General features: G+C 42.1%; 7 protein-coding genes and 1 long non-coding RNA gene across 15 annotated transcripts; 3 read left to right on the top strand and 5 right to left on the bottom strand.

The window, feature by feature from the left end:
- Nucleotides 1-7,144: 7,144 nt before the first annotated feature.
- Nucleotides 7,145-21,549, bottom strand: REXO5 (RNA exonuclease 5). Its single transcript, XM_064726176.1, has 19 exons — nucleotides 21,378-21,549; nucleotides 19,627-19,748; nucleotides 18,636-18,762; nucleotides 17,702-17,786; nucleotides 17,121-17,270; nucleotides 16,892-16,980; nucleotides 15,965-16,080; nucleotides 15,069-15,207; nucleotides 14,398-14,492; nucleotides 13,047-13,149; nucleotides 12,460-12,596; nucleotides 12,063-12,171; nucleotides 11,637-11,747; nucleotides 11,375-11,512; nucleotides 10,804-10,896; nucleotides 10,108-10,327; nucleotides 9,398-9,591; nucleotides 8,773-8,882; nucleotides 7,145-7,362 (listed from the first exon to the last, which is right to left on the bottom strand). Exons 1-19 carry the CDS (start codon nucleotides 21,483-21,485, stop codon nucleotides 7,296-7,298), a joined length of 2,313 nt encoding a protein of 770 aa, XP_064582246.1. The 5' UTR covers nucleotides 21,486-21,549; the 3' UTR covers nucleotides 7,145-7,295.
- Nucleotides 21,550-21,669: 120 nt separating this feature from the next.
- ERI2 (ERI1 exoribonuclease family member 2) lies at nucleotides 21,670-27,220 on the top strand. Its single transcript, XM_064725996.1, has 8 exons — nucleotides 21,670-21,699; nucleotides 21,788-21,927; nucleotides 22,667-22,794; nucleotides 22,935-23,091; nucleotides 23,636-23,736; nucleotides 24,604-24,685; nucleotides 25,184-25,272; nucleotides 25,483-27,220. Exons 1-8 carry the CDS (start codon nucleotides 21,677-21,679, stop codon nucleotides 26,815-26,817), a joined length of 2,055 nt encoding a protein of 684 aa, XP_064582066.1. The 5' UTR covers nucleotides 21,670-21,676; the 3' UTR covers nucleotides 26,818-27,220.
- Nucleotides 27,221-28,275: 1,055 nt separating this feature from the next.
- THUMPD1 (THUMP domain containing 1) lies at nucleotides 28,276-31,787 on the top strand. The gene is made up of 4 exons (XM_064725818.1): nucleotides 28,276-28,499; nucleotides 28,757-28,937; nucleotides 29,266-29,514; nucleotides 30,080-31,787. The coding sequence occupies exons 1-4, from the start codon at nucleotides 28,284-28,286 to the stop codon at nucleotides 30,406-30,408; spliced, it is 975 nt and encodes a 324-aa protein (XP_064581888.1). The 5' UTR covers nucleotides 28,276-28,283; the 3' UTR covers nucleotides 30,409-31,787.
- A 4,350-nt stretch (nucleotides 31,788-36,137) lies between these two features.
- LOC135454079 (acyl-coenzyme A synthetase ACSM4, mitochondrial-like) lies at nucleotides 36,138-44,105 on the bottom strand. Its single transcript, XM_064725822.1, has 14 exons — nucleotides 44,030-44,105; nucleotides 43,236-43,493; nucleotides 42,568-42,778; nucleotides 42,005-42,212; nucleotides 41,746-41,889; nucleotides 41,344-41,500; nucleotides 40,981-41,060; nucleotides 40,112-40,235; nucleotides 39,521-39,601; nucleotides 39,308-39,409; nucleotides 38,826-38,953; nucleotides 38,047-38,146; nucleotides 37,119-37,238; nucleotides 36,138-36,306 (listed from the first exon to the last, which is right to left on the bottom strand). Exons 2-14 carry the CDS (start codon nucleotides 43,434-43,436, stop codon nucleotides 36,220-36,222), a joined length of 1,743 nt encoding a protein of 580 aa, XP_064581892.1. The 5' UTR covers nucleotides 43,437-43,493; nucleotides 44,030-44,105; the 3' UTR covers nucleotides 36,138-36,219.
- A 366-nt stretch (nucleotides 44,106-44,471) lies between these two features.
- On the bottom strand, nucleotides 44,472-56,754 carry LOC135454024 (acyl-coenzyme A synthetase ACSM4, mitochondrial-like). 3 transcript variants are annotated; one of them, XM_064725707.1, is made up of 14 exons: nucleotides 56,697-56,754; nucleotides 52,174-52,439; nucleotides 51,182-51,392; nucleotides 50,537-50,744; nucleotides 49,991-50,134; nucleotides 49,422-49,578; nucleotides 48,888-48,967; nucleotides 48,125-48,248; nucleotides 47,332-47,412; nucleotides 47,105-47,206; nucleotides 46,072-46,199; nucleotides 45,874-45,973; nucleotides 45,162-45,281; nucleotides 44,472-44,764 (listed from the first exon to the last, which is right to left on the bottom strand). In XM_064725707.1, exons 2-14 carry the CDS (start codon nucleotides 52,372-52,374, stop codon nucleotides 44,678-44,680), a joined length of 1,743 nt encoding a protein of 580 aa, XP_064581777.1. In that variant the 5' UTR covers nucleotides 52,375-52,439; nucleotides 56,697-56,754; the 3' UTR covers nucleotides 44,472-44,677. The 3 variants fall into 3 exon arrangements, with proteins under 3 accessions (XP_064581777.1, XP_064581778.1, XP_064581776.1); XM_064725708.1 differs by having other exon boundaries at nucleotides 44,476-44,764; nucleotides 56,631-56,753; XM_064725706.1 differs by lacking the exon at nucleotides 56,697-56,754 and adding an exon at nucleotides 54,191-54,274 and having other exon boundaries at nucleotides 44,476-44,764.
- Nucleotides 56,755-57,121: 367 nt separating this feature from the next.
- On the bottom strand, nucleotides 57,122-103,814 carry LOC135454023 (acyl-coenzyme A synthetase ACSM4, mitochondrial-like). Of its 6 annotated transcripts, none has more exons than XM_064725701.1 (15): nucleotides 103,710-103,814; nucleotides 68,056-68,135; nucleotides 65,559-65,824; nucleotides 64,582-64,792; nucleotides 63,936-64,143; nucleotides 62,981-63,124; nucleotides 62,275-62,431; nucleotides 61,641-61,720; nucleotides 60,557-60,680; nucleotides 60,177-60,257; nucleotides 59,959-60,060; nucleotides 59,160-59,287; nucleotides 58,962-59,061; nucleotides 58,224-58,343; nucleotides 57,122-57,578 (listed from the first exon to the last, which is right to left on the bottom strand). In XM_064725701.1, exons 3-15 carry the CDS (start codon nucleotides 65,757-65,759, stop codon nucleotides 57,492-57,494), a joined length of 1,743 nt encoding a protein of 580 aa, XP_064581771.1. In that variant the 5' UTR covers nucleotides 65,760-65,824; nucleotides 68,056-68,135; nucleotides 103,710-103,814; the 3' UTR covers nucleotides 57,122-57,491. The 6 variants fall into 6 exon arrangements, with proteins under 6 accessions (XP_064581771.1, XP_064581770.1, XP_064581773.1 ...); XM_064725700.1 differs by lacking the exon at nucleotides 103,710-103,814 and adding an exon at nucleotides 72,282-72,366; XM_064725703.1 differs by lacking the exon at nucleotides 68,056-68,135 and having other exon boundaries at nucleotides 103,710-103,790.
- Nucleotides 67,223-93,026, top strand: PDILT (protein disulfide isomerase like, testis expressed). The gene is made up of 11 exons (XM_064726315.1): nucleotides 67,223-67,232; nucleotides 69,114-69,266; nucleotides 77,258-77,464; nucleotides 80,356-80,489; nucleotides 82,238-82,375; nucleotides 84,017-84,175; nucleotides 85,133-85,330; nucleotides 86,590-86,710; nucleotides 88,060-88,241; nucleotides 90,996-91,085; nucleotides 92,831-93,026. Exons 1-11 carry the CDS (start codon nucleotides 67,223-67,225, stop codon nucleotides 92,897-92,899), a joined length of 1,461 nt encoding a protein of 486 aa, XP_064582385.1. The 3' UTR covers nucleotides 92,900-93,026.
- An 8,808-nt stretch (nucleotides 103,815-112,622) lies between the features above and the next one.
- Nucleotides 112,623-114,368, bottom strand: LOC135454388 (uncharacterized). Its single transcript, XR_010442100.1, has 3 exons — nucleotides 114,258-114,368; nucleotides 113,846-114,041; nucleotides 112,623-113,324 (listed from the first exon to the last, which is right to left on the bottom strand). It is a non-coding gene; the product is annotated as an uncharacterized LOC135454388 (long non-coding RNA).
- Nucleotides 114,369-123,028: the final 8,660 nt, after the last annotated feature.

The raw sequence follows: 123,028 nt of genomic DNA, 5'->3' as shown, positions 1-123,028 counted from the left end.
AACAGGTTTTAAGTGGTGAGCTTGTCACAGGTCCAGGGTGTCGTGCTTTGCACATCTGTTGTGCCCCACAGGGGTTAGCAGAGAGAGGAGCAGGATCTACCCAAATTCTGGGTCTGGCTGTGCTGGTGTGCAGCCCTGCAGTGGCTTGGCTTGGAGGTCATAAATCACTAACAAAATGTGGGTAATGCAGACTGTTTAAAAACAAACCCACAAGCCACAGATAGCATCTCTTTCATCTAATAAAAGGAGAGTTTGGTCCATGCTGCTCTTGCTGGGAGACGAGCTGTGGAAAACAAATGTGGCTGTTTTAGATGCAACTGAATCTGTCCCTTTGCAGGAGAGCCCTGAAGTTGCTGTTTTATGGGTAAATACACCCAGAGCTTTGTCCTTGCTTCTCTAACTTTCTGTGGCACAAAAGTGTTTGGCAGCAAAACCTTATTCTGATTTGGTGAGCAAAGCAGCCAAAGCACTCCTGCTGGAATAGTTGAATTTATGGTGAGACTTTTGCTGGTGCTGTTATTTTTAAAAGACTAAAATAAATTCCCCAACAGAGGCTGCTTTGTTAGGAAAAGTTCCAAATGGAGACTGATTTGATAGTAAATGAGGACTGTATTTGTAAGTTTGAGGCTCTTCATTCATTCAGCTATTAAATGCTTTGTTCGTCACTTAATTTTTTTTTTCCCCCTAAAGGAAATTTAAAATGTCCAGAGTGTGAAGAGTAACTGTTCAAATGGGTAGCTCACCAGATGGCAGCTTCAGATTTACACCCCAGCATGCAGCAGCCCCAGAGGATGAGGCTCTTTAAGGAAGGTGTTTATCTTGTGGTTGGAATGTGGACAGCAGTGAGGAAATCAATCTGTAGCACATCAGGCTCAGCCATTTTAAGGTATCCGAGGTAACACAGCTGCTTTTTAAAGGCAGAGGTGAACACACAGGAAGGGAAAATCTGGTTTCCTGTTGGGGAAAGGACATACCATTGCCCATGAGTTCAGTGTGGGGGACAGCCCTGCTCCTGTTCTGCTGCTTCCAGCCAGGCAGGAGCAGCCCCACCCACTGGGCAGGGAACTTGTAAAAATAGCCAAATGATCTATCTGGGGAAGTATCACTTATCTTTAGCCTAATTTTAGTCCTTTAATTACCATTTACAGAATGCAAACCAGACCTGTGTCAGTTTAAACTCCTGAAGCAGGAGCTGGAGGTGCAGCTCTTGGGCAGTGCTGGCAGAGTGGGGCTGCCAGACCTTCTCTAGGATTGCCTGGTGATTCTGTGATCCCAGACGAGACTGCTGCACTCTGTAATGCTGGGCTGAGGGAATGGGGTTTGTGTGTGTCTCTGAGAAGTCTTTAATAATATTGGAGCCTCTGAAAATATGCTTGTTTAATGGTTAAACTGTGAATATCTGTGGAACAGGCCAAATACATTCATTCTTCATTTTTATATAATTTAATTCTTCATTGTGTAGGGCACAGGACTGTAAGTGAGCAGTGATGCTGATGAAATCCTTGAAACCATTGCAACTGTTTAGTTTTCTTTAAAAAATAGATTATGCATTAGGAAACTTTATGCATGTAGTGAATCTGCTGCAACTTGGGATAAATAACTATAGATAACTATATAGATAGTTGGAGTAATATACTGGAAAACTGGTCTGGTATCCACAATCTGTGGCATTTTACTGCCTTCTCTTATATGCAAAGAAATACAACTCCTGTAAACTTTAGCCCCTAGTAATAAAACACTGACCACCTACACCACATTAGAGCTTGCAACACCTGTAACATTTGGCTTCCAGATCAACTGGAGGCTTAATTGTGCTAATTTTCACTTGTGTGGGTGCATTTCTGAGGTTAAAGACTATCTATTGATTCAAGTAAGGGTTTGAAAGATCCTGGCCATAAAACATGAGTGAGGCAATGACTTGGAATTGAACACCAAATTGTGAGTTTATTTGCTGCTGGTGCTATTCTACATGGAGAATTACAGCTTTTTAGCACTGTGCAATCCTGGTGAAAGGAGCACAGGTGTGGCAGGTGGCACAGACACAGCTGGGGCTGGGAGCTGCTCCCCAGGCTGGCCCAGCAGGATCAGCTCTGAGCCAGGACAGGTCTCAGGCAGGCACAGAGCATGGAACGAGCTCAGGCTGCTCTGCTGGGGCTGAGGGGCTCAGGCTGGTGCAGAGGGTGCAGCCCTGCTCCTGTGGGCAGTGCTGGGGCAGCAGCAGCTCTGCTGGCTGACTTGATTTCATTATTTCAGTCTGTGTGTCCATCAGAGCCTGGAGAAGCCGTGGATCCAGGACTAGCCTGTCACCCGTGCTTCCCAGGCCTGTGCACTGAGCAGTGACCTTAGACTTTGTGTGACACTGTCAGCATGAGCCTTGTTTCCAAAAAAAGCCCAACAAAGTTAAAGAAACACCATGTAGTTAATAGGCACCTCAGTTGTGGTACAGTTTGTTGGCTGGGGTTACATCATTCCCATTCTTTGGTAAATAATAGTCATTGTGAGTTTCTGGCTCTTGCAGCCTTGCATTCTGCAGTGTGATGCTTTTCTAGAAGGTCCTCAGTAAATTGGGCACCCAGTTCTTCCCTTGAGCCCACTCTGCTCAAAGTATGTGCATGTGAATTTAGCCTTTCATATTAAAAAGGAAGATGCTTAACCTGAAACTCAAAATTCTTCAGGGCAGTGCTTCAATATGGAGAAAAACATATTTTTTCAAATAAGTATTAAAGCAAAGTGTCTGCTTAAATTTTGTTGTGTGCAAACAAACCCACCAGTGTTAACATTTTCTCTCTGGTCTATTGAAGATTGAACCTTTGGTTTTATAGTGTGAACTGAAGTGAAATCCATGAGATTGTAAGACAGAAAGAAGGCTGTAACTCCTTCACCATGAAGTACGTAGGTATCTCTACCTCTTGTTCTTAGACTTGAATAGTTTAAGGCTACCATCCTTTCGTCCCGGGATTTTATGCCTGGATGAGTAATCTATTTTTTTTAATTGACCCAAGTTAAGTATTATCTCTTTGCCATAGTTTTTGGTGTCCTGTGTTTAACCTGTATGCAAAGGACCCTTTGGAAGGGGGCCGGGTCAAGCTGCAAACCAGAGTTGGTCCTCCCGGGTGCTACTTTTGGAGTGCAATAGAGCAGCTGAGCAGAGCTCCGTGCCTGTGGCTCAGGGCTTCTGTCACCACACGTCCTCTTCCCTGGTCAGGCTGCCTGCACTGACAGTGAATTGAAGATGGAGCAGCTGCTCCCCAAGAGGGAGCCATCAGCCTTTTCATTTGCCCTTGAAAAGCTTTAGGAACCCACCTGATGCAGTGCCATGAGTGTATTTTTCTTTTAATCAAAAATACTGTGTTTTGTTCCATGTTGGACTGGACTTGTAACCACCCAGCAAAGATGGGAGCTGCAAAAGTGCAAAGGCCACACGCATCCTTTTTGTCCCTGAGGTCAGAATCCTGCTCAGGATGAAACCCTTGTGCTTGAGTGAAGCTGGAGTGTTCTCAAGAGAACTGGAGATGCCAGAGTGGCTTTGGTGCTCAGCTGTGTTCATTGATGCATTGGGGGTGTTCTTCTGCATGCAACACATCTGTGCCCTTCCTGTCCTCCCCCAGAGCAAACTGCAGCACAGGTCCTGCCACAGCAAATCCCACATCCTGCAATGCTGGGGCAGCTGCTGCTGCAGGATCCCTCCAGTGCTGCTTTGGGGTGTGACCTCTTGCACTATCAGGAGGGGAATCTGTTTCAAGAGAACAGGGGCACATGTGAGACAGCAGGTAAAAAGAGCATGTGTGTTCTTGTCCTAACAGCTTGCCTTAAATCACTGACATTGCAGCAGTTCCTTGCTACTATTGCAATCCTCAGTCTCTGAAAATCCAACAGGTTCTCTAGGTAATACTGTTTTTTGTTTGATTTTTAATAAGTTTCTATCTTTGCATAATTGCACTCTTCAGATAAGCCCTTTTTGGATAATGTGTCATTTCACACACAGGAAAAAAGTCCATCTCCAGTGTTTGTGCTGTAAAGTGTTTCTTTTTATGCCCTGTAAATTATATCTGGACTAAAGGTTGCCTACTGTTGAAGCAGTGTGTTTACTTGAATGTTGCCATTTGATGCAGTTACAGCTGCTGACTCTTGCTCTTCTCTGGGCCTGTGAGAGTGGAGATTGTGTGACCAGAGCTGGCAAACCTGCACAGAGGATCAGTGGAGCTGCAGGCTGGCTGCTGCTCCCAAGAGTGTTACAGTTAAAGGACTTCACAGATCAGTGCTCCCTATTTGGAAGTTGTGACTTCTTTAGTCATGCTAAACAAAGCTATTTGAAAATACACTTGTGTAAGTTTGAAATAGTCTTTTAAAAGGAGATGGGCTGGCAGGAGGGTTGGAGGGCCTCGTGCTGTAAGTTGTTGAGTAACTCAAGTTCCAGGAGCCATGGATGGCACTGGCAGGGCTCTGTCCTGAGCCAGCACTGCTGGGGTTTGCACTGCCTGGTCTTGAGGGCATGAAGCAACCACAAGGCCTTGACGGGCTCTGTGGAGAAGGGTCAGCCTGGGAGCACTGCTTGGTGCAGCCTTGTTCTTTCTTGTGCATCTTGAGGCCCCAGTTGAGCCTCAAGTCCCTCTCTGTGGAAGGAATGTGTGTTGGTAGTGTTTGCTCCCAGCGAGGTAACTCCGTGTGACTGGGGAAGTACCAGGGGCTTTGTGTGCTGTGTGAGCACAGCTCCTGCTGGGCCTCTGGGCTGCTCAGCAATCCAGCCAGGGTGGGCAGGGTCACATCTGCTGCTCTTTGTGCCCGGGGGAGTTTTGCCTTTTCAGACTTAGCCACGAGATCACCCTGTACGAGCCAGTTTTCTCTCTCTGGGAAATGATGAATGTGTTGCATGTCACAGCAGCCCCGTGGTTCCTCTTTGGGACAGCAGTATCAGAAGTGCTGTGTAAATGTAATGCTTGAAAACAGCTGGAGTAAATTCTGTTTCATGTAGGATCTTTATTTCAAGGGGATGCAGCCAAATTTGAAACCTGATCTAGAGGAAAATTGGGAGAATTCCAGGGCAATGCATCTGCTGAATCCCAGTGTACTGAATTGGTTTGTAGTTTTACAGTTACCTTTCTTACATCAAATTTTCTCACCGTCGGTGTCTGGAACAGAATGGAAACAGCATCTTATGGAATGTGCAATCTAAGGCACAATGCAAATAGGGTGTGATAAGAAGGTTGTCTTTACTTGATAGCAATCCTGAGTGCAATGTTTTTGTTGTGTCCCTTTTGGAAGAGCATTAAGTACAGTCTGAGGTTTTTCTTTTCTTACAAGCAAAGCATTGGTTTGTCCATTACTGACTTCTTGTGAAATTTGTGCCAGATGTATATTAAATATTTTGGTGCTTTTTCTAATCCAAGCTGCCATTCATTTACCTGTGAGATTATTGTACTTCTGTATATTTAAATGACCAACCCCTTAAAGAAAAAAAAAGAACAAAAAAAATCCTTTAGTCACAATGTATCCTGACTACTGTAGCCTGTAAATGTTCCAAAGCTTCTGGGTTTCCTGTATTCCAGAAAGGTCAGAGGGGAGGGGAACAGCTACAGAAATCTCACCCACCGGGAGGGAACTCGCACGCTGTTCTGTGCGTTACTGAACAAACCAGTAACATTTGTGGTGTTTACATAAAGACACATTGGTGTTCACTTTTTTGTGCTCAAGCTTTGTACAAAATGTCTTATTTAAAGCTGAAGTCCTTTTTACATTTTTCAATTAAAAAGGGACAAATTACTTATTTTTTCATGCCTGTGAGTAGGACTCTTGCTGGTTTTATTTGTCATGTCCGTTTCTCCAGCAGGATCCTGGATGCTCATAAGTCCTGGCAGAGAGGTGACCACAAAATTTTTAAGTGTGTGGAAGGAAAACTGGCTGGTTTTTATTCAACTTTGCAGTGCAAGTGTCTGCAGCAAGGAGGTGCTGGATGTGAACAGCTTGAACAGGAGTGAATCCATAGAGGGATGAGTGCTGGGGTCAGTTTGCCTGAGCTGCCCCCCTGCCCAGTCTCTGCTGGCACTGGCTCCCCTTCACACTCTGTAGCAGCACTGATGTTATTGTTTATGCCAGCTTGCAATAGCTGCAGCCAAAGGAATGCCAGGCTCACCTGAAGTGGCCAAAGTACCTTGGTGTGAGAAAAAATTGGCTGCATTCATTGTGCTGAATAATAGATATAATTTTCAGGTGGGTTTAAATTTAGTTATTAATGACACTGACATGAGCATCTCCTGCCTGCTCACTGCTGCTCCTGGGCTTTCTCCTGCTTTCCTGTATTTGTGCCTCCTCCTCCATTCAGCAACTCCCAACTTCCAAATCCCAAGATAAGAAGAGAGCCCAGCCCAGCCTAGTGAATTTGGGGTTGGGAACTAGGAGGGTGTAAATATTCCATCAGCTTATTTGATAATTTCTGGAATGGTAACTATTTCAGCTTTATCTTGGCCTATTCCAATTCACATGAAAAAATCCCTCATCTCATGGTGAAACCTTTTAACAAACATTTCCTTTTAATTTTTCAGGGTTTGTTTCCCTGAGTGCCTAAAACTCTCCTACGCATCTTTGTGCTTGGAAATTCTGTATGTTAACAAGAGATGCTCAAGCAGCCTCTATTTCAAGTGGCAGTGGCTGCATAGGAGAGGCTGCAAATCCCCTCATCCTGCTTCCAGCTCCCTGTGGAGAGCAATGCTGTGCAAAGTGCACACAGCCATGTGCTTTCCTTAAACACCCCTTGCCCCTCCCACAGCCACAAGGAAATTCTTGTGAGGGTGGGGGTGGTCAGGGCGGGAGGAGAAAGTGGAGACTGTCCAGGAAGGATGAATCACTGGTTCCTCCTCTCCATGGACTGAGTACAGCACTTTCCCAGAAAGGAGGCAGCGACTCCAGGAGCTGGCACTGCACAGTTCCAGCAATGCAGGCAGCTCCTGGGCTGGCTGTTAACTGCTGAGCAGCAGCTGCAGCCTCTGCCCTGCCCTGCCTGCTCACGGCCTGGATGCTCCAGGGGAGATCCCCAGCTGGCACCTTGGCAGCAGCAGGGAGTGACACCCACAGGCCAGTCCTGCCCAGCACCTGCCTGGCCCGACCTTCCCACAGCAGGAAGGGTTAATGGAAAAGGGTTTGTGCTTTAAGACTCTTTGAATGGCTTTTATTTTTAGACATTTTAGAAGATACAGAGTGAAAGCCTATTGTTCTTATGGTAAGAGATCTTTACAAAGACATCAATATTTAAAGTAATTAAAAATATCTTAACAAAAGACTTTGCTTAAAAACTTGGCAGTTTAACAAGCACTCCTCCCTTCATCTTTTATTCCCATCAGACCAAGGCCGGGTTGTGATCCCTGTGTGCTGCAACACAAACAAGAGCTGTGTTAGTTCTGCTCAGTGCAGCCTTCATGCACACAGCTCTGCTGGGCTGGCAGTGAGGGCTGCAACCCCCCAGGTCAGCGCATTGAAAAATTAATTCTTTTTCCACCCCACAATCATTTGTCATCCTTTTTAATCAAGCCTCCTCTGAACTGTTGGTCCTCAGGGAAACAGTAATATAGGAACCTCACACTTGGCAAGAAATCTCTTCCCAGCCTGAGCTGGAGCTCCCATCCAACCCACTCAGCAGCCTGAGAGTGAGAGCCAAGCCCTGTGGGCTCCCACAGCCTCCCTGTGCAGGCAGATTCCTGAATCCACCTGTTCTGCTGGTGGGATTCCTACCCCTTGGTGATGGAAGATTGTGCTAAGCAAGAATAGTTGGAAATGGCCCTTGAAAAGTAAATTGGACGTGCTGAGCCCAGTGACTCTGCAAAGGACACCTGGTGTGAACTGAACTCGCAGCCATCCCTGCCTCAAACCTTCCTGTGGGGTGACAGGTGAGTGTGCAGGGTACCTGAGGTGATACAGGGTTGTAGAGAGGCAAATGATTGCTCAGAAATGCACAACCAGATGCAGTTTTAGCCCAAAGAAGGCAGCAGAAAGGTAATGTGACCTTTATTAGGCTGACCAGTGACAGTGAGAGCACAGAAGGCTGCTGAAGTGAGCATGTCCTCAGCAACCAGGGCTTTGCTTAGGAAAGATTGAACCTTTCTGGTTGATAATTAAACAGTGAGACACTGGCAGCTCAGGCCCAGGGGCTGAAATGCAGGAAGCCCACTCCAGGGAAGGATCCCTGATACCTGCAGTGCTGCAGCCCAACTCAAATTCACAACTTGCTCCTTCCTACAAAAGCTGAAGGACTCTGAACAAATTTGGGTTTTCTCATTTTTGTCCATCACATGAGGACAAGGGCATGAAGCACCTCTTTGATCAGCTGTGGCTGCAGCACAGTGTGGGGAACCACAACACAACAACTGGCAGGTGAGGCCTTGGCTGCAGTAATTTGGTGGTTTTAGAAACCAAACACCCCAAAAACTCCTGTCTGCTGTGGAAACTCTGCTTGATTCTCTCATGGCCACACAGAACTTATCTCACTGTCAATGGGGAGGAACCATCCTCTGGGGGAGGTGGGGGAGCTGATAAGATCTGTACAATTAATCAGCTCTGGACCCTCAGATCCATCAACTGTGACTCAGGCCTGCTTTGTGGGCAGAACTTAGGGCTGAGGTTTTATTGGCCAAACATGAAAGTCAGATTAAGCACAACAGCTTCTTCAGCCTTTCTCTTGGGCTTTCTCTTCCTTGTGCAGGGCTTTAATTTTTAATAGATTAAGATAAAAATATTCAGCTCTGTATTTTCCTTGTTTTTTTTGCAAAATAGGTAGCAAATTACCTGTTCACTCCAGGAAAGAGAACAACACACAGGCTGTTATTCTGCAGGCTCCTATAAAGCTTTTTGATATTCTGGTCTAACTTCTTCACCTTTTTCCTTAGATTCTGCTCCTGCATAAGCAAACAGAAGCATTGAAGTCCCCCATTCATCAGCAGTTTTCCTTCAGAGTGTGTGGGGCTGGCACAGGGGAGGGCAGCAGTGATGCTGCTCCTGCCTGGCACTTGGCAGTGCAGCTGCAGGAGAAGCACAGGCCCTGCTCAAATGGGAGCTGCCCCTCCAGAGCTCTCAGCCAGAGCTCTGGTTTCCTGTGCAGCCCACAGGCACCCACCCCTCCCTGTGCCCTGTGAGCTCTCCAGTGCCAGGTTTCAGTTCCTGGGCAGCAGCACCCCCTGCCCTGTGCAGCTAGGCTGGTTTCACTGTTATGCAGTGCCCTGCCAACATCACGTTATCTCTCTCAAGCTGCTCTGTGGGAACTGATCCTTGGCAGCTCCTTTGCTCCAGCACAAGGACACCCTTCTGTCATGAGGAGCTCTGCACCTCAGTCAGCTCAAAGTTACCTCTGCAGGTTCCCAGGGCAGTCCCTCCTCACTAACTGCAACAAACACCAGCAGAGCCTCACACTCACAGAGTCAGACAGCTGCTCCATTTGCTCATAGAAGATGTGTTTTCCTTGCTTCTCATTGCTGTGATTCATTTGCCAAATCCATTTCCAGAGGTGACCTGGAGCAAGGGCTTTCCTACTTCTTAACTCACTACCCTTCATGGTCCATCCATTTATGGCTTCAAGGGCACTCAGAGCACTCTGGGTTTTCTGGAATTCTGAAATGCAAAGAGAAGGGAACATGCTTTGGTTGCTGCCCTCGTTGGCAGCTGCAAGGCAGGGCTAAAGGTGTGGAGCACGAGGGAGATGAGAAACAAATCACTGCAGCAGGCAGATCCTCATCTTGCTACAGATACACATCAGACTAGAAATGCCAGCTGGCTGCAGCAGCACCCACTGAGCTGTTCTCACCTTGCAGAGGAGATTCCTGGGCTGTGTGAAGCTGCACAGCAGCCACCCCTCACATGGGAGTACTGGAGCCCCATTAGTTACCCTGGAATTTTCTAAGTAAATGTTTGGGGTTTTTTTAAACAGGTGGTTTTTCCTCTTAAATATTTAGCTGTAAAGTGCTCCTCCAAACAATATGTGCTTCCACTGGAGCATTTTAAATATTTTAAATACCATCCCTTGAGCCTAGCTGGGTTTCAGTAGCTCTTGCTGTGTCTGTGCAAAGTCCCAAGGGCTGCTGAATATTATTTGAAGGAAATATGCAGGCTGTGTGTGAAGCTACTTACTGAGAAAGCAGCAGCTCCTGTGCTTTCCACTCTGAAGATCCTTTGGCAGGAACAATGCTTCCAGGTGCTTCAACTGGCTGAATTCTTCTTGCAACTCTGTCTCTGTTAGTGACTTCTTTAGACCAGCCACATAAATCACACCTTGATTTTCTACATCCAGTTCTAATTCCTTAATCAGAACATTGCAGTCCAGCATTGCTGCAGTGACTGGTCTCTGGACCTGGGGTGGATGCAGCAGGAATAAAAAGCATGTCAGCCCACACTGCTCTGTGTTCTGAGCTTCTATTTTGAAGTATTTTTCTCCCATTGCCAAAAGCAGACAGGTTCTTTTTCATCACTTGAAATAAATATGACTAATGAAGGCCAACTTAATTAGTCATGATAAAGGGAGATCCTATTTGTAATGCAGAAAAACTATAAAAGTAAAATGCCATGCTCTGTTATAGCCCTGTTACTTGGATCTGCCTTTTCAAGCTGCAGCTGGAGGTCAGAACTCTTTCTCACTCCCTTCTGCTGACAGGCAGAAAGGAAAAACAAGAGGGATCCAGGCACTTCCTTTCTGCCAGGGGCCCTGAATTGAGCAGGGACAGGGGGACTGTAACAGCACAAGCACTTGCCCAGACACACTGCTGTGATGTTTCAGATGCACTGGAGGCTGTGCCTGGGCTGAGCACAACTTTTGCTGTTTGCCTTTACCTTAATGAAGGATCCTGCTACCTCAGCTCCATTCAGGCACTCCACAGCAAGCTGGGCAGCTTCCAGCACTTCATATTGGATACAGACATAGGGCTGGAAATAGCAGAGTAAGATAATTCAGGTTTAGCAGTGAGCCACATTAGCCCTCCCTTTTAAAAAGTCAGGTCTCAATAAACTAGAATGATATAAAAAAGTTTGAGGGTAAAATATGTAACACTCCACATACTCTAGCTGTTTAGAACCCCTTTCAGTTAACTCTTCAATTAATACCACTCTTTTTTTCTCTCCTTTGGCTCTTAAAGGCCTTAACATATCAGTTCTCTTTATATGGACAAAAATCACCTCAGCTTCCCCAGCACTGCAAGTCCTCTGAGCAGCACATGAGGTGCACTGCTCTTGTCATTGTGTGGTGCAGCTTTTTAGCTGCCCTGAATGTTTGTAGTTGATGACTAAACTACCACAAAATACCCTCCACACAGAACAACTGGTATTTCTCTGGTTCTAATCTGTATCTTTCCAAGAGTTTACTCAGACCTTCCAGGCCTGTCTGCAGCCTTTGAGTGCTCCTCACCTGGAATGTTTCAGTTACCACTGTAAGGGACTGGATTGGTCCACACCTCCCAAATTCTTTCTTCACAGACTTGATGCAGAAGTTTTCTTCAAAAGGACCTGCGTAAATTGTCAGCATGTCAGTCAGCTTGCTGCTCACCTGTTGGAACACAGATTAGAGAAGGCACTCACAAAGCAAAGGAACTAACTACTCAGTGCCTCCTGATAAATCACATCTCTCTACAAGCTCAGCACAAAGACTATTCTCAAACAAAAAATAATACCTTTTCATGAAGTCCAGCGTGAAGGTGAGATGCAAGGTACCCTGGACCCAAAGTGAACTGAATGATACTGAATTTGGACAGGGGAACATCTTCCAAGGCTTTCTGAAGGATCTGGAGGGACAAGAGCAAACAAGGCTCAAAGAGGATCAAAACCAAGGCTATTGAATTTAACTCCCAACTTTAATTTTCATTATTGTCTAAGAAAGTCCTCAGGCAGAAATTCTTCCTTGGTGAGTCATGAGAGGATGCAGAGGATCAAAGCTCATTTCCGAACTGCTCAAATGGATTTAGCTAACCTGGAATTAACACTATTGCTACCAGCACTGCCAGTCAGCTTTTAAAATAGGACTCATCTGCCCACTCCCAGAACAAGAACAACTTTGAACTATTTTGATGCTTAGACCAACCCACTCTAAGTCCATTCACCTGTTTGTTTGAAGTGCTCAGGTTACTCTGACACAGGCCAGAAGAGTCTGATCCCTGTCTGCCCAAAAGGAGGGGTGTTTGGCCAGTCACCTGCAGGCAATCTAAAAAACTAGCAGAGAGAAGTACACTGTGAATCACAATACTTTCCAATATTTGGAATAAAAACTTTCAAGAAATGCTTGTCAGAGAATTACAATGCAGTTAAAGAAATCTGAAAGAATATAGAAAATATTCTGTGAAATTTGAGATGAAACTGCCAAAAGTTTTTCAGCACTGTGCTGCAATTATTTGTGTCTGTCTGAAGATCCTGATTGCTTCTGAAAAATGCTAGGCACTTGTTTGATTTTACTGAGGATTCAACTGAAGGAAAAGGATACATATTTGAGAATCTGATTACCATGGTTTGGATAATGGTGGAGGCTCATTCAGCTGTTCCTGGAGCCCACATCCCTGTGGCTGCTGCACAGCTTTGTTCTTTGAGACCTCAGCCAGTTTTTCAGCTGTCAGAAGCATCTCCAAGTTTAGTTCTGCTACCTTGAGGAAGGAAGAAGATTATTAGCTGGCTTTCATCTCATCAGCTAATTGTAGCTGACAAAAAGCCTGTGCTTTCCCTGTGAGTCATGCAGGCACACTCCAGCAGTGAAGAAACATGGACATTAATTTCTTGCCTTATTATTTTCTGTTGTCATTTTGGAGCATGCAGCACTCACAGCATCAACAGTCATCTCCAGAAAAGTTCTCTCAGAAATCAACAGCACAAGGGACTCATAAAACCAGCTGAATCACTACCACAACACACAAGGTCTCTCTTCTTTGATCTAGAAAAATTACAGGCATTCCTGCAGCCTGGAAATGTCTCAGTCCTTCCATTTTCTCTTTTAAATCAACAGGAGGATGGGCAGGAGTGGAGGTTTTCTTTCTTCAAAAGCACAACAACATTATGTTCTGTAGTTTAGGACAGAAATCTTAATTAGATATAATTACCTTTGTTGGTCCTTGCTCAATGAAGAATTGAGCTAACTCCAATGCAGCTCTGGCATCTTCTGTAGGATCATGCCCAAGCTTCTGTTCACACTGAATCTCCTTCCTAGGGCATCAAAATTAGGTGTACAGGCAGGTTATCTGTTTTTCCACACTGACCAACATCCTGTCTTTTCTAAACTGGGTCCTTTTCAGGCAAAAGAGCTTTCCCCTCTCCAAAAAGGATTTCAGTTCTGTGCAGCAGCATTCTTGTGAAATATTCCCAAAAGTTACTGCAAGAAATGTTTTTGTAATGTTGAGCAAAATGGTTTATGGAATTTACAGAATCCCTAGGTTGGAAGAGATCTTCAAGATCAAGTCCAACCCAGCCCTAGCACCTCTACTAAACCACACATCCAACCTTTTTTTAAACACATCCAGAGATGGTGACTCCACCACCTCCCAGGCAGCCATTCCAGTACTTTTTCACTCTTTCTGTAAAAATTTTTCCTAATATCCAACCTGTATTTTCCTTGGCACAGCTTAAGACTTGTCGTGGTTCTGTCAGTGCTGCCTGGAGAAAGAGCCCAGCCCCAGCTGAGCACAGACACCTTTCAGGAGCTGTGCAGAGTGATAAGGTCACCCCTGAGTCTCCTTTTCTCCAGGCTGAGCACCCCCAGCCCCCTCAGTGGCTCCTCACAGGGTTTGTGTTCCCTGTCCCAATGTCCTTCCCAGCCTGAGGGCCCAGAGCTGGACACAGCACCCCAGGTGTGCCCTCACCAGTGCCAAGCACAGGGGAAATCTCACAGAAGCAGAGCTGATACTTGCTACTCTGATGCATGACTATTTTTAAATTTTACTTCTTTCTTGACCAATGGCCCAGGTCACAATTTGCACACAGAGAGGAAGGCAGCCTCCAGTTCAGTGAAGTTTGGCACTGCAGAGTTTTACCATTCACTGTGAGCATGGGAGAATTATCTCAATAAGACACTGTCCAGTGGTAGCTGATACACTGAGAAATATGACTGAAGTCAGTAAATCAGACTTTCATGTGTTAATATTTCTTTGTTGCCAACTGAAGCAGCTCTCATCTGCGTGAGCAGGAGTGCCTCTGCTGTTCTACAATTCAGTACAGCTCTCCAGCCCTGCAGGAAGGTGAGTTTTGCTGGGACTCAGATCTGGTTGGGTCACAGCATTCCTGCTTGCTCAAAGACAAGCCCATTTATTATGCTGCCAGTAAATTCCTTTTTACCATGTCTTACTGGCACAACCCGCTCCTTTCTTTTGAATCTTAGTAACAAAATAATAATTCTGATACTATTAGCAGCAAATCAAGACCCTATGACCCACCATGACAGGACAGTAATAATCTTACCCTAAAACAGCTTTGGCTAGAAATTTTAGCTTAAATCTTCGACCTTCACTTCTGGCAAAAAGCAGTGAAGTATCAATAACGCTGGGGTGGATCATCTGGAGGAGAAAAATCATCACCACTTTAGTTAAAGAACAGCACACATACAGAACAGGACAGTAACTCCACAATTTTCTGTGCCTCTGCCTTTTAATTTCAGTTGCCAGTTTCTCCCTGACAGATACCTCATTCACAAGAGAGCAAAAGGAATAATGAAACAAATCCAACTCTCCTTTCTACTTCCCACTCTAGTGAGAAGATCTAGATTGGGTTAGAAAGATTAACTATGATCCAAGCATTTTAGATTGGTTAAATCACCCACAGAAAGGACTTCAGTTCTCCCCATGACAGAGCTATCAGAAGCATTTGGCTGAAGCAGAGGGGTAAAGCTGCACTTGCAACAATATCTGGGTCTGGACAGACTTCTCTCTTTTGGGTTCTGAACAGCCCCTTGCAAATTTTATAGCTGTAAGGAGAGTTCTTGACTTTTAATACTTACAAACATAGGACTAGTCATAATAAAAAGCTATTCATAATTAACAAGTGTTCACTAATAAAAAGAGCAATTAGAAGAGTTTTCAGGTGTTAAATGAGTAACACAGGGTTAGGAAAAACAGTTTTAAAAACATACTCACTTCCAAAGCCTGAAGATCAGAATTTAAAGAATGGCCCACCAATACTGCATCATGGGGAAGCATTTTTTTTAGCCTGGTTTGGATGTCTGACAGTCTTGTCTTCACTGGAAGAAGCATTTTCCTTGTGATTCCTGAGAATCTTCAAAACAAAAGTTGGGTGAGTTAAAAGCAATACATTAGCAGCAGTGTATGCTGGAAAACATTACAAGCAGGTCCTGTGACATGAATATGAAATATGAACTCAATGTAGCTAATCACAGAATGCTATTTACTGTTTTCTGTTCCAACATCAGAGGATATTCTGCAACTAAACTGCTAAGAGTGCTACCAAATCTGTTTCAAAAGTTTATTTCTCCCAGGTATTCTTGAATAATGCAGTTGGCATCAGACACCACAGGTAAGGAAATATTGCAAGTCCATGGTGGAAGGAGATGATTCCAAGTAACCTGAGGGGACTGGGCCATCACCTCCTGGATAAAGCCAGGTGAAGTTTTGAAGAAGACAAGCCTTGAGTTTTGCCTGCTTTTGTTACAATCCTCAGCCCCACCCTAAAGGTGTGTACACGCTCTATGCATTTTTTACATGAGCAAATTTAGCTACGGACTCCATCTTATTTTATAACCATGAGTGAAGAGTAACTTGTACTGTGCATCATAAATTTGTAACAGAACTTTCCATGGACTCTGCAGAGTGGCAGTGGCTCTGCCTGGGAGCCCCACATTGTACACATCATGTTGGTCACTTTAGTCACACAGCAAGAACTGCATTCCTAACACTGAGGGAAATGCAGCAGGATCTGTGCAAACCCAGGGGTTCTGGAAGGCCCTGTGTACCAGCTGAATGTGAAGGGGCTGCAGCTCTGACAGACAGAGACAAGGGAGGTGTGTGGCAGTGACCTGGTGCGGTAGTTGAACACTCTGCTCTCAGGCTTGACCAGCTCGTTCAGGAGGCAGCGGCCCCGCGCATCCACCAGCGACACGCGCGTCACTTCGTTCCCCTTCTCAGTCAGGCACTGGCAGGAAGAAGCAGAGGCAGTTGTTGGATCAGCACCATGCTGCCACTCCAAAACCTTCACTCACATCTGCTTTGGCTGCAGCAGCATCACTGTGAAGGAGTTCCTTGACTTGGAGATCCGCCCCTCACAGCTGGTGGGTTTAAACTCTACTGTGCTTCATCCTAATTGTTAAATGTGCTCTGTAAGCACAGCAAACACACAGGCAAGCACAGCACAGAAAAACACTGCCAAAAAGTGCTGATTTCACAGAACCAGCCTGTGCTCTCTGCACTGCACAAATGCCACTGACAGCACCGGCCCCAGAGACACTGAACAGTTTAAAGGCAGAGCCCAGGTTGCATCAATAGTTACTCAATGCTGACGCCAAACAGGCATCTCTGCAAGGCTATAAAGGAGAACTCTTCACCAAGCAGCTGCCAGAGGAACTGTGATGCTAAAGGAAAGATGTGTGACAGGGAAGTATCTTTTCTTTCCCAAACCTCAGAGAGAGCTGAGGAGGAATTCCACAGCAGTCTCATGGGTTATTCCAGCATTGCCAACAGGCCTGGCAGATCCAGCTGCTGCTCTGGGAGCCAACAGAACTGAGCTCTCTGCTCAGGATATTATTTTTGTCTCACAGCCAGAACCACTGCTGGGGCCTCTCCATGGCTGCATCAGCACTGGTACCATCAAGGAAGGGACTGGCAGCAGATATTAAGATATCAGAAGTGGTTTAACAAATACACAGAGTGCTTGGCTTACTTGGGAAGAGCTGGTAAGAGCTGGGTGCCTGACACTGTTGTGTAAGGCCACACACACTGATTTTTACCATTTCACAATCCAGACCAAAGAGGGGGCTGCTGTCTGTCCTCTGCTGATCACACTCTGTGGAGATGTAGTCCTTGCATCCAGGGGAACCTGGAGGGAAAACACACTTGGGAATAAGAAGATGATCTTTCTTCTACAACTCATATGACAAAACATAGCACTAAACTGTCAAAACTAAAAACAACCCCCAACACAACAAAACAATAAACAGCCCTCACCCAAAAACTGACCTTCTATGGGATAGTCATTTTTTTTCTGCTCTTCTAAAGTCAGAGTATAGCTGGTAAGGCCTTGTTTTTTTTCTCCATATCTCTGAATGATGGGATCACATTGCAAGTCTGAGCTTTTAGTAGTGCACTCACTGCTGGTGGAAGTCAAGCCTGTAAAATACACAAGCATCTGTCAAGCTCAGTTTCTGTATCAGATCAACACTTAGAGGCTGCACCATTCCAGATCACTACCTGGAACAACAGACTGGAGAGAGAGGGTCAGAGAAAAAGACAGAGTCTTAGCTCAAACCTAATGTATATCTTTGATCAGATACATCTTGGAATGGGTAGTAAAGCAGCAGGGATTGGGATTAAATATGTTAAAAACTTTCTCATTTTGCATCCAATTTGACAATCAGCCCAGCATGAGTTACTGAACTAGACAGGGTAAGAAGTCTCATGGTTTAAGCCATTGTATGCCTTCCTTTCTAAACAAATTTACCATGGCAGCACACTGGGATTGCAGAGGATGCAAAGCCATAAATCTCTGTTCAAAGTGAGTCACTGTCTTGAAAGAGACAATGCAAACCCAAACAAAATACCTTGTGGAGTGTTTTGAGGTTTCAGGTTTGTTCCTTCTCCATACAGGCTGACCAGGAAGTTAGCAGAAGGTGCTAATGTGAATCTCTGAAAAAAGAAAATGTGAAAACGTGTTAGTGGCTTTGAAAGACAGGCAGAGATAAGAAGAAAATTAGGGGTTCATTGATCCCCAAGCCAGCCAAATTCAGAGGATGAAAAAAAAGAAACAGTGGAAATACATTTGGTGTTTTAGCAAGCAGACAAACCCAACACAAATCAAACCTGTTCCAATGAGGGAGGACCCAGGATTCTTTGTACTACAGGACAGATCTGCCTTGCCTGATATGATCACGAAGGCAAATCTCAAGACCTTCTTTGATAGAAGCTAAAGCTAGTTCCAGTCTTTCCAGTTAAGTTGTGATTTACATTTGCTGCAGTTCAGGAAGAACTCTCTAGAAGCTTAAATTCAAGTCCTTCTTTCTATCTTAGTTCAAAAATGTTGCTTGTAAGTCAGAAAATTAATTATTTTAATAATCTTTCTGGGAAATGGGAGAAACTTGACATAAAGTGCAAATAATAAAAGTGATATTTTTCAACCAGTGAGACTAGCATAATGCTATAGTCTCCTCACTCACAGTAAATTCCAAATTACTGAAATAATTCCAAGATATTTATCACAATTTATCATAATTGGCATCCTGTAGGTGCAGGATATGTAACAGTCAGAGGACTGAAACATCAATAAACATTTCATCTGGTAAAGCTTCAAAGATGTAAGTGTTGAAATCCTGTTCCTAATATCAAAGCCCTGTCCTCTGCTCTGAGCTGACAACTGCTGCAAACAGATCCTCTCCCTTGCTGCCAAGGATGGCCAGATCCTTGGAAAAGGCAGTAATTCCACTGCAGCCATTGTCCCTGGGATGTGCTTTCAGGACAAGGATGCAGTCTGGGACTTACATGGCGGAACACTTTCCTGAGGTGTTTGAACTGTAAATAGAATCTGTAGAAATGGAGTTGGCTCATTTCGTGCAGAACAACAACCACAACCCCAGCCAGGTGGCTTTGGTGATAAATACGGCACCAGCTGCAGTTAAAAAAGAGCAATAATTAAAAAAATATATATAAAAATCAAAGCAAAACAATTATCAAGCACTCTTAAAAAAAAAAAAGTTGGAACCAGCCCAGCTTTTAAGTCAGTAAATGGCAAAGTGCCAAATGACTTCAATAAGAAGAGGCTTTATAGCTTATCTCCAACAGCCACATATTCCTGGAAGCAACAGAGTACAGGAGACAGAGAAAGAAGAGTTATTGCAATTTCTGCTGCATTTCAACACATGTATACTTCATTCATATGCATCAGAATGTGACTATACCAGCAACTTCTACTGTAGTCATACAGTCTGATGAATTAATGAATCAAAATAAGTTTCACAAAATAATTCTCTATTTACTATTAAAATCTAAAGAGGAATATTTTCTGCTTTGAGTTTCATTTGATTTCATTTTTGCCATTCAAGGTTATAAGCCCTCCTCAGCCTTTCCCTTCCAGTCCTGAGAATTGGTCCAGAGAAAAGGAGAAGTGACTAAAATGTTTTGTGTTTTCTAAAATGCTCTAGAACACTCTGTTTCAATTATATCTAATGTGAAATGCATTAATATTTGTGTTAATATTTTAATAGAGTATTTTGCTTCTCAGTGTGTGGAGCTTCTTCAGTTCCACATCAGTCATTCAGTTTTTCAAAACTGCATGAAACAAAACTGTGGAATGGTAGGATTTCTGCCAGAAGAGGAATTCTGCTTCCTGGCCAAGTCTAACAATTTTATCTGCACAATCCAGGCTGCCATTATGGCAACTCCACAGTTAGTGCTCCCAACCCAGCATGGCCAATATTCCTGCAGGAATGTTCTCACACCAGGGCAGAAGAGGAGAGCGGGCTGGCTGCAGTACCTGGGCTGTGCTGCGTTGTGGCATTTCCCCAGAGCTGCGTATTTCAGCAGCTCATACAGCTGCTCCTGGCTGATTTCTGAGTCCTCACCCAGCAGAGCTGCTGACAAATGACAGGACTTCACCTGTGGAAAGGGAAATGCTGGTAAGAGAGGTTTCAGGTAATCACACCAGTCCATGAAGGAAGAAAGAAGAAAAAAGAAACTACTTGGATACAACCAGTATCCTGGGCAACAGTTTCCTTTCAGATCCCACTTTAATATTACATTTACTCAACATTTTAGTAACCCAGGTACTCTAACTTCGAAGATTTATTTAACAAAGATTAACATAAGCAGATGTATGCAGTAAGGAGACAACTGATACTCAAACACAACATTCTGGTCTCTCAACCCTTTCCCCCACTTGCTGCTGCAGAGCTTTAAACATCTGTACAAGTGTTACATACAGGACTCGCTCTATGGGAGGCTTTCTCTGTCTACAGTGTGGGATCTGCTCTGCCACAAGGGTTTGCTGACCCCTGCAGGGAAAAATGCCTCAGTAAAATCCAAGGAATATGCAGAAAGAAAGCACTGAGCTGATGAGGTGGGGACTGTGTCACACATTCCTGCACAGCAGTTCTTTAAGCCTAAATACACAAATTCTTCTAAAGGCTGATTAGCAAGTAAATGTGGCATTTTGGTGACCTCCACCGACCAGATGGCCTCTTCCAAAAAACTCCTGTAAAAATTTTAAAGAAATTCTTATTATAGATGATGAAAAGACATCAAGGCATACAGGGGGAAAACCACACAACACTAGAGAATGTAAAACCTCACAAGCACGAACACCCACTGGAAGTTCTTTTCCCCCACACACTAACAAGCCATGTGCTCAGTAATTTGGGCAGAGCCTGCCCATATGGGACTGAGCTGGTGTGCTCTTCAGGACATTTGTCACTGGATAAGGAAGTTAAAGAGAGGTGACAACGTTCGTGGTTCCAGTGGTTAAGAATCATCTAGCAATAACAGCACACGCTGGTGTAATTGCTAGTGTCTCATCTCCCAAGCTGAGACAAGCAGTGACACCGTTGTTTTCAATACAGCCTAATTAAAGCTTTGCAAAAAACCCCACACAGAGAGCAGAGGTTTTGATTCACCAAGGAGAGGGTACTGCCAGCCACAGGAATTTGTCTCTAAGCGGGTACAAACAGGGCTGATCTCACGGGCTGGAGACGCCAGCTCCTGTCCCACGGGCAGTGACTCAGTGTGCCCTGGGTGAGGTGTCCCCGTGGGGCTGCTCTGCATCCTCCAGCAGTGCATGTGCCGAGCACGCACAATGCTCCTTTCGAGATCTGCTTTGTTTACGAGATTATATTGGAGTATGTATCTATTTTTTAAACAAAATTCCTTAAATGTAATGCTGAGCACTCCAAATGAGTTACTTCCCACATCTCTTGGAGCGGAATCCAAGCCATTACCAGGCTCCCCAGGGCAGCGGTCACGGCCCCAAACGTGCCCAGGTTCGAGAAGCGTTCGGACAATGCTCTGAGGCACGTGCTGGGATTGGACTGGCCACAGCTCCAGGGCCCGGAGCCGGACCCGATGAGCCCTGCGAACAACTCAGGGCATTCTGTGTTGTTATCAGCAGGCACTGGCTGTATACGACCCTCCCGGTACGCTGCCGCTGTACACGGCTTTGGGGACTCCCAGCGCCCCCGAGGAGCGGCCGTAAGGGACACAGGGCCCGCACAGCGCCGGGCGCTCGGCTCTCACCTCAGGGCCCCTGCCCGGGCCGCTGCCATCTGCCTTCCGCCTCTTCCGCGGCCCCTCCGCGCCTTCACTGAGCCGCTTGCGGCCGTTGAGGCACAGCCCCTTCGCCATGGCCCGCACGGGAGCGGCGGGAGCAGGCGGCCCCTCACGGCCGGATACGGCCACACGCTCCGGGGGGCTCTGGGATAGCGCTGGGCGGCGCCGGGGCCGCGGCCGGAGCAGCCGAGCGCCGAGAGCGCGATGGGGGCGGGCCCGCGGGAGCTTTGAAACGGCGGCAGCGCGCTGAGGCGGCGGAGCCCGCCATGGCCACCAAGCGCCTGGCCAGGTGCGGGGCTGGGGCGCGGTGGCGGTGTCCGGGCTCGGAGGGGCCGCGGCGGTGTCGGGCGGCCCCTGAGCTCGGTCGGTGTCCGCAGGCGGCTGGGGCTGGCGCGGAGCAGCGGGCGGACGCGGAGCGGGTCGCGGGCGGGCGCGGGGCAGCGCTTTGCCTTCCTGATCGTCCTGGACTTCGAGGCCACTTGCTGGGGAGACCGCGACCGGCGCGGGCCCGAGATCAGTGAGTGCGCCCAGCTGGCTCTGAACCTGCGGCGTCTTTATGTGTCCTCCTTGTATTGGGTTCTTCTTAACGCCTGGCGTTTCAGCCCCAGTGTAACGGGATAATAGATAGATATATTATATAAATAACAAATAACATAATAGATATATTATATAAATAATATAAATGTATATGTATTGTATATATACACAAATATATATATATATATATATATATATATATATATAAAAATCACTGAATATTCTGAACTGAAAGAGACCAACAGGGATTCTCAACTCCAGCTCTTAAGCGAGTGATCTATACAGGGATCAAACTCACAACCTTGGCTTTATCGGCATCATACATATATATATATATATATACACAAATATATATATTAAAATCTCTATAAATTTCATAATATAAAACTTTATATATAAAAATTCTCAATAATAAAATTTTAGATATATAAAAACTTTATATATGTGAAAATTTTTATATATAAACATTTTTATATATAAAATTATAGAATTTTTAAAAATTATATATATAAATTAATTAATATTTATATAACCTACTCCATTATATAATATATATATATACATGAATATGTGTAATGGAATAGCATCATGGAATATGTTGAATTTGCAGAGACCCATATGAAAATGATCTCATTCCTGTGAACAGCTTTAACCTGTCTGGCTTTGTGTTTTGGTTCTGTTTTGTTTGTTTTGTTTCTTCTTCTCCGTGTTTGTTGCAGTTGAATTTCCAGCAGTCCTGTTAAACACCTCAACAGGAGCCATTGAATCTGAATTCCACATGTATGTGCAGCCCCAGGAGCATCCTATTCTCTCTGAATTCTGTAAAGAACTAACTGGCATAACACAGGTATAATTATGACTTAACATTGTTTTATAATTGTATAATTGCTGTTTACTGTTTTATTTAAAGAGGCTATAAAGAAATAAACCTCAAATGAATTTCAGTGAGTTCTAACACATACATGCTTCTTGTTCTGTTCCTTGAAGAATCAAGTTGACCAAGGGGTGCCTCTCAACATTTGCTTATCACAGTTTATGAAATGGATTCAAAAGATACAAAAGGAGAAGAAAATTATGTTCAGTACAGATAGTCAGAGTAATTCTACTTCAGAAGCAAAAGCTTGTGCCTTTGTTACATGGACAGGTAAATAACATTTTCATTTGCTTTTTCTGCACAGTAGTAACATTAGGTGGCACTAGTGAGATTGTGTTTTCACTTGAACTCTATGTTGAACACTTCTATACAGCCAAAATCCTATTATTAGGTATTAAAAATATGGAATTTCGGGACAAGACTGAAAATATGAAATCCATTAAATCCTAACATGTTTGCTGCATCTTTGACTCCAGGGTCTGACACTGCTACATTTTTCTGCTTTAGTGAACTGTATGATAATTTTTAGTGTATCTAAATTAATTAGAGATCTTTAGATCTTTGAGATCTCTGTCTGAAGTTAATTACTAACAGGGGTTTGCTTCTTCTGGTGTCCCATTGCAGCAACCCCAGTGTCTCCCTTGGACAACCCTGTCACAGCCTGTGCCTCCAGCAGCACAGGGTGCTGACAGTGTGTTGGTGTTGTGTCCCTTTATGTAGGTTTTTAGGCCACCTAAAGGGACACACAGGCCACACTATGTGGGTTTTAGGCCAGTTCTGCAGTGGTGGGTTGACTGTGGTTCTCCCTGCACAGACTGGGACCTGGGTGTGTGTTTGCACTACGAGTGCAGGAGGAAGCAGCTGCGCAAACCCGACATTCTGAATTCCTGGATTGATCTCAAAGCGACCTACAGGGTGAGAGGATGGACAGACAAACACTTCTACCCACACTCACCTCAAAGGCTGACTGCACCTGGGCTTACAAGGCAATGCTCTGTGTCCCAGTGACCAGAGTAACCTGGTTTTATTTTGTGATGTTACTGCTCAATAACCAACTGCCCTAGAACTGTGTGAATTTGAATAGAAATCTTAATGCTAGGAAAAGATTGTTGTTTGATAAAAGAATGATAATTATGAGAATTTATGAGCTGCTCTTCCTTTCCTGACACGTTTTGCTGTCCTTGCTTCCTATCTTTTTTTGTTTTGTGTGCTCTCATTGCTGCCTTCTATTGCTGTGTAGGAAGTTGTCATTATAGTCTGTTTAGAGGTGCCTTACAGGTAGGCAGCAGAATTAGGTCTCTAAAGACAAATAGTGTGAATATTCCCCCTTTGCAGTGATCAAATCAGATACTCATATTAGGAGCAAGAAGTAATACTCACTTTTTTCACTTACAAAAAAATCCATACCTATGCCAAATATATTCATGCCCATGCCTTTGATTGCATCTTAAGGTATTATTTATACTTGTATTCTTCAATGCTGGTCTGTTAAGACTTTCATCAGTGTAAGTAAGCCATAGAGTGCAGACAAATGATTCCAGAACTCAGACAGAATGGATTTACTTAAGACTGAGAGAAGGGATTCATATTTCTTTCCATTCTGATTTCTAACAGGGTAAGTAACTTATGGTCTTATCCTCACTGTAAAATGCAGATACCCAACTTGCTTAATTTGCATTGTGAGATTTATTATTTGTAAGGGGATATTTCTGAAATGGCTTTGCTTCACTAGGGAAAGGTTTTTAAATGCTTTGTGTTAAGCACCTGCATTTCTCTCCTTAGGCCTTCTATAACAGAAAGCCTAAGGGGCTCAATGGAGCTTTGCAGGACTTGGGGATAGCGTTTGAAGGACGGGAACATTCTGGTAAGCGTAATGATCCTCATTTTAATATATATATAAATGTAGGTATCTTATAAAGCTAAATTGTACTATTTAGCTCTAGTTAACCTAAAGCAGCTAGTCATTACTCTGAGTAGTTACTACTGTTTCAGGTTATGCCATGTTCTGTCCAACAGACCATCAAAACAAGAAAGGCAAAGTGCTCTGAGATCAGTTTGTTATTTCTAACCTCATACTTCATTTCTGAAATCTCTTCTACTGTTATTGAATGTATGTTCACAAGATCAATTTATTAATTTAAAATTGTGAATAGATACTCAGCTCTATGGATAATCCTTCAGATGTTTCAGCACAGAGAATTATTTGGAATTTTCTACTTCCATTCCCTTTTTTGAACTAGATGACTAAGTGTCACAGTTCTGTAACTCCTGTAAGGCTTACCTAGATTACATTTTTCCAGTAATAAGAACTATTCCCAGTAGCAGTTAAACAGAAGCCATTAATGTAACCATACTTTTGAAGGGTTGGATGATTCCCGGAACACTGCTCGTCTTGCTTGGAGGCTGATTTGTGATGGATGTGTGCTGAAAGTTACTAAATCTTTGGATAAGGTTAGTCACTACTTTGTATCTTCCTGTCTACTTGCTTTGTAGCCTGGAATACAGATAAAAGGTGAGCTATTCAAATAATAAACCCAGCATCCTGACAGTGATTTGGAAAGAACATCCTTAGGCTGATATGCTTATTAATTTTGTGCATTTATTCCCAAAATGTCTGGGTATTCACTTTCCAAAATCTGCTTTTGTTTACGGACTCCCTAGGCACATCAGAAGAGTAATTTAATTTCCAGAATACTGACTGTAAATGTCACTGACAAGACTCCACTGGGAAGTAAGAGCAGACCTGAAACATCTAGAGATGGAACTTGTGAAACGAAACCTCTGGCTGAGAACAAACACAAGGGTATTGCTGGAAACAAGATAAATTCTAATCTGCAGGCTGGGGAGCAGCAGATCACTAGCACTGATCCCTCTGCAGATGTCTGTGTTGTACCCAGCAGCAGCTCAAGGACTGAATTCCACGCTCGATGCCAAAGCCCTTCAGCAGCATCTCCTGACAGGTTTCCTGTTCCCCTGGGTCAGGCACAGCCCTGTCCCAGCCCTGCACCAGCAGGCATCCAGCAGGGACTGAGCACTGGGCAGCCTCTGAGAGCAGCCAGGCCCAGCCTCCCAGCACAGGGGTCAGGGCTGGTGCTGGTCTCCACCACCATCCCCTCAGTCACTGTCCCCACTGGGGACATCAGCACCAGCTCTGAGTGCCTGGCTCTGCTGACAGACTGGGAAGATGTTGCTTTGATACCAGAATCTCAATATGAACAAAATTCAGACTCTGTTCAGCTCGAGGATGACTCGAGTACAGATAGTCTAACAGTGTCTGAAGAAGAAACTATTTCAAAACAACTGGCTGTGACAAGTTCAGATAATCAGAGTTTGGAGGAAAGTGTGGCACCCATGGAACCTCTGAGGTCTGTTGTTTACAAAAGTCCTGATACTACAATCTATAATATAGGGACAGTTCAAAGGCAGACTTCAAAATTTTCAGCTTTCAAGTTACCATCTGCAAAGGGAAATGCTGTTCCAGTACAATCAGCATTAACTGGAAATTACTCTACTCCTTTAGAGGCTCCTAAAAGAAAGCCAACTAGTCCAAAAACATGCCCACCAGCAAAAAAGCAGTCTTTTCATATATATCAAGAGAAAACTTCCTCTTTTGATCACTCCTTACCTTTGAGAAGTTCAAATTTGCCCAGAGTATTTCCTGCAGTGCTGAACTCCACAGTCAATCTGAATGAGCCTGTGAGAAATGGAAAATCAACTCCCCCTCTGTGTAACTGCGGCCGAAGAGCCAAAAAACTCTCTGTGTCAAATGCTGGCCCAAATCATGGCAGAGCATTTTATTGCTGTCCTGTTGGCAAGCAAGGAGGAAATAAGAAAAGTTGTGGATACTTCAAGTGGGAATGTGCGCTTCTGAAAGAGAAATCTAGTGGTCTCACCTTTAATGCAGATGCTTTGACCTCTCTTGGAACTGTTCCTAGTAATTCAGAGAATTCTTCCAACAAAAAATATTGGTGTCTTAGACCCTCTATGAGAACTTGAAAATGGATACAATTTTTTGTCTGAATCCTAAACTCTCTAAGTTTCATGCTTAATGGAATCAGGACAGTCAAGGGATGTCAGGTATACATTCTCAGAATGGGATGACAATTGGTTAACAGAGATAGAAAGGAAAGTTGCTCAAACACACAAAAATATCAGCAGATCATAAACTCCTTAATAAAGTGTGAAAGAACAGATAAAACTATAAGTGCTAAAATTAGATTATGAGCAGCTGTTGCTACAATTCTTGAATTTGTTTTATCATATATTTTAAATACTTTACTAGTCCAGTCCTTAAAGATTTCAATGACACAGATTTTATTTGCCCTTTTTCATTCTAAATATACTTGTAATGCCTACAACTTTTAAATTTTGAAACTTTTGAAAGATTTTAAAATCTCTTTACAAGATGTTGCACATCAAAAGTGATTCTTGAAACAATAGTATTCTTTTAAACTCTTACAGAGTTTTTTATCCTTTAAGTAATAATAAAGATAAGATACTGATATTTCATTAAATGCTTTATTTAACACATTACTGTTGAGCTCTTGCCTCTCTGGGTTTCCCATTTCATTTCTATCAGTGTCTGCTTTAGCTCATAGTGCAACCCCTGGGACAGACAAATTATGGGAATCAGGTAAGGATGTATTCAACGTATAAACTAAGAAGGATGTAGTGTAATGTCTCACTTTATTTTACTGTGTAAATCTGCAATGTCTTTTTTTTGTAAAAAATCCTGCAAAAAAATAGCAAGTACTTTAATTTTTTTCCCCACTTCTACCACAGTTTGCTTCCAATGGTGGTTTTCTTACATTGGATTTGGAGCAACTGCCTTGGTCAGTTTTTTCCACAGATCAGAACCTCTAACAATTCTTACCGCCTTAATTGTGCAAGAAGCTTGAAAGTTACAGCAGGGAGAAGCGGCTCTTACGGACAGGGATGCACACAGACACCTTCCTTTAGGAACTACGGGAGGGTCACAGCTGTTCGGTTAGCACATGTTCGCTATTTCTCCAAGCCTCCATTTACCTGTTCAAAGAGTCTGGTTTAGCTGGTCCCTCTGCGCTGTGACACCTTCGGGACTCGGACAGGGTGGAAGTGGCCGAAGCATCTCCGTGGAGCGCACGGAGGCGGCGTTACAGAGCTGGATCGAGGGCTGCTCCTCTCCTCTCAGCTCCGGAATTATTAACACAGGTTTTAACTCTGGAACCGGAGCTCGGGGGAAGCGAAGGCATCAAGGGCTACGAGCTTGGCCGCGGCTGAGCGCGCCAGCAGACTGCTCGCTACCCTGGGTCGGTGACCCGCGCTCCGGAGGCTCGCTCCCGGCGGTTCGGCTCCCGGCGGTTCGCTCCCGGGGTTGGCTGGGGCCCGGGGCCGCCGCTCCTGGCGCGGCGCTGTGCCGGGCGGGCGGGCGCGGGGCGGGCGCGGCGCTGACGCCATCGCGGCGGTGCCGGCGGAGCTGCCCGATGGCCGCGGCCGAGCCGGCGGCGCGGAAGCGGCGGCCCAAGGGGCACTTCGCGGCCGGGGCCGGCCGGGCCAAGCGGCCCCGCGGCGCCGGGCGGCAGCTGGAGGCCGGCATGCGCGGCATCCTCATCACCTGCAACATGAACGAGCGCAAGTGCGTGGGGGAGGCCTACAGCCTGCTGGGCGAGTACGGGGACCTGCTCTACGGGCCCGAGCAGGTGCGTGTGCTCGGGGCGGGCTGGCGGGACGGGCAGCGGCACCCCGAGGCCTCGGCTCCCGCCGCGTGTGTGGAAGGAGCCACGTGTGTGTGGAAGGAGCCATGTGTGTGCGCCATGCCCCCGAATGCCCCAGGTTCTGGGCGAGCCCCTCGCAGCCCCGCTGCCGGCCCGGGCCGTGCCTGTGTGGCGGGCCCATTGCGGGCTGTGAGCCGGGCATTGCTGCTCGGTGCTCACCAACAAACGGTGCCTGTGTGAAGTTTTCAGATCACGAGGAGAGGCTGTCTGGAAGCGACAGGGAGGAGGATGAGGATGATGTCGAGGCTGCTCTGAAGAAGGAGGTTGGCCAGATCCGTGCCTCGACGGAGCAGAAGCTGCGGCGGTTCCAGTCGGTGGAGAGCGGTGCCAACAACGTGGTCTTCATCAGAACCCAGGGCATAGGTGGGGCTTCTGCTGATGCTGAGTAATGCTCTCAAAGTGTTTGTAAAAGGCCACAGAGTGTGGCTTCCAAGTAACATGTGTATATCAAACAAATACCCTTCCCTTTGGCCATACCACTGAATTTTGTTGTTAGTGAAGAAGCTAAAGGTAGAGGAAACTGCTTTGACAAAACAATCTTTGATTTAGTTTTGGTATAGTAAAACAATTCTTATATAAAGGATTTGAGGCTGACAGCAGTGCAGCCAAGTTCCCATCTTATTGTTTAGAAGGGGAAGAGGAGGGATAATGCTTTTTATTTTTTGCTCATACCCAACTATTTTCCTTGTAGAACCTGAGAACCTGGTGCACCATATACTGAAGGATATGCACACCACTAAAAAGAAGAAAACAAGAGTCATTCTGCGCATGCTGCCCATTTCTGGGACTTGCAAAGCCTTTATGGAAGATATGAAAAAATACACAGAAACGTTTTTTGAGCCGTGGTTTAAAGCCCCTAACAAGGGTACTTTTCAGATTGTTTACAAAGCTCGTAATAACAGCCATATGAGTAGGGAAGAAGTAATTAAGGAACTGGCAGGTATGTATGGTTTTCACACAAAACAGAACAAGATTGCATGCACAACATGGGTCAGACTATTAAAAGAGGTCATATTGGACATGCACATTTTTTGTTGAATTCTAAAAGCTTCTCTAACACTTAAAAAAGCTTGACATGAGTATTCCTTGTTGGTGTTGGTAACTTAAGAGACTATAAGCAGAAGAGAGAACAATGTTAAATATAATTTGCAGTATCAGTTATATGTGCTTTGAAGTGACTGCTATTAGGCTTTCTCTCTAGATGCTTTATTAAAATAATAATGTTACAATTTCTGTTCAATATTTCACTCATATAAAAGCTGTACCTTACTCAAGCATTTTGTGAAATGGATAAAAATTAAGAGAGGAGGCAAGATCCTCCTCAGTTATAGCCAATTATTTTTGTAATTGCTTAAAATGGCTGAACAGAGCGGGACTCTCAGAAGTACCCCCAGTAGGACGGAAGTAGCTGAAAAATTCTCTCACTGCAATTTCTGAGAAACAAGACATGCTTATGCTCTTAAAGAGTTTTCCCAGCATCTTTTAAATTGCATCTTCTTTTACAGGAATTGTGGGCAGCCTCAATCCAGAAAACAAGGTTGATCTTAATAATCCACAATACACAATTGTGGTGGAAATCATAAAAACCGTCTGTTGCCTAAGTGTGGTGAGGGACTATGTTCTGTTCAGGAAATACAATCTGCAGGAGGTGGTGAAGAGCAACAAAGAAGATGCACAACAAAACCCTTCAAGTGTGACAGAAGAACAGAATTCAGAGGTAGCAAAAGCAGAAACTGAGGAGCAGGAGAAGAGCTCTAAAGAAGTAAAAGAAGAGAACAAGAATCAAAGTGAAATAGAATCTGAGCCCAAGGGGAACGATGCTCTGATAGTGTAGAAAATGTGATATAAGGGAAAGGAAAATGTAATCCAAACATATAAAAAAAGTTGCCCTGGAGTTCTGAAAGGGTGTTGCAATGAGGAGAGGGGTTTTGTTTTGAAGTCCTGGTTTTAAAATCCACAAGTGTAAGAATTTTAATGCTCGTTGCAGGTGGAACTGACATTTCAGCAGAGGTAAGGGTGCTCAAGAATGCTTCACCTTTCTGGTGAAGCTTGCTGTCCTCCTGCAGCTCTGTTCTACGTTCCCTGTACCTGGCACACAAAGCAGGGGTCTGTGCATGTAAATGTAGATGTGGCCACCCTGACATGTATGGACTCTCCTTTGTTACATCTGTGGGCTACAGAAGCCAAAAGGCAGCACAGAGGCAGCTCTGAGCAATTATTGTCACAGAGAGATCTGGAAAAGAGTTGGTTGCAGAGGATTTTGGGAAGGAAATGAGCTGACAGCTGCAGAACTTGGTAATATTTTTCTGTGTGAACAACAGAATGAGGTAAATCTGATAATTTGATGGGGGGATTTATACATATATTTATATATATACACAGATATGCTGTCTTGACTTGAATGGAAAGAACTGTTACATATATAAATACTTGAATATTATGAGATGATTTAGAGTAAAAGATGGGACTGTTTTAGAACAATAGTACAGTGCAGGCATTGCAGATGGTTTTATCAAAAACTACATGTGTGTTTACATTAGCTGTGTATGCAGCACTTACTGGTTTATAGTAAATGCTGTAATCACTGAATGGAATCCTTTTGAGTAATTTCCTGCAGATAGCCTTTTGCTGCTCTTTCCAAAGACTCAATCCTTGAGGGATTTTATAAAATGTTTCTTGTTTAAATTTTTTTTCTTAAGTCTCAAAGTTTGAATTTAAAAACTGATTGGAAGCTTCTTATGAAAGAAGCTCTCCATTATACCATACTAGATAAGGGGAATTAAATTTTAATTTTTGGTACAGTTTTAACTTTTTGGTATTAATTTTGTTTCAGATTGAAGGTAATGCTAGTGAGTCTTTCTGTTGTCCTATTGTTGCAGTGGACTGTCCCTGTGACCCCTTAAAACCCCCAAAACCAGTGCAGCTATAACTTGCTTTCCAACAGGGTTTTGAGTATGCCTCCTGTAGAACTTTCTAGCTTTAGTATTTCATTTCTAGCATAAAAGCCCGTGTGTTGCTAATGGGAAAAGACTTACCTTGAAGAACACAATTTATTACTTCTCTTGGTTTAATGAAAAGGACGTGTTCAAGTCTTTCATAATTTATATTTTCTTCTTCTGTCAAAATTGTTTCAGAAGTTGGAAAATGAAGAGGACTTTTATTTCCCTAATCCTGTCTCCATTGCAGCCCATTTATTAAAACTCTGCTTTCTTATCTCCTGTGGTGTTTGCTTTAAATTTTTGAAGATTTTTGTGTGTGGATTAAAACCATCAATGTCTGAGTCACACAAAGGAAAGAATCATCTGAGACCAGACACAAAGGCCAGCTGTGAGTGTTTATTGGTGGCTGATGTTGGTAATCATGACAGCCTATTTGACTTCTAAGGACAAAACTCAGGGTAATAACTGGGATTTTTAGTTTTCTTTCCTCCTCTCTCTCACTGACCTGTCTGCCTACAGGGCTTACAGTTTCCTTCTGAATTTTACAGTTTGCTCTTCTGAACGTTCATTGTCTAGACATTAATTCCCTGGCTTTTCTGCTGTGCCATCACTTTTGGGCTCAGTAGTTCCCCCCATGCTCAAATGGTGCTTCAGTGTTTGGAATTCAAACCTTCATGGACAAGCCATAAGACATTATTATGATCTCCCTAACATGAAAAGCCAAATAATTGCTGTCACTGCCAGTGCTGAGGAAAGATTACAGTACCCAACCATCAGCTGAAGAGGTGATACATTGATGGTGGAATGTGTGTACTTAATTTGTCCTGATGCTGACTTGAAACTCAAGGATGGTTTGAAACCCTGGCCCTGAGATTCACTCTTCCTCTTGTGCTAGATTAAAACCCAGATTGGCTTGAGAAACTTGAAGATAATTTAAGAACAAGCCAATCTCACAGCCTTGGTGTTTCCCAGTACTGACTTGCCTTTCTTGAGGGTCACAGCTGTGTAATTAAAAAATGAATTTACATGTAATTCAGTGCATTTATCATTTCAGTAGTGAAATACAGTAGGGGAGATCTTTAAGTAACACCAGTAACTCCCACTGATTGGAAGCAGCTGGTAATATCCTGTGCCCAAAAGAATCATGCTGCAAAATCCTTCCTGTATTATATTCCTATTCAAAGAGCAATCACCCTGTGGTTATGCCATCTTAAAACAGCTAATCCTGTAGAGGGTTTACAGCAGAACCAGGAAAATCTGAGATAAGTAACACTCTGCTGCTGCTTTTTTTTTTTTTCTTCTTTTTTTTCTTTTTTTTTCTGGTTCACAGGTGTTTTTATGCTCAATACAGCCTTTGCCATAGAGTTCAGCTGCTGCTTATATCTTCTGAATCAAGTGCTGTAGCAGCATGGTGTGAAGTGCAAGGGCTACAGAGAGGTAACAAGAAATGTGAGATGTGACCTAGCAGGGATGATCTAAACCTCTGCTGTTCCCATAACCTTGGAACAGCTTGACTGTTATGGAAATGTCTCACAGTCTGAACTGACACCTCAGCCCAGGAAATCCTTGATTATATTTAATCCTGAAACTCTATGCAACCCAGTACTAGCTAGTCTGATCACCAACAATATTAAAAAATTCTCACAAAATAACATTTGGCACAGAGTTACATATATTGCGGCTTTCAGTAAAAGCACTGCAGATACAAAAAATAAGGACTAGTCAATTTTTCCCTTTTCTATCACCATTTTCAAGTACCTTTTTTCCCATGTACATTTAAAGTTATAGAGAATATACTGCTTTAGAAATATTTCAAAGCAGCAGAACAGCAATGTGATCTTCCACCCTTATTCAGAAGGTTGTTCTCTTAAGACTGACAGGAATCAGGATGGAATACACAAAATGGAATACACAGAAGTCCACGATGAGCATGTTCTGGTGAGGAGCTCAGCAGCAAAGAGCACCACTCTGTGTTTCTCAGTTTCTTCCTCTGAATGTTCCCAGAGATCATCTTTGACAGTTATTGAACAAACCCCCACTTGTCTGGACAGAGAAAAACAACACAACTTTGCAGTTTCATTACAAACTGTTCTCCTTTTCTGTAGCAAGCCTGCACATTTAAGTTTCAGGCTCTTTTTAGGATTTAGCTGGCAGACAGCACATCACTCCCAGTGCCCAACAAAAAGAGTAAGTTCTGTTTTAGAGAAACAAGGAATATCAATTGGTTGACTCAGTAATTCCTCAAGGCAGTAGTGCAGGACAAACACACCCCCCTGAAAGTGAGCACAGCCTTGGAGCACTGAGGGGCTCTGTGTGTTTGCTTGAAACCCTGGGCAGTGTGACAGAGCAAAGGCTGCTGCCCACACTTCAAACAGAAATGCTTTGATTCACCAGTTTGTTTCTTCCTTTTTTTCTGGTCAGGTTCAGGTAATCATTGCAGAACTGCAAGAACACGTTGTGTAGTCTGTCTGACCCAATGTGCAGACTGAGCAGGCTGTGCTGCAGCAGAGAAACCTCCTGAACAAGCCCTTCCCTGCTGGAATGAACAATTTGTGCCACTACCAGGGCTCAGGGAAAAGTCTAGCCAGGTCTGTTTAAAGCCCAGCACAGACCAATACCAAAAACCTAGAAACATGTTGCAGGATTATACTTTTAAATTTACTCTACAATCAATTACTTTCAAAGTTCATAATTAGATTATATTTAAAAATGTATTACTTACATGGAATAAATGTATTACTTTAAAAATCTGATTACTTCACTTCAAAGTGGATTACTTTTCCAAAAAGTACTCACATTTGAAAACTGAATGCCCTTAAAAAGAATCAGATGCTGAAATTGTGAGCAGATCACATTTTTCAATGTTTTTTCGATTGCATTTAAAGATCTAATCTGATTTCTTGTTATTCTGTCCAAAAATGGATTACATTTAAAATACAACATTACATTTAAGATATCCAACATGTTTTCCTTCTGTTCTGACTGAATGAAGGAGAGAAAAATTATTCTCTCAGAACAAAGCTGTAATACAGGAAAAGGGAAGGGAAGTTTAAAACCCTGCTACGGCCAGGTTTGAGCACAAGCTTATTTTGTTCCCTTTTCTTCTGGTAGAATCACATTAAACAAACTACTTGCTCCCATGGGGGATTTAATTTTCTACACTCACTAGAAGCCTGTGAGATTGTGTTTGACGATAACTTTATTTTGGATTTTAAGGACTTTATTTGGATTGTAATTAACAAATTAGCAGCTGCTGAGCTCTGTTGCTCTGCCACAGCTGATGGAAGCTCAGACAGTGATGGTGAGTTCTGAATCTTAAATCTAACACTTGAGTGTGATGGCCAAACTTGGCAAATTACCCCTTCTATTACTGATCTTTTCAATAACAAACCCTTTTCAAACAGATAAGCTTATGTGCATTTCATTTATAAATTGTGTTCGTTTTTTATTCTTACAGGATGACTATTTAGACCTAGATCAAGTATTAGCAGAAAAGTTGGTTTTATAGCAACAATCTGAAATTCTTTTAAATAACTAAACCCAAACTTCTCTAAAGGCTGTTCTGTTTTTCATTAAAGCTTAATTCCAAGTTTTGGTATTGTGGGAAAGGAAGTGAAGTTGTAGATCACTTATAAAATGCTCCTGCTCAATGAACTGGCTAAAATAACTGAAGCAAAGTCACAAAAATCACAATCCAGAAAATCTGAAGGACCAAGTTCCAAACCCATTCTGGAAATGCATTAAGCATTTCAAGACATAAAACTAAATATTAACTTTCTTACTAATGCAAGCATAGCAGTTTTATGTGCCAAATGCATACAAACCCCATATATTTATATATACCATATGTAGGTATATGTGCAACATTAAGCACATACTGTGAATTTCTACAGCTAACTAATTTCTCATTATGCATAACAGCATCATCTATTATTTCTCATAACTAAACATAATCTCAATTCCAATTTCATTTACCTCAGAGGGGTTTTTAAAGCAAAAGATGGGATCTTATGTTCATATCCATTTCAGAATACTTCCAGCCTTGCATTGAGAATTCCACTCCTGACTAGTGCTTGGAAGAGACAAGACACTTTCAAAAGAAAATATGTTCTCATCCTACCACCAAAAATGTGGATTTTGAACCTATCCAATAAAGCTGCTAATCCCCCATCTGTAACAATGCATTTTTAGGACTTTTACTGCCACTATCCAGTGGCACCAGAAAAGATGTTCTTTTCCAACCTCTTCATAATGTTGCATTTTTTGAACCCATATAGTGACCATACCAGTCATCATGTCCTTTCCATAAGCTTTGGATGTCAGGATAAACTCTCAGGAAATAGTGAATCAAAATATATTTGATGTAAAATACCTTTTCAAATGTGGGCATTATATTTTTTATTGTCTCTCAAGAATAACATCAAATAGAAGCTGGGCTGCAAGAGGGATGGTGAGGAAGTCTCAAAGGGAAAGGCTATTGAAGTTGTCTATTGAAAATTTTATTTTTCACCCAGAATAATACAATTCAGTCAGGTACTGACATTGGAAACTCAGCAAGCAGGCACAAATATTACATCTTGATGTTACCTGTAGTTTTTTGATGCTCAGGCACTTAACAAAAAGAGATCAGAATGATGGCAGCTATAGTAGTGAAATGTTTATAGTGCTGATGGAATGGAAGAAGTTCTGTTAAATTCCAAACAATGCTATATCCGTCCCCACTCTTTGTCTCTTAACTCATTCCTCTTGATCTTCCCAGTGACTGTCTTTGGCAGCTCTTTGACAAATTCCACCTAGATAAAATAGGGAGAAGGCAATGCTGCATGTTCTGCAGAGCTGGTTTTCCAAAACTCTCCAAGCATATGTGGAAAACTGAGAGGGCTCCCATCAGTAAGAGCTGCCTGCCTCAAATCCAAGCCAAACCAAAGCGCACATTGTGCCACTTGTGAAACCATCTCTGGGGCTGCCTAGATGGCCAAACATCTGCACAGCTGCCTCTCAGCTGCCCAAACTGAGTACAGTAACTCAAAGCAGAAGGGCAAATGCCTGAATGGTATCAGAGGTCAGAGATGAATGACAAAAAGAAGAAAGAAAAGGATGTTACAGCCCCAAAGTCTTTAATGGTTCTTAGGTCTGTGAGTTCTGCTCAAGTTAGCTAAGGCATTGCAGTAGATCTTTTCCTGTGGTGCTGGGATTACCAAGAAACACCAAGTGTATCCTCTTGGCCTTGGGTCAGTTTATTACTTGTAATGATCAGTGGGTAAAAACTTTAGATTCAGTCATATGCTACCTTAAAGGCATAGGAAGTGCTTGTTTGAAGGTTAAACACAAAATGGAGAATTATGATTGTGAGTCTGACTTAGAACATGGAGATCTGCCTGGGATATACAAAACCTAGAAAATTCTGAGAAGTTTGAAAAAGTACTTTACACAAACTCATGAAAAACATTCTAAACTAAAGTTATTTAGGAAAGGTCTTCTGGAGCCAGTGAAATGAATCTCTACTGCTGTCTCTTTTAAATGAATCATGAAAATCTAAATGGTAATTCTCCTGAGATTTAGGGAAGGGTACCCTGTTTTAAAGTTTCTTCTCAGAAATATTTACCTTTCTAGGATATTTATATGGAGCAGTAGTTTTCTTAACATGGTCCTGCAAGTCACGAGTTAAGCTCTTCAGGTCAGTGGATGGAAAAGTTGGGGACAGAACCACAAATGCTTTCACAACCTGTAAGGTAAAATTAACAAAAGTGATCTGATATCACATTTATTTAAGGGCTGATGTGCAGTTACCAGAGAGCAGCACTGCTCAAAGCCACAACAGTCATGAGGAACAGAGAAACCAGCACAGGATAAGAAATTATTGTGCCAGCTTCTGCATGTATATGTGCAGAAGGGAAAGTCTAAAGGACAGTCTTATTACAAATAAGACCCCTTTTCCCTTCTCAGCAGCAGCCAAGAGGAAGGGGCAATAAAATGTGTCTGTGGAGTTCTCTCTGAAGCTAAGGGACATTTTGTTTCTCTCTGAAGTTCAAACTAAGGACAGTAAGCACTGTTATCCTGGCACAGGACTGTGCATTTACCACACCTGCAAGCCCATGTCTAATTCTCAGGCAAGTGCAGTAGAACTTTGGCTACACCAAGAGTCATAAATGACAATTTAATTGTATAGACACATGCTTAAGAACAAAGGCAAAGTAAACATCACAGTAGTGTTCTCCACAGAGAAGACCTTGGGATGAAAAGAAACTCAGAAGAACAAAGGCATGTAAATGGGAAGGGATTTTGCTTGTCAGCCCCACTGGGGTTATCCATGATGGAAGTAGGTGTGGTGCTCAGGGACATGGTGTATTTGTGGACCTGACAGTGCTGGGTTCATGGTTGGACTCAATGATCTCAGAGGTATTTTCCAACCTAACCAATTCCATGATTCTAAGATGACATTATTGCCTTAGAGCTTTAAGTTTTTCAATAAAGTAGAAATTCCTTGATATCATTACATATTTGGACAAATGCATAGCTTCCCCCCTCCTTACCTCTCCTCTGAGGGGGTCTGGGCTGCTGACAACAGCTGTTTCCACCACAGCTGGGTGCTCTATCAGGGCACTCTCTACTTCAAATGGCCCGATGCGATACCTAGGTCAGGAAAAAGAAAAATGAGGTTTGGCTCTTGCTTTTTGTCTGGAAAAAACAGTACCAAAAGTTTTTAAATTTTCATGTTGAGGAAAAAAAAGCAATGCCACAACAAATCAATAACCAGCTATACAAGTTTTAGGCAAAATAGGAGAGCTGGCTGGGTTGGAAGTAGGAGCATTTCATAGTGGTGTTTGTGGCTGAGATACTTCTCCATCTGTCCCCTCTCCTTGGGGCTCTTGGGCTGGAGCTCCACCCCACCCTGTGGCTGGGGTCTGCAGCAGCAGCCTGTGCCACGTTATGGGATCACATCATACAATATCAAGTTCTTTCCTTTCAACATGTTAAAAATAAATTGTTTCAAAAGCTCTTTGAATCCAATAGAAGTTGCTTCAATTTTAGTCAAAAAATAAACTATATAAACATTCCCCCTTTGCCAGCTGAAGTCTTCATTCTTTGTTGAAACACACGAGATGTTGCAGGGGAAATGGATACAGTGTCATCACAGAGATGATACTCCAGGTCTGTGAAAAGCTAATAATAACAGCAAGTATTCCAAAATCAAGAAGTCAATACATTCCTGTCACAGGATTATGATGCCAGAAGCTCACATGTAAGAATATACAACACAACATGTGAGGATATACAATGGCAGGTCTGGAATGGGTGTGTGCAGACTGACCCTGAAGAAATGATGATGTCATCGTCTCTGCCAATAAACTGGAAATATCCCTCTTCATCCATTGTCCCTCTGTCTCCAGTGACATAAAAATCCCCACGTTCACTTTCTGCAGTTTTCTTAGGGTTGTCCTTAAAGTGGTTTACAAGCAGTAGTTTAGATTTTGAGCATGCATTTGCTATACATTATGCTATAACACACATAACAAGTGCACTGCAACTTAATTTTTCAGGCAAGGATGTACTGATATTGCTATAAGATACAATAAAATAGGTTTAAAATAATTTCTATTCTTTAAGAAAAAAATTAACTTGATCCTAAATTATTTTCTTTCATTTTCTAACACCCACCAATTCAAATAAACAAATTACCCTGGTAATAAATAATAAAATGGTGAAAAATGTCCAGCCTTTAGGACCACTATGCAATTGGAGAGCCTTTGGGGAGATTGGTAGTGGTGGCAAGGAATAAAATAAAGTTCTTACTAAATATTCAGAGAAAAAACCAAGTGGCCTTATAGGTTTGCTTCTGATAGCAATTTCCCCCTGTTGTCCTGGAGGCAGGATATTGGCATTTTTGTCTACGATCTAGAATGAAAAACAGTTCTTATTTTAGTCCAATGGAAAAACAAACTCCAAACACAAATCCAACCAAATAAAAAATCCCCCACGACAGAATCTAAAGAGCAGTCAACAAACCTGAACATCATAAAGGGGAGCTGCTTTCCCCATTGATCCAGGTTTAATCTTCATTCCTTTAGAAATAGAGCAGATTACTCCCTGTAAAAAATCAAAATCAAACCAAAGCTTTTCAGAAGAAAATTGCTACATTCACACTTAATTCAATAAATGTAGTTTCCAGACTAATTCTAAAGTAAGGAATTAAGATTCATAGAATCAATATGTCAGTGCTGTATGGTACGGATAAGCAAAATCATAAAACTCCCTGAAATAATCCTGTTCCATTCTCTGTGAAAAATTCATGTCCTCTGCTAACCAGTCTTCTTCCCTTAGATTCAAACTCTGCCCTCTTGACTGACACTGTTACTTGGAATTAGCTTAAGGACATTTGTGGAAATATTACAGCACATTCCCTCCCAAACCCTCATGTTCCTGGCAGGTTCTGTGAGGAGAGCCTTGAGAGGGAGTTCTTTCAGGGGTTACCAGGGAAGGGAATTACTGAAACATTCACAGACATGTGAAGGAGGAAACAGAATGTGTTCTTACAGCAAACCTTACAGCAAAAAGAAATTCCAGAGATTTAATAGGCCATTGTCCCTACAGATGTACCATTTCAGTCTGGCCATACACTTCATGGATGTCCAGCCCAGTGTAGCTCTTCCACTGCTCCATGACTTCTGGGTTGAGTGGTTCCCCTCCACTTATGCAGTACTTCAGGCTCATGAATTTGTATCTTCACAGGGAGTTAAAAAGAAGAAAGGCAATACTTAAATCTAGAGGGGAGACCAGGAGCAGGCAAGGGTGAGCACCATGGGAGAGCTGTTTACTGGGAGAGTTAGTGCCACAACGTGGGGAAATCAGAGGGGCCCTGATCCTTCGGCTCTCAATACAACAGGGATATGGCTCTGTGCTCAACACTCTCCATAAGTAGCAGTCAGACTTAAACATGTGAAAAATAAAATTTTTGCTGAAGTCAGCTGGGATTATAAATAAGCCAATACTGATCTGCTGAGCCAGGGCCCTGATTGCTGACCCTCTGCAAGAGGCCAAGCAAGAAAGTTCAAAAGGAAAGGAAGGAACAATGACAGGCAGTGAGAACTGGAAGAGGGGGTGAGGTACAACTGCCACAACAAATAATTCCCTCACAGTTATGCTGACATGCATTTTCTAGGATGAAGTCCTTCCCAAAGTCTGGACAATTAATGTGGTAGACAAAAATTATGACAAAGTATTTAACAGACTCTGAGTTTCATACTCACAAGTACAGTAGCATAAGTCTCAAATTTCTGAGGGAAAACATCAAGTTTCTCTGATCAAAAACCTCAGCAAAACTCAAATTTTTCATGATGGTCAAGGATTTCTCATCAAGGATATTTTCAACTAAATTATTGCCCTAGTTTGGGTCAAGCAGTTAGATATAGGAGATGACTAATTTAGTTAGGGTAAATTAAACATTACTAAATAATTTTTTTACATACTTGGACAGATCATTTTGCACCAGCATGCGGAACAGTGTTGGAGCACCGACCAGGGCATCAATTGGGAATCTGCAGAGAGTCTAGAGGATTAAACAATAAGAAGGACATGTGAAGCACTAGAGTGAATGGCAGGCATTTAATGCTGTTTGGATGAGTTTTGTTCATGTGCTCACCAGCTATGAGCAAAATGTATGAATGGATTGCATGTTTGTTCCCTTCTGTATACAATAAAAAATGAAAGTAGGGCTTTATACAACAATACAATATCTCAAACACAACACAATGAAATCTGTGGATGCTCTCAAGAATTGTTTTTGGCAAGCCTTCTGCAGATGAATACATTTCCATGAGTTTTTCCCTTACATTTAGGATAACTTCTGAGTCAGTCTGTGGTAGGTTATGTATAAAGACACATGATCCAAAAACCCAAGGATCAAAAAAAGATGCTATTGAAGTTAGTATCCATCCTGTGTCTGCAGTGTTCCATATCATTTGAGAGGGAGTCAAATCCAACCAGTACCTGATAGAGAGGAAAAAAAAAAAAAGTAAAAATAAAACATACCCAGAAAGAGGGTAAGAGATATTAATTGGAAGATTGAGACACTGGGGTGATCCTAGTCCCTAGAAATTTGATGGAGTTTTTACTCTGATTTCAAAGGGAGAAAGGCTAGGGATGTACACTGGTATTTCTCAGTTCTTTTTTACAATAGCTCTACTATGCAGCTTCAATTATCTTATGTTCAACCAGGCTTAACTCTTTCATACCTTTCACTTAAAAGGGGTCTGAAACCAAGACTGCCCTGGGAATGTTGAGTCATTTTTGGAGAACCTGTAGTTCCACTGGTAAAGAAGATCATCATTGGGTCTTGAATCCTTGTTTTGATGCATGAATGGTCAGCAGATTGATTTCTGTAAAAAGGAGAATGTAATTATAACTTCAATGGTTGCAGCTGATGTAAATGAGTGCTTGTGGGAACAGGTCTGCTCTGTCCCCGTGACTGCAGTGGCGCTCAGTCACACTCACTGGTACAGCTCAGTGAAGTTCAGCCATCCCTCCCTGCTGCCTTTGGACACCATTAGCTTGGTTTTCAGGAGCTGGCACTGGGATGCCACTGAATCCACTGCAGGAGCCAGTTTGTCAGTGGTAACGATGCACGCGGCCTTGGATGCCTGGAGTCGGTACAGTATGTCCTTGGCTGATAACTGGGATGTTCCTGGGATTATGACAATTCCTGGAAGACAGATAAAGTTAGTGTTGGTGTTTTTCTATGTCTGATTCTTTTCTAAGAACCTAAGATATTAAATATTCCCAAACTGATCTCTGATACGGATTTGCCCTGGTGTTCCCCAGCCAAACACTTAGATTAGATTAATGCAGATATCTGTACTCTCCTGTCAGGAATGAAATGTGGACCTGCCTGGTGACTTCCATGGCTCTTCCCTGCCTTCTGGCATCTTCCTGCCCACTGCATGGTGAAAACCCTTCAGGACTGCCTGGCAGCCAGTCCACTCACTGGATTATTACACTATTTTTCCTTGATAAACCATATCCATTCTGATTTGCAATGACCATTTGACCTCACTGACCTGCTCTCATACAAGCCACCTTGACCAGCCACCATTCTGGAATTCGTGGTAGGATCAGGATAAGCCTGTCTCCCTTCTGCAGCCCACATTCTTTAGTCAGTACATTGGCCACTTTCCGAGACAGGAACCCCAGCTCCTCAAAGCTCCACTTCACTTCTTCTCCTTCGCCATTTACCCACCAGAAAGCAGGGTTTGGTGGTCTCTTTCCAGCCTATGAAACATAGGAATTTAAACATAAAAGATTTTCTTCTGAAAGACCATGAAATAATAATGCACAGACATCTGCAAATTACGGAAGATTTGAGTATTTGACATAGCTGGCATATTAGTTATTTTTTTTTCTTGTCCCTAAAGGATCAGGATTTGCTGTTTATCAAGCTCAGTTATTCCCAATAGATTCTTCTTTTCTGAACTTGAAATGTTTACCAGCCTAATTGTCTCCAGACCCAAGTCCTAGTCTGGATCCTATTTCAGTTTAAGCCTTTCACTGTGCATTAATGGGCCTACAAAATAACAATAAATAAAGCAAGAAACAATGAACTTTTGTATAATTTCCTAATGCAAATTTTACTTGGCAACTGATTGCTTTTATAAAGAAGAAATCCCAGCTTATTTCAAATGAAATTTAAAATTAAAGTATTTCATTGGCACAACAGAAGATCACCTACCTTTTCAATCTCAGACCATTTGTCCAGTACATCACTTGCAAAGTTAAAGTACTTCGGTATTTCCTGTTTGCCCTGTCTGATGGACTCATACTGGGAATATACATCAGAGGAAAGCAGCCTGGGATGTCCATGGAAAGTCCTGTTAGGAGGCTTCAGAGTCCACAAGAATTTTAGATTCTGTAACTTCAACAGCAGCTTCATGGCTGAAGACTATGTGTCTAGATGCTGTACACTATATAAGAATTGTTGCTATGAATCCTGCAACAACAAACAAACAAAAACCAAACCAGCAAAAAAAAAGAAAAATAATATTGAGATTATCCAAAGATAATCCAGTTATGAATTAATGAGTTCTTCATTAAAGTCACTTGGCTAGTCAGAGCCAGACTGATGATTTTAACATGCTAATTAAATGTAAAGTTCCCTGTCCTCCTTTCTCATATTTTTAATTTTTAAATTAATTGCCCACAACTCTCCATAGTAAAACACAACATCACATATTATTCTTTACATTAGAAGAATATTCCTGCTTCATACATGCAGTATCTGATTCTCAATTCCTTTTTCTTTTCTGCTTGTTTCCAAACTAATTGCATCAAGAATCTCACTGCTTTAGCCCCAGCAGTCGCTGACTGATCCATCCATTCACCACATCAATCCCAAGAGCCTTCACTTTATTCTGTGGCCCCTAAGTCTGAGATAGAGACTTTTCTACTCATTTTTCTGGCCTGTCTGCTGTGGTCAGGAGAGATCAGGAGCTGCAGGGGGAGATCCTCTTCATTCATTTCACTCACCTGTTAGGACATGTTTCCCATAAGAGGCACTGTAAGATCAGCTGTTCCCTGGAGATGTGAAACCTGGAAACTCCTTCATAAAGCTTTTGGAGTGAAACCCCTCTGACTTTATTGCTCACCTCTTCTGGAGTAATGAGAACAGAATGTGGCACAAAACAGACCAAGCAGCAGAATTCTTTCTGTGGAGTAACTTTTTTTCTTGTAATCATTTACACCATTGTTAATTGTGCGTCATTTGCACCTTAACCTAAAGCATTTTGGGTCTTCTTTTGCCTCAACTTTAACCATTTAAGTACATCACAAATTCATCATGATGAAGAGGAGAATTAAAAAGAAATTTTTTTTTATTCCCACTCTGAAAGAATTTGAGAATGGTGCAGTGGTAGTTATTGACAAGAATATATTAATGTGCTGCTGATAGCCACCACAGGACAAAGATTATTTTTATTAACTTCTCTTTTATTTTCATGTCTCTGAGAGTTGTAGTTACACTTTGTTTGAGTGTTGTCTACTTTTTCTTCCACAGTTTGTTTTTTGCCATGTTTCCACGTGTTCTAGGTCATAAACATGTGCCATGTTTGATGTCTTATGGTTGGTACAGGTAATAGAATATTTCTCTCCTTGTTTCCCACATCACTCTTGCTCTTTTTATGCTTTTCCCCACTCTTTGCTCCTTAGAACATTTCTCTGGATTTTCCCAGTGACTGTCTTTGGCAGCTCCTTAACAAACTCCACCTGAAAGGGAAAAATACATCAGTTTAAATTCCCAGCTGAAGGAAAGACACCTTTTCATTATGGTTGGGGATAGAAGGATGGGAAGCTGCAGAGCCAGCATGAAATGCTGACTGAATGCCTTGCCCATTTGAGCTGCTGTGAAAAGCCCAGTACTCCATGAATAAAAGACTGGGCATCATGAAGTAAAATTTCACCACCATTGCCTCCCTCTGGTTCCATTCTAGCACACACAGCCAACCCAAGGCTGCAGCTGCAGCAGACCCTGTCATCTACTTTCATTTTATCCAACTCTGGTTGGAGTGTTTGTCAGAAAGGTGTTGAAAAAGAGCTGAAGCAGGACAAAAAATGCACAACTTCAGGTACAATGAGAGAGCCTGTCTTTTTGGGCTGTACTTACCTTCCTTGGATACTTGTATGGTGCAGTCACCTTCTTGACATGTTGTTGAAGCTCCTCAGCTAATTTTTTTTGATCATGTGATTCATAGGCAGGAGCTAAAACAACAAAAGCTTTGACCACCTGTGCCACAAAAATGAAAGGGTTCCATTAACTTCCAGAGGTGGCAATAAGGGAATACATTTGTTTTGAAAAGTGAATGTCAAAATTCAGAATGCCAAAATTTGATCTTTTTCTTTGTTTTCCCTTTTCATTAGCTGTTTACTGGAGAATGCTGTGCTATGAAGGACCCATTCTGGAGCAGGGGATTTTTTTCTTATTTCCCTTTAAGTTATATCCTAATTAAGATGAAAATCTTGACTCTGTTGCTCAAAGAAATGTTGCAAAGTTGAAAATGTAAAGCAAAAATGAAACACTCTGGATGTCACTGCTACACTGCACTAAGTGACAAAACAAGAAATAATCAAAATTTCATTGCTTAGACAAAAATATGTCTTAATTAGTCTGAAAAGCTAAAATATTTTTCCACATAAAAACGGCAAACAAAGAAATAATTCTGATATTGAAAGTTTGATTAAGATATGGATTTAAAAAAAATTAGCCTATTTTTAAAATATTCAACAGATTGAATTCCAGGGAAGCCTAATACATATAAGGAAGTTGATACTTAGTAGAAAGGGTATTTCTTTTACATTAGTTTCCTATTTTGCTTTACCTCCCCTCGCACTGGGTCGGGACTGCTGACCACAGCCGCCTCCACCACTGCTGGGTGCTCTATCAATGCACTCTCCACCTCAAAGGGGCCAATGCGGTACCTGGGGAGCACAGAGACAGCTCAGCCCAGCAGCAGGGACCAGTCCTTGGCCTTGCCAGGCTGCATTTCACCAGGCAGATCTAACAGGAGATGCCTTACCCAGCAGAGTTAATGATATCATCAGCTCTTCCAACAAACCAGATATATCCCTCTTCATCCATAAAGCCTCTGTCTCCAGTGAGATAAAAATCTCCACACAGAGTGGCAGCAGTTTTCTCTGGATTATCCTGGCAACAATCAAATATTTCAGAAAAGGTACCTGATTATTACTGAAACATAATGCATTTCCTTAGCAGTGATGCAAAAAATGACAAAAATAATTTTTTCAGTTGTTCTCAAAATAAGTGTGTTCAGTACTGTTTCATGTTTTCAACTAAAAAGCCATGTTAATTAGCAGTTTGGTGCCTGAAGTGTGTGGCAGGTGGAAAAGAGCACTACACACTAAAGAATGTATGTAGAGATTTCTGTTCTAGAGAGAAAAGTTGTGCTCTATCAAAATGCCCATCCATCAAAGCAAATGTGTGACCCACAAAAATGTGTAACCCACTCTGTTCAGGGAGATGATTTATCATTGGAAGTGGTTGCCACAATAACCTCATGTCAAAATAAACTTTTTACCCTTAACTGACAGGATCAAAACTGAAATGAGGTCACCTGCAGGAAAACTTCATTGTTTGCATTGACCTATAGGACCTCTACATCCAGTGTAACCTCTTGGTCACACAGGAAAACACTTTGACAACAGAAGACAGAGTGAAAACCAGAAGCTATAGTATTGATCTTGTAGAAGTTTCTTATCCCTTAGTGAGCAATTACATTTTACAAGTTGCTGCTTGAGTATGCTACAAATATCCAAATATTATGAGGGTTCAGAAAAGGATTAAAAACATAGATAGCTTATTAATTATGATAGTTCAGTTGCAGGGGAGAATGTCTTTAAGTTTGCCTGGGTCAATGCTTTCTTAAGAATGTCCTGCCCCTCAGCATCACCACACACTGATCAGGCTCAAAGTCCTCACGTAACCCAGGGAGACTTTCTGAGAATTCTGCATGGAGTTGTGCTCCTGGCAGACCTTTGCCCTGGTGTCTCCTGGGTGCCTGAGCAGGCACAGGCACAGCAAGTCAGGCTCACCAAGTACTCGGAGAACAGACAGAAGGGACGCTTGGGCTTCACCCGGACAGCAATGGTGCCCTCTTCTCCTTGAGGCACCACAGCCCCTTGCTCATCTACGATCTGCAGAAAGGACACACACAGCAGGGCTGCTTTGATCAGCTCACAGGAACATCTGCTGCAGCTCAGTGCAGGCCACAGAAGGGACACAGCACTGCCTTATACTTCTACCCACAACTGCCACATACCTGCACATCATAAGGGGGAGCAGGTTTTCCCAAAGAGCCAGGTTTAATTTTCATTCCTATTAAATTGGCACAGATTGCCACCTGCAGAATAGATTTTTAAAATATTTTTTAAAATTGTTGCAATATCTTGTAAATTTTGTTATTGTTTGCATTAGGCATCTTTCCATGAGTTTGTGTGACAAGGGCTAAATGGGGACCAAAGCACTGTGGTTTTTTGAGAACACCAGAGGGGTTGAGAGGCATTTCAGGTCAGACCTGTGAGAGCTTTGTTTTGTTGAGTCTGAGCCAGTGGATTGTCCTGCAAACTCTTGACTTTTATTTTGCAGGACAGCAGATTATTATTACAGATCTTATACTGGGACAATTAATTTGGGACCATTTCAAGGGCAAAATGAGAGAAAGCCTGAGATCTAGCTCTTAATAGTTTTGTTAATGTTCACTTACAGAGAAGTCTGGGATGTGAGCTGGTTTAATGTTTGCCATTAAAAACTCACACTGGCCAAATTGATAGTTGGAGCAAATTATGTGTTCAGGGGTTATTTTGAAGTAAAGATGAGAAAGAGATCTACAACTTATTTGATGTGAAGTGTCTCTGGCAAGGTTTTTGCAGGGGTCTAAACTATTAGAATATGCAGCTTGCTGATTCTGGAACTGTATAATCATAATGATACAAAGCCTTTTTTTTTAAATCATGTAAATGATTCTAACCTTTTCCATTGATTTATCAAGGACACCATGGCTCTAGTAGTCTTACCTTTGAATGGGTATACTACAAGAATTAATGCAAACGTACTGTTTCACTCTGGCCATATCCTTCATGGATATCCACCCCTGTCTGGGTTCTCCACTGGGAAAACACTTCAGGATTGAGAGCTTCCCCTCCAGTTACACAGTGCTTCAGACTCAGGAACTTGTACCTTGAGAGGAAGAGCAAATGAAATAATTCTCTTAACTCCTAAAATGAGCAGTGAGCAACCTTAACTAAACAGACTTCCTCGGCTTTCCAAGTACACCTAAGACTGAGGCAAAGGCTGAACAGGATGACAGAGTCTGAGCTCTCTGCTAAAACCTGGACTGGCTTTTGGTAGGATGAAAGACCTATGTGACAAGAATGAGTACCTTACCAAGATGTGAAAACTCCTTGCAAACCACTTCTCACAAGCTGGGTATTTTACAGAGTAACAAGTCAGGAAGAACAGCTGCCAAGTAACTCTCAGCACGTGGAACTCCTCTAACTACTCCCTCATTCTCAAGCATGTGAGAACAACTCCATGGTGCACCAGTAACTCCCTGATCCAATGCTGCCCAAAACATTGACTTCAATTGAACTGTGAAGCCTAAATTCAGAGGAAGTGACAGATTAAAAAAAATCTCCAGGTAGCCTATGGTGTGGCTAATTCTTCTCACATTTGAAAACAGAGAGTGTTCTTTACTGAGAGCAAGCTTTGCTAATTAGGTTTCCTTGAACTGTAAAAGAGAATTAAGGAACCTAAGGAACTAAGCATGCAGAGGTGTCCCAGCATTGTACCCCAGCCTCCCTCCCCTCCCTGCTGTACCTGCTCATGTCATGTTGGACCAGCATGCGGAACCCGGTGGGAGCTGTGCAGAAGGTGGTGATGGGATATTTTGAGAGAGTCTAGAAAAATAAGAAATTATTGTGCTGAAAAGAAAGTGTAATGCTGGGCCTGACTTTGTGAATGTGCAGGTGATTAACACAATTTACATGCTCAAATGTCTGCAAGATAAAAACCCTAAAAATACTGTACCAGGCAGTCCAACTCCTGCACAATATGGAGCTTTCTGTTCAACAGAAGTCACTCATGTAAACGAAGGACCAGTGAGAGCAGTAGTTCCAGTTAAGGGTTTTTTGGGGGGGTTTCCAAGGTGTCTGTGTCCCACGCTCAAGCCTAATTGTGATAGGGAACACTACTACAACTTTTCCAGTATTCTTGGGAAAGTCAAGGTTTCTGCCCCACACAAGAGGCCAGTGTTGAGGAGAATCATCCAGCTGAGTGGTCTTGAAAAAGTGCTGGGAAGAGGAATAGGCATTCTGGTACCTTTGGATTGCTTGGGATGTGGGGATTACTCACAGTTCCAATAATTTCTGGTTGAAACACTGGCATATGGTGTATAAAGACACAGGCTCCACAGATCCATGGTGAAAAAACACTGCAGTAGGCTGATTTTGCCCAGCCAGTATCAGAGGTATTCCACATTACATCTGAAGGACCCAAGCTCAGCCAACGCCTGATGAAAAAGCAGAGATGAAAAAGACTTTCAGGGAAAGCAAATCCGCACCAAGCCACAGATTTAACTTTTAAGGTATAATGAAACAGCCCAAGGTTGCTTTGGCTCTCAGGGAAGGTTGACCCAACATGAGAGCACTTGACTTCCTCTGGTGCGCTTGTAGGGACGCTCTCCTTATTGCTCCTCTGCTTTCAGCCCTGCAAGTGACACAACTCTGCACATAATGAGCTCACCTGGGCCCTCAAGAAGGTTTTAATAACAAGGGTTTTACCATGAGAGAGGAAAGATGAAGAAGCTGCAAATCCTACAGTGATGAAATGCCTACATTTACTGGAATGTTATGGTCTCGTGTTCAGTTTAGTGCTGATCACAGCACTTAATCAGGACCCTGGGGGGAACTGCAAGGTAATACCTGCCAGTGGTTACAAATCCAATGCCGTAACTGGAGTAGGAATGCAGCACCATTTTTGGGAAGCCTGTAGTTCCGCTGGTAAAATACACAGTCATTGGGTCGTTACTCCTCGTCTTCATACATATATGTTCAGCAGATGCAGTCCTTCAGAAGAAATTATGTACTCTGGTCACTGCATGCAGTTTTCCACCAAGAAAGCAGTATTTTTAATGTTTAGGAGATCAACAGGAAAGCTGCCTCAAATTATATGATCTTACTAAATCCATTATATATCACAGGGAAAAGTTAGAGAACACATTTTGCATGTCACATATACTCTGAGTCACAAGGGTGAAGAGCAAGAAGAAGCTGAAGGACCTGAACTTGGGTCCCAAAACCTGGGTTGCATGAATATGTACTTAATGCAGTGTAATCCCAGTGCTGCAAGTTGACAGAAATGTAACTCGTTCATATTTTGAAAATTACCCCCACAACTCAGCAATGCCACCTGAATGATACAGCTCCCAAAACCTCAAAGAACTGGAAAGAAAAGAGCTGGATACTCACGCAAGGAGTTCTTTGAAGTTCAGCCACCCATCCCTGCTCCCCTGGCCTACAATGAGTTTGGTTTTCAGGAACTGGGTGTCAGACAGGACAGATTCCACTGTAGGTGCCAGGGCATCATCGGTAACAATGCACTTGGCCTTTGAAGCCTGGAGTCGGTATAAGATGTCTTTGGCAGTTAGTTGGGTTGTTCCTGGAAAAAAGACAATTCCTGGAAAAAAGCAAGAAGGAATTGAGAAAACTCAGCATTTCCCAAAATGACTTGATTATGTCTCTCTGTTGATGCTGATTTTATCCATCATGGATGTTTATCAGTTTAAAAGCAGAGCAAAATAGATCTATTGAATTATTAATGACTCCAATCATATAAGTTCTCCATTATAAATTCAGCTCCCTTCCAATGTATGTGGCCAAGTGCGGCCTTTGGTTGCAGCCATTCAGCCCTCACTGGCTGAATTCACTGATTTTGACTGGACCATGTCTGTGCTTGCTGTGTGGGTGCAGCCAATACTCTCTCTAGCCAAAAAAGCAGCTGTAGAGGCCCCAGCAGAATATTCCTGTTTGCATTTTCTTCAGCCTCATCTAATAGATGGCTTGTAGGCTCTGTTTGCTTTCTGTCTGCAGCCACCAAGTCCATGAGTCACTCACCTGCTCGTATGCAGGCCACGTTCAGGAGCCACCACTCAGGAACACGAGGCAGAATTGCCACAATTCTGTCTCCTCTCCCCAAACCACAGGCCTCAGAAAGGACATTGGCTGCCTTCTTGGACAGAGAGCCAAATTCCTCAAAGCTCCACTTCACCTCCTCTCCCTTACCATTGACCCACCAAAAAGCTGGATTTGTTGGTTTTCTTCCCTCCTTCAACACATAAGAAGACATAATAATAAGAAAAACTTTAAAAAGTTTCACTTCAATACAAAATAACGCTTAACTAAGCAAATCATACCTGGCAATCTCTCTCTTAGGGTGACACCTGTATTTCTGATAACCAAAATAAAATCATGCTTTCCACTCTGCAGCCGATACTGCCTAGTACCCATGAGGAAAATGGATTTGTATCATCTGACATTCTTTCCACTGTCTCCTCATTTAGTCCGGAATGAAGTCAATTCCCTTACTATGTCCTGGTAAAGTGTGTGGTTTATGAATTTAGGATCAGTGCAGTATTGATAACACACTGATGCTTTAGTTGTTGCTAAGCAGTGCTTACTCTAAGTCAAGGACTTTCCAGTTTCCCACACTCTGCCAACAAAGAGCTGCACAAGAAGCTGGGAGAGATCGTGGACAGGACAGCTGACCTGAACTGCCTGAAGGGATGTTCCACATCACAGGAGGTCCTGCTCAGTTTACAACCTGGGAGGAAGTTTGCTGGGAGGTGTTTGGGGATGGGCTGGGCATCAATCAGTGGACAGTGAGCTAATACTGCTACTAATATGATGATGATTATTATTATATTTCAATTCTTAAACGGTTCTTTCCTCAACTCATGGGTTTTACCTTTTTTCCTCCTGTTTCTCCTCCCCATCCCACTGGATGTGTGTGGATGTGTGTGGGTGAGATCCAGGGGCTCTGTGGTTCTCAGTTGACAGCTGGGGTTAAACTACAATTCAATGTCTATAAAATAAAAGACAAATACTACCTTTTCCAGTTGTGTCCACTTATCTAAGACATCACTCGCAAAGTTGAAATATTCTGGCACTTCCCTTTCACCCTGGATTATAGATTCAAACTGGGAAGCTATCGAAGATGTAAGAAGCCTGTTGTTTCTATGGAATGTTCTGGAAGGAGACCTGAGAATCCACAAACACTGAGGAATCCAGGATTTAAGAAATGTCCTCATGATAAATGATGCTTTATCAGATGATGAGGGGAAGGAATCAGGTGTACATCTAAGGAATCAGTCACCTGGAATGAAAGAAAAGACATTAAACAAATCCAGTTATTGGATGCTGTCCCATGTACGATGTCGGATAAATGAATGCAAACCATCTTGAATAAATAGGTTGTTTACACACATCCTCATTTTATATCATGTTACCTGTATTTTTGTGACGTGAACATTTAACATTATGGTATATAGAAGGAATAAGCACAGTCACCTTGAGTTTAAAAATTAGCAGAGTTGTTGCTATGAATCCTGCAACAAAAACAACAACTGTGGAATCTCATCCAGCTGGAATAAATGGTGGCTTAACCTCAGTAGCATAGGCAGGGGGCATCAACCTGAGGCCATGGGAAACAGGGCACTGAAAAAAACTCCTCATGGCAAGAAGAGTGGGGTCATGGGAACCAATATGTTAATAGAGCTATCCTATATTTGATCAGGTTTCTGGTTCTTGTTCTCAGTTGGTTCAGTACCTTTTACAAATAAGGTCATGTTCTGAGTTCACATTCCTGACTGGATCCTTGCCCTTAGAAGATCCCTATACCTTGTAATATTTGCCACACCCCCTCCCCCCCATCTTTGGATCATGCCCCCAAACTCTGCGGTTTCTATGTTTGTTATTTTGCTATTAAATTTTTTTTGGGTTTTTTTTTGGGCAGGACCATGATTCCCATCCCTTTTTTTGTCAGTTTCCCTGGCCAAGTTGAACTACGGGTTGCAGCGAGTGAAAACTACAAAGACTGGCGCCCAAACAAGGACCTCATATTGAGGGATCTTCTGTTTGATTTCACTGGGTTTTATCAGTCATAAGAACCTTTTATTTTCTCTGCTGTGGATTAAATCAGCAGGCCTGACATGGTTACAAGCAACCCTCGGAGTCAGATCTTTTGGATGCCTGCCAGAAAAAGCAGGTAAGTAGAGAAAAGAGACACTTATTCCTGCTGCTCCTACCCCAACGCGGGCAGCATACCCCACCTAATCCCGATTATTATGGGAATAAGACTGTCAAGACTAGATGGGGACAAATACAATAACTAAATTTTTCTTAGCGGTCCACAGAAGACAGGCCAAAAATCACGAGTTAAAACCCCCTATTGGGTGTTTCGGAACTTCCTGGCAACTGTAGCCAGTAGCGCTGTGCCAGGCTCTGCCGCAGCCAGGGCCCTGCTCTCACCCGCCCACAGGGCCCTGCCCAGCCCGGCCGCTTGTGCCTGACCGGCTGCAGCCCCGGCTCGGCCCCGTGCAGGGCTGCACAACACGGCACGGACTGTGCAATCTTCTCTGTGGGATTTTGGAATTTTGTGGGCGTCACGCTTTATGACCTAGCTACCAAGGGGGACCGTCTCGTGGTGTGCCTGCTTTCTGTGTGATTCTCAGAACGCTCAAAGCCAAAGAGCAGCAACTGCCGGCGCTCGGCCCCTCCCTGGCCTTGCTGGTGTGGCAGGAATCCGGGGGGTCCGGGGCCACTTCGCTGTGCAGGATCTCTTCCCAAACCGAGACTGCTTTGAACTCTCTCACCCTGGGGATGGAACGCCAGGGTGGAACCTGTCCCAGACACAGAGGCAGTGCAAATCGCAACCCCTGCCCCTTCGTGTTCCTTCCGCTGTCCTCCCGCAGACTGCCCTAGAATGGAACTCGACACAAGTTACTCAGCTACCCTGCATTCCCTTCTGCGTCCTCTGCTTGGGATCCCTCTCGGATCTCCCCTGCCTTTCCTGCTCCTCACCACCCCAACCTCTCTCCTGTCCATCTGAATATCGTGTTGTATTACCTGCTAACCACCCTGCTAACGTCTATGCCACCAGAGGCACCATGCTGCCTGAGCGGTCCCCCTTCAACTGCACCCCAGCATGCCCCGGGCCACGCCCCTCCTGGGCAGCAGAGCCACGCCCACCACGCTCCCGAAGCGCTGCTGTCCAACATGGCCGTGCCAATGTCCCCATGGCTGTGCCTGCGCCAGAGCACCAGCTCTGCCTTTACCCTTCCAGCAATAACAACACTGTGCTTGCATCCTCCCCTCTCCTCAGAAGGAAACCTAATCCCTTCTAGAGCCAGTGATTCCACTGATCCGTGGCAGAAGAGCCACACTAGTATGGTAAAGAACAGAAGGGGAAGAGCTGGTCCTACATGGGAACCTCGAGCCTACAGGGAAATACAAAGACTGTAAGGCTGCCGAAAGCTATGGACAGGCTTTTCCTTTCTTCAGCAGTCGAATGCAAGCTATTTTCACTGCATATCTTTTAGGCCCTCATGACATACAGCGCGTGATGACTGTGCTGCTGTCTTCGGCTGAATTCAGCCTGTGGGAAAGGGGGTGGAAGAGATTGTTACATCAATTGTTGCATGTTAAATCAGTTGTTGCTTTACAGTGCTGAGGACCAGGCACAGGCAGTGCTAACACTAGAACACTCAGCTGGGCAGGGAGCTCATACCCAGCCCCAAGATCAGGCTGCAAACTTCTCAAAGCCAGTGCTTGATGATATTAAAAATGCAGCAAGGAAAGCACTCATGCAAATCCCTAATGGTAACACACCTGCTCCAGACTTTGTAGATATAAAGCAAAAGCCTAGTAAACCATGCATAAAGGTAAAGTTTTGGCACCCCTTCACCAGAATCATCCACAAGCAATTGTTTATCATTATATGGATAATATACTTACTGCAGCTAAAAATGATCCATTTTACATTCAACTTTGAAAGTCACCCTCACAGCCACCCAACAAGCTGGACTGACCATTGCAGAGGAAAAGATACAGCAAACATCACCCTAGAAATATTTGGGACTTAAACTTCTCTCTCAGACTGTTACAAATCATTAATTAGGTTAAACATTTGATAAAGATCATTAATAAAGATTTAGTCTTGTTCTTTGTTTTGTTACATGACTTTTTAATTTGGTAGCTGATTCTGCTTATTTTACAGGTATTGTTGAGGGAGCTGAAAATTCATTCCTGGAGACAGTTACTAATGACCAGTTATACTCCTTGCTTAAAAGTTCAATTTTTATTCTTTCTCAGAAACAGCATCCCTATTTTGTCATGTATGTACATTCTCATTCTTCTTTGCCAAGATTCCTAACAGAAGGTAATAAACAAACTAACACACAATGTCACTACATGCCCTGACTGCCAGAAATATTCTCTGCTGTCTGTTGGGGCAGGAGTAAATCCTAGAGGGCTTCACAGTTTACAGATTTGGCAAAGCATGGGACCCATTATGTGTCTTTTGGTTGTTTTAAATGTATACATGTTTCCATAGAAGATTCTCAGGAGCAATCTTTGCCTCTGCTCACAAAGGTGAAAGAGCTAAAGATGTTATTAAACATTTCCTACAAGGAAATTTCATCTCTAGGAATCCCACAGGAACCAAAAAAACGAGATCATGGGCCTGCCTATGTCTTTTACCCCTTGTCCCATGTCTTCACTTGTAGCTGTTTATTCTCACATCTTTGGTGCACAGATTTCAGCATTGGTGACATTTTATTCCTCAAGAAAAGTTACTTATTTAACATTGGAACTATTGCCTTTTTCCTTAGCAGAACCTTATACAGGTTAATTTAACCTTATTTAATCTGCCCATCAGGCAAATGAGTTCAAATACCCAGAACTTAACACAAGTTAATCTTTTCAGTGGTGTCTGCCAACATAAATAGTCTGGATGCAGTTTTCCCACCCAGAGAGATATTTTGTCAAAAGCAGCAGAAATTCTTGGTGTTCTCCACAATCCTTGGACATTGTGCAGAGAAACACTGACCACGTGTAAACAGTCCTTAATCACTTAGGCAGATGTTTCTCCTTTCTCAGTCTGCTCTAATTCTCTGATTTAGCTGTAACTTGTGTATTCCAGAGCATTAGAATGACAAAATCTACACAATAGCCTATGAGAGAAAGAGGAGGGACATAATATTTAGGAATATTTAGGGAAATGACATTCAAGACTGACAAGATGAAACCCATTTGGAGTTTGGGACTCCCAAGTGCTGTACAAAAACATCCTCCAGGAATTCTATGAGAACCTTTGAGTTTTTAGCATTTTCTTACCTGTAAATGTAGAGGTGAAAATGAATACAGGAAACTGAGGAAAAGAACCAGAAATGGCAAAGTTCTCAGAATGAGGAGTGAGACTCAAAAATGATTACTCCTGATTTAATACCATTTGCTTTGCTCAGTGATCATCAGCATGACGAGTGCAGATAAATAACATTTTCCTCACCTTTCTGCTGTGGACAGGATGGATCAGGAGCTGCAGGGGGAGATCCTCTTCATTCATTTCACTCACCTGTTAGGACATGTTTCCCATAAGAGGCACTGTAAGATCAGCTGTTCCCTGGAGATGTGAAACCTGGAAACTCCTTCATAAAGCTTTTGGAGTGAAACCCCTCTGACTTTACTTCTTCTGAAATAATGAGAACAGAATGTGGCACAAAACAGACCAAGCAGCAGAATTCTTTCTGTGGAGTAACTTTTTTTCTTGTAATCATTTACACCATTGTTAATTGTGCATCATTTGCACCTTAACCTAAAGCATTTTGGGTGCTCTTTTGACTCAACTTTAACCATTTAAGTACATCACAAATTCATCATGATGAAGAGGAATTACAAAGAGATGCATTTTCCCTTTAGCACTGAAAGAGTTTGAGATTGTTACAGTGGTAGGTTTTGGATGTTAATTATTTGCTGATACCCACCTCAGGACAAACATATATTCGTATTAATTTCTCATTTATTTGTAATTCTTAAAGCAATGTAGTTTCACCCATTTTTTTTTTAAGGAAAATGTTTATACAAACTGTAGTAAAAAAAATTAGACCTCTGTATGCACCTGAGTCTTTCTCCCATTCCACAGTTTGAATCACTTGCATTTCCTTCCTTTTGAAAGTTTGTAGGTTGATGGCAAAATGGTTCCAATACCACATATCCTCAAGAATGTTTTCTCCTTTTTCTTCCACAGTTTTTTTCCCCTGATGTTCTTGTTCTTCTCTGGGTCATGACAACCCGCTCTGTGTCTTGTGTTATGGCTGGCACACATGATGGAGAGTTTCTCTCCACATTTTCCAGATCACTCTTGCTCTTTTTACACCTTTGCCCACTCTTTGTTCTTTAGAACCTTTCTCTGGATTTTCCCAGTAGCTGTCTTCGGCAGCTCCTGAACAAACTCCACCTGAAAGGCAAAAATGCTCCCTGTAGCCAACGATCTTGTGGGTAATTTCCCAGGTGCAACAAAAGATTGTGAAAACACTTTTAGCATGGGATAGCTGGGGATGAACAGATGGGAAGCTGCACAACCAGGGCTGGAATGGTGAATTTCCTTACTACACCTTGTAGCTACTGCACAGACAGTACTTGCAGGGAGATGTACCACCATCTCTAGGAGCTGAGTGCTGCAGCTTTCAGGACAGGGAGCTCCTGGTAGCTTTCCTAGTGAGAAGAGATGGATTCCAACCCACTGATGCCAGCAGGAACTTTTGCTTTGATTTAGCTGTCTGTCAGAGGAGGGCTCAAGGTAGAACTGGTTAGAATGGAATGCCTTGCCCATTTGAGCTGCTGTGAAAAGCCCAGTACTCCATGAAAGAAAGACTGGGCATCATGAAGTAAAATTTCACGACCATTGCCTCCCTCTGGTTCCATTCTAACACACACAGCCAACCCAAGGCTGCAGCTGCAGCAGACCCTGTCATCTACTTTCATTTTATCTAACTCTGGTTGGAGTGTTTGTCAGAAAGGTGTTGAAGAAGAGCTGAAGCAGGAAAAAAAATGCACAACTTCAGGTACAATGAGAGAATCTGTCTTTTTGGGCTGTACTTACCTTCCTTGGATACTTGTATGGTGCAGTCACCTTCTTGACATGTTGTTGAAGCTCATGAATTAATTTTTCTGGATCATGTGATACAAAAGCAGGAGCTAAAACAACGAAAGCTTTGACCACCTGTGAACCACAAATGAAGGGGTTCCATTAACTTCCAGAGGTGGCAATAAATGAATACATTTGTTGTGAAAAGTGAATGTCAAAATTCAGAATGCCAAATAATTTTCTTTAATTTCCCTTTTCACTAGCTGTTTGTTATCAATTGCTGTGTTATGAAGGACACATTCTGGAGAAGAGAATGTTTTTCTATTTTCTACTTTTTTTCTAACTAGAACTTTCAAAAAGTTCTAGTACAGAAAATAAAGAGAGATTAAAATCTTGTCCCAGTTGCTCAAAGAAACGTTGCAAGGTTGGAAAAATATAAAGCAAAAATTCAACACTGTGGATATCATTGCCACCATATGCTTAGTGGTAAATGAGAAATAATCAAAATTTCATTGCTTAGACAAAAAGATCACATGATTAGTCTGAAAAACCAATTTTTTTCCCCACATAAAACCCTGCAAAGAAATAATTCTGATATTGTAAGATCTCTCAAGGTGTGGATTAAAAAATGTTTATGCCCACCTAATTTCAAAAGTTTGCAACACTGAATTCCAAGAAGCCTAGTACTTATAAGGAAGTTGATACTTAGTAGAAAGGGTATTTCTTTTACATTAGTTTCCTATTTTGCTTTACCTCCCCTCGCACTGGGTCGGGACTGCTGACCACAGCCGCCTCCACCACTGCTGGGTGCTCTATCAATGCACTCTCCACCTCAAAGGGGCCAATGCGGTACCTGGGGAGCACAGAGACAGCTCAGCCCAGCAGCAGGGACCAGTCCTTGGCCTTGCCAGGCTGCATTTCACCAGGCAGATCTAACAGGAGATGCCTTACCCAGCAGAGTTAATGATATCATCAGCTCTTCCAACAAACCAGATATATCCCTCTTTGTCCATAACACCTCTGTCCCCGGTGAGATAAAAATCTCCTCGCACAGAGGCAGCAGTTTTCTCTGGATTATCCTGCCAACAATCAAACATTTCCAAAAAGTTATCTTATTGTTAGTGAATTGTAATGCATTTCCTTAGCAGTGATGCTAAAAATGAACAAAAAATTGTACTCAAAATGAGTGTGTTCAGTACTGCTTTATATTTTCACTGAGGTGTCACTACCTCAAAGCCATATGATCCTCTACATGTGAGGGGTTTGTCCTGTAGCTTGTGTTTGTGCTGTTGATCTTGTGCACATGTTGTGTGTGACAGGCATCTGTACAAAGATTTCTCTGACTGAGTGCCTGATGGAATGGGGGTACCTCTGACAGTGGAATGAGGGAATAAAATACCTTTGCCTTGGAAAGCCTCCATGAGCTTCTGATGTGTAAGAGTAGAATTTATGGGCTGTTCTTCAATAATTTTCAAACAAAGATAGGAATGGAAGAGAGGGAAAAGAGTGATGCTCTGAACATGAAGCACATGGCACATATCTGGAACAAGGTATCCCCTGGTTCACGTTGCATTTTGAAGCTACAGTCAGTCAGTCTGTTCCTGAAACTATGCACTGATCAGGCTCAAAGTCCTCATGTAACCCAGGGAGACTTTTTGAGAATTCTGCATGGAGTTGTGCTCCTGGCAGACCTCTGCCCTGGTGTCTCCTGGGTGCCTGAGCAGGCACAGGCACAGCAAGTCAGGCTCACCAAGTACTCGGAGAACAGACAGAAGGGCCGCTTGGGCTTCACCCGGACAGCAATGGTGCCCTCTTCTCCTTGAGGCACCACAGCCCCTTGCTCATCCACGATCTGCAGAAAGGACACACACAGCAGGGCTGCTTTGATCAGCTCACAGGAACATCTGCTGCAGCTCAGTGCAGGCCACAGAAGGGACACAGCACTGCCTTACTGTTCTATCCACATACCTGCACATCATAAGGGGGAACAGCTTTTCCCAAAGAGCCAGGTTTAATTTTCATTCCTTTCATATTGGCACAGATTGTCACCTGCAGAACAGATTTTTTAAAGCTTTCTAAAAAATTGTTGCAATATCTTGTAAATTTTATTATTTGCATTAGAAAGGACTCCTTTTTGTGACTTTGTTGTGACAAGGGCTGAATCAGGACCAAAGCGCTGTGGTTCTCAAGAACATCAGAGTCTGGGATGTGAGCTGCTTCAATATTTTTCATTAAAACCTCACACTGGACAAATTGATACCCAGAGCAAATAATGTATTTAGTTTTGCTTTTGAAGTAAAGATGGTGAAGGATTTTACTACCAGTAATTACATTTATTGCAAACGTACTGTTTCGGTCTGGCCATATCCTTCATGGATATCCACCCCTGTCTGGATTTTCCACTTCGCCAACACTTCAGGATTGAGAGCTTCCCCTCCAGTTACACAGTGCTTCAGACTTGGGAACTTGTAGCTTGAGAGGAACAGCAAATGAAATAATTCTCTTAACTCTTGCAAAGAGCAGTAAATAAATTTAACCGAACAGCCTTCCTCAGCTTTCCAAGGAAGTACACCTAAAACTTCACAAGCTCCTTTGGAAATGACAATCATCACCCTGTTATGCACACCTTGACTAGAATGCTAGACTGCTTGAGTTGCCACTGCAGATGATGTGGTTTATCTCTGTGGCAATAGAAGTAGGTTTTTCTGCTGGAAAATGCATGAGCAAAAGTGTTTCCACGGGAGAGCTGACATAAAAGGAGGAATCTGAACAAGCACACCAAATGTCTGTGGAAAGCTCAGTTATGTGCCAACATCTAAGATCTAGTATAACACAGAGAATTTTCTAGAGCAAAAGGAAGGATAAATAGATACACAGAGGCTGAACTCTGCTAAACCTTGGATTGGCTTTTGGTAGGATGAAAGACCAATGTGACAAGAATGAGTACCTTACCAAAGATGTGAATGCACCTTGCAAACCACTTCTCACAAGCTGGGTATTTTACAGAGTAACAAGTCAGGAAGAACAGCTGCCAAGTAACTCTCAGCATGTGGAACTCCTCTAACTGCTCCCTTCATTCTCAAGCATGTGAGAACAACTCCATGGTGCACCAGTAACTCCCTGATCCAATGCTGCCCAAAACATTGACTTCAATTGAACTGTGAAGCCTAAATTCAGAGGAAGTGACAGCTTAAAAAAAATCTCCTTTGTTTCCTCTGTGCTGTCTATTCAAAGAGCCAGTCCTGAAGCCCAGGTAGCCTATGGTGTGGCTAATTCTTCTCACATTTGAAAACAGAGAGTGTTCTTTACTGAGAGCAAGCTTTGCTAATTAGGTTTCCTTGAACTGTAAAAGAGAATAGAGGAACCTAAAGAACTAAGCATGCAGAGGTGTCCCAGCATTGTACCCCAGCCTCCCTCCCCTCCCTGCTGTACCTGCTCACGTCATGTTTGACCAGCATGAGGAAGGCAGTGGGAGCCGTGCAGAAGGTGGTGATGGGATATCTTGAGAGAGTCTAGAAAAATAGGAAATTATTGTTGAAAAGAAAGTGTAATGCTGGGCCTGACCTTGTGAATGTGCAGGTGATTAACAAAAGAGGCCAATTTTGAGGGGCATCAATCAGCTGATTGGTTTAAAGTGCCTTAAGGGAAGAATAAGCACTCTGGCAACTCACTGAAAATTCAGGAAAACAGAACCTTAATTCAGGTTTATGCCATATTCTGAATACTGGCCCATATTCAGCCTGTCCCCAAGGCAGCTGGAAGTCCATACCTGAAGTAAGGTTTGGATTCAATATTGGGCAACACAGCAGTGATCCCAAGACCTTTATATCCTGCATCTTTTATCCAGTTGTTCTCTACACTCAAACCATGACACAGGGCCTACCCAGGAGGGAATACACTTGTTCCTTGAGCCTATGCGTACCAAATGGAGGGATGATTCCTTGGGATGTGGGAAGTACTATCCCTGCTGCTACTAAGCAATGGCACCCATGGACTGGATTCCAGTTTGTTTCCTTCACTTTTGTAAAATGGAAATAAATATCACAGTATAAAATGTCACGCTTACCTCTGCAATAACTTCTGGTTTAAACTGTGGCATATTGTGTATGAAGACACAAGATCCGCAGATCCATGGTGCAAAAACACTGCTCCAAGCTGCTTTTACCCAGCCAGTGTCAGAGGTATTCCACATTATATCTGAAGGAGTCAATTTCAACCAATGCCTGATGAAAGAGCAGAGAGGAAAGAAATGCTGCAGAGAATGTGAGAGGGTCAGGCCCAGGTCACAGCAGGAGGCTGCCATTAGAAGATGTGGTGTCAGCAAGTGGGACTCTGTAGAAAGTTTGAGAGAGTTGAAGAGTCTTAAATATTCTCTGATTTCCCTTCCTTCCCTCCTGCTTAATGTTTCAAGCATTTATTTTTCTTGTGAGCAGTCAAGACATCTTCATCTTGAGTTGCAGAATCTAGATCTAGAGCAGAACCCAAACAGATCATCTGGAATAGGCTTTCCCCACCTGGTGCAGTTGAGACATCAGCTAAGTCACAACTCATTTCTCCAGGAAACTAAACAAGTTACTTTTCTGGCCCCTTGATCACCAGCTTCCAACTCAGAATGCTTTGGGACAGGTATCCTTTAATTTTCAAGATGAGGAAGATGCAAGATCCTACAGTCATAAAATGCCTGCATGTACTGGAATGTTATGGCCTCATGTTCAGTTCAATGCTGATCACAGCACTTAATCAGGACCCTGGAGGGAACTGCAAGGTAATACCTGCCACTGACTGCAAATCCAATGCCATAACTGCTGTGGGACTGCAGCACCATTTTTGGGAAGCCTGTAGTTCCGCTGGTAAAATAGATCAGCATTGGGTCTTGACTTCTTGTCTTGACACACTGATGGTCAGCAGATGCAACCCTTCAGAAGAAATGATATATTCCAGTCACTATGTGCAGTTTTCCACCAGGGCAACAGCATTTTTATAGTTTAGGAGTTCAACAGGAAAATTGCCCAAAGTGAACGATCTCACAAAATAAGTGGTAACACAGGTAAGAACAGTTAGAGAACACATTTTGCTTGTAATGAGTATGCCCTGTATGCCAGAACTTTTGAGATATAAGCACCTGCAGAATATTTCAGTGACTTTGTCTGCAACTGTTTTAGCAAGGGCACTCCAGATGCTGATTATGGAACAGCAACCAGAAACCAATGAAGAAAAACCAGCCCCCACTAGAAATCAATAACTAAGGTTATTATGCCAAGTACATTGATATTATTACAAATAGTAGGTCATTAATGTTCAAGAGACTGATGGAAAATTCAGATCCTTTGAGCTACCAGGATCGTATAGGAAAGAAAGAACTGAGCACCAAGAGCTGGCAATGGGTATTTTCCCATTTAATCAAGAGCCATTAGAACAGGCTCCAGCAGACAAGCTCATAACAATTGTTTAGAGCTCTGTGTGCTTGTCTGGTGGTCACAGTAGAAGCAGAGAGCTTCTAAAAACTGGCAGGCTGCTAAGTGAAGCTGAAGGACATGAACTAAGCTCCCAAAACCTGGATTGGACGAACCTCTACCAGTATAGTCACAAATCAAGGAGTTGACAGAGGGGTGAAAAAATGTAACTTATTTGTATTTTGAAAATTACCTCCACAACTCAGCAATGTCACCTGAATGATACAGCTCCCAAAACCTCAAAGAACTGGAAAGAAAAGAGCTGGATACTCACGCAAGGAGTTCTTTGAAGTTCAGCCACCCATCCCTGCTCCCCTGGCCCACAATGAGTTTGGTTTTCAGGAACTGGGTGTCAGACAGGACAGATTCCACTGCAGGTGCCAGGGCATCATTGGTAACAATGCACTTGGCCTTTGAAGCCTGGAGTCGGTATAAGATGTCTTTGGCAGTTAGTTGGGATGTTCCTGGAATAAGGACAATTCCTGGAAAAAAGCAAGAAGGAATTGAGAAAACTCAGCATTTCCCAAAATGACTTGATTACGTCTTTCTGTTGATACTGATTATATACATCATGGATGTTTATCAGTTTAAAAGCAGAGCAAAATAGATCTATTGAATTATTAATGACTCCAATCATATAAGTTCTTCCATTATAAATTCAGCTCCCTTCCAATGTATGTGGTCAAGTGTGGCCTTTGGTTGCAGCCATTGAGCCCTCACTGGCTCAATTCACTGATTTTGACTGGACCATGTCTGTGCTTGCTGTGTGGGTGCAGCCAATTCTCCCTCTAGCCAAAAGAGCAGCTGTAGAGGCCCCAGCAGAATATTCCTGTTTGCATTTTCTTCAGCCTCATCTAATAGATGGCTTGTAGGCTCTGTTTGCTTTCTGTCTGCAGCCACCAAGTCCGTGAGTCACTCACCTGCTCGCATGCAGGCCACGTTCAGGAGCCACCACTCAGGAACACGAGGCAGAATTGCCACAATTCTGTCTCCTCTCCCCAAACCACAGGCCTCAGAAAGGACATTGGCTGCCTTCTTGGACAGAGAGCCCAACTCCTCAAAGCTCCACTTCACCTCCTCTCCCTTATCATTGACCCACCAAAAAGCTGGATTTGATGGTTTTCTGCCATCCTAGAACATGTCAGCAGATATTAAAATAAGACAAACTTTGAAAGGTCTCACTTCAATATAAATCACCCTTATCAACTCCTCTCTTGGAGTGATACCCATCTTTCTGACAAACAAAATGGTGCCACTGCTATCCAGTACCATTAATAAAATGGTATCATTTGAGATTTGCTCCACCATGTCCTGGTTTGGACTGGGATAGAGTAAGCACTGCTTAGCAACAACTAAGTCAAGGAATTTCCAGTTTTTCACACTCTGCCAACAAGTTGGTGCATGAAAACTGGGAGAGATCACAGACAGGACAGCGGACCTGAACTGCCCAGAGCGATATTCCAGCCACAGGACCTCCTGCTCAGTAGATACCCTGGTGGGAAGTTAAATGAGAGGTGCCAATTGCTGTTTGGGAAAGGCTGGGTGTCCATCAGAGGGCAATGGGAAATTGTGTTGGGCATCATTCATCTTTTCTGGGTTTTCTTTGTTCCTCTCTCTTTTTTTGTTATCTCCCTTTTCATCACTACTATTTCTACTAATACTTCTACAATAGTGATAATTTTTATTAATATTCTTTTTATTACTATATTTTATTTCAATTCTTAAACTGTTTGTTCCTTCACCTATGGGTTTTACCTTTTTTCCTCCTGTTTCTCCTCCCCATCCCACTGGATGTGTGTGGATGTGTGTGGGTGAGATCCAGGGGCTCTGTGGTTCTCAGTTGACAGCTGGGGTTAAACTACAATTCAATGTCTATAAAATAAAAGACAAATTCTACCTTTTCCAGTCGTGCCCACTCATCCAAGACATCACTTGCAAAGTTGAAATATTCTGGCACTTCCTTTTTACCCTGATTTACAGATTCATAATGGGAAGTAATCTGAAATGTAAGAAGCCTGTTGTTTCCATGGAATGTTCTGGAAGGTGACCTGAGAATCCACAAACACTGAGGAATCCAGGATTTAAGAAATGTCCTCATGATAAATGATGTTTTATCAGATGGTGAGGGGAAGGAATCAGGTGTACATCTAAGGAATCAGTCACCTGGAATGAAAGAAAAGACATTTAAAACCAGACAGTTATTGGATGCTGTCTAGTTTCTGATGCTGGATGAACCAATGCAAACCATCTTGAATAAATAGGTTGTTTGAACACATCCGTGTTTTTCCTATTATTTTATGTTCCTCCTTTTCTTGTAAAAGGATTGTGCACTGCTTTTCATTAGAATATTTGTCCTTTACTTTGTCAGCTGATGAATGACTCCCATATCTCATCTCTCAAATTTCACTTGCCAGTCCTTTTATCAATATCTATGTCTGGATTCCTGTAAATTTTATGTTACTTTGCCTGCTTACAGAAATGAAATATCACTACTTTTGAAGTGTTTTAGGAGACAATCACCTTGACTTAAAACTGTCTCTGTAATTATGTTATGCCCTAAACCTGCACTAGATGGCGAGTCACACTGAATTTATGCACCAATAAAACTGATGAATCTCTGATTTATTTTCTTATGAGTTCTATTTTCTTTGAGGGCATGGAATAAACACAAAACAGACAGTAGGTGAGCAAAGGTGAAGCGCCAAAGACTTCCATTTGCTTTGCACTTCAGCTGAATTTTGCAGTTTTGGAAAAGATACATGTTGTAAAATAAACTTGCAAAGAAAGTGCCAACATTTCCAGTTTCTCCTAGTCTTTCCTACACAAAATACAGGTACATGTGGAAGAGACAGAACTGATAATGCCGCAGGTATTTAAAGCCCAACCCTGAAAGTCAAGAAAACTGGTTTTCATTCACAGGAGCTGAATAAAAAGATAAACTTGTTTTAAGTGTAATTAAGTCCTGAAGGGCGTACCCATACATCTAAGGGAATTTTTCCCCAGTTCTATGAAATCAGCTTTGTTTTTAAACTTTTTTGTGCTGTGATGTTGTCATTATTTAACAGCCAGCAGTGCATACCTGTCTCCCAGGGATTCTATGCTCTTACTTTCACCTTTGCATTATTTATTGCAAGAGTAGGTGTAGTGAGAGCTTCCAGTGCTCAATGCCAATAAACAACAGTAACTGGCATCACTCTGAAATCACTGCATTTGCGAGGCAAACCAGAGAAACTGAGATAGAAGGTGCACATGTCAGGCACATCTCAATGGCTCTTGGCCACATGGTGTGAGTGGTAACTAAGCAGAAGGCCCTAGAATATTATTGATCCTGAATCCAGTGTTTCCTGCTGACTGGACTGTGACTTCTGCAGAGGGCAGATTTCCCACAGGTCTCAAACTACAAAGCACAAAAAGAAAGCCAAAGCTAGCTAGCTAGCACTGATGAAGAAATGCACAGAATGTGATCGTATCTGCTCTGTGTCTAAAAGAAAACATTGTTCTCCACAAGTTCAATTCCACTAAGTCTCAGTCCTTTCCTCCTTGCAAATCAGTCCTGGCAGGATGGACAGAGGTATGATCCTCCTGTTTCTGCAGTTTCCTTTCAGGACACAGAGGTTAGGAACCCTCTCCAGGATGGAGCCTCTTTCCTGGTAGGAGGTTTCCAGGAGGGATTTAAGTTGATGGCTATTTGTTTCAGTGGCAGACAGGGGAAAACCAGCTCTCTCAGCAAATTGTTTTGCCATCCTACCTTTGTTCTGGGAGCCTTAGGCTGTGCTCTGAGCTTAAACACTGCCTGCCCAGCTCAAACCGGCCTTGTTAGTTTTAACCTGCAGTTCTGAGAGATGCTTTTTAACCTTACTAGTATGTTGCTTGAAAGACATCTTTGAAAAGGAGCTGTTATGAAGAGAAAGAGACCACAAAGTCAAATGGGAGACTCTTATCTTTCTGCTTCTTTTTCTCCTTTAGTACCTGATTGCTGAATCTGTATTTATGTGTGATCTTATCTTGCAAGCAGCCTGAATACACAGCTCCTGATTTCATTAGGCACACTCTGCAAGTACTAATGGAACGAATCTCAAGGTGCATTACAACACAAAGCTTTTGAGCCTCATAGAAAAGAGTTTGCTGGAAACCCAGCCCCACTCACAGAATAAAAAGAATAAATTCAAAACCAGAATAAATTGCAGCAATATGCCCCCCAAGATCCTTCATCTACAGAAAATGGAGGCTACCACATAAACTCCATTATGAACATTCCTTCTTTTTAGTGGTGCCTTCCTAAATAAAATGTCTGCTAAAGGCACAAGGTGCAAAGAATCACTTGATACTCCTCAAGAAGAAGAAAGAGTCATTATTGAAGGAATTTCTTCTTGATTCTACTAATCCAGACCCACCTGTTTTCAAGTCAGCTCTGTCCTTCATGCCACTGAAATGCTATGTCCTTTGTGCTTGGTCTCCTCTACCAGTTACAGCTCTGGGGGTAAAGTTCACAAGTTTTATCAGAGTTTAAGGGTCAAAGATATTTCTACTACAACTATGGACTCGCAGGTGTTTACAGAAATAATAATTCCATAGTGAATTGAACCCATATAAATTCAGTCAAGAATCTCAATATTTCTGTCAAATATTTTTTTAAATGTTCTGAAAGGGCTGTCTAGGGAGGCCTCATAGTTCTCATGCACATCTGATAGCAATCTTAAGGATGAATTGGTACATTTAGCCCCTTCCATTTCCTGCACAGAAAACTGTGTTACCACTGAAAACCAATGGCACAATCTTCTGGTTTAATGCACGAAGCAGTATCTTACTTGAGGTACAACTTGACACTCAAGTACAGAAGGGAGCCTCACAGACAAGACATCAAAGCGTTACAGACATTAAAGTTACCTGTGCAAAGAAAGGAGAGTTTTCCCCTGACTTCAGCACACTCTCAGTCCCACAATTAGTAGATCCATGAGTGCAAAAGACAAGCAAACATGAGGCAGAGGAGCAGCCCTCAAATACTGTGCCAGGTACCTGACCTGCTGCTTTGTCTGCAGCCCTGATGAGAGAAGGGTGTTTGGTTACACCAGCACACTTGGAACCCGCTGGTGCTTCTGCAGGCATGTGTTCCCTCCTGTGCTCTCTCACCTTCTCCCTGCGTTGTTTTCAGACACAGAAAACCCAACTTCCCCATGCTTCATCCCAACTTCTCCACCCCCCCAACCGCTACTAAAGATGAGGAAGTACTTAATTAATTTAATCTTCCCATGGAAAGGTGCAGTTGGCTCCACTGGCGGCAAACTTATCAACCTTATCAGCCTCTTGGTTTGGCTGATACAGCTGCAGGCATCTGAGCAGCAAACCCTACTGCTTAATGCTCCTTTGCTTTTTTCTTTCTCAATATCTGCATAAAGGCAGGACAAGATGAAGACACATCCATTTTCCCTTATTCTATTGTTGTTTCTCACAGGCTTCCTGGCAGCAGAGAGCATAAGCCCAAATGAAGCAAAGCTAAAGCAAACCAAGCTCCCCAAAATAAAGAAGGAGAACCACATCCTCTTGCTGAAAAAGAGCAACTTTGACAGAGCATTGAAGGAAACCAAATACCTCCTGGTGAAGTTCTGTGAGTATCAATTTCCCTTCTCTCACTCTGATGGCTCTGCAGAGAATGACTGATGTTGGGGCACTCAAGAATGCTGGTTTTACCATTGCTTTGTCCCCTAGTAGTCCTTGTTTGTTTTGGTTTCCTCTATGTATCTATTTCTGATCATAACTACAGTAATTTATTCTTTTTTGGGGTGGTTAAGTACCAGTCTGCTGCATAAGACAGTGCTGAGTTGGCATTCTTTGCCTCCACTGCCTAATTTTGCAAGTGTGTGTTCACAGCAGTGATGGGTAAAACATATTAAAAAAAAAAAACCCAACCAAACAAAAGTTAATCAGAGAGTACTTTTCTCCCTCTTGCATTTTCATCAGCACTTTGTATGAGATTTTTTGGATGGCATCTCTCCTCTGTGAGCATTTGGGCTTCAGGGATTGTCTTTTTACAATACTTTGATATCTGTAATTACATTATATTGTCCTTTTTCCCTGAAAGGAGCGCTTGATTAGGTAGAGGCAGGTTTGTGGAGCTTCTTTTAGGTTCATGTTCATTCCTCCTGGGGGACAAAACTGGTGGGGTTTTTGAATAACCAACCTTGTTATAAGGTCTGGCCATCAAGTACATCGCAAAGGCAAAAGCCAAGAGGCAGATCCTTGTGATGTTACCCATCTAAAAGTTCAGATGCTGCATAATTTCCCATGCCCCAAACAGGGATCTGCCCTGGCCAACAGCTTGCTGCTAGCAGAAACCCTTTGATCAGCATAAGGCAGCAAAATCTTAATTTCTTTTGCTTGGGCTTGACTTTGTTCTGCTGAGCCAAACTCCCTGAGCTCAGTGCGCACATCCCCTTAACCTTAAATTACACAAACACTTGCAAACCAGACCCCCTTTGGCAGCAGGTGCCAGACACAGGCACAAGCTCAGCCCCCAAACTGTTCCATATTTGGAAGGGATATTCAAAATTAAGGCAACATCCTAATTTTGCAGAAGTGCATCTAATTTGGTCTTTTGCATCACTACCAAATGGGAATTTTACTGCTGATATATAATTATAATAAAGTAAAATATAATAAAAATAAAATATAATAAAAACATAATATAATATTATATAAACTAAAATAAAGTAAAACAAAAATTAAAATAAAAATAGTAAATAAAAAATTAAAATATTAAAAAATTAAAAATGAAAAGAAAAATAAAATTAAAAATATGATATAAAATATAATATAAACTATAGTATAAAATATAAAATATTATATAAAATGTAATATAAAATAGGATCTAAAATATAATATATTATATTATATGATTGATATGATATGATATTTTATAATAGCAACAATAACATATTATATAGAATAAAATATTTAATTTTCATATTAATATATATTATTATATACAGTATAATACTATAGCAACAGACAATAAAACTGATAATAACATAAATAAAGAATATAATGAAGACAATAAAGTTAATAATAATACTGATGTAGTGTAGGTCAGCCTGAAATGAAAACACTTGTACTTTCAAGAACAAAATCTAAAATACACTAACAGATTCAGGAAACTAAAAATATGTTTGGATCATGCCAAACATTTCATTAATCCTGAAGCAAGGTTATAAAACTTCAAGTGTTTTTAATCTTTCAGAATAATCACATTAGAAAATTATTTAAAACGTAGTGTTTTAAATTTTTAGATACTACTGAAAGTGTTGAAATTTTGGAAGTTTTTTTTACTAATAGTGGAGGATTTAAAGCTATTTGCCAAATTCAATCTGCAGTTGTATACTGTTTTATTTCTCTGAAGATGCATAATTTTGGTGAAAAAATAACTTACCAGAAAAAACCCTTAGTCATTCTGTATTCTGTATTGTAAGAGCTGTCTCAAAGCACAGTATCCAAGTGACCAGGTCAGAGGAGAGTTTGTAAACAAACTTTCTTGGTACAGGCAGAAATTATCAACAGGGAGATATTGCATCACCCTTCAGGGTTGCAACCAAGTATGAGCAGAAAACAGACATGAAAGAATTCAGAAAGAGACAGGAGATGGAGGAAGAATTGTTCAGAATAGAGTAGCCCAGGGAATTGGGCACTCCAAGGATGTGGGGGTCTAAACCAGGCTTCCTTGCCCCATCATCAGAGCAGAATGTTGGACCTCTCTGATCTCCCACCTCCCTCACACATGGCTTCTTCCGAAAGGCAGGACAAACAGACTCTTCCCTTCCCCAGCACATCTTCCAAAACACAGAGATGATGCTCTGCTCCCCAAACACACCTTGCTCCAGTGATCCTCATCACCCTCTGGTTTGGATCAAAGGCCTTACTGAAAACTCCTGGATTGCCTTTCCCCCACAAGCATAAAGGCATCCACAGTCCCTGGACAGAATGATGGAGTCACTCCCAGGAGTGATGAGCTCCACAGCACTGATCCATCATCTGGGAATCACTGGTTCAATCTCTATGGTTCCCTTTGGGACATGCCACTGAACAGCCTCTGGGGCAGTGACAAACTGTCCTGCAGTGGGACACTGCCCTGGGTGTAGGAAACCTGACTCCACAATGCTGAGCGAGCTGATTCCTTTGCTGTAATAATTGCATTGCCCAGCACAAGGAGACTAAAGATGGGATCTGCACAGAAAAGCCATAAACCTATATCTTTTATATGCTACTTCTAAAAGTCTATCTAAATAAACAACCTGTGTTAACAAGGAACTATTAAAGAAACTTTGGTAATGTGAGAGAAAACAATATTGCCCAGATCACCCAGGAAATCTATGAGGCTGCCAGGAATCAGCTTCAGAAACCCAGAATGAATGTGAGACCTGAGCTCTTTTTCTTCCTGACTCATTAGAGATCACAGAGACAGAGAGCGGGAAGGAATCCCAGGCTTCCCAGAAGATAGGATTTCTTCTGGTGCTGCACCAACACCAGAAAAATTTGAGCTACAAACTTTCATTCAAGGCTGTGCCTTAGATCACCTCTCAATGATAAGAAAACAAGAAAGCCTTTCCCTGTTGCATTGTTATTTACTTACCAGTCCCACAGTATTTGTCAGGTGAGGTCGGCTTTGACGTTTTCTACCCAGTGACGCCCAAACCCTTTTAGTACCTGTCAGTTCCACCCTGACAGTGTCCCAGGTCTGCCTTCCTTCAGGAAGGGTTGCTATAAATACATGCTGACTTTCAGCCAGGCAATGCATGGATCCCTCTGGAGCTGGGAGCTGGGCAAAGTGCACAGGGCAAGTGCTGAGAGTGAAAACAAAGCATTCATCCAGAAACCCAGCGCTCTTCCTCTCTCCTCCTATCTGTTCTGTGCACCAAAACATGTCTGAAAGCCATGCAAGCATCACCCAGCAGTGTGTGAGTCCTGCCCAGCACCTCATCTCAGCACTCCATTGAAAGTGCTCTGCTGCTGCAGGCTGTGGCATCTCCCAGTCCACACTAAACTGATCAAAATTCCACACAAATGCTTCTGAGCACAGGAAATTCAGAGCACTCATCACCAGCAGAAGGTAAACCTCAGATCAGTGCTGCCTGCATGGGAGAGTTTCAGTGTTTACACTGCACACTGCCTGAATAGAAGTCCCTGTGTTGACTTTCACTGCAGAGAAAAGCAAATAAGCACCATAAAAAGTCTCTATCACTCTGACAAATATGCCTATCACAGAGAGAATAAAGTTTGTAGACTTGCCAAAAGCACAGCCTTCAGAGCACGTGCTAACACCATTTCCCCCAAGTTATCAGAAGAATTCATGGAAAGACACAGACCCAAGTGAATGCTTGATTCCACAGGCTTCTGAGAATGCCTGCTGCTGTTCTTTCCAGTGAAAAGTTTTCAGATCCTAGATAAACATGGGGATAACCTAAAGACAAGCACACAAGTGGTGCAGACATTGTGCTGCTGCTTTGTGTGCTAAGCATGCTCCCATTTATGAGGAGGTGATGTTTACCTTTCCTAGCAGAACATTTGTACATCTACAGAGACACTGGGTCAGCCACAGTATTCCTGCAACCTGGGACTGAGATAATGACATTTAATAGGCAAGATGAGGGTTACTCTTGAAGACAAACATCTCCTTTTTAAGGCACAAAAGCTGAAGGTGATGTTATTAAGAAGAAATTGCAGTTACCTGCAGCAGAATTACTTACTAGCATGAGTCCCTCATGGAGGTGTCTCTCACATGCTTATTTTAGTGAATGCTTACAATAATCCAAACTTAGAATAAACCCTGATGTTTATATAGAAGGAAATCTCAAATGAACTGCAAACCTTAGTTAAGAAGTGGAGAGGTCAGCACAGGAGGTTATGGCTGTATCTCACTCTAGAAGAAGAGGAGAATTCAAGGTCACAGAAGCAAGCTTGCAACTGCAGCAAGATTAACATCCTTCTACTCTGATATGTTAAATGTGAATCTATCCTTCATCTCAAGACTCTTCTACAGAGAAATTTATATATCTGTAGTGCAACTGTAAAAGCAGCCTGCACAGATGAGAAATGGGACTGCTGAAATGGTTTTGTGACCATGTCAGAAAAGAACAGCCAGGAAATCAGTATCTGGCAGGACAACAGGCACATTCACAATGACTGCTGCAATCCCTAAACCACCAGTTCAGACAGAATAATGGGATTGGAGGACACCAGCAATTAGCTAAAGGAAAATTAACTCATTGTGCTTCCATGTACACCCACTTCAAGAATTCTTTAGGGTCATTAAACACATTCATGTGCCAGCAAAAGATTTATCTGTCCACATTTCAATATATTTTAGCTCAGTAAACTGCACCATGAAAAAGAAGTAGCAGCTTACTCAGGTTGTCAATGCACTGAAGAGGGAAGAGTCGAAATACAGGATATATCTGGTTCTCCTCCCACTTTCAATTTTCAAACCCTTACTTTATCCTTGTTTTTATTTACAAAACTACTGATATGGAAACATTCTCCCATGTTAATACAATGCTGTTCTTGAGCTGACAGCCTTTGAAGGGCCTCTAATTTCTGGCAGCTGTGGCACAGCACACTGGTTTACACAGGTGTCCTGCCATCCACACTGCCTTCCTTCCCTGGTGACCCTGTCACAGCTCTGCTGCCTCCTCCGTGTCTGCTTTGTTCCCTGCTGATGCTCCTCGAGTCTGGAATGGAATGGGGCTAAGGAGCCTGGAATGCCACCTTAGCCCCAGCAGCTGCTTCCTCATCCCACGGCCTGAAGTGATCGGTGTCAATAAAAATCCAAACCAGAGGAAGCCAAACAAAACTCGAGAAAAGGCTCCAAAGAAAAGGAGTGATGATTTCCTGCAACACTCAGACGACTTGAAAGATAAAGCACCTGGGAGGCAAACAGAGAATGAGTGGAATGAAAAGGAATTGATGGAGAGCTGAAGAGGAGTCTAATCACTCAGGAAAGCAGGGGAAAGGTGCATGATGGATGTTTCCACATGATTTCTGGGTAGTCAAGGAAACAGTTTTTATCTGTCTGTTCTCCCGCTGAACTTGTGTCTCACAGTTAGCAGGTTAATGGTACTTAAAGTTCTCCTGTCTCTGACTGCAGGAGTCCTGCACCTCTCCCAGCTGCAGCACAGAGCTGCCAACTCTAGCAACTCTCATTTTCTAGCATGCTGCTTACATTCTAGTTAGCTGCAACTCTGACTACTCAGGCCATTCAGTGATAAAAGATTATTCCTAAAATATCTGTTTGGAATGAAAATATTTCAGAGAAAAATGGATCCTACACCCTCTTCCCCCCAGACAATTTACCTAAATGTCTAATGTCTAGGCTTAATATTTATTTTGTATTTGTGAAACTTCAGCTTCTGTTTCACCAACAGTTTATTCTGCCCCTCTTATTTCACTGTGCAAAAAGCATTTCAGCTTCCACTTTCCCAGCTGTGGTAGAACAGCTGTGCAACCTCAGGTTATTAGGAAAGGAATCATTGTACTGAAATTGCCTCTGGTGTAAAACACTGACCTAGAATTAACAGAAAGCTGCTGGATCCTGGTTTGCTATGGGGTTTGCTGCTCCATCTCCACTCTGTCCAGAGCCACACACCCTCCCTCTGGGAGAGCCCAGTACCTGCTCTGGGCCAGCCCTGCCACCTGCAGTCTCTGTGTATCAGCACTCTCAAACTGCACTGCAAGTACTCCATGTCTTATCGAATAGCCCACCTTTGCAATCATTTTCACCAAAAATACTTCACAAAGGCTCAACACTCGGTGTCCCTAGAAGCAGCGGTATTTTTATAGGGTAGACATGCAATTTCTTACATTAACAGGTCAGCATTGCAGGTTTTCTGCTGTTGTCTCTAGAGCATATTCAGGTACAAGTGGAGATACTTTTCCTCCCCTTTTTTTTAGTGCTAGTAGGTAACAAATTACAATCCTGCTGAGGGAAAGATTCATAACACCATTTTTATCAATTGGAAACAGAAAATCAGAGTTTGGGTAAAAATTCTTTGAAAAATCATAATAAGCTTATTTGATGAAGCACTAATTTTAGAGGCAATTAGAACACAACTTGGGCTTGGACTGTTGTCTTCAGGCTTATTTACTTTATTTAGAGAACCACCTTCTCTCCATCACATGGTATCTGAGTATCCCCTGAGCAGACTCTAAGTTTTGTTCTAGTAACAGGAACCCTCTGGCATATTAGCAGCTGGAGCAGCTCTGCCAGTGCAGGGTCCTGTGAGCCTCTGCCAAGATGGGTCTGTCTGTGACTGGATGTGGAAGGGCCTGGCACTATCACTTCAATATTTGGAGAAAATAGCATTATTTGATGCTAATATTCACATTGCTGCAACAGTAAGGTGGAAGAAAATGACTGATGGCTGGGATTCAGTGCAAGGATAATGATGAATAATGCAAGGAATGTAACTCAGCACTGAGTTAGAATATGGATTTGTCTTTCATATATTAGAACTCTTACAGAAATGTCCATTTACTTTTTGGTTATAACCACATTAGGCTATGTCTTCACAAGGTATGTTCTAGGGAAGTGCATCTGCTATTTTGTGAAAGAATAAAAGACAGTTGTTTTTTTACATTTATGTAACAGAACAGCTTTGGTGTTTGTGTATGTGCTTGTGCAGTTATATATCTGAACATGTGTATACACAAAAACAGCTATATATACACAAAAGAACAAATTTTGTGAAACCAAGTTTAACTGCATGTTCTTCATCTCTTCCTATTTGCAAAGTATATTGAAGAAACAAAAAAATTTATGTGCATAATCTGAAGAAATAAGTTTTGTTCTTTATAATAAAAAAAATTAACAAGACAGAGTATCTTGATTTCAATCAAAATTTGGGTTTTTCAACCCAAGCTGCAAAAATATAAAGCTCCAGACCTTTATCTGTTACTTGTCTTGGAATGCAGAGCAGTCTGTGTGCCTGGTTTCCTTCTCTTGCCCTTTATTAATGTTAATTTAACTTTACAGCTCCAGTGCCAGCCTAGGATGTCCCCTCTCCTTCCGCCAAAGACACAGCTGCCATGTGAGCTGGAGATGGGCTGGCACACAGGACAGCATGAGGAATACCTGTCCTTTCAAACATGTATTTGTGCAAAATATTTCAAACACCTTTCAAACACCACACTCTGCTCCTCTCTTTCCTTCCTCCATCTCTCCTCTGGTAAAGTGCTTTCTGCATTACAAAAGCTTGCCTCAGTGAAGTGCTGATCACAGAGTCCTAATGTGAGCAATATTTAACTCTGTCCTTCACCTCTGTTAAACTCATAGCCAGCATAGTCAGTCAAATTACTTTTTAATTGCTCCACATATTTTCCCAACAGAAGAATATTGAAATGTTTCTGGTTGTTCAAGGTGGTTGGTTCAAGGACATATGGAGTAGTGAAAAACCAGCATCAATACAAAGAAAGTAAATATAATCCCTCATTTACTTCTGAGTCATAGAAGACCTTATTCAAACCCTCCAGCTACCACTTGACACAACAGCCTCCACTAGAAAGCTTCACACTGTGGCTTATGTAACCCATTTGCTTTTGATTGGCTTTTTCCAGATGTTACTTTATCTCAGTCTTCTCAGAATTTATCTGAAGAATTTGCTGAGGCTGCACGACAGCTTAAAAAAGAAGCTCCAAGAATCCAGTTTGGCAAAATTGATGTGACACACCAACATGACTTGAGAAAAGAATTTAATATTCAAGCCTTTCCTACTGTGAAATTTTTTGTGAATGGCAGCAGGGAAGATCCCATAGACTGCAAAGGTAAACTGTCTCATGCACTGATAAGATAATGATCCGTAATGACAGGGTGTACCCATCTATTACCCTGCTGAGAAGAAAAATATAGATGCTCAGATAAAAATACACAAGGTGGGAAGCTGGTTTTGCCCATGGTGTTAAATATGCAATTGCTTCTGTACCAATACAGGAACTTGAATCTGAATTCATCTTCCAAGGGCATAACTGAGTATCTTCTCTCTATTAAGTTCACACAGTCCAATTAATTACTGGTATTCTTCCACCAAGTACAGAATCACCCCAACAAGACAACTGACTCCCAGTTATTACAATAAACATTAATGACTTATGCCAAACAAGAACTGGGTCCCCAAACTGCTCCATTACTCTGCTGATCCACTACAATTCCCATGGGCAGTGTGCCTACAGAAACAAGCTGGAGCAACACTTCATGTAACTAAGAACTGGGAATTCTCTGGGTCCTTAACATACAGAACCACTTCCTAAGCTAAGGAAAATAATTTTGCCATTTAGCCATCAGAGGGAGCTCATATGTGGCTTAGAATAAAACATGGAATAATTTGAAGTATTTTACAGAAAGTTATTAAGCAAAGGCAACCACAGACTTGAGCAATCCCAGAAATCCAGGTCTTATTAAACATTTTTGTTCACTTTCAGTACATACAAGAAAGGTTATGTTTTTCATAAAATGATGAACTTTTACAGAGGTGATAAAAATTGCTTGACTTGGCCAAGCACCTGTTGGTGTACTCTGAGCACATACAGGTGAGTCACAAGTTTAATACAACAAACAAAAAAAGGAACTCAAAGTTTGCCTCCTGAACTTGTACACAACCCAGTGCTGAGATATCTTTAACTGCTGAGCCCCCAGTGGCTCCTGCTGAAACCTGATCTCAGTATTTTTAGCAACCTGCTCCTCCTTGCTATTGGATTTCTCACCAAGTTCCCAGCACCCAGACTTGTGCAAACAGCAGCCTCTGCACAAATGCCACCGAGAGCGTGATGTGCCACGCTGAACCTGTATTAGAGGTGCTGATGCCTGAAAGCAAAACCCCCACGTTCAGCCTCTGATTAAATCTACAGCATTGACAAGAAAACCTCTCTTAAACTGGTGAACCTGGCAGATTTTCTGGTGTGAAACAGTGAGAACAGAGGATTGTAACACACACACACAGCTGCCCTGCATCAGAGCTACTATTTCAGGCACACTTTCTAGCAAGATGCAGGAACTGGGAAACTGGCTGCTGCTCTGTGCTCTTTACAAGGCAGACAGCACCAATCATTTGGAGAGCATGTGCCACCAACAATGGCTTAAATTACATTTTGTTCACTGGTAAATGTTTATGTGCAACACTGAGTAAAACATGTTTTACACAGTAAAACAAAAAAGTACATGTTTGGCTTTTCAGCCACTGAGCTCTGGCAATTGGAAATGTGCACTCACCACTCACCACCCAGTGACTTCTCATACATGACTTGGTACATACTTCATGGCACAAAAATACCTGCAGACCTTGCTTAAATAAATAAATTAATTAAACTCTTTATGGAAGATGGAAATTTTGATTGGTGTTCCTGGCAATGGACATAACATGAAAGCCAAATTCTAGGCTTTGTAAAATCATCAGTAATGACTTCAAGGTCAGAAATTGGCCAGTACATAGGCTGAGTAAAGGAACTCAATAGAAAGATTAACCACACAGAAAGTATGCTTAGGGGCTACAGCACTGACATAAGTGACAAGACTTCAATTCTGCCTTTAGACAGCAGAAGTCAAGCACGATGTGGCCACTAGATACTGCTCTGCACTTTGTTCTGCAGCCTATATACTCCAGAGCAGATGACTGCCTGCTTCTCTTATAAAAAAGGAATTATTTTAAACTAGTTGCAGTGCTGTCTGCTGCAAAATTGTGGCAGTAAAAGAGTCTGACTCAATTTTGATCTTGTCAGACTGCTAAAATGCACAGTAGCAGGACTTGCATCTCTGATAATCCACTTGTACCATACATCGTGACTCTAACACTTAACTTTTTCTTTTTAATGTATGATTTTAATTAACACTTACTCTGGTCCTGTCTGTCATACAGAGATGAAAGAGCTTAGATTTTAATGGCCTGAGCCTCAGTTTGTTACCTCAAATTCCTCTGAAAACACGATAGCTTAAAAATGTAATTTTTAAAGAGACTCAATATTTTAAAACTTCTGAAAGCTTAGGACAGTTTACCAAATAAAGACTGACTATAATCTCAGTAAAACTGGTAGTAGTAATTTGGAAGCCAAAAGATGGAACAATCCAGAACTAAATGCCAACTTTGACACTTCAGCTTTGTTTCTTATGTCTAAACTGAAGTGATGCTATGGCCCCACAGAGGAATTTTAGCACGTCTCTGTGCCTATCAGATCTCTCCTGCAGCATCAAAGGAACAATTTTGGCACCTAATGTAATTGAACAAACAGTTCAATAAAATCTGCAATTGGTTTGAAGTCATTCTGGATTAAACCTTAGGTCGATAGCACTTTATAGCTCACTGTGATTTTGGGACACATGAAATCTTGCAGGACAGGTTTCCTACCTGTCTGAATTTCCTCATCTCTCCTCTCCATGTGTGATTAATCATTTAACTGGACATAAAACCATTTGCAGAGGTCTCAGTAAAAGCTGTGCTGATCCACTGTTGGTCTTCTAGAGTCACAATAGTTTAAATGGTGACCAGAACCTGAGGCTGAACTTGGATACCTCAAACCCCCTCTCAGTCAGTTTGGACCTCAGTCCTAAGGAGCCCAAGTCCATTTGTATTCAGCATCCTCTGCACCTCCACTGCCTCTGTTCTGATTGCACAGAAATTTCTGCCATTCATTTTGATTTTCATTTTAACTCTCTTTTCCTTCCACAGGAGTCAGAAAAGCCTCAGCCTTTATTACATGGGTAAAAAGAAGAACAGGACCTAGCACTGTTTTAATCAACTCTACTGATCAGGCTGAAGCCATCATAAAAGCTGGTGATTTAGCAGTGATTGGCTTCTTTAGGGTAATTATCTGGAAAACTCAAAAGGCTGGTTCTGTTGCAGCTTTGGGGTATACTGCTTGCTATCGCCACCAGAGCCCACACATCCAAAAGACCAAGAACTCACCAGAAAAATGTAGACCCTCAGTTTGTCTACATTTGAAAAAAAAAAAAATTAACAATCTCTATCTATTTTTTCACACTTTTAGACAAGCAGAGGCAGAAATTAGGAAATCTTACACCACAGCACATTTCCTTAACCAGTACCTGGGCACAGAGACCCTGAGACCTGCTTCTGAGAGCAGGGTGCTCCAGCAGCGTCTGCACAGCCCTGGCTGGTCACAGCAGTGTTTCCTGCATCCTCAGAGAAAGGCCTTCTGCCAAACTCCCCCAAATTTTCCTGATGTGAAGAAGGCCAAATCTGCATGGATAGGAAGTCACAAAGTATTACCACTGTATATGATCCAACACATGTAGTCCTTTCTCAAGCAAATTCTACCATTTTCCAGAGCAGAATAAGGTTCTTAGGATTTGGGCTGAATGCTAGTGATCAGCAGTCAATAGAAATGCTGTCAGAGTGAGTAAAATAGAAACAGCTTTTTCCTGCTTTTTCAATGTGTCCTTGAGATCTTTAATATCTGAAAATTCAATCAAGGATTTTCTCTAACTAAAGAGACTTTTATTCTGTTATCTCTCTGCCCAGTTAAAGCACAATGTCTGGACTCATACCTGAACTGATAATATCCCAAATGTGCTGGCTACAGCAGATAGTCCAAGTTCTGTGGATATGGAAAACAGGGCTCATTACCAAAATGCCCCATAGTAACAAAGCTGGTGAGCACATGGAACATAACAGGACAAACTGTGAAGATGCTCAGTGCCCAGAATTTTGCTTTGCAGCAATCTGCTTGCAGCCTTTTAGGAAGGAAGGGAGGCAGTTTTCCAGTGCTGGGGGAAATTGAGAAGCTCTTTCTATCACAGTGATGCCAGAGAGTTCCCTGAACCACCCTGATAGCAGATATTGCCTGCAGATGTGTTTGACTGGACACTGGCTTTGCTCAGGGCTGAAATGATAACAGATGAGCATGAGCTAGGGCATGTCAGAAATTTAATGGGTAAAAGCCAACAAAACAGTGTCCAAGCAAATTAGGAGCCTTATTTGGGCTTCTATTACTCACAGATTGCTCACAAATATGAGTGCCAGGATGTGTTGGAAGGTCTCAGCATATAAATTACTATTCATCTAGCATGAAATAATTGATTAAATCAAATCTGGAAGTGCTGTTGCCTTTCATCCTGCTTATTTACTATTAGTTTGAGGGTGGACAGCACAGTGACTGCTTGACAGATGCAGGAGTCAAGGTCCCTGCCTTGAAGAGCACTCAGTCAAAAGCCCCAGATGTGCCAGCCAGCTCCTCTAGTGAGCAGAGAGCCCTCCTGCCACCCCTCACCTCCTGCCAGCTGTGCAGGGGAGCAGCAGCTGCACCATCCCTCCCAGGCTCTGCAGAGGGTGGCAGTGCCAGGGGAGGGCAGGGAGGACAGAGGGGACCCCTCACCATCCCTGCTGACCCAGGCCAGCCAGCACAAGCTGCGTCTCAGCACTCCTGGGATCCCCCTTAGAGGTAATCCTGGGAAGCATTATCCACTTTACAATTACACTTGGCTCTTTGTTTCACAGGGTTTTAGGGGCCTGCTTCACCTGGAGCTCTAACTCCTACACATCTTAGCAGGATGTAGGGCAAAGTCTTAATGAATGCTCATTCTGGGCCTAGGAACTTCACAATGACAGTGTGGAAGTTTTCTGTGAGACAGCCAGAGATGTGCCAGAGATGCCTTTTGGGATGACAGCCAGTGAGGAGGTCTGTGCCAACTACGGTGTCCAAAGGAACTCTCTTGTTGTGTTTAAGGAGGTAGGAGTACAAAAGTCTAGCAGGTAAGGTTTGGTGACAGCTGTGGGCTTTGGAAAGGCAGTTTGGGAATTTTTCAGGTTGTATATAAATTTTATGCTTAAGGATCTGGATATAAAAGCTTTACTTTCCAATCTGCATTCTAATCAACATTTGCTGCCAAAGTTCAGTGAGATTCGCCTCTTTTCTTGTGTGTTGCTTTTGACCAGAAAATTTCTTCCAGTCCACAACAGAAGAAGTGGCCAACAACAAAACCAAAACTACACAGAGTAGCAGCAATATTTAGACTAGGTAGTAGTCAGACCCATGATTTCCTGAGCAAGCATATCTCATAGATAGTGTGTACAGATGTAGGAAAGATCTTTCAGTATGTAAACATTACTGAACAAATTAAAACTGTCAGCTGTACCTTGAATTTTAGCTGTAATCTCGTTCTGCAATCTAGCTGTGACATTCATTTTACAAGCTATGGAATTTCAGTTGCTGAGGATCATAAAACTCTCGCTTTTAAAGCCTCTCATTTTGTTCCTATAGTTGGTAAGGCCAGCAACCTCACAAACTTCACTGTTTGTCCAGGGAAAACCTGTGCATAATGAAATGCTTGAAGATGGTAGGCAGAGCAAACTGGGCCTGACAAGGATAATCAAAACCTTTACCTTGGATTTGGTCACTGAATATAACATTGAGGTACGTGCATTTCACTGTGTTAGCAAAAACTATGGGAGAAGGAAAGAAATCCATGCAGAAAGAGACCCAGGGAGCTACTCTGCACCTTAGGGAGTGAGAATTGTCTTTGCTTATTTGACAAGGCCACTCTTAAACACATCTAAAAATGCCAGCAGAACCCAGCCTGCAGCCCTTGGTCTAACCCAGGCCAAATGATGCTTCTCTCTGGCAAGATGCATTTTCCTAGAGAAGATGAAGAGTGGCTGGTGGAATAGTGAGTTCTGAGCATGCAAACACCTCTCTCCTGTGGGGCCAACAACAAGGCTTGGGCTGCTTCTGCAGCAGAGAAGTGGGGTGGGAGGTTGGAAGGTCAGTCCCTAATCCTGGCTCCAAACACCCCACCCCAAGGCAGCCACAGGGAGCTCTGGGCCAGGGCAAGAAGGAAAAAAACCAGCAGAAATTGTTGCTAGTGTGGGTAGGAATGGAAAGACATGGAAATCCCTGCTTGCCTGGGGGACACCCCATTGCCTCTGATTGTAGGGTGGCATGAGAGGACAGTTAGTCCTGTGCAGGGAGGGAGATCCCAGATGCTGATGCCAGAGGGAAGGGAAGGGAAGGGAGTGCCCAGCCAGGTCTTGCCCCCACAGCTGCAGCAGCTGGGCCTCCCTGGGTAACACCACCCTGTGCTTTCAGCATCAATTCTTCTGTGTGTTTTATACAGGAGGTCAGACTAGAAGATCACAGTCCCTTCAGACTGTAAAAATCTGTGAATAACTATGAGGATTTTCCTGGAACAGAAAAAAAAAAAACCCTCTCAGCAGCTGCTGATTCTTCTTACTTTATCTGCTTTAAAACAATGAAACAAAATCCAATGGTTATGGAAATGACTGAGAACTGAGTTAAAAAGTAAAATTTGCAATAGCAGAGCCTAGGGATACTGATATGCTGAGCTTCTGATTCACTGTTCTGCCTACAAAGAGTGGAGCAGATGTTGAGTCTTTTGTTTCCCAGACATCTGTGAAGATTTTTGATGTCCCTGTTGAAAATCACATCCTGCTGTTCACCCCAATGAACTCGGAGACATTCAGTGAGATTTACGAAAACTACCAGTCTGCTGCTGCACAATTCAGAGGAAAGGTTTGTAACTCTGAATCCAGATTTGCAAATGGGAACGCCAAAAGATCAGTGGAAAACCACTCACCAACATAACTGGTAAAAATACACTGCTGTCAGTCCATCTTCTAATGCTACCAACCATTTAAAAACAGTTTCAGTAACAATTATCTGAATTTGTTAAGGACAAGCTGAAAGATAAACTTCACTTGGAAGTGATTTTTTTAAAACACAAAGACCACAAAGAGGAGCAGTAATTCCAGCTGCTCCAAATTAACTTGTTTCAGATTTTACAAATATAATTTTCTGGGAGTGTCTTCCAGCCAAAGGTAGTTTTAGCAAAATTCTGGCAATTTTTGGCTCTACCAGGGAATACCATGAGGATCTCAGAATATTGCCTGAAGAAATGGCTGGAGCTATAAAAGCTGTGGAATATTGCAAGGTATATGCATAGCCTTGCCTGCAGCCACATGTTTTCATGTATAGAGACAGTTATAGGCAGTATACACAATACAAAAGTGTTTTGGTTTTCCATGGTGCTACTCCTGCTCCAGGTACATGAGACACTGAAGAATAGTAATTCACCTTTTAGTAAAATATCCCATATTGGTAAATCCATATGGATTACAGGTGTTTCAGCTCTTTTGTCCTGTTAAGATTTATGAAGAGGAGTAACAAGCTCTACGGGAGGTAATTTAGAAGTGTTATTGAAAGATGTGATAGCAAACCACTGTGAAGAGACAGAAGGAAAAGCTTCAGTACTTTTGTCTGCTTTAGCATTTGTTATTAACTAGGATCAAGGTGTAATAAAGTCCACAGAGCTTCTGGGTTTTGGTCTGAGATCAAAAATGATCCAACACAGTTCCTTGAATTTAAGGTTAGATCCTTCTCCACTGCCAAGCTCCACAGTCCATTTCCCCAGAATGGCTAAACCAAAGCTGGAAGGCCCAACCAGGTGCAGTATTCTCTCTTTATCACCAGATACTGTTCGTTTTGGTGGATACTGGTGAAGCAAGGAACGGACGGATTTTTGAGTATTTCCGCATCAGGGACATCGATGTTCCTGCTGTGAGGATCCTCAATCTCACCAGCGAGGCCAGATACAAAATGCCTGCGGATGAGGTGACTGTGGAGAACCTGAGAGAATTCTGCCAGAGCTACCTACATGGAAAAGCAAAGGTATGTTCTTTCCTAAAGAGACAGCTCTCTACTACACCAGCTAAAACACAGCAAAAACTTGGCAGAGCACCCCCTTTTTAAATTAGAACAGTGTCCTGTTGTGATCACTGGTTTATTAATCTACTGTCACCCTAATTCATTAATCTACCATCTACAGATGTTGACTGAGCATCCCTCTGTATTTAACAACTGAGGTGGACTATAGGTCCTCCAATGTAAATCCTGGATTGATCATTTATGCCCAAAATTTAAACTGATGCCAGCTGTTTTATTTGAGTGGTTTAAAAACTCCTTATGCCTCTATCTTTCCAATACAAAAATGAAGATATTTCCTTTTCTTCGCTGGGGAGAGATGCAAACAATCATTGCAACAGATTTTAAGGTTACAGGAAAATCCAGTAAATCAAAAAGTGATGGTTTCAGAGGGGATTAACATTTGGTATTTGTTTAAAGCAAGTTTAGCAAAGTGAATTCTCCCAGGGGGATCATTCCCTATGGTAAATACAGCATTTGTTGCCATAATGAGGCATCATCACACTCGTGTGAAAAATGCATTAAAATGCTGTGCTTATTCAGTGCTCCTAGGGGTGAGTTACAGGGAGACAAGATAAAGCAGTCTGAGAGCAGGCAGAATTTAAGAAATGTGAGTAGGTAGATCCTGTATTTAGTGTTGGAAGGGAGCAGAGGGATGGAAGCAGAGGGGAGGTGGCTCCTTCCTCACCAAGATCTGCTTCCATGGGGCACATGTGCCTTTCTGTTACTGTGCCGTGGTGTTAAAGAAGAGAAATTCCCAGCTCCTGCACTCTAAATTGTAAAAGTCATGTGGGGACCATGGCTGGTGGTGAAAGCAAAGATTTAAGCAGCAGTGAACACTTCCTGGTGTGTTTTACATCACTTTTGAAGGCCCACAACACATAAACTGTTCAGTAGTCCAGCTTCTGAACATTGGAACAGAATTCAGGATGAGGAATACAACTGTATTCCAAAAATCATTTTCAGACAGTCTGCTACAGAGTCTGTATTCAAGAGAGGGACAAATAGTTCTGAGCACCAACCACCCTGGGGTGTGAGATCCCAGCTCCTGCTGAAGGGAGAGGAGGGGGAACCATGGCTGACCAGGATGTAATGATAGAAAGGAGTTATCAGACAGCAACAGAGCACATTAGGTAACGTCCCATCAGACTCACATTAACTTGAGCCAGAGTACAGTTTCTCAATGTTCCCTGCACTTTCACAGCAATGTTTCTTTTTCTGCTTAGCAACATCTCCCTAGTGAAGAAATTCCACAAGACTGGGACAAGATGCCTGTCAAAGTGCTTGTTGGGAAGAATTTCAACAGTGTCATCTTCAATAAGACCATGACTGTATTTGTTATGTTTTGTAAGTATTGTCATTGAATTCAGATTTTAAACTGCTATAACATGATCAATTGGAAGGAAAAAAATCAAAGCTCATGCTTATATATCAAACTAATCTTTGCACTTTACAGAATCTGACCTCAATGAATTTTTAGTGTTTCTGGAAAGAATTGAAGAAAAATTTGTGTCATATCTGTGGAAATGCTGTGATACCTTTGCTGACTTAGTGTTGCACTGAGTAGCATTGCATCTCTTCAGTAAATATTGGTCAAGGCCATACGAAATCTCTGTGCTGTAAGACAACAAGACACTGGAACATTGTGCTGTACGATGGAAACGCATGAGCCAGGCTTCCCAGGGCAGAAGGAGAGTTAACTGAGATTGTCTGCTTATAATGCTCTAGGATTAAATCCCAGATAGGAATTGTGGTTTTGGAAATTGTAACTCGTTTTTTCCTCCTCTGTCTGCAAGGGATGTGGCTTCCTTACATGACTCTTTCCAACAAGAAACCTCTGCTCTATCCTTGTACCAGCCAGCAGGGATTAGTTTGTGCCTCAGTAATTTCAGTAAAACAAACACACAGCATTAACAGCAGTATAGACAACTAGCTGTACTGCCCTCAATTCCAGAAATTCCTAAAGGTAGGACATTCCTGCCACCCTCCTTGCTGGCTGCAGCTGTGTCACTCAGAGGAGTAATTTTTACATTTCAGTATCATGAACAAACTGAATGAGCTAAGCAAGAACTGAACCAAGTCCTCTGGAATGGAAGGCAGGGAATGTACTGTATTCAGTCAAGTGCTCCTGAAATTTTAATTCTGTGGGAACCAAGTGTGAGCATTGTTATCCTGACTGAGCGACTGCAACTGTGTTGTGAGCTTTTTAAAGGGACACTGGGTTCTCAGCAGTTTGCTTTTCTGGTGACCTGCATCAGTGCAGTGCTGAGTCAAAACAGCACCATGACTCAAACTCCTCTTTCTAGAGTCAACATAATGTAGTTTATTTGTTAGCATAGTACAGTTAATTTTACTATGCAGGAAGTATTTTGTAGTTCTGACAAGTTCAACAAGGGAATGATGCAAGACTTCAGGTGGGTTGCACTGGTTATCAGGCACACCCCTCTAGCAAAGTCCAAGTTCTGTGTTTGTTACAGTCATGAGAGGCTAAAAAGAGCTAAAGCAGCACTGCTATCAGAAATGTGTTAGTGAATAACTAGTTATCACTACATGGAAATGTGAAATTCATGAAGGGCAAATGGTTTCAAGCAGATATTTGCCACAAACCCTGTTAACCTGAAGGGCGAGATAGGTCCCAGTGATTGCACCACCACGTGCACTTCTGTGTCCTTACAATTTTATCCTTAAATTTGCAGATGCCCCTTGGTCCCATGAGTGCAGAAAACTCCTGCCAGTCTGGGACAAGCTGGGAGAGCAATATGAAAGCCACAAAGACATAATGATTGCAAAGATTGATGTCACAGCAAACGACATCCTGGCCGTGGCTCTGGACCGCTATCCCTTCTTCACGCTCTTCCCTGCTGGGGCCCATCACCAGGTGAGAACCTCTGGGGGAGATTGGGGAGGCTCAGCAAGCAGGGGGCTTGTGCACAGGTGTCCCAGGGAGAAAGGAGTCCTGTCACTAGGAAAGATTTGGTCCTTTCTGCTCAGCACTGGCTTCTGAGTAGGCATTGCTGCCAAGAACCTGAATTAGAGAGGAAACCCTTCTATTCTCTCATCCTGTACATGAGGGAAACCCTTCTATTGTCTCATCCTCTATATGGGGAAAGAAACCCTTCTATTGTCTCATCCTATACATGAGAGAAAGCCTTCTATTGTCTCAACCTATATATGAAAGAAGCCCTTCTATTGTCTCATCCTATATATGAGGGAAACCCTTCTATTGTCTCATCCTATATATGAGGAAAACCATTCTATTGCCTCATCCTATACATCAGAGAAACCCTTCTATTTTCTCAACCTATATATGGAGAAACCCTTCTATTGCCTCATCCTATACATGAGGGAAAACCTTCCATTGTCTCATCCTATACATGAGGGAAACCCTTCTATTTTCTCATCCTATATATGGAGAAACCCTTCTATTGCCTCATCCTATACGTGAGGGAAACTCTTCTATTTTCTCACTTACTCCCTTGCACTACAAGTCCTCAGAGCCCCACATCCTGCTGTTTAACCATCTCCAATCAGCCTGTTGGGTTCCGGCAACACTCTCAGCTTGGAGTGAATTTACAGACACCTCCCAATGACTGCAGTGCCTTTTTACTTCAAACCATGACAAGAGAAGTTCTCTGAAAGAACTGCTTGTGCCAGTTATTTCCAGAGCATGTATGATAAACGTCTCTAAAATGTTGCTACTGCTCCTGTTATTTTCCTCTACATTTTCACAAAACCCAAATCAAAACCTTTCTTCTATACATTTAAGCCAGTAATTTTACTTCGTTCTGATATCCTAGCCTCCACTGGTAATAAATATTTGTTGTCAAGACCAATGAGTTTTGCAGTATGCTACCTAATCAATCAGCTGTGTTACACAATAATTAGAAAATGCTGCTGAAAGTGGAGGCAAAAAAATATTAAATAGCTACATTCTCCATCTATGTAGATTATCTAATTAAAAAGAAAATATTGCTGAAGTAAAAAAAAAAAAAAAAAGATACCGCTATAATTAAGGCATTACTAAGCTTTTCATTTTTCTTCTTAGTAGTAAACTTAAATTAAATTCTAAGACATTTAGCCATGTCCTCATTTAATCTCTGAGAGATATTCCTCTCAGATGTGCATGCACAACTTCTGATGAATTGAACTGCAGTCCTGCACACTCACACAATGTTTATTCTTCTAGAAGAAAAACAGAAACACCTGAAACACTCAAAATAAATGTCATTTTGCAAAAAAACCCCAAATACACAAACAAAAAAATCCCCAAACCAGTAAAAACTTTCCTTGACTATTAAGGGATTGTGTCATAATTAAAAATACTCTGGAATTAAAGGGTATTTGAAATCTCAAGTTCTTCCTTGTGCACCATGTTTTTGCACTACATCCCTCAAGTGCAGAGATTTCATCTTGTGCTTGGCTAGCAGTGCAGGTTCCTGCAGGTGTCTGTTTCTCTGGGTTAAGTGAGAAAAATAACTTTTACATACTCCCATGCACAGATTACTGCAATGAAAATGTTAACACTTATCCCCAGTAACCACTGCAGGAATCAGCTGCTTCTCTGCCTTTACAGATCTTCAGGCTCAGAGAAACTGCTGTTCCAGCCATCATCAGAGTTTATAAAATCAAGACTCAGCTGAGAATGTTAATTGCCTCTGGAGAAATAAAATAATCTTTCTCGAGAAACTTAAACTTACAAACATTAAAACCATTAAAAAGTAGTTTCAAAGCTGCCACACTTTATATTAAAATTGAATAGAAATACCAAAATTTTAGTATACAAAAAGTGTACAATTTTAGTGAACTCACCAGTGTGGACGTGTTTTCATTACAGCCCTTTGAACTCAAATCAGGTGTAAGAGTAACCCTTATAAAGCAGCAAAACGTTATTGGTCTCAGTGGGAGTGAGCTTAACCCAGCTGAGAATTGGTCTCCACCTATTTCTGAATACACTCAGATAACAGCAGACAGTTCCCAGTGTCACTTACATGAACTTCTACAACTTTTTTCTAAAAAACTTGTGCAAAAACCCTTTTATGCTTCCAGAGAGCAAAGGTTTTTTTGGGAGGAATCTTTAAAATACAATATGGTGCCTCGACACACTGAAACTACTTCTTTCATTAAACTTTCTCAGAAGAAAATCCTCAGGAAATCCCCAATTTAAGGTGCAGTATAAGAAAATTAAAGTTACTGTTCATCTTCATCCTCTTCTTTCAAGCTGTGCAACAGTGCATTTCAAAACTATTCCAGAATTTGAATTTCCTTCAAAATCTTTGAACAGTTTTGAATAGCATGGCTGGACACTTAAAAGACTCTGCTCTTCAGAATATCTTGCCAATGTTTATTGTTAAGCACAAAAAACCCCCACTGATGTCAGTAGCTGGCAGGATCCCAAACTAATACCAGAAAATAATGGTTGTTTTGTATAAAAATCCTTTTCTTCTAAGGAATATACATATTCTTCTTTACACTCAGTTTTCATATAATATTGGAACCTGCTGTGCCTCTGACCTTGCTTTCTTAACTGCGCACAAAATTCTAGAGTTTGGTCAGTTTAAAGAACCCAAATCCTCCCATTTTGCCATTATTTCCAGAATTTTGTGTACAGTTACATACTTTAATTCTTTTTCAGGAAGTGGCCTATACTGGGGAATGCACATTGGAGGCATTCTCTGAATTCTTAGAAGAACAAAGAAAGATGAGAGCAGAAGCAGGAGAGGAGGTAGGAATTTGATCCAGACCTGATCTGCTGTGTGAGCCAGGCAGGTTCCCAGCTATGAGACGTCCTTGAGGTGGCTGCAGCCCATCACTCTTGTGGTCCCCTGTTTGTGCCAATTGAATCATGGCTGGTGCCATCCCAACCCATCTCCCTCCTGGTCCCTGCTTGTGCCAGTGCTGGGGTGGCTCTGGCCAGTTCATGGCTGGTGCCATCCCCACAGCAGCTGCAGCCCTGCAGCACAGCCTGACAGGCACACACCCACTCACATCCCTGCTCCTGTCACACAAAGGCTCATCCCCAGTGCTGGTGTCATCCCTGAGTCACACAGCAGCTCTGGCAGCCAGCACAAAGGAGCCTGCACCCTGGCAGGTGTGCAGCAACACCTTTTCCACCATTTTAGCTGGAAGAAACAAAGCCACAGCTTTGTGTCAGAGCTAGAGCTGTTCAAATCCCCATTGCTCACCTCATTCTGCTACATTCAGTGCAGCTTCTCTTCCTCCTAAAAGAAGGGCACAGATGAGAGCACAGGATGTCCCTTCTCTGGGCAGTGTGGTTGTGACTGTTGCCAGTTCCTTAACCCTTTTTTCTGCACTGTAAATCAGAGCAGTGTTTGCTGTCCCACAGCTGCCTGTTATTTAATCACAGACACTTCACTGCTAAAAGTGAGCAGTGAGACTGAGCTCCACACAGAGAACTACAGGGAACAGAACAAATCCTGACGTGTAAATGGAGACACTGTCCACCCAGTGTAAGAATCCTGGCCCCTTTCTGCCCAGCATGAAGTGGGATCACAGCGTTAATTGTTATTAACACTCTTTTCAGTTTGGTAGGAAAACTGGCTGTGGGTGGAGAAACAGTTTTAAGTTTGCAGATTGGTTTCCACCAGAGGCTTTGATTTCCTCTGGCATTCAGTGCTTCAATATAATATGTAGTTACTGCTGGAGAGAGATGACTGGACTAGTATTGAAGGCTGCAGAGCAGGACCAGACACCCAATCACTGCAAAATTCTGCTTTCCAATACCCAAAGCCCACACCTGATGTCTGCCTCTTGCATGTTCCTTAGTGCTGTGCTTCAAGCAGATCTGTTGAGTTCTACACAGGCTTTTACATGCAATATTTGAGCTCTGTATATTCTGCTATCACTCCTCCATGCTTCATTTCACATAAGAGAATAAATAAAAAAGTCACCTTAGGAAATACCACTCAAAACCATGCTCTGTGTAGCAAAAGGGATAAGTAATTGGTATTTTCTCATCTGTTCACTTTTTCCACCCTTTCCTGACACCTACCATATTTTCCCAGAAGATTGCAATATTAGACCATTTGCAGTACAGTGCTTGATATGAACTTCCCTCTTTAAATAATTTCTCATCCTCACCTCAGGGCATTTACAAACACACAAACAAGATAAATAGGGGAATTTCTTTTGAGATTGCCAAACAAAGACAGTCTTGTGCCCATCAGCACACGTGGTATTCTAAGTTCATATTAAATCTTCACACAAAGCTCCATCTAAACTTTGCCATTAACCAGTGAAAAGGTTTGAAAACAAAGTGCAAGTGCATTTTAGCAACAGCTGCACTATTTCTGACCTCATTAACAAGACCTCAAGTTCCTTAGTTGGAAAAGATGAAAATCTGCATTTCAACTAATCTTAAATTTATTATTATTTTTTTTAAGAATTACTAGAGTCTTTGTGAACATTTGTAATAAGCAATTTTCCTCTTGCATTTCCTTTTTTTAAAAGGATCCTTCGGGAGGAATCAAAGAGGATTTCAGCCAAAAGGAAACTGTAATAACAGAGAAAGAACTTTAATAGTTCAGAGAAAGAGAAACATTCTCAGGATTGTGGGGAATCCTTCCTGGAAGGAGCTCAATGGAAGAATGACTCATCTCAAGTGAATACAGAGCTGAATAAAAAATAAAAGTAAGAATTTAATATCCATGGCTTGTTATGTGTGACTTCTCTTCTGAATCCAATTTAGCTCCTAGTTTTACTGGGATCAGTTCTCAGGGGTTCTTAAAATACTGTCAATTTTGCTTAAACAGTGGCTTTATTATAAAGAAAACTACTCTTCAGAAAGGTGTGTATGCCATGGCAAACAGACCAAGACATAAAACCACACTATCTTGCAGAACAAGATCTGCAGCAAGATTTCAACTGATTGCTCTCCAAAACAGCCCTCTTGTTTTCAAAGGGGATTAACTGCTCCCAAAAGAAGGGTCTAACACTACAAAAAGCATACCTAGAGTGATCTCCAGAAAAAGTCATTGAAGCTAGGGGCTGAGCCCAAAGGGGCAGCAAGGAACAGTTAATTATTTTTTTTATTATCAAGTAGTAAAAAATGCAGAAATAGAGATAAAATTTAATTCCAGTTAGAAAACTACTGTGGCTAACACACAAAGTCACAAATATGACTCACATTCTAGTTATGTGAGGTCCCTTAACCACATGTTAAAGAAGTGATACAGGTGAAACTGCTGGACAATAGTAATTTCTTCCTGCAAGGACCAGATAAAGCAGAAATTATTCTGAAAATTTGAAACCTTTTCTTACACAATTAAAGAAGGAAGAACACATCAGAATTTCATTTCAGAAACAGGTGTTCAAAATCTCTGTTTCCAAATTGTTAATGCTAATAATCACTTTCTTATGTAAGCAGGGGGGAAATGGGGAAAACTTAGAAAAGGAAGGCACACCCATTTGAATGGCAGAAGGCTCCATCACTGCAGTGAAGAATGCAGCACTGAGAGGAAGCATGGAGAGCTCCTGACCCTCACCTGTCACACCAGACAGCAAGAGAGGGAAATCTGTAAAGCACTGGACCTCTTACATTTTATGGTGGTTTGCTAAAAAGTGCAGTTCATGACAGGTGGCTTGTTTGCTATCCAAATGTAATTAAATAAGCACATTTTGAGATTTCAGGTGAATTATTAACTTCTTTACTCCACAGTTCTTGCAAATAAATAGGGCTCCACATGCAGCACACCTCAGGAGGCTGTCAGCTGCTCTCCACTGATGAGGAGGTAACAAGGAGACACACAAAGGAAAACAGTTTATGCTGATTCCCCATGGGCACAGTTTAATCTCTGCTGGGATTAATGTTCATTGGGACTGCAATTAAATTCACTTAAGTGGTGGAAGAGGATTCTTGTGGAAGCACATTCAGGGCTAGACCACCATTCCTATACATGGTCCACCTGGGTTTTGCAGGTCTTTGACCTGGTTCTGTGAGAAGTTTATTGACACTGTCTGGAATGAGTGAAGACCAGATTGACGCCAGCAAGGGGGGCTATTTACAGATGTGAATGAGATGGGGCTGCTGCTGAAAGCGCCCCGAGCTGTTTTATTTTTCAGCATCAGCCTCATTACATGATTATGACAATGGGAAGATGCCAGCAGCTCACATTCCAGGCAGCAGGCCAAAAAGCTTAATGTTACAACTTACTTTATAAGTTTCTTGACCAATCACACAAAGCAAAAGCACATTGACAGTAGTTCTATCCAACCACTATAAGCACATGTACCTTTGGTTAAACAATGCTTGCTTATTTCAAATACAACACATACTTGTAAGCCTCAAAACACAATGCACAGAGCTCCATTATTAAGCTTTAACCTTCCTAATATCTTGCTAGATAAACTTTCTGCAGCTTAGAGAGCTATTCAGACAAGCATTAATACACAAACCATTGTTCCATTTGTCCTTGCTTTTTAACAGTTTAAATACTTTTTCTGCTGACCTATCTCATGGCTTCTGCTTAGCTGTAATCACAGTTCTGCTGTATCTGAGGCCTGCATCTTGCAGCTTTCCCAAAATGCTCTAATTTTGTGGATTCCCACACAGATGGGCTCCACACACTCAGGTTTTCTGCCAGAAACATCACCTACATGGGGAGAAGGAGCTGAAAGCTTCCCAGGAAAACTGCAGCTTAAAAGTCAGCACTGTAGAGGTGAGACATGGGGCCACAGCTGAGTTATTGCCATCTGAAGAAAAATGCTTCTTTGAAGATGACAAAATTTAATTCTCATGTTTTTAATATAGAGTAAATTTTTGATAGAACTGCAATACAGTAGAAACCAAACCATACTGTCACTTAGTGGCAAAGATGGGATGGTTTAAAGAGTTCAAGCTAAGTTTGCTGTGGGTGGAAGCTCCAGCTGGACAGTTGGGTTGCAGTTGGCAGTGAGAGTTTCTCAGCACCCTTGTTAAGAGAACTTCATTTACAGATACCACAGAAACAATGATTTGTCAATTTGACCACTGAGGTGTACCAAAACTGCCTCTCTGATACCCACTGAAGTCAGTTCTCCTCTGGATATCAAACACAAGTTCTCTGGGACACTCCCAGTGGGACCCTGGGCAAAGTAAACCTGACCACTGCTGGATATTGGGTTTAATTTGACTTTCATTTAACATTGGGCTTTCATCAACACACAGAAGCCTTCATTTGATATCCTGGGAGATCAGATTAGGAAGAGAATGAGATGAACTGAATCCCAAAGAGAGGGAAGTGTCAGTGTGCTTCCCTTTGCTGCTTGCAACATGATGAAATCTGAATGGCAAGCAGTGCCACCAGTGTACTTTGAACAACTATTAAACACAGAAGCTATAATCTTTTAATTAGCTTCCTTCCAGAAAAATGGAGCAAGCAACGTTCAGCACCAGTCTGTATCTGGCAGATGGGTTTACCATTCAAGATAAAGAAAAAAAATTAATTTTCACTGTGTCTACTCACTGTATACAAGGCTCAATCCTGAAACTGCTATCTATCCTATTATGAGGTGCAAGATTACATTTTAATGAAAACATGTGACATCTCAGCAAATGATGTTCTCATTTTTGTTCCAGCCACTCTCAGATGTGGTGTCGAGACAAGGGGCTGAGTGCAGACTCACATGCCATGAACTGACACATGACAAGAGTTGCAATTCTACTTCATAAAAGTGTGCTGAAAGCCTGCCTGAGTCACATCTCTTCCTTGGTCAAAATTCTGCTTTTCTGACTGAGTTCCTCCAAGTCTTGACCAGGGCAGGAGGAGCCCATGGTGCCAAACAAGAGCCCTGGCACATTACCTTGTTCTCCCTCTGACTCATGTCAGCTACAGAATATATTCCTGGAACAAAAATTTAGAAGTGTCACAAGGAGAATTGAGCCCTAATCTTGTGAAATGCAATTGCTTCCTCAAGCTTTGCTAAGTCAAACATTACTTCTTTTATCTTAGTCTAAACATGAAGAGAATCTGTTTAATTTTAAAGAGTACATCATTATAACCGTGCTTAGACATTCTAAATATTACTTAAAATCATTAAAAATTAAAAAAAAATCAATATTTATTAGCCAAACTTGTTTCTATAAATGAATACCAATATTTTGAATGCCCCACTCACATGAATAATCTCCTCCTGGCCATAAATAAGCCCTATCAATTAAGACAGACAGGAATAAGTAGAGAGATATGAATGCATACCAGCAATGGAGCTGCTTTAATCTGCATTGGTTATAAATATGGAGCAGCAGAAGCAACACTCTCAGCCACAAAACTTAATTATAAAAAGCATCACAAAGTTTAATACAAAAAAGGGAAAAACTTGAACCATCCTGAAGAAATGCTGACTTGTGGTTTTTTATTCAGTGATAGCCTATTCTGCTTAAAATACAAGCTTTGAGCACCTTGCAGATAAAAATTCATCTCATTAAGTCCTATTCTTAAATCCTGGAGAAGAAAAATGTTGTTCAGAATTGACAATCATTCATAGATGCTCAGATGAACAGAAAAAAAAAAATCAGTCTTAATGAGAACTATAATAATTCTTTTCCTCTTTACAACAGATTAATCCTAGCTTAATTTCCCTGGAATTACTTTCAGCTGGCATTAGCATAACAACAATACATTAAAAGGGATTAATACAAATACAAAACAAATGCAATGACTGTTCAAAAAAAAAACATCCCCTTGATGGGTGGCAGTGGCATAATTGGTATAAATCACAATGTCTGGAGGTCAGAAACTCCTGTTGGTAGAAATAGATGTGTGCTGTGTGCCTGAAGGCTGATGGGATGATTGGGGAGAGGGGTCTAAAGCCAGTATTTCAGGCATTTCATTCAGAGAATTGCATTGTCAAACTCATGAGGAAGTTTGGCACTCCTGCGTTTCCTTTCTCTCACACTCCCGACAGCAAAGAGAGGAGAGTTTGCTCCAAGGCCACAAAGATTTAATGCAGATATACTAACACAAAGGAACAACTCACACGTTTATAGAAACGTGCTCTTGTGTTAAGTCACAAGTGGATTTGGGCCAGTGGAAATTACCTAGCTCAGATATTTGAAAGCCATGCTTGGTATAACCAGCTGTGACAGCAGCAAGGAATTTGTGCTCATTTGCACCTTTGCTCTGGGAAAAGCCTTAAACCCATTTGTCCCCTGGGCTCGTGGCCACGCTATTGTGGCTGTGCATCAGGAGCACCACACCAGCTGTCAGTCATTCCACACCAGCTGTCAGTCATTCACCCAAGCTGTCAGTCATTCACCCAAGCTTGTGTCCAGCTCTGAGGGCTTCCAGGGCCACCTCACTGCTCACATTTTGTGCTTGAGGCACCACAGCTGAGAGATGACACAGCTGAGGGGCCAAGCCAAACTCAGCTCTGCCATTGGCTTTGGAGCAGGCAGCTCCAAAAACTCCAAAACCTGTTCCTGCTGCACCAGTAGGGTCATGCATTGCCCAGTGTGCCCTCTGCTTGCAGCTTCTGAGAATCACCTTGGAAATATTTGCTTTCTGTGAAACATTGACAGAGCTAAAGCTGTGCCAGCACTGCTGCCCACTCCTCTGGCTGCTGAACAAACATCAGTGGCTGCTGCCTTTCCCCAGAGCCTGCCTGCTGCTCCACACCAGCCCCTGGTGGGGAATTTACTGCACAGGGACCTCACTGTTCACACACTACATCACCACTTCAACATCACACAGTGAACACAAACAGCTAAAGCATCATTTTCTCCCCCTCCCCAGGAAGAAACAACATGCTGCATTTCAAATGCAGGTTACCCATAACTGGAAGCAGTGAATAATAAATATTAATAAAGCATTTAATTGGAATCCTGTTGAAAAGCACTTTCTCCAGCACAGCTGGCAAGAGCCCCCTTGAACAAAGGTAGTCACAGCCAGTCAGCAGAGGCTAAGGACACATGTGAACATCATGGCTGAGCTTTTCAAAGCATGTATTTTATAGACTGAAGTAATCTGGGAATTCTGCCTAAATTTTCCTCCTTTGGCCTTGTCATTTTTGAGAAGATGCTGGTTATTTCTTAGCACCCCCACCACATGCTAACACAGTCCTGTGCTAAACCAGCGCCCTGGGATAGCATTCCCTCCAGCCTCTGTGTGCCAGGGCACAGCACCAATGTTTGCTAGGAAAACAGTTCTTTTAGACCAGTAACAGATGAAAGTCCATAAAAACTATTAACTATCATTTCCTTTCACTTAATTTGACACTGGTGCATCTCTGCCTGCCTTGCCTCACCCTCCTTGCCTCCAAAGCACTGCTATTTGCTGAGTCAGGAAGAAAACCCACACTTTTCCACATGCCCTGATCCTTTTCCTAAACAGCTCTTGGCCGAGGTCTTGTAACTTCAACAGACCAAGGTATTTGCCCAGAAATCACATTTGCTTGGAAGAATCTGAGCTCATGGCAAAAATCTATACTTCTGTTTTATCCTGGCTGCACACATGAGGTGCCTCTGGGAATAGCTGGATTTTAGGGTGGCAATTACAGACTTTGTAAGAGCCAAGTGTGGGGTGTGACAGCTTTCTAACTGGCATTAAATATGTAGCAAACCCTAAACTATTTCTGTTCTAGTCCTTGATAATTTCAATGTAATCCTTTATTAAGACTCTGAAAGAAGAGAGTGTTAATTAATGTTCACTTAATTGACAATCTTTGCTGTAGTTTTGTCTGTGCATTTTTCTACTTTTAACCCTTTGACTAAGACACTGCATGGCATAAGAATTCTTAGGACAGTTTCCTCAGAGAACACACTGGTGTGGAAATTTGAAGGATGTGCTCCCCCAGCAACCAGAGGACTTCATACAAGACAAGGAAGATGGTTTTCTACGGAACACTCATTGGTGAAAGCGAACCGTAGTTTGTAATGCATGAAAAGAACATCCTTGCGGTAAAAAAATCTCTTCATTTTGCAACCTGAAATCTTCTCTTCCAATCAAGAGCCATTGGGTTTCTTTGAACTGAATTCTCATTTATATTGAAAACATGCAAAATAGTTCCCCCAATATGTTTATTCTTCTGTAGCCTTCTTCCTACTAATTTATCCAAACTTAGGTGGACAGCATATTTCAGTTATATGGTCAGGATGTGAAATGAGTCCCTGTGGCTCAGGACGAGCCCCCTGAGCGGCGATCGCAGGAGCCCCGGGCCGTGACCGAGTGCAGGGCTCGGGCTCAGAGCAGCCGCCGCGGCCTTGGGGCCGGGCCCGCATTCCCGCACAATCCCACGGCTCCACCGCCACCTGCCGGGATGTGCGGGCATCCCAGTCCGGCTCGGGACCCTGGGACACGGCCCGGCCCGGGAACGGCACCGGCAGCGCCGAAGGACCGGGAGTCTGGCAGGGAAAACAGCGCCCGGGGCACGGCACGGCAGCCCGAGGGGCACGGGCGCAGCCCACCGCCTCAGGAAGGACAATGAATGGATCTACCAGATCTTTATACTTGATCCACTGGACCCTATGAACTGGATCTACTGGATTCCTTGTACAGGATCCACCGGATCCTTTGTACTGGATCTGCTGGATCCTTTGTACTGGAGCTACCAGCTCCCTGGGAGCCTGGTCCAGTGCCCAACCACCCTGACTTGCACCATGGCTCTTCCTAATGCACTTCACTTTCCGGTCACCTCAGCTCCTGCACCAAGGCTGTGGAACTGCAGAGGATTCTCCTCCTGAACCAGTTGCAAAAAGAAATTTAAAATATGGAGAAGTTTCCTCACCGTCTTGAATTTTGTGAGATCTGCATTTTGAACTCAAAGTTTTTAAGCATTAACTTCAAAACTCCCTAAAATACAGTCAAATGAAAATTGACATGACCTCCTTACTTTAATAGAGTCAGAATTCTCATCTGGCCCCACTGAGCTTTAGGAGGCTCTGGGACAGGTTTAGCTTAAAAGATAGATAAGTAGGTGCAAAAAGCTGAGGTCCAGTTTGTGCCAGAGTTTCAGTTTTCTCTATGTATGGCAAATTTCTCCAGACTTTTGAAGTTCTCAGAAGCAGCAGGAGTCTTGCTGTTGCTCCTTTTTCTTCTTATTGATTTGTTGATTTTCATTTCCTGTTGTAGAATTTGATGACAGCAGCAACAGGATCAGACAGGAGCTCATCAACTCATAGAGCTAAGCCGATGGATACACATTGGGGGTCAAAGAATTGTTTAAACTTAATTTGATTGATATTGTCCTAATTCTAATTTTTATTTGTTCATGAGCATGACTGTCCACTAAACATACTTAATTAAAAGTTGCTCAAGTTGCTGTGTTGGATCAACCCTTCCAGTTTTTCTGACTACAGTTTTGATTAAGGAAAGCAGTTTTTTTCTGCTTTCCCCTCTCTCTGAGGAGGCAAGGGGGGAAAAGGGTATGTTACAGCTTTACACTTGCTCCCTGTCATGGAAATGAGGGAGGCAGAGTTTGTGTTTCCCTGCACAAACTAGCTTTTTTTTCGTACACAAACACCACTAATTACCTTCTCTTCATGTCTGAATATCAGAAAAATCATCTATATTTAGCAGACTCAATATAACATTAGGAGTAGGATGAGGCTTTGGAGCAAAACACAATGATCATCTCATTCAAGAGAACTCAGCATTTCTCAAAGCTTAATGCTATCAATCCATTTGCTTATGGAGAGAAGAGAATGAATCTGATTAAATTTTTTGCTATCCTTTCAGTCTCAGGGATTCTCAGTGGGAATCTTTCAGAGGACAACACGAAAGACTTATGCTCTGTGCATGTTGTTCCTTCTGTGGACCACACTTCTCTACACACACTACACCAGGCTCAAGCAGATAACAAATGACAGACACAATCTCTTATCTTCATCATGTTGTATCCCATGTTCTTCTAGTGTCACAATAAATACAGAGGGAAGGGCAGAGTAAGAAAGGTGAGGAGTATTTTTGGAATGAGGAGATGCCATGGGCCTGATGAGAGATCAAGCCAATTACTAAATATGGGCTCCCATAGGGAGGAAATTTACAAGTGGCAGGTAGGACAGGAAAAGTAAAGGTCATGAGAGGAGATATATATAAATATGAAGAACTGAAGGAGAAAATAAAGAAATGGTTTTATAAAAGGGGAGAAGCTCAGCTGCTGGCTACTCCTGTATCCAGAGCCAAACAGAGCCCTGTTTAACCTCATACAACTCATGCATACAAGAACAACTATCAATGCAAGCCTCCCTCAGCCATTGCTGAGAAGAGCCTCTGGATTCCACTATGGAATTATTTTGCCTTGATTTAGAAAGCCTCTACTTTGGGGAAACAGTTTTAGTGCAGTTTTATTGAACCCCAGAAAAGCAACAGACAGCAGGGAACATTTCAGCTAAAGCTGAAGTGAAATCTGTCAATAGGATATAAAACCAGTTCCCTGAAATTCTTCTGATCGTGAAGATTCCATTAAAATTGCAGTGCAGTATGCACTGTGGGGATGTTACACCAGGCTGTGCTGGGTTATTTCCCAAGCACAATCAAGTACAGCATTGTCATGTTGTCAGGATAAACACTGAGCACAGCTGAGAGATTATGGCATCCCATGAGGGCACCATCCTTGACTCAAGCCATGAGAGGTAAATGTTCATGCCAGGAATGGGGGAACAGCCCTCATTCTCATTCCAGAAGACACTGCCAAGTGGGTTTTAGTTAGAAGTGCTGTAATTATCCACTTTGCAACAGCTAATGTTTCTAATTAAAGGTAGGTAACTGTACAGAACTTTGCAATTACGTGGGATAATCTTTGCATCAAAATAAGACATAGCCCGCACTTCATTTGCATGGGCCATGCCAAAAACATTTCACTTCAAGCCAGCTACACCAAAAGCAGAGGTACAGACCTGTATGAAGAAGATCATACTCCTGTAAAATTCATTTCACTCAGAGAACTAGCAAGCACACACTAATTTGGGTGGCATAAATAGTACCTACAAGGAAAGTCTGCCAGGCTGATCACCAGATACAAACTGAAGCCTCAACCATACTGTTCCAGCCCATTTCAATGAAATTACTGGGCATCACTTTGAGGAACAGAGCCTCTGGGAAGTGGCATTTCATCTCAACCCCCTCCACAATTGTTTCTACAGTCTTGAGCCAAGCTGCTTTCTGTCACAAACCCTTTAGCTTGGCTAGGTGGTCAGCCAGAACCCAGACAGAGAAATCCCACGTAATCACTTTCCTAAACAACCCCACATTTTAGGACATGAGTAGAAGCAGCTATGCCCAGAATGATCTACAGACCATTAACATATAAGTTATGCAATGTATTACTTGATGAGAATCAGAACTGCACTTTCAAATCAACGATTTGTTCTTCATTTTCTGACTATCCTGTCCTCAGGGCAAATCACTTTGATGGTTTTCTATCCAGAATGAACCTGCCTCTGTGTGCTTAAGGCTGCTCCTTCAGTTTTTACATATTTTTTTCTCCTTGCTTCAGCACAGGGATAGGAAAAGACAATGATTGCTTGGAGACAGTGGTAGAGCAAGGTAATAGGGAGCAGTGATGAAGGAATGTGGATGGAGGTGTTACCATGGCAACAGGGGGACAGAGTTTTCCAGCTTTGGGAGAGCAAGCACATTTTTCATCACTGTTTCTACTCTGAGTTCTGAGCAGCACTTGTGACTTTTAGGGTGAGGGACAAAAGTGCAAACAGCATTTGGCCCCAGGGAGCTGTTCCATCACTGCAAAAGTTAAAGAGCAGCTGAGAAAGCCACAGAGAAATTCAAACTGGTGTTCAGGTCAGAACCTTCAGCATAAACTTATGTGACTGAATTGTGTAGTAGATCTATAAATCCATTATTTTTCAGAATAACTTCTAAAAATACAATTCCTGTACTCTGAAACAAAATGTTTATTATCACATTCCCAAGCACTGGCTATATCTGCCATATGTGTCATGCAGGCACTGTACAGTCAGCATTTCCCTGCCAAAATTCAGTCCAAGAAGAAAGAGCAATCCATAACAACAGCAGTAGTGAAATAACCCCATTACAAGCAAGGAGTGTAACAGGAATATAACAGCAATAAAAACATCTATTGATAGTCCTTTATCAGTGGTAACTTTGCCCCTTTTGGATAGTACAGGTTTTGCAGATGAACAGCACGAGGGGTGCACAGAAATCTGCACGTGGCTATGGCATGGTTTGAGTAGAACATTCCCTCTTTATCAGACATGACAGTGAGGGTACTTATCACACACAACAGCTATCACTCACATTAACTGCTGCTCCTAACGAGCCCAGCATAAAGAAGGCCAAAACCAAAACTCCTTTTCCCCCAATAAAGTTATTTCCTTCCTATTTCTGTTTAAAATCCTGTCACTCACACCTCAGCACTGCCAGCAGTTCCACCTTACCATAGGCATAATCTCATCTTCAGTCAGCAGATGTGAACAGGTTTTCTTTTGCTTTGGAGATCCTGTAGATCTACTTGGAATGGAAAATTCCCAGCTCAGGAGTCCCTCAAGCCATAATCCAGCAGAAAAGCCTCAGAAAAGCAGAAGGGAGTTACCCTGAGCTCTTGCACCAGGTGCTGCAGCAACACCCTCAGGGCTGCAGAACACAGCTGTGGGCTGAGGAGATGAAATGCCCTGAATGAACTCCAGGCTCCAGCTTGTTCCCTTAACATAGCATCTGGCCTTTGTGAAGCAGTTTTTAAAAACATCATACTTGGGAAGAAAAATCCCTCCAGAAGCAATGAAACTCTTTTCCAGTTGCTCCTGCCTTTCCTGCTTCATTCCCAAGGCACTCAGCATCCTTCCCTGGCTGGCCATCCTTCCCTCTTCCACCACTAAATAAACCTCCAGGTAAGAAGACACCCAGCTCAGCAGAGTGGCACTTTGGCAGGATTGGTTCCTCCCAGCTCCAGCGGACTCCTTGACTTTGCTTTATTCACTCAGTGCCTCTGACCATGACAGCACAGCTACCATGTCTCCTCTTTTGACCTGAACTTCTTGACACAAAGGTGAATTTAGGCTCACAGGGGAAGGAAAAAGAACAACAGCAAACAATTTTATTATTGCACAATGATCTATTTGCAGGAGAAAAGAGATGGTAAACTGCTGACATTTTACTGTCTTGTTGGAATAATTTTCTGAAGGAGAATTTTTAATGCCTTGTGTACCAGGAAGGGGCAGCTGCTCCTTTTTCCATATGGGTATTATGGTACAAGGCACTGATGCAATTTGGAAGATGGACTATTGACTGTTGTGAAATGATGCTGAAAATGATGCAATCAATTTAATTCTCTAATGGCCTAAGTAAAGGAGGAGAAACTTTCTGGGCATTGTTTGACCTGCCTTATGAGAGACTGGAATTTCTGTTCTGAGTAATCAGAAGATGGATCTCATCTTATACAACTTTTTTTGATTCAGTAGCTGAAGGAGGAAGAACTGAATCTCAATTTATAATTCTAGTTCCTTCCACTATTACTCAAAATGAATAAAGATGACAGTTTTCATTCCAAAACCTGGAGTGCTTCAAGCCTTTAGATGACCTTCAAGAAAACAGCAAGACTGTCTGACTATAGCCATCAAAAGGTTTCTGGTTTAATTGGTTCTTGTGGAAGTGTACCCTTTTATTTAATATTTTGTGGCAATGAATTGGTTTGAGCTTTTCTTTTTAAAAAAATAAATACAGAGTGGGATGGCTGTATCATGGGATGAAGGGAAGCACCATTTCAGCTCCCTGTTCTGACCAAGCTAGGGATACCTGGGGTGAAAAAGGACCTGAGTTTGTGAACCTCTGCATGTGAGTTAGAGGGTGAGAGAGCACATGCATCTTTGTATCCAACAGAAAAATGGCCTTTTATTCTGAAAATACAAATTTTGGCAATTCTACATTCACATTAAAAATAAAGGGTTTCATATTGCTCCACATCAGAATAAACATGTATTTCAAAACATGAAAACTGGATGAAATTAAATTGCTGCCTTTTCATCAATAAAATACTGACATCAAAAAAGAGGAAAACTGTCACGTCCTCTAGATCAATACAGGTTGCTTCAGGGAGTGTGTGTACCACAGAAACCATCATTTCTGTTACATCTTTAGGTGCAGTGGAAGACAAAGTTCATGTGACCATGTTTCTATCTTTTTTTTTTTTTTAATGAAGAATTTATTTAAACAAACAGGAAAGCTACAAAAGCTGGTTTTACCTCACACCTAGTGAATTGAGGTTCCATGGACACTTTCAAAATAGGTAACATTTAAATAAAGCAGCTTTAAGGTCAGAGCACTGTCTGCTGCTCTGCATCTGAAGAGCTCCTGTACATCTGCAAGGGCTCTCCTGAACCATTCCCTGGGCCTTACTGTAGGGACAGCTCTGGTGTTTCTCCCTGCTTATTGTATCATAAATTGTAACTTTGTCATGTTCTTCTGACCCTAAACACCTTAACCTGAGCTGATCTCAATCAAGGTCCAGGGAGAAATGCTAATCCAAAATTTCTGTGTTGGCATTAACTTGGTGCTGTGTCCAAAGATTTGGATGATTTAGATTTCGATTCACGAGTTCTGTTTTTAATTCTCAGTTCCACTACAAGTTTCCTGAGCAGGGCATTTAATTTCATTACAGCTGTCACCTACTTCAGGCATACACTCACTGCTCAAACTGTAAATTACCTGAGACAGGTAACAGCTGGCAGAGAGCAGAGAAGGGCTCACAGCTGGACTGCAGTGCAATATTGCACCAGAAATGTTCCAACACAAAGCAAGGTCCTCCCAGACAGTGCACCCAGCTGGGCATTTCTCCCTCTCTTTCACAGGCACTCACAGGCTGAACATGCAGTGGGATGCTCTGAACAAAAAGTCAGGCAGGACCTTGCTGGTTCAGCCTGCCTGTATCCACCACATATTCCCTTTATATTGAGTTTTCAGGATAAACAATGCCTGAACATTTTTGATTAAATGCTTTTCAAGCTCTTAAAGTCCCTAGCAAGTGAGTTAGTTTGCTCTGTGATATTGCATTATACAAGAATGATTGATTGAAACAAACCTTTCCCCCTCTCACTCCATAGCTATTTCCACAAGTATTTTGAATCTGGCAAGAAGTATGACATTATTGATTTTCTCTGCACTGCTTGTTCTGGAGCCTCATCTGCAAACACATTATTCTTTATTGCTTCAATAATTTCCCTGAGTGCACAGAACTCCATTGTATTTTTTTTAACTTAGCATGTAGTGATTCTTTAAATTTTTTATGTGCTCTGAAGCAGAATATCGGCCATTTGCAGAAATGCACTGGAAGGCAACCAGAAATTCAGATGTTTCCATAGACATGTGAGTACTACTTTTGCTGATCCAGAGTTGCCCACAGAGGTTTTCTTGCTCTGGGACACTGATAGCACACTGCATTAGGGAAGGATTCAGGTGGTGAGGAGCACTGGGCAGAGAAGAGAAACTCATTCTGAACTCAGGACAGAGCTCAAATGGCTCCTGGTCAGTAGAATTAAAAGCAGTGTTTGGTGCCTCAGCCAGGCCCTCAGCAGTCCCTAGCAATGGGTCTCAAAGCAAATTCAATTTAACCCTTTCCCTTTCCAAAGCCCTCTGCTCACAGTGCTGAATGCACAGCACAGTCTTAACTTGCATTAAATGCACAGCCTTAAAAACCCTGCATGATTTGCACACCTGCTCCTTGAGAGGTGAACTATAAACACAATGGGATTGGGAAATCAGTGCTGGGAGAAGAAGCATCTCCAAAGTCGGGCTATGAGGCTCCTACTCATCCTAGGAGCTGTATGGAGGAGACAACAGACTGGCACTGGGGTCAGAAAAGTGCTGGAGACTCCAGGGAAGGGCAGTTCTGTGGCCCACTCAAACTAAGGGAAGCCCAAGGACACACAAATGCAGCCTGGTGTGACTTGAAGGAGCTTTGTTCCAGTGGTTTTGTGATGGGCCAGACCCATCAGAACCCCTGAGTTCTGCTGATTTTCCAGGCTGTTTCCTTGTGTTTCAGCCACCTGCTGTAACCCTGCCTGCAGGTTGAGGACCAAAACAATTACAGTAAGACATAAAACCTCCCACTCTCATTAGGGATGTGAATGAGCTGTGATCTTCACATTTAGAAGCGTTTTAAAGTTTCCAGGATACTGCAACATAGAGAGTTACTTATTAGCCTGGAAAGGTCACATCGACTCTGCCTCCCATCACTGTTTACAGAGCACAGTGGGCATCAAAAACAATAGATCATGTATTTTCATGCTACAGATTCAGGGGGAACAGAAATTGGAAAAAAGAATGTGTTTGCAAAATGACAACAGTGTGAATGGGGCAAGCAGACAGTAAATACATCTCAAGTCACATGAAAGTCACATTTCACTGGTCTGAAGAGGAACACCAAACATTTTCCACATCTGAGGAATCAGATTCAAGCCTCGGATAATGAGCCAAGAATAAATCCACAGACTAAGATTTCATTACACACAACATCTGCCCAGAAGCCATTTTACACCTTAGTCTTTGCTTTATGACCAAAGAAATTAACAGCTCATGTGAGGTGTTGGGCAGCGAGTTCATAAAAGCAAAACCCCAAAGCTTCTCTTTGTCAAGCTGCTAACTTGTCTATTTTGAGTAGCAAAGGGTGCTCCAAAATAAAGGACAGTTTTACACCCCAAAATATTGCAGTGTGACACTTTAAAGATGCATGGTCTTATAACAGATCGTGTGGTAATCTTCCCATGTAGAAGATATATATCTTTAGAGGGGATGTTTAGAGGAGGGAGAATGCTATAAATTGTGCAATGCTGCAAGCATATACTGAAGATATAAAACCCTCTCACATGTTTTCCCTCTCTCAGAGCAGCTGGGTGATGTGATGCAACAAGGCTGACTCATTCCCATTGCCATTAACCCCAGACAGCTTTTCCTTGCAGAGTGGGGGCAGAACATCATCCCAAAAACCAACCTTACTTCTGGAAGTGCCTCACTTCACTGCAACCATCTCCTTCCCTACTTAAAAAATACAAGATCTCTTTTTGCATAGAAATCGTACCCAAATCCTCACATGAACAGCTCTCCCATGAAAGCACAGTACCTGAAGCTGAACACAGAAGCTGGATTGTCACTGTAAGTGGCCCTGCAGCACAGCTCTGTTGCATCACTTGCTGCAGGCTCACACACACACAGAGGTGCTGCTCAGAGGATCAGAGCAAGGCTGCATCAAAGCACTGAGTTCTGGTTTTGTCTGACTGAAAACTGGATCAGGTCCATGCCAGTGAGGAACCAGGCTCAAAAATAATTTTATAATGTTTTTAAAGATTGTTTCAGTGGTTTTAAATGTATTTCTTTGGTTGTGCATTTTTTTTTTTACTTTATTTAAGAGACTTTTCAGCAGCTCTGATCTGCACATCTGTTCAATGAAACAGGGCAATTACAAAGGCAATTTCAAAAGATACTTCTAGTATTTAGGAATGACAGATTCTTGCAGGTGACAGCTGTTTTGCCACACTGCCAAGCTCACAGCAAGCTTTGTATCATACCCAGAACAGCTCCAGGAAAACTGCACCCAGGACACAAGTCTCTGTGGTGGCATGGAGACTTTGTCAATGGATAGAACATGGCAGGGTCCTGGCAGGGCAGGGGGAGCCTGGGCTCACCTCAGCTCACCTCCAGCACTGCCAGCACCCCTGGGCTCTCTGGGCACTGAAACCTCCTCCTTCTTCCAGACACAGCTGCTACGTCAGCATCCTTCAGACACCACACTTGGGAGAAACTGAAATGGGGGCTAGGGGAGAGGACATTGTCTTGTTTGTACCTTTACAGATTTAGGCTAAGCCTTTTAAAACAAGGGGTACATGTTTAAAAACAGTTTAAAACAGTTCTAAAACTCTTGAGCATTTTTTCCCTTTAAATTAACACCTACATTTGTTTTTCCATGCTGAATGCAAAGCTTGCTAATAACAGCTGGATTTTAATTATCATCCTGCAGGTCATCAGCCAGCATTGAGCTCAGTGGAGGAGAGAGGCACTGACTGCACAGCTGCATTATCTGCTGCACCAAGAAATGGGGAATGTGCTCTTGATCACAGCTGCTCTTCAATGGCCCATTAATATCTGTGCTGCTTCAAACCCTCTCTTCTGATTTTAATTCTTAGGGCAGTCAATGCCATTGTAGTCAGTGGCTTCCTTGTTCCCACCCCTGCTTATATTGTATTGAATTATTAATTTAATATTAAGTACTTAATATTAAGTACTTTAAGAACATCTTTCCTACTGACTGATAAAACCTATCTTTGCTGGGTGAGCTCTGGCTTTAATATTGTATCAGAAACATGTTGAGTCCTTAGCCTGGTGGGAAAAAAAAAACAAGTTTACTGAAATATTGTAAGAGGCTCTTCTCTAAGAAGTCATTAAAGCAAATCACTTTCTCTGTAAGAAAACAGATATACTTCCTATGAAATGCTAAACATTTCCTGCTTTCATTACTTCAGCATGAAAATTGTGTTTTTCTTTTTCTAAGCCATTTAGACCTTCAGTTTGAAGGTCTAAATGAAGCTCAGATGTTGTAATGTCCCTGCATCTAATTTAATATTTACCTCTACTGCAAATATTGTTCATGGCTATTTTGATTTTGGATTTGTGAGTCAAAGGAACTTATCTGCTCATTGTTTGCAAATTCCTCCACAGAAATGGTACCTAATATATTTAATGAAGACTGGAATAAAGAGAGTGAAGTTAGGTGGGAATTTTGCTCCCTCTTTTTTTGCCACTTTCCTGATTACATTCCCTGTTTCTGATCCTAAACAGCACCAGCTGCAGATAGCTGCATGTCAGGCACATTTCTAGAGGCCTCACAACTGCCAGTTACAGAAATCTGACTTCATCTGTTGACTGTGAATTGCTGTAACAAAGAACAACTCCATGGCTAACAGCAGCATCTCTTCAAAATATGATTCTTAATACAGTAGATTTAAAAGCTGTTGCCTGGCTTATTTTAAAAATCAGATATGGTTCAGAATACACACCTTTTTTTTTGCTATTTCAAAGTGCTTTTCAAATGAAGAAAGCAGAAAAATGAATTACTAGTAGGGAATTATATAGGGATCTATATAATAGAGACACAGAAAATCACTGCAGAGCACTGGAGAATAATGCAGCCACTCTCCTCTCTCACACCAGGCAGTCAGTTGACTGAAATCACCATTTATTATTCCATTTGCATCATCTGAAGTGAAGCAGTGTGTTAATGTGCTTTGTCAAATGAGGAATGGTGGAGATGTGCTCAGATGGAGCTGATTCCTGAATTCAGGAATGTGTGGGCAGCACTCAGGGCCTGCCCTGCTCTGCTCCAGGAGGGCAGGCTGGGGACTTCCCTCTCTGTCCCCTGCCAAAAATCCTCTCTGGTAGTTGTTCATTTCTCTCAGAAGCTCATTACCTTTAATAAGAGAGGAAAACAACATCAGACTACAGTCAGACGACTCAGCACCCTCTTTGCCTCTGTTTTCCCACAGCCTGTTCTCCTTTGGTTGTTTTTCCTCAGTAAAGGACAGCAAATCATGTACATAAGAAAAGCTGCAGCCCTTGAATTTTTTCTCTTTTTTTTGACACTTGGATGAGCTTAGGAGAGGATCTGCTTTCACAAGTTGGGTTCATGCCCACTACACTTGTGTTTTTATTCACAGGTCTAACAAAAGTTCCTACTCTGCATTGCATCTGGCTCCATGTGTCATTCAGTTAGGATGAGGTGCTAAGTGTTACATTTTCCTGGGCTAATCCTTTTATAAAGTATTTATTTCACCTACCCAGGACACACTGATCAATCCAAAATAAAACCTTCTGCTTTTGGATGGTCTCTGTTAAGTAAACAGGAGCAGGAGACCCCAAACCTATGGGAGAACTGCTGCTTCTGCTTGGATTTCAATTAAATAAGGACAACTGGAGTCTTGACCAAAGCTCTTCCAGACATTCACACTGAGCTGATCCCAGGGGATAACAGAGGATTCAGCCATGCTGGATGGCAGAACTTGGCCCCACAAATACAGGGAGATATTCCAGGATGTTTCCTGTATTAATTTTCTCCAATAAATTTGCCCAATGATTTGAAGGAATTGAGGTTTTTTTTTTTTTTAATCTGAGGTCAAACCAGAAGATTAACAAGTTTTCTGTCAGCAGTTTATGTGTGTTTACTGCCTGTCTTATATTTAATGGATTTAGTTAGTGTTATACCCAGTCTGCCAATATCTGATTTTCTGTCTAGATTTGTGAAGGAACATAAATCTGGAGAATGGCTGCAGATCCTTTTTTTTCTTGAAAAATCTAATTTTATTTTCAGCTTAGTGCTGATTCATAGAACAGCTGATTTTTAAAAAGCACATTTTCAGATATTTTGATCTTACAAGTGTTTTTAAATTCAAGAGCTTCATCCACATTGGAAAACCACTCAGAGAATACATACAGAAAATTAATTAGAGTTCAGTTCCTGACAGAAGCTGAGCATCTGCTGAGTACACAGATCCCATTTCCAATGGGAAATAAATAAATAAAGATCAAACCCTAAATTAAATCAATTTGTATCACAGGCACTCAGAAGCATTCAGAACTGGGCATTTGTGATCTAACTTTAACATAAAGATGTTCAGCGCTAGCTGGTGTAAGCAGCTTTTTCACACCAGTCCTGCCACCAGTGCAGCATTGGCACTGAGGAGTTTGGGGCTGCCCCAGAGCAAGCAGGAGCTGCTGTCAGCACTGACCTGGGTCATGCCCAGTTTTGGTTAAAGACTCAGGTATTTATCACATACTGTGACAGATAAAAGGATGATAATAGCTGTTAAATGCAGCTGGTTTTATAGCAGAATTTAGTTCCTTGTCGAGAAACAATAAAACCCTTAGGAGAAGTGTTTAGTATAATTCTCAGTGATTTAGCTCTGTGATTCATTAGAAGTCACTTTCCTTAAAGCCTCTATTTGACTGTGAAATTTTGGCTGTTGCTTCAGATTCTCCTGTTATCTCTCCTCTCTGCAGTTCATATCAATAGATCCCTTTCAGGATTATCTTTGTGCTTTATTCTGTGTATTAAAAACACCCTCCCACCTGGGGCACTCATATTAACTCCCAATTGCACACATTCTTACCTTCCCCTCTCTAACCTCCACAGGAAAAGCGTCCCAAGCCTCATAAAGATGGTAGCACAAATCCAAGTATGAATGTGAATTAGAAAATCATTTAAAGAAACAGATTTTCAATACACATGATTTATTCAAAGAAAACAAAGTTACCCAAAAGGTACAAAGATGAAAGTTTTAATTTCAGAGGACCATTAGTTCATGAGAGCAGGAAGGAGTAGATAGAATCTTTTAGGGTAATCAGACCAAAGCACCATGCTCACTCTGCTGTTACATGCTGCCTGTACCAAAGTTATTGATAACTCAAAGTGTCATTATTCTAACCAGGTTGTTGCTGACCTAAAATGCCAATAGATATTTAAGACTCATTCAATATGAGTCAAGTCTACTTGTGATACCCTGGCAGGCAGATACAGGTTTGTGTGCAGAGCTTGGAAAATTGTTATATCCCCAAAGCCCTGGCCTTCAAAATTCTGTCCTGGACAGACAGGCTTTGTTTTTAACATGGAACCAATGTATCAGGAGTGAGAAATATTAATAAATTATGCAGCTCTTACTGTTTTAGGCTGTTTCCTATTCATCCCTTCATTCTCTCTGTTGTCTTTAAAAGACAAAATCTCTCACTAAGCATTCTGTTGATAATCTTTGAGCATATTTCAATACAGAATCAGAAAACAAAACCAATAGGGAAATATACACCATCCCTACTTGGTAATTAAAAAGGATGACCAGTTACAGTCTAAACTAAAATCTTTCACATCACTGAAACAGTGCAGGATGGTAATTAATAGCAAATTGCAGCATTATTACAGCACTAATGCAGAGCAGTCATGTGGGAATACTGAAATTCCTGGGACGTGAGAAGAATTTAAAATCCAGCTGATAAGGCTGTAAATCATCAGTCAGTCAGTAGGGCTGCAGGTATGAATTGAAAAAAACAGAGTGGCAAAACTCCATCATTCATTTTGTTATATTCTTTCCCCTTCTGTGTCTCCCTCCCTCTCCCCAGTTTCAATTTCTAACAAAATTATGGCAAAATTCATGTCCTTTTCCATCACTTTGCCTATTCACTTCTAGCTAGAACTATCATTGGAATGAAAAATGCTTTCTTGCTTTTTCACTGCCTTTAATAATACACAAGACTAATTATTTATTTTGCCACAGATTAATTTGCAGCCAGAATACAATGAAGATACAGTGCATGCCACCTTGCCAAAAAGAGAGGGTGACAGTAAATGGGATGATCACTTGACATGCCCATGGACAGCCCCACAATTTAAGGAAATTTTTATTACCCTTAATTTTTAATTTACCATGACTATCAATTGATATGTAAAATGGATCTAAGATGTTTTTTACATTATTTTAGTTTGGATGTAGTCAGAAGAAAGAAGCTGAACCAAGTCACTGTTTTGTGAAGTTTAGAAAAATCTCACCTGAGGCACAAGATGAAGATAAAGTACTGAGATGTCAGCTGAACCAGGAGATTCTGTTCTTTGCAAAATTAGATAACTGTAGGCTTCAATGAATTTTTAAGTGACTGAGTTGGGCCTACTTCAACACAGTTCTGCCTTTCCAGCCAGCTCTCCTGTACTTGCTGTTCCTCTGACTTTGGAAGTGGTTTTTGACATTCTGTAAATAATTACCTGGAAAGTTAGTACTGGCAAAAAGTGCCTAGAATTCTGAGAAATCTTCTCTTTAAAAGCTGATGTGTGAAAAACCACATTAAAAAATCTATGCAAACAGCCTATTCCTACTGCACATCAAATTACTTCCACACCCTTTTCTAGACAGAAGTCTACAGGAAAACTTTCCTTTCATAGCTCCTTAGCAGGGACCTGAGCTCACCCAGCACTTGCAGACTGCCCAGATCCTTAGAGATAAAATTCTCCCTTCCACAAAGGGACAAGCTCTGTGCCTGTCTGCTCCTCTCTGCTCAGGCTGCTCCTTGCCCAGCACAGCTAAAAGTGTTTTCTCCTTTTATTTTTCCCAGCACAGCTAAAAGTGTTTTCTCCTTTTTTTGTTTCCCCAGCACAGGTGACACAGGGCAGGGACCAAATCATCACGTACACAGTGAAAATGAGAGGAAGCATTTTCTCAACAGGAGATAGCAGCTGCATTGTTTACCAAGGCTTAACCAACACCCTGAGAGGGGAATAACCATAAGTCAAGGAAAAACATCACTTTTCAGAAGCCAGGTCGTGCCTGGAGAAGTGCTACCTATAAAAGGTTTTGCTCAGGTTGTTGCTATCCATGAATAATGTTCTGCACACATCCAAGCCTTTGAAATCAAGGCCTGAATGACTTCAGAAAAAGCAGATTGAAACATCCTTGGTACTATTGATGTGTCACATAATGCTGAGTACATTTTAAGATGTTCTTATTTTCCACTAGCATCCTATGAAAATACATTTACTACTCATTTATGAGAGCACAGCAGAGTCATGGGTTTATTCAGAAGATCAGTGGCATTGCAGTATATTACCAAATCCATGTTCCCACCAGATCAAACACACCACACTTTAGATTGGCATTTAATACAGATATTTGTAGCCTGCAGGAATAATAAATGAAACTAATTAAGTTTAATAATTCAAGGGAACTTGGCATGCCTGATTGTTACATAAAGGCTAATTATCTTTCTCCTTTTCTTCCAGATCTCCCCCTCCTCTCACCAAATTAATCTGGAAACTTCATAAAATATGAAAATATTAAGGAAAAAAATCATAATGGTAAATACTTTCAATACACAGAAAATACCCTGCAACAAATTTACAGCTGATGCAAACTTGACTAAACCCCTAAAGATGTTTTAAAGAGTAATGTCTGTTTTTACAAGTAATCACCTTAGTCATAAAGGAGATTTATTTTCTTATACATCCTCTCATCACAATAACAGGACCCAAAAATTGTCTTAGGCAGACCTTACTAAATCCAAGTCATCAGCAGCACTCCAGCAGAGATCTCTGTACCAATTATTTCACATGTGCTGGCACACAGTAGCTTTTATTGAGGATCTACTTCGTTCAGCAGTGGAATATTTAAAAGCACCAGAAATTTCTAGAAAATTGCTTCTCTCTTTTTTCCCCACATTTACCAGACAGGGTCAATCAAAACAAAAGTCTGAATTAAATGCTGGAAACCTTAATAATGTCTTAGGCCTAGAGAAAAACAATTTGTCAGTTAAGAGGAGATAAAATTGAGAGAAGGCTTTATCAGAAGCACTGGACCCAAGAGGGGAAGTTTATGTGAAAAGAGTTTGCCCTGGATACAAAATACTCAGTGTGAAGCACTCCAGATCAGCAGGTATCCACACAGAATACAATATACAGAGTGTTTCATTCTCACACAGAAGGTACCACCAAATTACAGCAAAACCCAAACTCCAATCCCAGCTGCCTCTATTAATTTTCTTCCAAAATCTACTTCTAGCCAAAAGTCTTTTTCCAAGGTGAAGAACTAAAGAAAATACTTTTTAAAGATGATTAATTTCATTTACAGTACAGTGAAAATCTTTAGAGCCAGAGGTTGACTTAGATTACCTTGCTAACTAATAAAGAGACCAGGTTTTTAATTAGGTTGCCTAAAGCTCATTCTCCCTTCATTATTTATGATTCTTCCTTTGCACAGTGTAATTATTACCAGATATATATATGTTACAAAAACCCCCTACACACACATATATCCGTATACAGAGAGAACCCCATGCCAATAAGAAGATTTCCCCTCCTGCACAGCATTTCTGCTGAACAGTAACCATGCAAAGAGAGTCCTGACACATGCAAACATCACTTTTCTCTTTTTCAGGTCCATTTTTTCCTGGGACATCTGCAAGATACATCTAACAGGAGGGCTGATGGGCAGTATAACTATAGCCATGGGGTTTCTTCTCATTGACATTCATTTTTGACTGGAAACTCTTTTTGTTTTCTCTTTTTGTGCCTAGCAACACAGGGCCTTGACCAGCAGTGATGGATTCTCAGCAGCATCATGAAAGGCACAATTTTTTTGTGTGTAAAACATGTAGAAGGTTTACCTGTTAGAACAGCACTGAACAAGGCTGGCTCCCACACTGCTGAAATGTTTGAAATCACTGCAAGGGTGTGTTTCAGGTGTACACAGCGTGGGATGTGCGGAGAGCTGCACAAAGGCTGTGAATTATTTACAATTTTAGCATTATTCATTGCATCGTTACTTTGCTCACCAAGTCCCATGGCTCCTCGTTTACCCTGCCCACCAGGGAGGCTGTGCTGAGGCAGCAAACATCACCCAGAGCCTGGCTGGGCTCGCAGCTCACACTCACCCAGGGCTGAAGGCACAGCAGCTCTGGGGAAACTCTGCTGTGCCAGAGGTGCCAGGGCCAAGCAGCTCCTCTTGAGCCTCCAGCTGGCATTGTTTTCATTGTTTTCAGGCAGAGATGGCCTCTGAATAAATGCAAGAGGAATGTAAGACTCCATGCCACTAAAATTTACTTCCCAGGCCAAAAGGAGTTTGCCAAGGCTTCAATTGCTGCACCCACTGCTGGGACCAACCCCTGCAAAGGCTCCACGCTCTCCACAATATTTGGTTTTGTGAGAATCTGTGGGACAGACTTTGTGGACTTCTCCATTTCACCTGTGCAGGTTTCTCCATTTTCCTCTGCTGTGCCCAGAGAGATCATTTGAGGCCAGTAATCACCTACCCACAGCACATCCTCCTGCTCTTGTGCACTGTGCTTTTTCAAGGTTTAATAAGCCTCTGAAAAAAATGAGCATTCCTGCTCACTTGCATTGGGGTGTAATAAAGTTGTTTATTTTTTTCCCCCAAGGGTTGAATTTATTTACTCTAGCACCCTGCCTATGCAGATATACTGCCACCATTATCTGGGCACAGGGAAAAGAATGTTTGTGGTATTCTTAATTTGCATTGTAGCAGTCCTAAAAACCCTGTCATTGACCAAGCAGTGCCTTTGGAACCTAAGAGACCAGGAAGAACAACTCCAGTCAATGGGCTCATAATCCAATTTAACAAGGAAATTTTTACTGCTTTTCTATCTCAGGCTTGTAAAAAAAAGAAAAAAAAGAAAGCTTATTAGGCTCATGTACTTTGCATGCAAAAATCAAAAAATCTGGTGCCAGTCCATTGAAAAACAAAGACCAGAAAATATATATTAAACCATCAGCAACACAAAAAAAAAAAAAAAGCCCAAAAACCAAGACAACAGAAAAAACCATACACACAAAAAAACACCTAAAAAACCACCCAAAAACCAACAAAAATTATCAACCTACCAACCAAAAACCAAAAAATGAAATGATAATTTATTTTTGCTTTAAAGCACATGAAAGGGGTAGCAGAAGGCACCCAGGCTTGCTGTTAAAGTAGCTTATAAACATCTGGCCCAGCAGAAATGCAGGGGCTCAGTTTCTGCTCAGTCAGGCAAGGTCCTGCTGCAGGAGCAAGGACACTGCCAGGGGCCTTTTCTCTGCACCACAAATGCAGAGAGAGCTCAGGACAGACAATCACACAGCCCACAGTGAAAAATGCACTTGGTGGCTTTGCTTTGTCCCCACAGCCCATGCCCAAGGAGCCACACAGCATCCTCCTGGCTCTGGATATCTGCAGTAAAGACCTCTGGGGCACAGGCACAGGAATAAATTAGTTCAGGTATAAATGAGTACAGATCCTGCTTTGATGCAGGGCCCTCTCTTCTGTTCAGACCAGCATATTTCAGTTAACTCTGAGCAAAACTGGACAACAGAGGGGTCAGGCTGGGATGGCAGCACTGACACACTGTCTGCAGGAAATGCAGGGAATTGCTGCAGCTCTCCCTGGTTCACTCAAGAGGGCTTTTCCCCCATTGTGTTTATAAGAATTAAATAACTCCCTGAATGATTCTTGTTAACTTGTTATTTGTCTCTGATATGAAGTTTCCCTGTTTGAAGTGGGTCGGCTCTTCATGCAGAAGATTTTCTGTTCCTATAGGGAATTACTCAGCAGAATTTTGGATTATCAACAGAATCATGGTACACTCAGACTTTCCCTTGCTGATTTTATAATAAGAGCTCTTGCCCTTCTTTCAGCAGCTTTGTCCATTTGGCCAGTGGATCCTCAAACATTTGAATTTTGCATTCCTAGAAGTCCGGAACTCAAGCTGTCAAAATACATCATCATCCCCAGGAAAAATGGAATGTATTTGTGTGACAGCAAAAAGAACCTTCTCTACTTAAGCCTGATATGCTAAAGCACTAATTCTTGTTACACCTAGTCACAACCAGCAGACTTCAGAAGAAGAGACATGGAAACAGTTAATGCATAAGTTATGATAATTCCAGGTTTATTTCACTCATGAGCTGGTGATGACCAGTGAGCCTTTCCTTCCTCCCTGAGCAGAGATAGTAATACAGAAATTTGCACATGTATTCACACATGGTTTTAAAGCAGGGAAGAGGCACTGACACTCCTGAACTCTGTGGATGTTCAGTGCACAGAATGTTGTTCTCTGCCATGCACTCAGTCATGTGCCTGCAGTGCTCCTGGCAATGATTATAATTGCCCAGAGTTGATTTACATGTTGCATTTCAAGCGCTAAAGATGAGAGTAAAGTTGCCTGAAGGTTTGAATCATTTTGAAAACACTGTATATCATGTTAGGGGAGCCAGATGAACAGTTCTCTGACAATGCAACAGCAGGAGGAAAGCTCCCTCCAGTACTTCTGCAGCATCTCTGCCATACATCAATGACTAATTTGGACTCCTATAACTTCACTTAGCCCATACAGCTGAATTGAGAAGAAGAATTATGCCATTGTGACTGTACAAGGGCTTATTCCATGCTTGTTGCAGAAATAAGTGCCTTTTAGATATATACATATTGGTGAATCCAGCTTAGGCATGAGGAATGCTGATATACCCAGTTTATCAGTATTCCTCAGCCAACAACAGGACAGATTCCTATGGTGTTACTGAGCTGGGTTTGACAGTCTATTCCTCCAGTGGGGCTGTTTTGGGAAGTGTGCACTGCTTGTACAAGTGAGACTCCCCAGAACCTAACACTGCATTAGTGATTCACCCAGGAAATGTCACAAAGCAGCATCATTTAAAACCTCAAAGGCACATTCAAAAGTAAATACATATGCAGAGTTATAGGTATGATCCTGCCAGAAAGGTTTCCCCCCCTGTTCTGGGTAGATCTTTGTAATATCTGGTTAACTTTGAACACATGCAAAAGAAACCAGTGAGAAATAAATGCCAGCCTTTAAACAGATGTTTCTGTCCAGCAAGTCCATTGGATCAGAGGTCCATATTTACCAAAATGCATGTTATTACTTAACAACTCACCAGGAAAAAAAAAATTAATTCAATATCTCCCCATGCAAATTTTGATCACTTTTTCAATGTCAAACCTTTAATTAGGCTGTTCCTAGGAAGCAGAGTAACCAGGCCATTAGCAAGGCAGCCATAGAACAAAACTCTATTAGGAAAGTGACACTTTCACTTCAGCAGACTCATAGACCAGTGTTGTTAATCTGAATTAGATTCTAAGCAAAACCAAGAAACTACTGCAACAGTGTTCTGAATGGCCTCAGAACTGTAATTTGTACATATATGATGCAGTAAAACTGTACAGAAATGCTAAAAAGAAAGTCCAAGTTTTCTAAAAAGAAAATGTGATACTATGTCATTTTTGCTGCTGTTATGAAATTTGTGTCAGAAGCAGCACTTCCTTCATTTGCATCCACCACAGGGAAACAGACATTTCTTCATTTTATTTAGGAGAGCACTGGGACAGCTTGTGGAGCAATGAACTTGCAGTACTGAAACTCTGAATGAGCACATGAACCACAATAACAATTGCTTACACCAATTGCAGTGTTCACAGATAAGGAACTGGACTCCTCCAAAACACACAAGTTTGCAGTACCTGACAATAAATCTAATCATTATTTGAAATAATTCTGTCCTCTTGGGTATTGGGAACTTCTGCCCTGGTTCTTCTTTCTTCAGACACACTTGTGCATTCTCCAGGGTTCAAGTTGCATTGCAGAGAATTGAAGCAGAATACACCCTCACAAGGGCATGGCAAAGCAAGAAAGGCAAGCAAGAAGAACAGGGAGGAAAAGAAAAAAAATGCCATTATATTCAAGTTATAAAAGGGTGAGCAGAAAATAGATTTTTAACAGTAAGTGAAAAGCAAGAAAGCTATAGCTAGAGATTAAAAGAGTACAGTGGCTAGACCTTGATGACTTGAAGAGAGTTTCTTTGAAGAGCCTGAATTGAAACAAAAGCTCCTCCATTTGTATTAGTAATAGAACAATAATCAACCCTCTGGGCAAAATATGGGAGCAAGGCACATCAGAGCTCAAGTGCAAGATGTCAAAATTTTATGCTCAATCTTAGAAGTGAAATGTTTTTATCTGAGGAGGTTATTGTAAACAGTTTTATTTTAGGAGCTGCCCTTTGAGAAGCTACTACACAAAAATGCACACAGAAGAAAGCAAGATGCTTTTCTCTATTTGAACTTCGCCTTAACAGAAAAAATGTTGTTTGCTATTTATAAAAATATCTGAGAGCTGGCAGCTCTTAAAGCATGTCCCCATACTTAAATGCTTTTATAGTTTCAAAAATCTCAAATAATCAAGTGGTGCTCATATGAAACTCATGAAGAGCTGCTGAGTCTCTGAGTGTAAAGCTGTAAGTGCAGCCCAGGAGAGCTCATCTTTGCTTTATACATTTAGAAATATGGATGAGTTCAATTCCAGTTTTAACATCCATGCTCAAAGCAGTCTGTGAACCTCTCATGCACCAGAAGAAATAGTCTCCATGAATCTTCCATCTCTTCAATAAGCAAGAAAATACATCTTAGTTGTTAATACTTAGCATTTAAAATGTCAATGTGGAAATTGCCAAGTGACAGGAGTGCAGAGACATTAGACAACAGGGTGCAGTGAACTTTATAGGACATGGCAATTGTCATTTTTAGGAGTATTAACTTTCACAAGCATCAGAGCTCTGCTGTGACTTTGAGTTTGGTACAATGAACTGGTTCTTACTAAGGATAGCAGCACAGAACATTTACCAAGTTCATCTTAGCTCTTTATGTGACTCCAGCGTAGAAGCTGCTTGTACACAGCTCTGATACACAAAAATCAACCCAAATCTGAAACGCTGATAGAAGAAAAACTCTCCTCATGTAATGACTGTTTTAACCTCAGAAAACAGACTTCTGTAGCCCCACTCCCTTCTACTTCCCACATCTGATAGCAAGTCCCCTAACGTGGCACTGGGCTCTGTAACATGGGCTAAGGCACAGGCCTGGGACACTTTCTCTAAAGCATCACCTGGAATGATTTTCCTCTTCAGCAGGTTATTTGACCAAGCTGAGCTGTATGACAGCAGAAATACTGTTTATGGATTTTTTTCCCCCTCAGTATTTAATAATTGATTCATTTTTCTACCATGTAGACCTACAAAAATGCTTCACCAGCAATTCCCTGCTTCCCCACAAGCTACTCTAACTCCAGCATCTTGATTTAGTCCAGTTAAGTCCAGGAAATAAAACAGGAGCTAAACAACACTACGTTCAACCAGAAACATCCTGAAAATGCACAGTGGAACATGGAAAGGTTTCAGACTCCATGATGGAAGTGGAGAAGTGCCACCAGATCCATCCAGGCTGTGCCCTGCAGCTCAGGCAGGGCTGTCCCCAGCACACATCCCATGGATGACACTGATGGGAATTCTCCTGGGAGCATGTGCCAATGGAGACTTGCTAATCTGCTGTGCAACTTGCACTTGGCTTTTCTTCTCATGTCAGACAAACAGCCAAAGGGGGAAAATCTGGCTGAGGAGATCCAGCAGCTACAGCTCAGCTTGGGGAGTTCTCCTCCACCTGCACATCTGCTCCACAGGGACTGGCACTCTGCAGAGGGTTTGATATTAATCTGAATATTAACAAAGATTTCTCTACACCACGCAGGTAACCTTGCTGGTGTACCTGAGCGATGATGGTGTTCTACCCTTGCAAATTCTCCTCCCAGAAAGATCTCACTTGCTCCATAGGAGACAGTCATAAATTCAGTGATGTACTCAGCATGTACAGATCCTAGCTGAGGTGTAATTTTACTGCCATGCATGAAGTTACATCAGAATTGATTCACCCCAGTGAGTTGGATTTTAGCTCACTGTCTGCATCCTTGCTGCCTTTCAGAAGAGTGTGCAGTCAGCCCACAAGGACAGACTCACCTCTTGCTTGAACTCAAGCCCTGTGAGATGCTCCTGTGGTCAGGCAGAGCAGGGTGAAAGGCACAAGTTCACCTGGTGCCTGGGGAGGTTGGGAGTATTTTTTCAAGGGGGTCAAAACACCACCATGACATGCCCTGGCAGGCAGGCAAAGCCTCCAGCCTGCCAGAGAAAGGAAGAGATTTCAGCTATTCCTGAATATAAGCTGTAAAAAAATAGCCTCTGGGTTAGAGGCCTCTGTAGCTCTTGGTGATCCAAAGGATCTAAATGAATTTGGTGGGAATGCTCCTGAGAATCACTGATTTTTAGTTTGTTTTCTTTAAAGAGTACAAAGATTGTCTTTCCAGAAGTTTTTCCTTGTTGATGGTGAGGTTTGGTGTGCCCTTGGCTCCTTGTGAT

Source organism: Zonotrichia leucophrys, chromosome 14 (genome assembly GCF_028769735.1).
Source record: "Zonotrichia leucophrys gambelii isolate GWCS_2022_RI chromosome 14, RI_Zleu_2.0, whole genome shotgun sequence".
NCBI lineage: Eukaryota > Metazoa > Chordata > Aves > Passeriformes > Passerellidae > Zonotrichia > Zonotrichia leucophrys.
This window is presented reverse-complemented; position numbering and strand designations above follow the sequence as displayed.

Coding starts and splice junctions, on each gene's coding strand:
- LOC135454023 (XM_064725701.1), bottom strand. CDS start 65,759: ATGAGGACATTTCTTAAATCCTGGATTCCTCAGTGTTTGTGGATTCTC. Junction 62,432..62,980: donor GGATTTGCAGTCAGTGGCAG/GTATTACCTTGC, acceptor CTCTTTCATCAG/GCATTGGTTGAAATTGACTC. Junction 59,288..59,958: donor GTCTGTTCTCCGAGTACTTG/GTGAGCCTGACT, acceptor GATTGTTGGCAG/GATAATCCAGAGAAAACTGC.
- ERI2 (XM_064725996.1), top strand. CDS start 21,677: ATGGCCACCAAGCGCCTGGCCAG. Junction 23,737..24,603: donor ATCTCAAAGCGACCTACAGG/GTGAGAGGATGG, acceptor TTCTCTCCTTAG/GCCTTCTATAACAGAAAGCC. Junction 25,273..25,482: donor TTACTAAATCTTTGGATAAG/GTTAGTCACTAC, acceptor CGGACTCCCTAG/GCACATCAGAAGAGTAATTT.
- LOC135454079 (XM_064725822.1), bottom strand. CDS start 43,436: ATGAAGCTGCTGTTGAAGTTACAGAATCTAAAATTCTTGTGGACTCTG. Junction 41,061..41,343: donor ACTCAGAAGTTATCCTAAAT/GTAAGGGAAAAA, acceptor TTAATCCTCTAG/ACTCTCTGCAGATTCCCAAT. Junction 39,410..39,520: donor CTCCCCTTTATGATGTTCAG/GTTTGTTGACTG, acceptor TTTTCATTCTAG/ATCGTAGACAAAAATGCCAA.
- LOC135454024 (XM_064725707.1), bottom strand. CDS start 52,374: ATGAGGACATTTCTTAAATCCTGGATTCCTCAGTGTTTGTGGATTCTC. Junction 45,282..45,873: donor CCGACCCAGTGCGAGGGGAG/GTAAAGCAAAAT, acceptor TTTGTGGCACAG/GTGGTCAAAGCTTTTGTTGT. Junction 44,765..45,161: donor CATACAAGTATCCAAGGAAG/GTAAGTACAGCC, acceptor TTTCCCTTTCAG/GTGGAGTTTGTTAAGGAGCT.
- THUMPD1 (XM_064725818.1), top strand. CDS start 28,284: ATGGCCGCGGCCGAGCCGGCGGCGCGGAAGCGGCGGCCCAAGGGGCAC. Junction 28,500..28,756: donor TGCTCTACGGGCCCGAGCAG/GTGCGTGTGCTC, acceptor GCCTGTGTGAAG/TTTTCAGATCACGAGGAGAG. Junction 29,515..30,079: donor AGTAATTAAGGAACTGGCAG/GTATGTATGGTT, acceptor CTTCTTTTACAG/GAATTGTGGGCAGCCTCAAT.
- REXO5 (XM_064726176.1), bottom strand. CDS start 21,485: ATGGCGAAGGGGCTGTGCCTCAACGGCCGCAAGCGGCTCAGTGAAGGC. Junction 10,897..11,374: donor TGGTAACTGAAACATTCCAG/GTGAGGAGCACT, acceptor TGCTATTTCCAG/CCCTATGTCTGTATCCAATA. Junction 10,328..10,803: donor TAGCAGGATCCTTCATTAAG/GTAAAGGCAAAC, acceptor CATCCACCCCAG/GTCCAGAGACCAGTCACTGC.
- PDILT (XM_064726315.1), top strand. Junction 84,176..85,132: donor CTGCACAATTCAGAGGAAAG/GTTTGTAACTCT, acceptor CTTTATCACCAG/ATACTGTTCGTTTTGGTGGA. Junction 85,331..86,589: donor ACCTACATGGAAAAGCAAAG/GTATGTTCTTTC, acceptor TTTTCTGCTTAG/CAACATCTCCCTAGTGAAGA.